General features: G+C 34.6%; 11 protein-coding genes and 1 pseudogene across 14 annotated transcripts; 3 read left to right on the top strand and 9 right to left on the bottom strand.

Annotated features, from left to right (window-relative positions):
* Positions 1-297: 297 nt before the first annotated feature.
* Positions 298-8,187, bottom strand: LOC142550248 (AMSH-like ubiquitin thioesterase 1; annotated as a pseudogene).
* A 2,007-nt stretch (positions 8,188-10,194) lies between these two features.
* LOC142549378 (uncharacterized) lies at positions 10,195-17,414 on the top strand. Of its 2 annotated transcripts, XM_075658300.1 has the most exons (16): positions 10,200-10,343; positions 10,431-10,465; positions 11,313-11,437; positions 11,679-11,769; positions 11,930-12,014; positions 12,247-12,331; positions 12,836-12,905; positions 14,137-14,206; positions 14,383-14,428; positions 14,521-14,767; positions 14,858-15,063; positions 15,174-15,248; positions 15,871-15,940; positions 16,063-16,143; positions 16,614-16,693; positions 17,013-17,414. In XM_075658300.1, exons 3-16 carry the CDS (start codon positions 11,322-11,324, stop codon positions 17,089-17,091), a joined length of 1,401 nt encoding a protein of 466 aa, XP_075514415.1. In that variant the 5' UTR covers positions 10,200-10,343; positions 10,431-10,465; positions 11,313-11,321; the 3' UTR covers positions 17,092-17,414. The 2 variants fall into 2 exon arrangements, with proteins under 2 accessions (XP_075514416.1, XP_075514415.1); XM_075658301.1 differs by having other exon boundaries at positions 10,195-10,465; positions 11,313-11,842.
* An 8,643-nt stretch (positions 17,415-26,057) lies between these two features.
* LOC142549380 (cysteine-rich receptor-like protein kinase 44) lies at positions 26,058-30,541 on the bottom strand. The gene is made up of 5 exons (XM_075658302.1): positions 30,183-30,541; positions 28,912-29,122; positions 28,586-28,823; positions 28,306-28,456; positions 26,058-26,515 (listed from the first exon to the last, which is right to left on the bottom strand). The coding sequence occupies exons 1-5, from the start codon at positions 30,360-30,362 to the stop codon at positions 26,132-26,134; spliced, it is 1,164 nt and encodes a 387-aa protein (XP_075514417.1). The 5' UTR covers positions 30,363-30,541; the 3' UTR covers positions 26,058-26,131.
* An 18,998-nt stretch (positions 30,542-49,539) lies between these two features.
* Positions 49,540-50,856, bottom strand: LOC142548189 (uncharacterized). 2 transcript variants are annotated; one of them, XM_075656511.1, is made up of 3 exons: positions 50,075-50,856; positions 49,918-49,973; positions 49,540-49,741 (listed from the first exon to the last, which is right to left on the bottom strand). In XM_075656511.1, exons 1-3 carry the CDS (start codon positions 50,643-50,645, stop codon positions 49,571-49,573), a joined length of 798 nt encoding a protein of 265 aa, XP_075512626.1. In that variant the 5' UTR covers positions 50,646-50,856; the 3' UTR covers positions 49,540-49,570. The 2 variants fall into 2 exon arrangements, with proteins under 2 accessions (XP_075512626.1, XP_075512627.1); XM_075656512.1 differs by having other exon boundaries at positions 49,918-49,982; positions 50,075-50,850.
* Positions 50,857-51,645: 789 nt separating this feature from the next.
* LOC142549381 (aldehyde oxidase GLOX) lies at positions 51,646-53,734 on the bottom strand. The gene has a single exon (XM_075658303.1). It carries the CDS (start codon positions 53,557-53,559, stop codon positions 51,931-51,933), a length of 1,629 nt encoding a protein of 542 aa, XP_075514418.1. The 5' UTR covers positions 53,560-53,734; the 3' UTR covers positions 51,646-51,930.
* A 1,851-nt stretch (positions 53,735-55,585) lies between these two features.
* On the bottom strand, positions 55,586-59,988 carry LOC142549382 (putative protein S-acyltransferase 7). Of its 2 annotated transcripts, XM_075658304.1 has the most exons (6): positions 59,747-59,988; positions 59,516-59,658; positions 58,455-58,637; positions 57,218-57,508; positions 56,658-56,891; positions 55,586-56,015 (listed from the first exon to the last, which is right to left on the bottom strand). In XM_075658304.1, exons 1-6 carry the CDS (start codon positions 59,769-59,771, stop codon positions 55,743-55,745), a joined length of 1,149 nt encoding a protein of 382 aa, XP_075514419.1. In that variant the 5' UTR covers positions 59,772-59,988; the 3' UTR covers positions 55,586-55,742. The 2 variants fall into 2 exon arrangements, with proteins under 2 accessions (XP_075514419.1, XP_075514420.1); XM_075658305.1 differs by lacking the exon at positions 59,747-59,988 and having other exon boundaries at positions 59,521-59,659.
* A 25,040-nt stretch (positions 59,989-85,028) lies between these two features.
* On the top strand, positions 85,029-87,382 carry LOC142550249 (bidirectional sugar transporter SWEET14-like). The gene is made up of 6 exons (XM_075659486.1): positions 85,029-85,139; positions 85,327-85,363; positions 85,478-85,688; positions 85,803-85,964; positions 86,227-86,346; positions 87,110-87,382. The coding sequence occupies exons 1-6, from the start codon at positions 85,088-85,090 to the stop codon at positions 87,380-87,382; spliced, it is 855 nt and encodes a 284-aa protein (XP_075515601.1). The 5' UTR covers positions 85,029-85,087.
* Positions 87,383-89,317: 1,935 nt separating this feature from the next.
* LOC142549383 (protein MICRORCHIDIA 7-like) lies at positions 89,318-100,512 on the bottom strand. Its single transcript, XM_075658306.1, has 19 exons — positions 99,958-100,512; positions 99,439-99,513; positions 99,090-99,124; positions 98,916-98,994; positions 98,310-98,402; positions 98,127-98,211; positions 97,228-97,303; positions 96,780-96,908; positions 94,682-94,780; positions 94,494-94,595; positions 93,209-93,370; positions 93,039-93,134; positions 92,495-92,546; positions 92,309-92,420; positions 92,149-92,210; positions 91,712-92,046; positions 90,641-90,723; positions 90,471-90,558; positions 89,318-89,736 (listed from the first exon to the last, which is right to left on the bottom strand). The coding sequence occupies exons 1-19, from the start codon at positions 100,373-100,375 to the stop codon at positions 89,515-89,517; spliced, it is 2,403 nt and encodes an 800-aa protein (XP_075514421.1). The 5' UTR covers positions 100,376-100,512; the 3' UTR covers positions 89,318-89,514.
* Positions 100,513-107,529: 7,017 nt separating this feature from the next.
* LOC142550250 (uncharacterized) lies at positions 107,530-108,869 on the bottom strand. The gene is made up of 5 exons (XM_075659487.1): positions 108,720-108,869; positions 107,992-108,643; positions 107,794-107,895; positions 107,667-107,723; positions 107,530-107,588 (listed from the first exon to the last, which is right to left on the bottom strand). Exons 1-5 carry the CDS (start codon positions 108,807-108,809, stop codon positions 107,530-107,532), a joined length of 960 nt encoding a protein of 319 aa, XP_075515602.1. The 5' UTR covers positions 108,810-108,869.
* A 3,287-nt stretch (positions 108,870-112,156) lies between these two features.
* On the bottom strand, positions 112,157-115,708 carry LOC142548190 (rho GTPase-activating protein 1-like). Its single transcript, XM_075656513.1, has 5 exons — positions 115,086-115,708; positions 113,426-113,546; positions 113,181-113,300; positions 112,728-112,958; positions 112,157-112,651 (listed from the first exon to the last, which is right to left on the bottom strand). The coding sequence occupies exons 1-5, from the start codon at positions 115,211-115,213 to the stop codon at positions 112,409-112,411; spliced, it is 843 nt and encodes a 280-aa protein (XP_075512628.1). The 5' UTR covers positions 115,214-115,708; the 3' UTR covers positions 112,157-112,408.
* Positions 115,709-125,289: 9,581 nt separating this feature from the next.
* On the top strand, positions 125,290-125,778 carry LOC142550251 (auxin-responsive protein SAUR71-like). Its single transcript, XM_075659488.1, has one exon. It carries the CDS (start codon positions 125,290-125,292, stop codon positions 125,776-125,778), a length of 489 nt encoding a protein of 162 aa, XP_075515603.1.
* A 3,875-nt stretch (positions 125,779-129,653) lies between these two features.
* Positions 129,654-132,036, bottom strand: LOC142548191 (omega-hydroxypalmitate O-feruloyl transferase-like). Its single transcript, XM_075656514.1, has 3 exons — positions 131,991-132,036; positions 131,406-131,860; positions 129,654-130,690 (listed from the first exon to the last, which is right to left on the bottom strand). Exons 2-3 carry the CDS (start codon positions 131,844-131,846, stop codon positions 129,833-129,835), a joined length of 1,299 nt encoding a protein of 432 aa, XP_075512629.1. The 5' UTR covers positions 131,847-131,860; positions 131,991-132,036; the 3' UTR covers positions 129,654-129,832.
* Between the last annotated feature and the right edge of the window lie 12,143 nt (positions 132,037-144,179).

The raw sequence follows: 144,179 nt of genomic DNA on the forward strand, positions 1-144,179 counted from the left end.
TGAGACCGTCTCACACAAGTTTTTGCCATCACACATGATTACCATGTCTTGTTGATTTTAATTTTCCAAACATACAATTTTTAGGAAACAGAAAATTATAAACTTTTACTGGAAAACTCTGTTCTTTGGAACGTCATCTAATTGATAGTATGGTTAATAATTTAACATGCATGTTTTCAGGAAAATTACATCTTTCGAGTTTCGATTAGACAAATTCACAAAATATATCTTCATCGTCATCTCGGAAACCATGTGCGATCATCTGTCCGAAAACAATACAAGGAGATTTTGATTCAATCATGTCATAAATGAATGATCACAAATCAATGAATCCAGTTGAAAACAGATCAACGTAGATCCATTTATAACATCAAATCTCAAATTGGAATCCATAAACATCGGTACAATGTCTGTATATAGAGCTACCATCTGAAGGGGGGTCGTGGGAATGAAACCCCCGTCTTGGGCATTCCCTTATGACATTCATTCCCCCTGACGTTAACCGGAAAATGCCATGGTTTCTGAACGCAAAAAAACTTCCGGTTAGTTTTGCGACTTTCCATTTAATGAAGAATGGATATGAACACGATGAAAATGTTAAAACTAACCTGGAACAGTCATTTGGTGCCATGACAATGGCAATAGCTTCGGGTAACATTATCTGTAAAATATATAAAGATGTGTGGGAAAAAAAGTGGAAAGCTGATAAGCAGAAGCAAATCACCAACATATAAGGATCGGAGTTAAATGAAACATGATTTTACCTGGTAGGAGTAGTGCGTGTGAATATCAATCGATGACATGAAACAAGATTGTGTAGGATGTGTCTGCATAACATCAAGCAGTTGGTCAAATGTTAGATCTGACCGTGGTGGTGAATACTATGATAGATATGACGATTCAGATGAACAACGTCCAGGACCTTTTGCTAGATTCCTGGAGGAATGCGGTATCGTCCCACAGTACACTATGCCGGGTTCGCCCACTATGAATGGTGTTGCTGAAAGACGAAACAGAACGCTTAAGGACATGGTGAGGAGTATGATCAGTCATTCTACCTTACCAGAATCACTCTGGGGAGAAGCACTAAAGACCGCATTATATATCCTTAACAGAGTTCCAAATAAGGCAGCGACCAAAACCCCTTATGAACTTTGGATGGGTAAAAGGCCCAGTCTTAAGCATCTGCACGTTTGGGGATGTCCAACTGAGGCAAGGCCTTACAAGCCTAATGAAAAGAAACTGGACTCAAGGACGGTTAGTTGTTATTTTATTGGATACTCTGAAAGATCCAGGGGTACAAGTTTTATGATCCCACAAGTAAGTCGATTTTTGAGTCATGAAATGCCCGGTTCCTTGAGGATGTTGAGTTTGCGGGGGGATATAAAGTAAGAGATATTGTCTTTGAAGAGGAATATGTAAATATTCTCACAAGTGTCTTGGACGTTGTTCAGGATCACATCCCTCACTTTGACCAAGACACAATACAAAAAGATAATATTAGAGATCCTCCCATTCCAGATGAACAAACTCAAGCACCTCCAGAACCTATGCCATTAAGGAGATCCACTAGAGAGCGGAGAAATGCAGTGCCAGATGATTACATTTTATTTATTCAAGAACATGTGGCAGACATTGGATTGATGGAGGATGATCCTATTAACTTCCGTCAAGCCATGGAAAGTTCTAACTCTCAAAGTGGAATGATGCCATGAATGAGGAGATAAAGTTCATCAAGGACAATGACGTATGGTATCTTGTCCCATTGACTAAAGTTACGAAGTCGGAAGTCCATTGGTTGCAAATGGATATTTAAAACCAAGAGGGATTCGAAAGGCAATGTGGAAAGATATAAGGCTCGTCTTGTCGCTAAAGACTTTGCACAGAAAGAAGGCATTGATTATAAAGAGACTTTCTCTCCGGTTTCTTCGAAAGATTCTTTAAGGATTATAATGGCTTTGGTGGCGCATTTCGATCTTGAGCTTCATCAGATGAATGTAAAGACTGCGTTTCTAAATGGTGACATTGATGAAACGATTTATATGGTGCAGCCAGAAAATTTTGTGTCCAAAGACACAAATAATATGGTTTACAAATTAAAGAAATACATCTATGGGCTCAAGCAGGCATCTCGACAATGGTATTTCAAATTTTATCAAGTGATCATCTCGTTTGGTTTTGAGATGAATTTGGTCGATGATTGTGTGTACCATAAGTTCAGTGGGAGTAAGCATATTTTTTTGGTTTTATATGTTGATGGCATTCTGCTCGCTAGCAACGATATAGAGTTGTTGCATGAAACCAAGAGATTTCTAGCTAAGAATTTTGAGATGAAAGATCTTGGTGATGCATCTTTTTTACTGGGTATTCAGATACATCGGGATCGTTCTCGGGGTATTCTTGGATTATCTCAGAAAGGCTATATCGAGAAAGTTTTCAAGCGATACGGGATGCAAGATTGTAAACCAACAGATACCCCTGTGGCTAAGGGAGACAAATTTAGTCTCAAACAATGCCCAAAGAATGATTTTGAAGAAAAAAGAAATGCAGAAGGTTCCCTATGCATCTGCAGTGGGGAGTCTGATGTATGCTCAGGTTTGTACACGTCCAGATATTGCGTACGTGACAGGAATGTTGGGACGATATTTAAGTAATCCAAGAGTGGAACATTGGAAAGTAGTCAAAAGGGTTTTACGGTCCCTACAGAGAACAAAAGATTACATGCTCATATATCGGAGGTTGGATCAGCTTGAGATCATTGGGTATACTGACTCCGATTTTGCTGGATGCCAAGATAGTATGAAATCTACGTCGGGCTACATCTATCTCCTTGCTGGAGGTGCCATTTCCCGGAAGAGTGCTGAACAGTCACTTATAGCCTCTTCCACCATAGCAGCTGAGTTTGTAGCGTGTTATGAGGCATCCAATCATGGAATATGGCTGCAAAATTTTGTCACGGGACTGCGCATTGTTGATGGCATTGAAATGCCACTAAGAATATATTGTGACAATAAATCAGCAGTTATGTATTCCAATAACAACAGGAGCTCGACGAAGTCAAAACATATAGACATCAAGTTCCTGGTTGTTAAAGAAAGAATTCAGAGTGGAAAGTTGTCTATTGAGCATATCGGTACAAACTTCATGGTTGCGGATCCGCTAACTAAAGGACTATCACCCAAACAGTTTCATGAGCACGCTGCTAGTATGAGTGTTATGTCAATTGAGGAAATTCAGTTTTAGTGGGAGTTTGCTATTTTAATGCTTTTCAGTTGTAGACATTTTCAGTCACAGTTATGTAAATTTATTTTCTGCAGAAATAAATTTCAAGTTAAGTCACACTCTGATTATGCTTTAAAGTTTGATCTCAATAAGGTTAAGGGGGGACCAGTTGAAAATAGGCATGTTACGGTCACATTGCATGAAATTTCCATGATACACATCCACTTCATGATCCATGTCATTCAGTTGTGTTGGCATATGTGACCATTGATTGGTCCAACTACCTTGAGTATAGCGAAGACGGCTTTGATCATATGTTGATGTGATTGATGGACCGGATTGGTTATAGATACATTTCGGAATGACAACAATTTTGAGCTCATAAGGTTATTTTCACAAACATAATTATAAGGTTGCACATATAGCCCAAGTGGGAGATTGTTGGATCAATTTTATTTATATGGTCTTATATGTGAATAATTATGTGTTGTGGGTTGTCTATTAAGTTAAGCCCAAAATAAAGTGATCAAATAAGGTTTCGGGTTATTGGGCTTTAATGTATCTGATAGGTTGTGGGCCTTTAATGTGTAGAGGCATAAGTATAATTTCTGTTTTTATGATGGGCTAAAACAGAAATATCTGAAGATAATAATAAACATTATCTATATGTATGGGTCATGGTCCCCAGATCTCACATTACCACTTTCATTATTCTCTCCTCCATTAAGAAAATAGTTCTGAAGAGAAACTAAAGGATTCTCTCAAGGAAAGAGCGCGTAGATCTGGAAGATCAAGGACGTTCTAAAGAATTCAGGATTATGCCTTCAGGTACGCTTCGGCTTAAGTTTTCAGTCAAATTCTTAATGATTTAACGTGATGGATTCTGCGGTTTATGGGTTTTCCCCAACAGTAGTGTCCGAGTATTGTGCTAGGTTACTGTGTCCGATATAGAGAGAAGCTCATTGAGCCCTAGAAGCAGTAGGTTAAGGGTAAACACCTTTTGGTTCCCTCAAAATAATCTTATGAAAATAATTGTGCCATTGCTGTAAAATATCTATAAAAAATTGCATATTTTATAATGGACATACAGTCAAGCTCTGTGACGGTGGAGGGCTTCTCTACAGATAAGCTTTTGAAGTAAATCAAGTACATCTCAATTTAACTATTTTTTGCTCATAAAAACAAAGTGTTACTCTCCGACGTGATATGTCTAAAGCATATGATTGAGAATGTTATAAGCCCCGGTTGTGAGTTACTGACTGTTCCAGAACAGTGTTGGCGGAGTTAATTCCGTCCATATGACTCAATGGCAAGATAAAATAACCGCATGAGTGTGACTCATGATGGAGTTCATAATCACTATTATACCCATCCAGCGAAGAACAAAGAGAGAAATATTAGAACAAGAGACCTGATTTTACAAACTCGTATAGCAATAGAAGTGTAGTTAACCATAAATAGACACACATGGAGATACCTTACTCAAAGTATAAATATAATCAGTAAATAGCATTGAAGCATTTGCTAAACAATATCAAGGAGGCATCACTGAGCAGTAGGAACTTGAAAAACAATATATTGACATTTTTGCTTACAGCAGAAACCAAAGACAGTAGAAACGTACTCTATTTATGGATAATAATCCAAGCAAGCACACCTTATGCACCTAAAGGCCAAAATTATACGTACATGAATCCATCCAAGTGGAAAAAGACTTTGTTTGTCCTGCACTTCAAATATTTCTTCCTCGTTCGTTGCTTGGCACTGCTTAAACAGAATGACTAAAACAAAATTCAGATGATGTCAGCTTCTTGTCAAGTGTTTGTGCATATGTATGAGGAAAACTCTGGCTTACCGAGTCTGACGTCGATTCTTGCTTTGGAATAATTAGAGCTGTGATATAGAATTTTCGGTTTCTCTGTGGCAAATAACAGGTGTGTTCAAAAGAATGCATCTAGTAAATAATGCTACAAATCTGAAACGATGGCTTTGGTGATTAATATACATCAAAATAGAAGATCTAAATGGTATTGGTACTTACAAGCGAACCCGCAAGGATCCCGCATGTTTCTAAGTTTTTATCTGTGTTGGACTTGGCCAACTTCATAAAACTGTCCATCATTTGGGTTGACTGATGAAAGAACAAGCACAATGAGTATGTATACTTTTCTAAGTTTCTTTACTGCTGAAGCTTGATACAATCGTTGCATATTTTGCAGAGAAATCAAGTTATCGAAAATGGAATATTCAAATTAAAGAACTACTCGGTAGCACTTAATGTCAGATAAAAAACACACAACATTCACATTAAAAACCAATATGCTAACACCTTACTATGTGCAACTGCAGTGAATCTTCAGAGCAAATAAAAGAGACACCGGAAGAATTTTCCTGTCCACATTCGGTCATAGTCTCAGTATCTGGAGGTGAGGTGGGGATAAGATCCTGTACATATACTAGAACAGGAGGTGGCGAAGGTTGTCTAATAATTTCTGTTTGTGGTGCGATTTCAATAGGTTCAAAAGAGATAAGTGACTCAAATTCTTGATTCTTTATTGGATTACTGTTGTTTTTTGGCTGAACTACAGATTCCAAAACAATTCTTTCTTGTTCTGAACTTCCACCATCATTTCATGTCATATTTCCATCTTTGATAGAAAGTTGAGTGATATTGTCCCTTCAAGGATCACAAACATGTCAAATCACCATATGTCCATCAACAAATCATAAACATGCAACTTAGCTCGAAGCAATAAAATCAAGTGGCAAAAAAATTCTTAAATTTGTGATTCAGATACATTAGTTAACCTTGGAACCTCAATAGGAGTAAAGTATTCATTTCTTGGATATTGAACCTGCAAAAAAATGAAATTATATATAATTGCTTTAGTGATTGATATGCATCAATGAATTGTCAGGGCCACCTTATGAATAGAAGGAGCTTTCCATTGTCCATGAAGCCCGTTGGGGCCCAAAATAGAATGTCTAACTAGAGTTTCCTCCTTTGGGCGGGGAATACTTATTGATCTGCCAAAAAAAGCAGGAAAATATTATCATTATGCATTGACGCAAGTATAGGTTAATTTTTAGGGAAAAAAACAGAATGTCTAAAGAGAGCTTCTAGTATCATAATGTACAACTGTATGCATGTGTATGCCATAAACATTCACAAATCAGATGATCCTTGCATGCATCCAATTGATTCAAACCAGCATGTACAATGTTGTAGATTGTAATGTTAGACTAATCTTTATTGTGCCTCCATGAATCTGTCAGAGATTACCATATTTAAATCCTTAATTATTCATCAACTACATTGAATATTGTAATTTAATATGTCGAATATAATACACACTTCTTAAAAAATGAGAAATTTTACAAGTCTCAAGAGTATCGATAAAACAGAAATTTCCCAATTTGCAATACCTTTCAAAGAAAGTGAGACCAACATTAACATTTATAACAGTCTTATGATACAAAAAGTGTCAACATTTTATACAGGGTAAAAGCAAAAACAAGTTTCACAAATTGCTTCAGTTTCCAATGAATGATCTTCAAAAATAATTGGAATGAAAGAATTCCATATTTAAGATCATATTCTACAATGGGAAATTTAGTTTATAGGTGAGGGAATGGCAAGGATTTCCAGCCACGATAAAATGTAAATATGCATGCAATTGTTTCTGCTGCTAAAAAGATCGACAGAGTTAACTTAAATGGCTTACATTTTACTGAGATGCTCTTCTATCGGTTTTGCAAGCAAATGAACCTTTGATCCTTGATATCCAAGTTCGACAGTAGCAGGCTTTAGACTCTGTTAAGTACAGAATAATTAGGTAAACAAGTAGCTAATGGGAAACAATAAAATCTGATTGTTATGAATCCAGATCCAATAGGCCGAATTAGCTCTAAATCACTAGGCCCCATTGCTGATGTGAATGAAAGGCCTCGGCCCAAGATTGTAAACGTGTATTGTAGGAGGGGAAAATGGGGAACAAATGAGGGAGGATATAAGAAATGAGAGGGCTTAGGTAGAGGGAATCATTCTGTAATTATTCTTGTTGAGTGAGTTAGTAGCATTCTGCTAGGCAGAGGGATAACAGAGATTTAATACTCTGGGAGTTTTCTTTATCAACTCAATACAATACTACATTTCTGGTTTTATACTTGCATAATTCGCTAGATCATACCATTGGTCCGACCTGCCGGATTCGAAGGAACGACGGAAGACGATGGCCAGCACACGTTCTGAAGCTAAGATGGAGCTCATGGAGAAGGCGGTGATGGGTTTACAGAATAACATGACACAGGTGCATGGCAGATTGGAGAAGATAGATAAGACCGTTGAAGGTTTACTGAATTTGAAGGGGATGATGGAGCAGTATATCAAGGGACAAAGTGGAGCAGCTGTAATCAACCAAGGAAATGAGAAACCACCAGAAGCTTGGGTGGCAATGAGGAGAAGGCAGAAAGTGCAGCGGCGACAGGCCGAGGGGCCGAGAAGAAGTGTTGGAAGAGGTGCGGAATGCGATGAGAAAGATCGAACTGCCTGGTTTTGAAGGTGAGGATCCGCTGGGCTGGTTGGGGTAGATAGAACAGTATTTTGAAGTCCATAACACCCCTTTCGAGTGTAGGCTCAAACTGGCTTACATTTGTATGCAAGGCTCCACGGTTCACTGGTTTCGTTGGATGAAGGTGAGGCTTCCCAACATGAGTTGGGATCGATTTGCAGAGGAGTTGATTAAGAGCTGCAGCGGGTACGATGCAAATCCATTTGAATTAGTGGCACGTTGAAGCAAGAGCAACAGCCCATCGATGCTTACATTGAGCGTTTTGAGATGTTGATCGCTCAAATTGGAGACGTACAAGAGGATCGGTGTTTGGCCTATGCTAAGAAATTTGGTTGAGTAAGGAGATGCCGCGGAAGATGATTGCACATAACCCTCGAACAATCGATCACGCGATGGTGTTAACAATAAGATCGTAGATGGAGCTGTACGGCAAGGTTATAGATCGGGGAAGAAACAAATCTGGGCTGGGCTATGATAAAAAAATGGTCACCAATGTGAGCTAGGCCACCCAAGCCCAATCCAAATTATAGTGAACGTAATAAATCCAGTCCACACTCGAATATTAATGCGAAGACAATGAGCCCATGAGAATTAACGATGCGTAAACCATTCACACCGACATCCTTCGACGAGGGATAGCGATGGAGTACCCAAATGAATCGTCTGTAAGGAGGAATGGGATTAAAACTCCAAAATTAAATCTTGTGGTGGATATTCAACCTAGTTGACTGGAGATCCCAAGATCTAGGTTCAAAAGGGACAACTAAATTACAAGATTGGTAGAAACACCTTGGAGAAATCTCTTACCTATTCCTATGATAAGAGGTGTTGCCCACAAAAGGTTATGAGGTTAGGTTTTACCTTTAATGATTCATAAGATATACTAATATGTATGTTTGAGTATAGTGGGATACTCTCCTAGGAGATCACCGGCGTAGGTGCGAAGTGTGGCCGCTTCAAATATGAAAAGCACTCGCGAAATCAAGCGGTGTCCATGGCTGAAATGGACCCAACACTGAGAACATGATGAAATATTAGAAATGTTATTGTGTGAATATAATTGTCTTAGTTTACACAAAACGACGAATAGTTCAAGGCATCACGTCCACTAATTGCCAAGTAAATCCGATTATATCTTACTAACGAATGTTCAAAGCCAAAAGCTACCTATCATGATGCAATAATATTTTGCTAGAACGCTATTTGTCGAGTCAACATAGTCACATGCAATAATTTTCATTCATGTTGGGAATTGTTAGAAAAATGAGTTTTGTACTCATTTAGAATCGATAAAATAATTTGAACGAGCTACGTAGCGAACATAATTATTTCTCGATTACCAATTAAGGTGAATAATGAATTAATTGAATTCAAATTTTATCGAGTGAAAAGATTTAATCGAAATGATTACGTAATATTATATAATATATATATATATATATATATATATATAATTAAATTCATGAATGTGGCGTCTCTTTGGATTTGGTTCAATTATATAGTGGTGTTATGAAGTGGTGTATCATTTCATGAAAGCTTTTCATTTTCTATAAATAGGTGATAGGTCCACCCTCATTTACATTAATCACATATTTCTCTTCTTCTCATTTCTCTCTAATTTAGTTCTATATGCGAATTTTTAAGCACTAACGCTTAAAATTCAAATTTTCAAGATATAAAATCTTGAGTTTTGATTTTCTAAGCTTTTACGCTTAAATTCAAACTTTGAAATTAAATTCGAGAGTTGTCTTCTAGTTTTGAGTTTTTTAAGCATTTGTGCTTAAATCCAAGTTTTGCAACATTTAAACTCTTGGAATTTGATTTTTAAGTTTAACGCTTAGAATTCGAAATGAGAAAGTTTGCATACAATATTGATAGCGTTCTAAACATTTCAAGTTCGTGCGTCTTTAAAATTTGTAGTGCTACTACTTTGAAGCCGTTTTCGTTGTATCTTGGGAAACGAATTGTCAACAGCCGTAAGGACCGGGGCAGGGCAATATCATTTTAAGGAAAAAGATTCAAACTCTTGCCTCGACTATTTTCTCCTAGCCATTTGGTTCACCCGTTTATATCTCTTGATTTCCCAAGATAAAAGAATATCATACCAACATTTTTAACATAAAAAATGATATGTTTTCATAAATTGAATATTCTCTAAATTTTTTGAACAAAAACTACTTTTAAAATTTTCATATATTCTCTAATTTTTTTGAACAAAAACTACTTATTACAAAAAAATATATTCAAAAACTGCATACATACATATCATATGCGAATAGGATTACAGATAATGACGATGACAATTTATCATTCCTAATTTTTTTTTTAAAAAAAAATATTATATTTTATTTACGATATTTTAGAACAAGCCGACAAGTTGTATGAAAGAGACCAATCCGTAAACCCAATACATCGACTGTGGTACTTTGTACTTTCATTTCCTTTTATTGTCCGTCCTGCTCAGCCATGGAAGAAGGTGGCTGAAAACCCTAAGCTTGGTCTCTCTCTCTCTCTATGCATGCGCTAACCATTCTCGAAGAGGAAGGAAAGGTAAAATCTGCAACAATTGAAAGCCCTATCTGGCTTGAATTAGTTTCTCTCTCTCTCTGTGACCGATCGGAAGCTCCCTTTCCGCAGAGACTGCAATTTTGGCTAGCTCTTTTTTTTGTAAGGTAATATTTTAACCATTTATTTGTCCGTTTTCTTCAGAGAGCGAGGACGGATGGGTTTTCATGTTCCAAAGAACGGGAATTTGAAATGGAATAAAGAGTTGTTTTCAGTACATAATGTATTGTAGGTTGGTCAATTTGTGATTTTTATTGCAGTGCTGTATGTAGTCCTACGGTACCATTGATACTCAAAGAAATATATTGGTGAACTGAATTACGCGCTGTTTGTTGTGTGTAGGAGTGTGTGGCTTAAAAACTGGATTAATTTCAGATTTCCTCTCAAGTATGAGCACATAAGTTAGGTTGTCTGTGTGCTTATGTGTCTCCTTGAGAGCTTATGTGCTCATGGGGCTCACATGTCCCCAAACATAGTCACGTTGTCTAGTAAACTCGTAGTTTCTGGGAGGACACGTTGCATTATATTTTTGTATTCGGTGGGCTGCAAAGCATCTCATATGCCGGAAAACTCACACACTACTAAACACTGGAGATGGGAAAGAAGTGCTGACATTTTGGAAGAAAATAAATTTCCTACTTCATCCAATTTCATCGCTTTCGTTAATTAAAATGATTCTTCTGGAACTCATCTGAAATTATAATTTGCGTTATATATTAACGCTTCTCTATGCCTAAGGTAATGTAAAACATACTCGTATGAGATACTTTGATAGATATATACAAGTATAAGGATGTAGACACAATTATTATTTATTGATTTTCTTGTGATGTGTTATTGATATATTTGAGTATAATGATGTATACATAATTATTCCTTTCCTTTTTACTGTTGCTGTTATGTACATGAAAATCTCCCTCTTTCTCATTAGTGCCTGGTGTGTAACAATTTCAGGGGGTAGAAATGAGCTGGAGAAGAGTAGGAAAGTCATTGCAGCAAGTGGCGGCACACACTTTACTTTTCAATTTCACTCTTTTGCTAGTTCTGAAGCTTGATCACACAGTTACCTGCTCTTGGTGGTCTGGTTTCTTTTTCCACTTCTTCTTTGACCTACTTATTACTTTATTACGATTTGCGTCCTATATTGAGTATCTATCTGCAACTGTACTCGCCATTCATTTTGTTTATTAGGATCTAACAAAACTTTGCTATTGTCTTCATCTATATGTGATATAAACCTAACTTTCTGCATAATTTTACTCAAGCAGATAAAACATGTCCCTTCAAAGCAACCCCTCATGTTTAGGCACTTTTGTGCAGGGTGATCTTTTTTCCACTTTGGCTGTTTCACGCAGTTGTTGCTCGAGGGAGATTCTCTCTACCTGCCCCATCTGTTCCTCATGGTCGCCATGTATGACAACATGTCAAATGAGAATTTTAGGAATGCATTTATGAAATCATACAACTTTGTTAGATTAGCAGAGGTTGCGTCTTTCTGCAATATCAAGTAAAAATTCTGATGAATTTAAATTATATTTTTTCTTATGTTTTCTTTTAAAACTTGTGAATAGTGGGCCCCATGTCATGCTGTGGTTGCTGTGCCACTGCTTGTCGCTTTCGAACTGCTCCTTTGTATATATCTCGAGAGTACAAATGGTAAGGAAGCAAAACCACTAATGAATTTTAGCATGCTCTGAGTTTTACTTTTAAAGTAATTATCTCCATCCTTTTAATATGCAATTGTGTTAATTTTCATGAAAACAAAAGGAAGATTTGTGCACATGCCTCTAATCTGCTCAGGCCCGTCACATATCAGAGATATGATGATATAATAATTTGCTTTAGCAGTTGCTATTGTTTTTAGTATTAACTTGTTTCTGTGGTGCAGTTAATGGTTTAGCTGCCGTGAATCTGAAAATCGTCTTCCTTCCTTTATTGGCCTTTGAAGTTATTGTCCTTGTCGACAATTTTAGGTACAGCTTTAACTTGAGTGCCCTAGTCTTTCAGTCTGTTTCCTGGTTAAAACAAAAATCATATTTTGGGATATATAACAATAATTTGATTCATGTGGCCATGATTTCCTTAATATGCCAGGCAAAGTATGTTGGAGCTTGAAACAATGATTTGAAAGAAAGAGTACTAATTAGATTCATGCACTGTGATTTTCATTTTTCATCAATATGGTAGACAAAGTATGTGGGAGCTCAAACATATTATTATACATAAAAATTTTATGTACTTTATTCTATTGAACGCTGTAAATAAATGAACATGAGAGTTAAAAAAATGGTGTTTTTAATAATTTAGTCAGGCTCTGTTTCTATCTTTTGTCTATAGTAAATGATCCTTGTCTAGGAAGTTTTGCCATAAAATTGACAAAGAATACCATATTTTTTTGACACACGATCATAATTCATTTCGAATTATCATTGGTATTAGAAATTTACTATTTTTTCCCTTTTGCATTGATGATACAGAATGTGCAAAGCATTATTACCCGGAGATGATGAAAACATGAGTCATGACGCAATATGGGAGACACTTCCTGTGAGTTTTGCTCTTAGTTGAACAGTTGCATTCTTCGTTCCTTTTTATACATTCCTACTAATCAATAGTTGTCATGTTGCTTCTATGCATCTTTTTGCAGTCGGTAAGTGAATATATCCAGTGAAAGGATTAGCCAATAAAACAAATTTATTATTCCCTCAAAAAGTAGTTAGTACATGGTTTAAGATTATACTGTTGTCATTAGTTTTCCCTACTTTCTCAACCCCTGTAACAAATGATTGAGCTTCCATACAAACTTGGGAGCTCTATACGCTGCAAAAAAAGAGCATTCTATATCCACATCTAATACCGATTGGCTTGTAGTGTGGAGTTGAGTTATTGCATCCACATGCTTATCTGTTATGCTTTAAAGATTGTCCACTTGGTCTTGGTGAAGAAATTTTGTTTCTTCCTTTGTTGGCCTTTGTGGAGTAAAATATTACTTATGCACCAAAACACATTATCTAGTGGAGTACTGTAAAAAGTAGTATCACACACTGTACGAAGGCGTGTTTGTTATGCATGCTTTTCCAGAGTTTGCGCACATAATAGGTCCCCTGGATGTGGATTTCAAATCAAGCAGGAGAGGAAATGGTTTGTTGTTTTCAAGTTGTGTCTAAATAACTGAGGAGCACCTGTTGCTGGTGGAGTTGTATGTCCAATTTCATGGTGCTCGCTTGGATATTGCGAGGAGTGCCTCAGGTGGCACAACAGATGGAAATCTTGGAATAAGTTCTTTGGGGACAAATGGAGAGCTCTGATTTGGTTCTGGTACTTTGTTCTGATGAGCATGTTAGGAATAAAAAGAGATGAGACCGTACGACCCCCAAACTGTCCATTTCCAAAAGGATGGGAAATGCGGGTTGTTTGTGAATGTTATGAAGTACCATGAACAAAAGGAGGGAAATATCCTACACTCTTTCTTTTTTTTTTTTGGCTCAAGACCAAGCACTCCTACTTGTAGGAGAGCACAGATTGGTGTCAGTTAGGAGTTCAATTGATGACTTTTGCACTTGTTTCGTGGTGCTGATGTCGGTCACGCATTTTTTTGGTTGTTTCTCGAGTTTTATGTCAATCCCTCTTGTGACTTTTATTTCTGCTATGCAGTTCATGAATTTAGGTCTCTTGCAGGATCTGTCCGTTTTTTCCTTTGATTGTATCATGGTTATACTTGTATTGAGTTTACCAGGAACTTGAAGATTTATTACTAATGACAATTTACTGTGGTTAGCACTTCTGGGTTGCAATCTCAATGATTTTCTTTATTGCGGCAACTGTTTTCACTCTCCTGAAGCTGAGTGGTAAAGAACTCTCTTTCCTTCTCTCTTGTATTTGTCTGAGTTATATAAGTCTCTGGTGGGATCACAAAAAGAGAGAATCTTTATCAAGTTAAACTTGCTTTTGTTTTGCATAAATGCCATGATGTTTTTTCCTGGATTATGATTTTCGTTTTTTATAAAATATTTTTACATTGCAGGTGATGTCGGTGCTCTAGGCTGGTGGGACTTGTTCATTAATTATGGGTACCATTTCCATTTAAAAAGTTTTTCACCTTCGTGCTTTTTGTCGTCAGTGTTTTACTTGCGTGAGAGCTGGTTCATTTGTATTTCTACAGGATCGCGGAATGTTTTGCATTTCTTGTCTGTACCAAATGGTCTAATCCAGTAATTCATAGAAATGTTCGAACTAGAGAGGAAAGCTCGTCTTCTACTGGTATTAGATATGTTGATTGGAATAGTGGCTTGATTATCTCCTCTGAGGATCATTCAACGGATAGAATCTGCAGTCTGCAAGACATTGGTGGACATATCATGAAAATTCCTATTGTTGGTTTTCAAATTCTCCTTTGCATGTGGCTTGAGGTATTAATTATTTGCTTATGCAGAATGTAATTGCAGCAGTTGTAGTGCTTTAGATTTTTTTCAACTAAATGACCAGGGGCTTTGAATTAGGGAACCCCACCCAGTGCTAGAAATGTTCCGCTTCCAGTTCTCTTCTCTCCTATTTTACTAGTGCAAGGAGCTGGAGTCTTATTTGCTACATCTAGACTGGTGGAAAAAGTAGTTCTTTTGCTACGGAGTGAAGCTGACAGAGGATTATATTTGATATACTCTGCAAGAGTTCATGACTGCTTTGGTTTCCTGCACCATGGCTCCAGGTAGTGATTATAGACATGCTATTTGATGGTAGGTTGTTTTAGATTAAAAAACTGGCTGTCTGGGGATGTTTCTTGTGGCGACTACATTAAGTTTGCATTTTTATCTTCAGGCTGCTTGGTTGGTGGTCCATTGATGAAACAAGCAGAGAAGAACAGGCCCGGCTTTTCCATGATGGCATGTCAGGGTAAGACTTTTGACTTGACCATCCATGTTGCGCATGGGATCAATTAAAAACCTGCAGACACCATCCATGCATTCACTTCTGGGTAACAATCAAGTCAACCTATAGTATCCTTGCCCAAATGAGTGCCTAAAAAATGACATTTGTTCTATATTCTGCGAATTTTGTTGGAACATAGTAACTCATTGAGACGAGACATCTTCGTCGACGAGCATGAATGTAAAAGGTTCATGATAAATATAGGCATTTATCGTTTGTAAATAATCAGTAATATGCTAATTATGTTGCTAAATATCGTGCTGCTTCTGTGTTTTCACGTCTACGACTTAATAGCTATGAACTAATAGGTTTTGGCGCAATGACCTAGTAAATAGTTTCATCAACCTAGTGTTACCACTAGGGTTATGACTTGTATGAACTGCAATGGTTACTCCAACAGTTTAAACATTTTTATTACAAGGTAATTTCGTACGTTTCAGTTTCTTCTCTTTTTTGGTCTGAACAATGCTTGAGCATGGTGGTTGGTTTTTAGTTACCTTATTGCTGTTATATCAGCATTAATAGTGTAGAAAGGATTCTATGGGATGACTTAGCATGCTGATTGTTTCTTTTACTGATGAATCAGTTATAACACTTTCTGTGGTTATCCACCTGAGATAGTGAAGAAAATGCCTAAGAAGGACCTCACGGAGGAGGTATCTGATACCTTTTTAGTTACATATCTTTGTTTTACGGTCGCTTACCGAGGTTCTTCTTATTGGTTTCCATCCTTGAAAGTATTGCAAAATGCATCACCATTTTTGTTGTTCGTTTTTAGGTTTGGAGGCTTCAAGCAGCACTCGGTGAGCAAACTCAAATTACGAAATTCAGGCAGCAGGAGTATGAGAGACTCCAACATGTAACGATAAAATCCCGATTTTTGGTTTTGGCACACTTGATTATCCCTGGTCACACTTATACAATTCTTTAATTATCCTTACTCCAAGAATCTCTATGTATTCAGAAGTTTAAATTGTTTTAAGTGTGGCCCAGTTTCTCCAATAAAAAAATAATGAAAGATTACTATATGAATGAGGGAGATCTCTTTATATGTTTGATGTGAGCTGCTGTGTGTTATGTGCACTGGTCATAGAGCATCTCATAAGAAATCATGTTGCCATCTAAGTCATGTTTGTGGAAATGACAAATGCTTTTGGTATGTGAACTGATTTATTTTTACGCACTCCTCGCGATAGAACATAAAAGTAGTGTGGAGGTTAACCATGCCATTTCGCTTTTAGTGAATATTGCTTTTTACATTTAATATGATGCTCGACACAAGTCAATTTGTACAACCACCTTTATGGCTTTTCCTAATGCTGCTGCCAGGAAAAAATTTTGTGCAGAGTCTGCTTCGAGGGAGAGATCAGTGTTGTACTTCTTCCATGCAGGCATCGCATTTTATGCATGTAAGTGACCGAGTTTCATATTTTGCAGTAAATCTTAGGCTCCACCTGGATTCTGGAGGATTTGATTTCAAATGTCCGTAAGAGTAAGAATTTGAAATTTATCATCGTGATTAAAAAATTACTAAAACATAATAGTTCAAGAATTTTCAATCCAGAGATTTAGAGATTAAACAAACTTGAGTGGATTCATTTAAATGATTCGAAATCTTTTCATTCGAAATCCCTACATTCTGATGCAACTTTAGCGAATCATTCCTGACAAGTTGGCAATCATATGTGCTTTTTTATTGCATATAAAGTTTTCTTTAATTTCATACAGCACTTGTTCAGAGAAATGTAAGAAATGCCCCATCTGTCGAGTTTGCATCGAAGAGCGGTTACCTGTGTATGATGTATAGCCATTGTATTATCAACATTATCCGTGAAGAGCAGCAACTAATGATGGGTTTTGTTGACACAACTAACAGTAGCAAGAGTTGGGACTTTGGAGATAGCAATCTGCTCGGTTACATAACGAGTACCTATATATATACATATAGATATATACACACACATTAGCTGCCGACACATGATGCAGAAATCGCGTGTCTTTAAACAAAGGTTATATGTATGACATACATAATTGTATGACTGCTATTAGCTAAAGGTACTAGGTTGAAGGTGGTAGCTTTGAGTACTATTATGCTTGAGGGTATTGTCTTAACATGTTGAAGGTTTGATTGATTTGAGGTCCACTTATTTAGGTATTTTTCATTTAAAATTGTATTATATGGGCTAATTATCAGTGGATGAAAATCATTCTACCTTAAATTTTCTTTTGTCGGAGTCCTAAACAGTTAAATAAATGTTATCTCCGTAAGAAGTGCATGTATGTTCACTCCAAATGCGTATTAACATTAAATTCACTGATGCTAAAAAAAATTAAGACCCCTTAATTCTTACCATTTCTCTTCTCCGGTATCTTTCTGATTGGCAGTTCCTTACACTTACTGTCCGCGTGGTGAAGTGTTTGTCTGCTGCTTCTTTTTTTAAAAAATAAAAAATAAAACATTTAATCTGGTTGTTAGAGATTAATCTGATTGTTCTAATATTTTAAATTTTTTGAACACATTAAAAAATTATAAATTAATGATAGTTAATAAAGGAATGAATGATTAATTACTTTGTGTTTATAGTCTTATACCCGACCATAATGCAAATATTTATCCTCAAAGGTTTTGGAAGTCACTAATTTCTCAAATGGATAGTTTTCGATTTCAAGGCTCAATACCTGCAGTGGGGGATTGAAGTACCTTTAACAAAAGTTTAATTCGAGATCATCTCCAGTTGAGTCAGTTAAAACAAAAATTGGAACTTCAAATATTTATTTCGAGTCTTCAAAACAACCCCTCATCTCGGTGTTGAATATGGAGATATCAACTTTAGACATCATATAGACAATAGTAAATCTAAAGTTGATATTAATGAATATGCAATCTCCATTTCAGGTATATCAACAGAACTGAGAGAAATTGAAAAGAAGAAGACATTAACCCAGCCACAATTCGGGTTGATGTAGCAGAAAAATATCTCAAGATATGAATGAAACTAAATTCATATCCAAATTAGGACAAGACATAGTATGAATTCGGGGGTCTTGCCTCAGTTTATACTAAATCACTCAGCTTCTCAGAAATTTCAAGATTATCTAAGTGGATTTAGGAAGCAGTACACGAGACATGGACAAACAATGACTATTTTTCTAGATGAGATATTTTGGAGCTATACTTTTTCAGTAAAACACTAGAGCAACAAGAAAATGTTTAATAGAAGCTTTTCATTTTATCAAGCTAAGCAGATTAGATACAAATATTCAGAAATTTATCAAATATCCTGCAACCGAAGAAACACTCATGATTGATTCATTAACTGAAGATGAAATATCTACTAGAAGAGCATGTGGTCCATAGGGTCTGTCTAACTGAGATGACCAAAGAAGAATTTACATTTAAGTTTTATCAGTATTCTGTAAATGGATCTTTTATGTTAAATATTATGACAGGAAAACAACAAGTTTTGTAGAAGACTTATCTCAAAAGAAAAGAAATCTTTTGTTGAATAACAAGCTGTTGGGGAGCAAAAAAACTCGTCAGAAATTCTGTAACACGAATCATGTGGGAAAATGGTCAGAATAAATCTACCCAGAATGCTAGAACAAGAATGAGCCAGAATTTGGAAAAGGTTTTCGGCCAAGATCTGATTGAAAGCATAATATAGAAACAAGCCTAAGTGGTGAGCGACTACACAAAAAACAATTTTCTCGGAGACTATACAAAAGCAGAAGATTTCCCGACAAAGATAAAACAGACATGTGATTCAAACGCTCCATTAGCGGAGGATAAAGCACCAATAAAAGACGATTTCACTAATTAGTGGAAAAGAGACTACTCAACCACTCATGAAGACATGTAATTAATTAGTGGTTGAAAGGACCATCACTCACAAGATGTTGTCGGCCACAATTGGCAGAATAATTCACAAGATTTGAAATTCGAATTTCAAATCCACTAGAACTTCTATAAATACCAAACCACAAGGAAGATGAAGACATCATTCAATCTCTTCATTTTTCTCTAAGAATAAACTTGTAATAGTTTTCTTTAATGTATGTGTGTTGTAATTATGACTACTATAGGTAGATAAGCAAGTTACTTCTCTTCTACAAGATATTACTATGTACTAATAAATTGTATGTTTGAATAAAAAGGTCAATGCTTACTGTCCTTCTCATGTATTATTTTCAAATCAAACTACTTTACCATACACCCTGAAGTAGGAGACGAAACATGGTTGTGTTAGGTGCTGTTGAATAAATCTACGTCAGGAACTATCTGTTTTCTATAAATTCTGGTTGATACAACCCGATGACACTCTAGTCAAATAGGTAAATTGTTCAATTGATTATACGGAAGCATGATGAGCCATTACAAAGTCAATTATATGAAACATGATATATATGTTGAAAATCTTGTGTAGCTGCATGTCTTTGGACTATATGCATTTAAGAACATGCTCGATATATATAAAAATGTCACATACCATAATTATAAAGATTGAGTATATTTTTGAAAATTTTAAAAAATTAGAGAGTTCAAACAAACATTTGAAAGAATAAAGAATGAGAAAAAAATTATGTTGGACTTTAACCCTATTGATATTTTACCCTTATTTTAAATCAAGTCAACTTTTACAAACATATTTTAATTCAACTTGAAATTTGATTTATTGGAAAAGTCAAATTTATATCAAACAATAATGGAGTTGATTTCGACAAATTCGCAGAATCACTCCCACATATTAATCATTATTATTTATTTATTTCTTGAATATATTATTTCTATAATTTTTCCATACAAAATTATTAAAGTTAATACATATTAAATAACTTTAATATGTAAACGCGACACCAAAGTTTCTTTATAGTTTCACCTTTCATAATTTTCTGTGTTAGTTTATTAATAATTTTTATACATTTCTCTCTATTTTTTTCTGATTTTTTTCTTGAATTTATTTCTAATTTCTCTAAAAATTTAAACTATCTCAATCAATTTTATCTAATAATTAATATATAAGTATCATATAGATATTATATAGATATATATGTATATATCACATTATATATAAAAAAATAATATGACATGTATTACGTGTTACAGAACATTAGTATAAATTATTCATCAGTTCGATTACGACATATTCAATAATTTTGATTGTTTCTTTTAAAAATTAAACATTTACAAAAATAAAGCATTGTGGGTTATTTTAATATTTTTATTTTAGTAAATGATAAAATGACAAAATGATTTATAAGTAAAATATGATTTATAAGTAACAAGCTTTCACGGATTATTATTATTTAATATTTTTGTTTTAGTAAAATGATTTATGTGTATAAAAAAAAATTGGTTCAAACCGCAAAAATCGACAAAAATAACAAAATGCTTTATAATTTAAAAATGGCGTGGACTGGAAAAATAGGTCCTCCAATTTAATTAAAATAAACTTAAAAAAGGGAATCATGTCAATAATACACGGATTAATTAAATTCATTATTGCTCCACGCATCTTCACAGTAAAATTTTGTAAAATAATAATCGATAAATTAATAATCTCTCTAAAATAAGGCAAAAACTTATGTGAGACGGTCTCACGAATCGTATTTTGTGAGATGAATATCTTATTTGGGTCATCCATGAATAAATATTATTTTTTATGCTAAAAGTATTAATTTCTATTGTGAATATCGGTGGGGTTGATATAAAAAATTAATAATTCTATAAAAACATAAAAATAACTAGAACAACTTAATAAAATATGATTATGCTTTTTTTTTCTTCTTGAAATTTAAATCTTGTAATATACTTTCTATCGTTGTTTGTTTTGTATGGAGACTTTTATTTGATTAGTCAATATAATAAATATTATTTAATTATTAAAAAGAATGAATATTATTTACTTATTTTTATAAATATAGATATTGTTGGGTGCAATAATTGTCCCTGTTTGGTTGAGCGATCGAACCGTAGTGCTTGAGCTATTGTGCGGTTTAAAAGATTTGAGTTGCACCATTACCACTAGCTATATCTTTTGGTAAAGCGGTAAACACTCGGTCCTACGAATGGTATCAAAGCCAAGGTCACGAGTTCAATTCCCGTTGATTGCAAGGAGTGCAATTATTGGGAGGGAGATTGTTGGGGCAAATAATTGTCCCTGCTTGGTTGAGCGATCGAACCGTGGTGTTTGAGCTACTGTGCGGTTTAAAAGATTTGAGTTGCACCATTACCACTAGCTATAGCTTTTGGTAAAGCTGTAAGCACTCGGTCCTATAGACATATTTGTGTAATAAATTTTATTTTTTTATATTGATTCAAAGATTATATAATCACATAAACACAATGTTTTTTTATGTGATTTAATTTATGTTCAATAAATAAATATATTCTTTAAAATAATAAATTCTATCTAAATTAATAAAATTACATTATCCCAACATTATTAATTTATAGAAGTTTTACTGTATATAGATGTTTATCAAGATTGAATCTAGAAATCTCCCTCTTTTGTTTTGTAGACATTTTTATTCTTCATTTGTTTGTTTTATATTATTTAAAATTCACGCGTTGACAACTAATGTATAATATAAACAAAATTTTTATGAATTCTGTATTTATTTTATTTTATTTTTTAATAACGTGTTATGATAATATTTTTCAATATCATTAGATTATAATTTTGTTTGTTGAGTTTGTTTCCAACTTCGTTCGACCGGATGCTAAAAGCTTATGTATAATAATTAATATTTTTTATTAATTGTATTATTTGTTAATTATATGTTGTGATAATTTTGTAGAAATATTTTCGGGTTTTTAATTAAGTTTATAGGCCTCTATAGAAACTATTTCGTATCCGTTATTGTTTTACAAAAATTGTTAACTCAAGCTATTATAGAAGTCTATTGCAGGCCTTTATAAAGCATTTTAAACTTTTATTTTCAACCAATGTAGGACAAAATATCACAATAATCCATCTTTCAGAACGCGATGTCCTCATCGCGGCTTGTCCCTTGATCCACCAGTTCTGGGAATCTAGAGATGACTCCTACAATTTCAAGAAGCCGCACCCGTGATGTAGGACTTTGCCCCGCAAGTTCAAAAGATTGCTCCCATCCACATAACACTTGCCCCTGCAAAACGCTTATTTCCGGTGTGCCTATTGGTGACCGTCTCTGATATAGAAACTTTATAAAGCTCGAGCCGCGCATTTGTACAATAGATTTCTATAGAAACTATTCGTTTGCGTCCTCTTTTACGAAAATGGTTAACTCAAGTTGCTATAGAAGTCTATCGTAAGTAGGGATGTACCGTTTGCGAGCTATTCGAAACTCGGCTCGATAAAAAGCTTGTTTGAGTTCATTTTTTGATCATATCAAGCCAAGCTCAAGCTCGATTTCGAGCTCGAAAATTTAATCAAAGTAAGCTGAAGCCTAAGGATATTTGGCTCATGAGCTCGCATACATGTTCGATAATAGACTCGCGAACTCGAGTTCAGCTTGTTTAGGTGGCTCGAAAGCTCGAGCTCAGCTCATTTAGGTGGCTCGTAAGCTCGAATTTGACTCATTTGTTGAGTTGACAAATAAAAGTATTATTACTAAATTCAATGGAAGGAATTGAACACAAAACTTAGTTGAACAAAAGATGAATTTACACCACATAGTCACAATTACATTTTTTTTTATCTTACTTGCATATCATTATACTAAAATGTTCTTTAAAACATAATAAATTAGCAAAAATACACGAACTTATTCTTTTTTCCCAAAAAAATTATATCACCAAATCATGTACACGTTGAGTAACTTTACAAATTATTATCCTAAAATATTATATTAAATCGAATAAAATGAATTTATATTGATTAAAAAATAAAATTTATTTGAAACACTACGAATGAAGTATTAAAGGAGTGAAATTATTGCAATGTTATTTATATGGTGATATCAGCATATGACAAATATTTGTTATCTTGATGCTAGATGTATCATTTTGGGATGTTCAATAATATAATGAGTTTATGTTTTTTAATTGTTATTTTTGTCGTTTTGGTTATTTATGAATGTATTTATATTTTTATGTTTGATTTAAAATTAGTTCATAGATGGATTTAATTTTTAACAAGCTCGAATCAAGCTCAATTCTATGCTTTACGAGCTCGAAAACGAGTTGAGCTCAAGCCATACTTGTTAAACATGATAAACGAGTTATTAATGAATCAAGCTCGAGTTTGAATTGATTAAAATAATAAACGAGTTTTTAACGAGCCGAGCTCGAGCTTTTCTCGAGTTTAGTAATTTCAATACAAACCGAGCTCGAGCCTGAGTTCGAGCCGGATAATAGAAGCTTGAATCGAGCTCGAGCCTCAAACAATCTTAAACGAGCCAAGCTCAAGTCTGATACTGTTTGGTTTGGTTTGGATCGTTTACATCCCTAATCGTAAGCCTTTATAAAACATTTTAAACTTTCATTTTCAACAAATGTGGAACAAGGGTATCACACAATCAAAATATAGTGATTCTAAAGACTTAAAAAACTTATTCAAGTGGTAACTAGTACACAATAAAAGAGATGATTACATTTATGATTTGTAATTTACATTATTCTCAGTTTTTGTCATGTTAAAAATGAATATGCATTTTAAATCTCATAAAATACATTTTTCTTAGTTTTGGTCATGTTAACATTGCATTTGCATTTTTAGTCTTTTAACTTATATTATATTTTCAATTTTGGATTTTTTATCGGAGTATGTATTGCTTTCTTCCAAATAATATTTTAAAAAAATCACAACAGATATGCAAATTTCCTTCAAAAAGTTCATATTAGCATTCAAATTTGCCATATAATCAAATTTCTATATACACGATAGACTCCAATAAAAAAAAAAGACAAAAAAAACATGCAAGTTAAATGATTAAAATTTCAAATTCATCGTTAACAAGATCAAAAAATAAAAAAACATGCGACTAAAAATGTAAAACACACTCTTAACAAGACCAAAAAATGAAAAAAAATAACATGCAAGTTACCGGACTAAAGTTTGCCATATCTATTTATGTTTCTTCTTACACATGAGGAAGAGAAATACTTCGAGTCTATGCTGGTTATTTGCATCAGGACTGTCACCACATGTTTGCCATATCATGTTCTCTGTTATTCGTTTTGATTTTTCATTTACTTACTAAAGTTTGATAAGTCTACTAGCCGTTCTTAGTTTGTAAGCAATTGTTTGTTTGTTTGTTAGTTATTCATTATTCTATAAATTGTAAAGCTTCTGGAGTGAATATTGTAGAATTATTAGCTTTCTTTACCAATATATCTCTCAATATTCTCATATTTTTTGTGTAAAGATATTGTTTCATATATTTATTCTTTAATCTTGAAACTATCGGTCTATAACCTCTGCCAACTCCCATTGGAAGAGGCCATTAATTTCAATCTATCCTGCAAATGCAGTTGGATTGAATGAAGCCTGAATACTTCAAAATCCCATAAATGTTGGAGTAGAGTGATCAAATGTACAACAGCTAAAAATACATTACAAATTTTCTGACACGAACAGTGTTGCATTTTCTATCGCATGTCTATAGAACATAATCCATGTCCTTGAAATATCTAAAAGTATATTATCACCCAGATATCCTCCATTTTTATATACACTAAGAAAGTGCATGTGCATTACACGTGGTTGATTAACAATGAAAACAAAATTACGGAATTTAGATATTGTTTAAAATCGTTTGAACAACATCATGTTTAAGAGTATTTGTCAATCTAAACAGATCAAAACACAATGGATAAAATATCATCATGACCATAAATATATATGTTCACTTGTTCATATGACAAACTTTTCAATCAACCTGATTATGACATAATAACAACTCTACCAAATCAGAAAAGACATTTTTTTATCCAAATATCATTAATAAAATAAAATAATAAATATAAATTAATAGATTAATGGATTTTACCAATGGAAAAACCACAATGTACTTAAATGAAGTACACAAAAGGTGATACTAAAGGTCACAAGAATATAATAAATGCATGAACAAAAAATAAATACCACAAGACATCAATTTCTGCCAACATAAATACAATTGAATGATAACTACTAAAATGAATTAAATCCTATTAACTTAACATGGACAATGACTAAAAAATGCCACAAAGAGGAAAAAACAAGGTGAAAATAGTAAAAAAAACGAATGTCGCGAAGAAGAAAAGCATGCAGAAAACAATAAAAAAAACGAAGAAGAATGATAAAATAAGTGAAAAAAGAATACAAAGATAATACTTAACTTAACATGGACAGTGACTAAAAAACAAATGCCACAAAGAGGAAAAAACAAGGTGAAAATAATAAAAAAGGTCACAAGAATATAACAAACACGTGAACAAAAAATAAATGCACAAGACATAAATGTATACCAACATAAATACAATTGAATGATAACTACTAAAATGAATTAAATCTTATTAACCTTAACATGAATAATGACTAAAATAACCACATCAACTATGTCAAAATGCAAAACAAGAGGTCATAATAGTAAGCTCACAAATGGAACTCATATATTTACAGTGCACAAGACATAAATTTGTACTAACATAAATACGTACAATTGAATGATAACTACCAAAATGAATTAAATCCTATTAACCTTAACATGAATAATGACTAAAATAACCACATCAACTATGTCAAAATGCAAAACAAGAGGTCATAATAGTAAGCTCACAAATGGAACTCATATATATATAGATATATATATATATATATATAGATTACATGAAATAAAACAATATTTATGTTGCTAGATATTTGAAGTGCTAATTATCTTCACCTACCTTCATCCACAGATGAATATGAAATCGAGTTTCTAGAGTATTCGTCGATAAAACCAGTGTCTTGATCTGAATCCTTATTAGCACCAGTTTGGATACTCGCATTGCCAGTACTGGTGGTAAAAGCATCAGAAGTATTGGTCGTGGTAGTCCATCGGCCTGCACGACCATGAACACCTGGTTTTCCAGGTCTAGGTAAAGTGAATGAATTACTCAAAAGAGTGAGCTGAATGGAATTCATTTCTGGCCTATCTGCGACGATGGCTTGGCAGCATAAAAGTCCTAAATGAATGCACACTGCTGCTTCTTCAGGATTGAACTTTTGTAGGCTTGCATCAACTAGTTCCAATGATTTCCCAGCTTGAAAGAGTATCCAGGCCTAGAAAAGAAATTAACAAGATGTCATCATTAAATGAGGTTCGAACACAACCAGCCAATATATAGATATGATATCTGTGGACTTCGTGGAGCCTGATATATATATATATATATATATATTTTGAGTATAAATGATGTATCTAGTATTCATGAGGGTATTGTGTTAAAAAAAAAATATTCATGAGGGTATTTAAGCAAAAATTGGGAGCGGAGACGCAAGCAGCTGGGCTCAAATGTAGAAGACCTCTCCTATTAAGGGAGAGGCAATCAGCCGGGCTCAAAGGGCCGTCAGATTCAGCACAGCTTCAAAACCTTAGAAAGGCTAAATATGAGATTCTCTTCTATCGGGCTCTAACTGGAACATCAAAGCTAAATGGTGTTTCGAAGAGCTGGAATTCACATCTTAGATTTCCTTAAAGAGGACGAGATTCTCTTCTTCTGGACTCTAACTGGAACATCAAAGATAAATGATGTTTTCCAAGAGGAGGAATATGTTTGTTATTAAAGGGTATGGTTGAATATGAGATCCATCTTGTTTTATTAGGATAACTAAAGATATAAATTGAATTTTCTTTCAATTCTCCTTTCGAATAAATCACTTGGTTGTCTCAATCTTCATCAAAGGATAGTTGATGGAAGAGGTTTAGCGAAGAACCCAAGAGGATATATTCCTTTAAATGTTTCATGATATTCCTATCTCAAGGTCAATGAGTCCCAAAACTTCTGAAAAGAGGAAATAATGACACAGAGAGCATATGCTTCAGCTAAAGAAACATAATATATACTATTCTGATGTTGCATATTCTGTAACAACAAGTACCAGACATCACTGCGGGATTGATGGGAGTTACCAGGAAGCCATGAAGGATATCCTATAAAACGATGTTCAAATCCTTACAGTATCAAAACTAAAACAAATATTGTTTTATAGCATACATAACCATCTTGTGATCCAATTACCCGTGTATACACTCCAACAGTTCCAACGAAGTAAACAGTAATATTGTTGAATCATGCCAGAACAAGAATCTGAGAGGAATCAATATTCTGTCTTCACGTATTACTTATACACAATGAATCTTTCGTTAAGGTATCTCCCAACAAGCTCATGCGAATGGCCATGTATTATAATTTTTTACACACACATTCTTCTGCTTTGCCATAACCCTGGAGCTAACGGGATCCAACAGTTAAGCTATTTCTTGAGATGTGTTAGACAGCTCCAGTTTCATACAATATTTTTCCAAATGCGGCCCTCGATTTCCTATTGGTTATGGAAGGTTTTCCGAGAAAATTTGGATTTCACATTCAATTTTTCTCTTCTAACTTCCTGCCCCCCAGCAATTAGGGATGAACTCAAACAGTTGAGAGATTGAAGTGTGATACATGTGCAGTTCAATAAGTTTTAAGAGGATAAAATGATCGACAAAAGCTCGCATTTATAAACCTATATCAAAATCATGAGCACGTTCACAAATTTTAAAAAAAATTCTTTTCAGATAGCATCATCCCTAGTATTTCTTTTCACTTCTAACAGATTGGATTGGCAGCACTTTAGATACTCCGATTTATTAGTGATATTACTAGCAAAATAGGAACAAAGGATGCTTCGATCAAATGCAAAAGCTTGTGATATAGCTTTTGGTAAGGATGGAAACTTTCTCCTAATAGATCTCTCCAAAAAATTTCCTCGAAAAACACGCCTTCAATTGCTGAAAAAGTACCAATATCATTATCTGAACTTAATTAAGTAAAAGCACATAAAGACACTCAACTTTTATTGTTACTTACATAATTTACAAGGTCTGCCTTTCCAGCACCAAGTGATCCATCATGATTCTTCCTTCCACTCACAATCTCCAAAATTAAAATGCCAAAACTAAAAACGTCAGTCTTTACAGACAAGTATCCATGCATTGCATATTCAGGAGCCATATAGCCACTGCAATTTAAAAACGATATTAAATTTCAAGAGACTGGTAGAAGAAAATAGAGCATTGAAGGTAGGTACCGCTCCAAGAGAATTAACTCAATAAACTGAGACAGAAAGAGAAGAAGATTGACTGCTTACCGAGTTCCAGAAATTTTAGACGTTTCTAAATGGGTGTCGTCTCCTGGAAACAGCCTTGCCAAACCAAAATCAGCTATTTTTGGATTCAAGTGCTCATCAAGCAAAATATTACTGGCTTTAATATCTCTGTGAATTATCCTTTCAGGGGCTTCTTCATGCAGATAGAGAAGACCACTTACAATACCCTTAACTATTCGAAATCGTTTTGTCCAATCAAGCAGTAGAGACTTCTTTTTATCTGGAAAACTGAACCCGATCATTTCTAATATCTAATTTACTATTGTTACTGCCTACAGAAAAAGTTATTCTAAGAAAAGTTTAAATACCAAAAAGAAAGTGGTCAAGACTCAAGTTTGGTAGGTACTCATAGACGAGCATCTTTTCAGGTCCTTCTGCACAACATCCTAGCAACATGACTAAGTTCCTATGCTGAACTCTTAGCAACAATTTAACTTCATTTATAAATTGAGTTACGCCTTGTCTTGAATTCAAGGACAACTTCTTTACAGCTACTTCTTGTCCGTTTTTCAACAGTCCCTGCAAGGAGAAATAATGTCAAGAAAAAGAGGTGACACATTAATTCTTAAGTTAAGGATAAACATTCTTCCAATAAAACAAACCAATTCTATTCAATTGTGAACAATAATTAAACTGGAAAGGCTTCTGATCAGATCATTCCAAAAAAATTCTTTATTTACAAAAGGACATGTGAATATAATAGATAAACAAAGATTATTCAGAATAAAAGTAAGAACTGAATTGACCAAAACGTTTAGGTTATCCCCTTTCCTGGAAAAAAGATATCATACAACATTAAATGGATTCTTAAGTATCCAATTCTTGGAGCGCCTTATCCACAATCCAGTGTAAAACTATAAGATACTTATATGCGGTTTTTTGGACTAACATATAATTATGATAGTGAAGTATGCCATTGAAACTGTATCCTTAAACACCAGGAAAATTCTCTTAGATCCAGGTAATAAAACCGGAGACAGCTACCTTACACAAAGCTCAACTGAGAAATCACTGAATAGTTGAAACCATTGAAAGTAACTGGCGAGGAAGAAGCGTCTTCCAAATTCATAATCAGTGTAGCAGAGTTTATATTCATTCATCAGAAATTCTCCTTTATGTGGATCCCTGACCCCTCCATTTACATCGAACGCCATATTCCCTGTAATCAAGTCATTTGTGTCCTCAACACTTCGTTAGCTCTATGAGCTACTTGCCCAACAGGTTGACTTGCGCTAGAAGGCGCCTCCCAGACCCTCATGTGAAGTTAGTACCAAACATTAAGCAACCATAATTCTACAAAAGCACTCCAACAAGATTGGATGTATCATCAAAGCGATAAATCTTACAATGACTGATCTTATTCAAGATATTAACTTGATATCCAAATCAAATCCTCCATCCAGAAATAACCAAAAAGATGTCGGTATCCAAAATCATACAAGTTACACCTAACAAGGGTGATTGAGTACAATCTTGGACCGGATAACGCAGTCTCAGACAGAATCAGCATCATAGGTATAATCAATAGGATTCAACATCGAGACAACTTAATCCCTTCATGGAAAGCCGAAAAGCATACCTTGTAGACAGGCCCAAAGCCGCCGTGACCCAGCTGATTCAACTCCGAGAATAAATTGGTGGCAATCTGAAGTTCCTCAAGCTTAAAAAACAAAGAATCTTCAGTTCCATCCGCATCATCTTCTTTACTGGCTCTCGCCGGCCTTCGCAGGCAGCCGCAAAACCCGGAGTATAATCCCATGAAAGCATCAACAAGAAAACTACGGGTTCCTGCAGCATAATCCAGATTGATTCTCGACCAGTAAAATCACGTAGAAAAATTGATTGAAATTCGAGAATTCCAGCCCGTTGCTCCTGCTGAAGGTTGATCTAAAGTTACGCATTGACTAAATGAAGGAAAAGTCAACATTATTTGGTGAAGTCTGGTCAACTAATTATCTCACGTGAATACCAACTCAATTTATATTTGAATTATAAATATTAATTTTAATATAAAAAAATATTTTTTATAAATCGAATAAAAGATTTTCACAAAATTAACTTGAGAAATAATTTTATAGAGGATTTTGTGTATTTAATTTGGCCATTTATTGAAGATTTTTTGTTTGATTTGAAACTTATGCTTTAAACCAAACGCCGAACAGAAGCGAAAGTCGAATTTTGTAATTCAAATATAAATATTAAAATCGAAGTTTATTTCATTCGATTTCAAATTATATATATCACAAAAAAACCCGAAATTTCATTAAATTAATTATTTTATTTATATTTTTAAGATAATATTTAGTGAATGGAGAATCATTTCAAATAATTTTTAGTTTATTGTTATTTATTTAATATATTTAGATTTTATATTTAACTGTTTTACTCAAAAAACAAGTAAAAAGATAACATATTATATTTTACAATATATTTATATTATTAATTTAAATAATTGTACCAAAACCGAAATAAACGAACAGTTTCGGTAAAAAAAATCGAATCGAACTGAATTGAAGAAAAATTGTTCGTATATCAAATTATATATTTCTAAAACTGAAAACCATAAAACTGAATTTGAAAAAAAATCGAATCGAACTTACCGATGAACCATGCTACTAATAAAATCAGAAACAAAAGTCAACGAACTATTGCAACTTGGAAAAATTTGAAAAAACATCATAAAATAACATTGGTTGACCGTTGACGGATTCTAGTTAGAATTGTATTTATTTTTTTTAAAAAAATAAATAAATAAATAAGTAATTGTTGAGCCGCTCCAGCAGGCCAGCGGTCCAGCTTCCTAGAATGAAATTTCCTTTTTTCAAAAAAAATATTCTTAAATGATATTTATACTCCATTATTTTATAATAGGCTTTATTTTTAATTTTTTTTACTATAAGTTGACAATAATAACTTCTAATAAATTTTTTTGTCTTAATTACGTTTGTTAATAACTCTCAATTTTTAAATTAGATTACCATAATTTCTAGTCATCTTAAAAATATAATTAAATTGTCACTATTCATAAACATAAAATAAAAAACAAACAAAAATTAAAAATATGATAAACTAAAATATTTTCTATTTTTATTTTATATTAATATAATGTATTTTTTCTATTTTTTGTCGATCAAGTGATGTTTTGTTTTGTTTTTATAATTTATCATGTTTTCTTATTTCAGTTAATCATAAATATATCCAATAAAAAAATACAGACAATAAAAATCAGCATCTTAAAATAAAATGTTATTTATTAATTTTATCATTTAAATATTTTTTGTAAAAATATTCTTTAAAAAACGTGTCATGAATAAATCTATTTATATCCGTTAGAAAGTAGTCCGATCTTTAATGAATTGCCTCAACTTTTAAGTCATACAAAGGGACCAGGGGTGTAAATGAACCGAATACGTTCACAAACTTTTCGAGCCGATTCGAATAATATTTGGTTCGAATTCGAAATTATCGAATTCGAGCCGAATTCGAACATGTTCGAATATTTTTCGAATCGAATTCGAGCTAAAATTATATTGTTCGATTGTTCGCGAACTGTTTGCGAACTTTAGCATTATATTTAAAAAATAAATAAAATATTATTAAGTATATATATATAATGTTCGAATATATATATAATATTTATATATAATATATATAATATATTATATATAATATTATAATATATAATATATATAATATTATTCGAGTTCGAATCGAATTCGAACTCGAGCCTCAGTTCGAATCGAGTTCGAATCGAAAATAATAAAAGTTTGAGTTTCGAATCGAGCTTCGAATATGTTTATTCGAATTCGAGCTTGAGCTCGAATACTGAAAATTTCATAAAATTCGATTCGATTCGATTCGTTTACAGCCCTAAAAGGGACGAACCATTTCACATAGAATAACGTGAAATTGGTAGGATTAGTGGGACACATGAGCGGCAGAGTCAGATATCAAATATTACTCGGGATAATTTTTTTTTTTAAATACAAAATAGTACATGATATCCCATTGATGGGCCCACTACCCCTGGTCCATCCCTAGTTCAAATAGAAGACAAGCACATCAAGGGCCCATGTATTCTCCTATAAATACCAGGTTTGAGTGTTCAATTAATTCATTCACTATATTATTTTCAGCAGCATCCTTAGCTGCTCCTCCCATATATCCTAAGTCTCTGACTTGAGCGTCGGAGTGGTTACGCCGGGATACCCTTCCGGCCCCCTTCTAACGATCTTATTCGTGATTTCAGGCTCAGGGTAATTTCAAAATCTGCGTCTGGACTAGTGAAACTTGCTGGAATCGGATCCTAAATTCTCCGTGAGTATCAGTACATGTCAATTAATTTCATATCAATTAAATATTTTTTTGGACTAAAATTTTAATTTTATTGGGCTCTGTCTTTCTTTTTCTACTCGAGCAACATGGACTAAATACAAATTTTTTTAACTTTTTTGTCTTTCATCTTTAATTTTAAATTTGAGATACCCGGACTGAATACAATTTTATGTCAAAATCTCAATATAAAAAAATTTAAAATAGAAAGACTTGCTCGAGCTACAACTCGGGTGGGCCATAAGGTGGCTCCACCGTTGGCACACATGGAATCCATGTGTTACTTATAACACCTTTTGTGCCGCTTTTATGACAATTACAATAAAATTTAAATTAAGATCCAACTTCTTGATAAATTTAGTTCAATCATGGATTAAAGTTCACAAACCAGATCAAAGGTTAAACCAAGCCATTAGTTTCCATAACTAAAGATAGGTTTTAACGGGCGGGTCGAATCGGAATCGGTCCAAAATGTGAGGTCCATTTACTCCAACGACAATTAATGATCAAACAATAATGGTTTGATTTAAAACTGCATCGGAAAAAGGTTTAAAATAATTTAAAATTGACCTCGGAGCCTAAAAAAAATTCGGCATGACCTCCCCGTAAGTAGGACATCCCAAAAACTCAAACAACAATTTATATCAAAATATACTCCAACTAGAGTCATTAAAAACAAAACCAAAGTCAACAACCTATAGCCGCACTGGCCAGGACTAAACAGAATTAACACTTACGAATTACTCAACAGATCATAAATATCACAGAGTCGACTCAGAACATCACAAGAGCAACCAAATATCACTACAGATACACGGGGCATCTCCCCGGCAAATAAACTACAATACAAAACTGTGGGGACCCGGACGCTAATCGTGTTCTTAATCATTATTGGGACTAATTAATCAATTATAAAACAGGGTCTAAATTTTTTTTTAAATGCGGAACGTAGTGAAATAAAACATATATACATCTCATTATAAAAGTACAAGTCCTGTACTACATACATTTATTCAACTAAGATTTAACAGCTAATATCAAGTGTCCAACCCTAGTCTCTAATCCAAGTCCGGAGCCTCCACTCTAATCACGATCTTTTCTTATCATCTTCTTGACCCCGATCTTGTCCCATCTGTTGTCATGCACACATACAAACAAGACAACAGCCGGATACTCCGGTGAGAATAAATCTCAGTATAAATAATGTATACATGCAGTTAACTGAATTAACATAAAAGCATGAATTATATTTTATCACATGTCGCATAATCAAACAACATGTATCAATACCAATCTGTAAATAATATCTGAATCGTAATCTACGAAACATAAATCAATACGGATCTGTAAATTAAATTTTAGTCTCAATATCTAAGACTCGACTCATCTCTCATTCTAATCTAGAGATCCTGATTTAATTTAGACTTTGGTATGCTGTATCGAATGTCTACAATAGACGTCGATCTACATCTAAGCTCATCGATACACCGAAAGTCTAGAGTCTACGCGGTTCTGACAAAGACTCGACGGTTCTGCCCTAGCTAGGCTTATCTGCCCTAGACTCAAACTCTGGCTCTGCTATAATTCAATAGACTAAACATATCAATCTGATAATCTGCAAATATCAATGCAATAAAATAAAGTATGTGATTTTGGGAAACTCAAGTCAAACCTAACTCGAGTTGTGCAATCCCGAATCAACATTTATTTATACCTTTCTCTTCACGATCTGATGAAGACGAGGTCTTGTATGTCAATCTGTCCATACCCAGTCTGGCAATGACAAGTCACATAAATACCATATCAGTATATAACTCAATTCAAGACCCGTTCTGATCAATACTCAAATCGGTATATAATCTGATCCATATCTGAACAAGGTACAATCTAATTCATATCAATGATATCACGATACAATCGAAATCATTACTGAATCTGATCAATCTCAATCAATACTGAATCTGATCAATATCAATCTACTGATGTTTCGACGGCATAACAATACAGTCACGATAACCCCGTCTATCTCAACATCACAGATATAATACCAGAATTCATAACCAGTATCAGTACAACTCATAATCTGAATAATAACACAATTCTGATATAGAATCTCAACTAAATCAACTCTGAAATTCATAACAATTTCATAAACAGTCTATTCTTTAATCTGACTTCGATTCTATGATGTCTAACATGTCAAGAACATCATATATGAATTCCATTTAATTCTGACAACATCATAATTTCAAAACATATCAAAACGTAACAAAACTTACGCCCAGTTGTAGCTGTCGTCGCTAGGAACATGGTGTCGTACTCGGATTCAAGTTCGGACGGACGGATCCCAAAATCTTCAATTTCAAATCAAAATCTTCCCTCGGCCTTTTCTCGATTTTCCCTCAAGATTTACGTTTGTATATATATATATACACCCACGTACATGCAAAAGGACGAGTGGCTTAATCTTTGTAGCACACGTCTCGCGCATATGCGCGACCTTAATCGGCGCATATGCGCGAGACACTCGGTCTCCGCGCGTATCATGCACATTGCCTCGCGCATATGCGCGACTCATCTCCGCGCAAATGCGCGAGACTCTCTGGAGTTACTCGCATAGGCTTCGCGCATATGCGCGACATCTTCCGCGCATATGCGCGAGGTCTTCTGCCTGTTTGGCGCATGTGCGCGCATCCGGTCGCGCATGTGCGCCGATGCTACTGTCCTCGCACATCAATTTTCACACGCGATCTCATTTCGTGTCTCGGTTAGCCCTTTCATAATTATCTCGATTAAAAATCAATAATCGTAATTTAACACGGTATAAAATCTCGGGCATTACATTTCTCCCCCTCTAAGATATGATTTCGTCCTCGAAATCACAGACAATCAAATCAGATAAGGAAGGAATGTATAATAGAGGTTACTTCAGAAAATTCATTCTGATAAAATTACTTGCAAATACTGGCTATACAACATCTGTATATACCAATCAACAGCTCATACCAAATCAATATCATCAGCTGTTATCAAATTCAATCTCAAATGCCACCGTAATATCATTCCCATTCAGCGGAAATCTGCCGTACTCACTCTACAATGTCTTATATGTGGCTATCTCAATACTCGTTTGATAGCTATCATCATCCAGTAATTCATAAAGTGACAAGGCATCAGGTCACTAGTGCTAAAATCCAGCACTACAGTTCCTGGATATCCTCCAGTATCTAGATAGTTCACTCCAACTATCCGTCAATGTATAAATCATAGATAAAATCATGCTATACATTCTGCCAAAAGCACAAAATCAAGCAAAATCACAATCTGATATACTCTACTTCGGCATTCTAGTTATTCTGACCACTTTTCTGACATTGATCTGTGTCATTTGGTCATGTTTGTACGTTATCTGGTACAAACTAATAGATATAGATTGAACAATCTGTCAACCACAATCATATTACACCCCAATCTGGAAAGTATTGCAGGGATCTCGTTACGAAATTCATCGAAGTATACTCCCCATGTCTAGTCAGAAATATACCAATTCTGTAATAACTCTTCTGATTTTTATCTTTATATCTTCATTTATTGGCGATTCAGACATTTCAGTACAAATTCTGCCAACATTTCAGTACAAATTCTGTCACAACTGGTTTAATCTGTCCAGGTCAGAACTATCTGTTCGAATATCATACATTCTCAGTCACCAAAATGAAAACTGAATCCACTACGGTGCGTTTCGGACACTATCGGTCATTTCAGATTCGAACTATTTGGTACAAAAAATCAGTTAATAATATAAATTAAAGAAAAATACCTACCTGGTATTCGGTTCTGATTATCGATATCAAATTCTGTTGTACAATTCTGAAACATTTGACATCACAAGATAATCATTCTCATACCGTAAAATCATATATCTGTCACTCTGATCGATGCTCTGTTCTGATTATTGAAATTAAGCTCTAAACATTCTGATTATATTTCTGATCTACTGAAATTCTCGAATTCAACTCTGATTCGGATTGAACTGTATATAATCTCAACGGTTCACATTGATCTGTATCAAATACGGCTGTAGAAATATAACAATACTCAGGCAGACGCAAAACAACAATCGTATACGAAAATCTGTCAATTCAAACCAAAATAAATTTCTGACAATTCTGAAATTTCTGAAATTTCTGATATCGGTATTATTCTTATCTACTGATCATGATCTCAACTGTGTCAAAATCAATCGGTATACTAACTTCAGATATCGCACAATCTGCATACAATCTGTTTCAAGCAGGATTCATATCTGAATAATATCTGTATACAATATTCACCGTTCTCAGAATATCCCATTCAATTTTCAGTTATTCGATTCAATCAATCAGATGCTGCGAATATATCAAAATATCATAGATACAACGAGCATGAAATCATCAGAATATCTCTGAACATACTGAAACATGCCAAAGAGAAACATTAAATCAGATGTAACTCCTGGTCGGTACTCTTCTACTGATCTTTCAATTCTTTCAGTGTCATTATGTACATTCAATATCATTCTGTACTGAATTCTAAAACACAACCAGTACATGGTATCAATTCAATTCTGAAATCTATCTTTCTGATATAAAGCAAATCTGAAATCTTATCTGGCAATTATCAGCCAACTCGTACATCACTGGCAATCTGCCAATGCTAGGCTCGATTTCAGTACATCTACTGAATACATAAGGATACCATCTGCTCCTTTCTGTATTAATCGAGTCTTAGACAATACAAATATCAAAGGAATTCTAGATCTAGAATCCTTACTATGGAACCTCTACTCAACCATATCTGGTTTGAATCTTATACTCTCCTGAAAGGACTCTATCATAATTCTGTACTTGTTCAGCATATTAATATCAATAATGCAGTCAAATCAGAAATACAAGTACATCATAATCTAACTCGACCTCATTCTCATCTTACTGTAGTATACAATCTCTGATATCAATCTTTCTTTCCCAACAGGTAAGGGAATCAATACTACAGTACAATCAGACTCAACAGATACAGCATATCTCAATGCAACTCAGTCAAAGATAATCGTAGGGAATGCATTAGTATATATCATTACCTATGCAATATAATCATAAAAGAACAATACCTGCCACTCTATCATCAGGTGTGTCCTATGTCTGTTCCTCGGTCTTCTGCTCCCTAAAATCTTCGGGAACTTCTCTGAGGACAAACTCTAGCAAAGTGTCCCGGCTGTCTACAAATATGGCAACTACCAGTCACTCCCTGGCATTACTCTGTGGAATGTCTCCCTCCGCAAGTTCTGCAATATACTCCAGTACAACTCGGGCTGGAACCACTGGAGCTAGACGAACCACTCAGTCCGCTCCCTAACTTCTTGAATGGCTTCTTTCGAGCTTTCAGCAAATCTTGCTTTCCACTCGTACTGCCGCGATCAAATCGAAGAGGGGATTGCTGTACCTGGGGTTGCATCGCACACACCCTTTTTAGTTGTCTAATCAGACTCGCCTCCGCTCTCTTCGCTCTACTCAAGGCATCAACAAAATGGTAAGGTCGCTGCATATTCATTAATGCAACTATCTCCGAGTTCAATCCTCTGATGAGCTGATCCGCTACAGCTTCATCATTCCCAATTACATGAGGAGCAAAACGCAGTAGAGTAGAGAATTTAGCAACATATCCTTCAATATTCAGTTGACCTTGTCTCAAGTTCTCAAACTCTGCTTTCTTGTCCTCCCGGTACGAAACTGAGAAAAATTTTCGATAAAATTCAGTTCTGAATATTTCCCACGAAATCACTGTACCTCTCTGTTCTAGCATTCTTTTACTTGTAATCCACCAACTTCTGGCGGCTTCTCGTAACTGGTGGAATATCAGTTTAATTCTCTGCTCATCTGAATAATCAAGTAAATCAAACAGTATTTCTATGTCATCAAACCAGTTCTCACACTCTTCAGACGTCTCGATACCACTCAGAATCGGCGGCTGAAATAACTGAAACTCTTCCAACTGTATTTCCATCCGAGTTTCTGATACATCTATCTGTTCAGTCGAAGTACTACCCCTTTCTGGGATTATCCGTGGAGGTATATCTGCTTATCAAAACATTAGTACTCAAATACTACAAATCTGTTACAATCTTTCTCTGATCATCTTACTGCTGATCATGAATCAGATCTGATTCATACTCAATAATACATATTACCAATTCAAATCATATAATTAGATAACATGTATTTTAAAGCAGTAAAGCATAATGTCATGCTAGCACACACAGTGTAAGTCAACATTAAAATAAATCACATGCTAGCAATCACATGCAAGGAAAGAAAACTCAATCTACCCCGCTCATTCTCTTCTATCTCAGTCTAAAGGATCTATCGCTCTGATACCACCTGTTGTGGGGACCCGGACGCTAATCGTGTTCTTAATCATTATTGGGACTAATTAATCAATTATAAAACATGGTCTAAATTTTTTTTTAAAATGCGGAACGTAGTGAAATAAAACATATATACATCTCAGTATAAAAGTACAAGTCCTGTACTACATACATTTATTCAACTAAGGTTTAACAGTTAATATCAAGTGTCCAACCCTAGTCTCTAATCCAAGTCCGGAGCCTCCACTCTAATCACGATCTTTTCTTATCATCTTCTTGACCCCGATCTTGTCCCACCTGTTGTCATGCACACCTACAAACAAGACAACAGCCGGATACTCCGGTGAGAATAAATCCCAGTATAAATAATGTATACATGCAGTTAACTGAATTAACATAAAAGCATGAATTATATCTTATCACATGTCGCATAATCAAACAACATGTATCAATACCAATCTGTAAATAATATCTGAATCGTAATCTACGAAACATAAATCAATACGGATCTGTAAATTAAATTCTAGTCTCAATATCTAAGACTCGACTCATCTCTCATTCTAATCTAGGGATCCTGATTTAATTTAGACTTTGGTATGCTGTATCGAATGTCTACAATAGACGTCGATCTACATCTAAGCTCATCGATACAACGAAAGTCTAGAGTCTACGCGGTTCTGACAAAGACTCGGCGGTTCTGCCCTAGCTAGGCTTATCTGCCCTAGACTCAAACTCTGGCTCTGCTATAATTCAATAGACTAAACATATCAATCTGATAATCTGCAAATATCAATGCAATAAAATAAAGTATGTGATTTTGGGAAACTCAAGTCAAACCTAACTTGAGTTGTGCAATCCCGAATCAACATTTATTTATACCTTTCTCTTCACGATCTGATGAAGACGAGGTCTTGTATGTCAATCTGTCCATACCCAGTCTGGCAATGACAAGTCACATAAATACCATATCAGTATATAACTCAATTCAAGACCCGTTCTGATCAATACTCAAATCGGTATATAATCTGATCCATATCTGAACAAGGTACAATCTAATTCATATCAATGATATCACGATACAATCGAAATCATTACTGAATCTGATCAATCTCAATCAATACTGAATCTGATCAATATCAATCTACTGATGTTTCGACGGCATAACAATACAGTCACGATAACCCCGTCTATCTCAACATCACAGATATAATACCAGAATTCATAACCAGTATCAGTACAACTCATAATCTGAATAATAACACAATTCTGATATAGAATCTCAACTAAATCAACTCTGAAATTCATAACAATTTCATAAACAGTCTATTCTTTAATCTGACTTCGATTCTATGATGTCTAACATGTCAAGAACATCATATATGAATTCCATTTAATTCTGACAACATCATAATTTTAAAACGTAACAAAACTTACGCCCAGTTGTAGCTGTCGTCGCTAGGAACATGGTGTCGTACTCGGATTCAAGTTCGGACGGACGGATCCCAAAATCTTCAATTTCAAATCAAAATCTTCCCTCGGCCTTTTCTCGATTTTCCCTCAAGATTTACGTTTGTATATATATATATACACCCACGTACATGCAAAAGGACGAGTGGCTTAATCTTTGTAGCACACGTCTCGCGCATATGCGCGACCCCAATCGGCGCATATGCGCGAGACACTCGGTCTCCGCGCGTATCATGCACATCGCCTCGCGCATATGCGCGACTCATCTCCGCGCATATGCGCGAGACTCTCTGGAGTTACTCGCATAGGCTTCGCGCATATGCGCGACATCTTCCGCGCATATGCGCGAGGTCTTCTGCCTGTTTGGCGCATGTGCGCGCATCCGGTCGCGCATGTGCGCCGATGCTACTGTCCTCGCACATCAATTTTCACACGCGATCTCATTTCGTGTCTCGGTTAGCCCTTTCATAATTATCTCGATTAAAAATCAATAATCGTAATTTAACACGGTATAAAATCTCGGGCATTAAAAAAACTGAAACAACTCAAGACATACATATAGACTAACTGGGAGACTCCACTGAACAGAACCAAGCAATCCAACCTCAATCCCGAGCTCCACTGCCGGAACCCTGGCCTGATGCTGCAAAACGACTCGGGAGATCTACCATGGTACCCAATAGCAACCACAGCAGCCCCCCCAATAAACAACTGAGGTTAGGATTCTGGTATGAAATAGTTCAACAATAAGCATATTAGACCAACTTAATAAACTTATATCAGATTTAATGCACCAAGAACTCCTAAATCTGATACCATAATGAAATCACTTTGTGACCAAAACTCGGCACTCTGAAGTCATCATCACCATCAACTTTCGCATCCAGGCCGTAGCTAACGTTCAAATCTTATTTACTAATCTTCTAAATATCGATATAGTTCTTTTCGCGGAACTCTCATATATCATATAACATAGTGCTAGTTGTAGCATCGAATTTCCCCGTGTATTAACATGTACTCTAGTTAAGTGTAGGAAAACAGCAACATGATCAAATCAGAAGCATTTTTCCTACAATTGAAGCCATAAATATTCTATTTATCAACCTAAAAAATCCCTAGTAGAAAATCCATCATCTGAATAGTGAATATGCAATGACCCAGCAGATTTTCTCACCATCAAAAAAGTAAGAAGAGAAGAAAATACAGCAAACTAAAAGCAGTTATTTCCTAGCATATTATATTGGCTTTTGTTTTCCTTACCAATAAATCATGCATAATCATATAATAAAATGTAATATGCAATGCATGAAAGGCTCAACGAATAACCGGGATAAAGGGAACCAACAAACGGTACGATAACAACTGGAATAATGCTCGAGCAACAACACAGGGGAGCTACATCGTCATGCAGCTAAATCGCTCTGCCAAGTATGCGAGGTATGCCAAGCTGTGCTGAAAAACACCCCTGACTCGGCCTCCATACAGCTGATACGATATAACAGGATGACACAACAAAACGAACTAGATGACACAATCCCAGCGCTCACCTCAAAAGGCTGCACTAACCACGTGATTGTTCAATCACATCTACGGTCTCATGTGTATAGGCCTATCAGCCACACAATGATCCCGAGATAAACAACAGTGCCAGATAACAACAGATATCAACAATAGGCTAACAAGAACGATAGGCTCAACATGAATGTCATAACTGTATGTCCGATGCTAAATGCCAATAATATGTCACAGTAATAAACATATATCACAACAAAGACATTTAACATATTACAACAGTCAACAAATCATAAACACGATTAGTGCAACACAGAATGACAATTAAACATAATTTATGTTTTACCGTCATATGTTACCGAACTGTAACATACCTAAACCGACTCTAAATTCACAACAAGCTCAACTTTAATCTCCTCGACCTAACAATGATAAAAATAGGTCGAGTAATTCACAATTCGCCAATAAAACTAAATTAATCCAACTTATTGATTTTTAATTATCAAAACTTAATTCCCAAATCAATTTCAACAATTCTGAAATTTCAACTAAATAACCGTAATTCTCCAAAATAATCACACGATTAACTCGATACTAATTCACAAACTCTTCGATTTATACCTCAAAGCTCTCCAACGATCGAACCTATAATATAAACCCAATATATACGTCAATATAATGCATTAAAATCGACAAAGCGAAATTAAATCGAAGCGAGTAAAATTACACTTCGGGGCAGCCTACTTATGCACCGAAAAATCTAGAATTGGATCCAAAATTACCAAGATCGAAGTATAAACTAGTCGCTAGCGGTCTAATGTTGCTATTCGCCGAAAATGACGTCGGAAAACACTATTCACGATCAAAAACCGAACTGAAAACTAGCTGAAAAATGCAGGAACAACAAGGTAAGATTTAAGCTTCAAATCCTTGCTCAATATACACCAAAGAACCAAGAAAAACCAAGCAATAGCTCACCTAAAATCGAACAAGAAACTCGAACTGGAGCAGTCCCGAAACAGGGTTCGATTGGGGCTGAAACAAGCATCAAAGTAGCGATTCATGGTTCAAAACGAAGCTACTGATGTAAGGAAGAAAACCCCTCAAACCGTTCGTGATTTCGACGCCGGACGAGAAAGTTATGGCTTCTCCAATATGAAGGTGCTGAAAGTGACGAAAATGGAGAAAGGGGGAAGGAAGGTTACGGGATTGGGGATTGGGTTTCTGATTTCTTCCTTTCTCTCTCCAAAAGACAAATTGTGTGTATGTATATGTATATTTAGTTACTAAAAAAATAGTAACACATGCCCAATAATCCCGGTTTTGCATTTATTTGCTCTTGTGTGCTATTTCAATCTCTATATGTATTTTTATATCGTTAAATTCTCCGATATTCTAAAATACATATTTTTAACACACTTCTTGAATTTATTTGGCATAAATAATTATTTTAATTTACAATTCAATAATTATTCTAATTATGCCAAAATTACCGGATAATTAATTTCAGGACCTTACACAAAACGAGCCCAAACCACTGTGATAATGGTTTGGACTGGTTCTTACTAAAAAAAAACCCGGAATCCGACTAGTTCCACAAATCGGAACTGGAACTAATCATTAAAAACATAGGAAATATGGGAAACAGAAATAGCTATTGCCCATGTAATCGTCGGCCCAAACCAACCGTTGGGCTTGATCACTAATTACAGAGCCATTGGTTCTCTCCAACGAAATGGGGTCAGCCATTGCAGATTGACCCCCTCTATAATTATTTAATTTCATATTGGTCCATTATTTTTATTATTATAAATGGATAGACAAAAACTTGTGTGAGACGGTCTCACGGGTCGTATTTTGTGAGACATATATCTTATTTGGATCATTCATGAAAAAGTATTACTTTTATGCTAAGAGTATTACTTTTTATTGTGAATATCGGTAGGGTTGACCTGTCTCACAAATAAAGATTCGTGAGACCATCTCACAAGAGACTTACTCAAATAGATAGTATTTGTTAGCTTTTTGTTATAATTTCTATCATTCTCTCAGCTCAAACTTTCAAGTCTTCAATTCTCTTATTTATAAATTCAAAGTTATAACTGTTAGATCAAATAAGATTTTAGTGTTAAACAAATTTTACACAACTGGATGTGCTAGACTGAAGCAACCAAGTCCACAAGCTAAACTGAATTGACTAGACTGAACTAAGTCAAAATCTAAACTGACGCAGACTAAAATTTTTCGGTTTACCAAGTCTATCAGTCGAGGAAACCTTCGTACATTCTCAACGACATCCGTTTACGTTTAGGAAAGCTAAACTGAAATTTGGATAAATTTTTCATACAAAACTGAACACAACAGTGTATGATTGTCAGAAAGTGTTTACATGGATAAAAGACAAGCCACCAGACATTTATTTTGTAACAGATCTGTTAGGATCAAACGCTTACCATTAGGCCAAAGCTATAGCTGTTATTCAAGGCACAACTTTATTCCTTATATTTGTGGTAGCACAGAGTGCACCTACTTGGGTGCCTGTGGGTCGGGCTGTTAGGCCCTTGAGTCCGGAGAGATGCATGTCTATCTGCTGGTGCTATCTCATATCCCTTAGAGATCAGTCTTACCATTTCTCTTCCGTCAGCCCTGTCCCAGCAGAGATAGTAATACACGTTAAGATCTGATGTCACTCTTTTACGGTCCACTTAGCCAACCAAATCAAACAGCACAACGTCAGCAGCTTGACGCATGAGAACTTTCTTAGGAGGTCACCCATCCCAGTACTACTCTCGCTCAAGCACACTTAATCCAACACCCCCTTAAGGAGTATAGAAATATGCTTTTTGGGAAACTTGAACCCATGACATCGCTCTGATACCAATTGTTAGGATCAAGCGCTTAACACTAGGCCAAAAGCTATAACTGTTAGTCAAGACACAATTTTATTTCCTTATACATGTGGCATTGCGGAGTGCACCTAATTGGGTGCTAATGGGTCGGGCTGTTAGGCCCATGAGTCCGGAGAGGTACGTGTCTATTTTCTGGTGATGTCTCATATCTTTTAGAGACCAGTCTTCCCCTTTCTCTACCGCCGGTCTTGTCCCCATCAGAGACAATATTACCCGTTAAGATTTAGTATCACTATTTTACGGCCACTTAGTCAAACAGATCAAGAGGCGCAACGTCAGCAGCTTGAAGCATGAGAACTTTCACAGGAGGTCACACAACCCAGTACTACTCTCACTCATGCATGCTTAATCCAACATCCCTCCCCAAGAAGTATATAAATATGCTTATTGGGAGACTTGAACCCATGACCTCGCTCTGATACCAATAGCTGTTAGTCAAGGCGCAACTTTGTTTTATTATACTTGTGGTAGCGCAGATTGCACCTACTTGGGTGACCGTGGGTTGGGCTGTTAGGCCCATGAGTCCGGAGAGGTGCGTGTCTATCTGCTGGTGCTGTCTCATATCCATTATAGATCAATCTTACCCTTTCTCTACCATCGGCCATGTCTCCAATAAAGACAGTATTACCCGTTAAGATCTAGTAACACTCTTTTACGGCCCACTTAGCCAATCAGATCAAGCGGCGCAATGTCAGCAGCTTGACGTATGCTAACTTTCCCAGGAGGTCATCCATCCCATTACTACTCTCACTCATACACGTTTAACCCAACAAGATCTTTTTTGAAACTCGAGAACGTTTGATTTAGAGTCTATAAATAGAGAAGAAGTTTAGTTTAATAAAGTTCTAAGACTTTTACAAATATTTGATCATTCAAGTATATGAACTAAACTCAGTCATTCGAGCACACTTTAAAAAGAATTGTACCTGAACATTGAGGATCATTAAGTACTGGGATATCACAGTATTATAATTCACTGTATTTGATAATATTATGTGAAATATTATTCATTTCGTTGAGGTGTACTAGCATTTTCAGTTTGACAATGTTTAAGTCCAAACTGAATTAGGATTTTGCGAATTTCTTGTACTATCCAAAGTCTTCTAGTGTGACACTTCCAAAAGAAAGAAGGGTGACGTAGGAGCTTGAGTTCTTCGAACATCCAAAAATAAACTTTTGTACTTTTCACTTTCAGTTTACCAATCTGTTTACATAGTCAATCCATTATTTGATTTACTCTAATATTTTAATTTGACACATATTTGTTAGTCTACTGACATTAACAATCCATAATATATAATTCAGTTGTCAACCTGACTAAATTAAATTTAAAGAAGCAATTTGTGTCTTATGTTATTCAAGTCCCTTCTAAACACTACAATCGATCCTATCAAGTGATATCAGGGCAAGGTTTATTCTCGACTTTGAAATTTTCTTTTTAAATGGCTTCATTTAGAAAAATTCTGATGTTCTCAAAGGAAAATTTTGATGATCGGAAGATAAGAATGCATGTTTATTAAGCTACTCAAGATGATGATATATGTTTCACTATCATAAATGGAACAATAAAGATATTGAAAGTCAATACAACCATAGCCATCACTGACGGTGCTCCTCAAATGATAGAAAAACCAAGGAGTGAATGGACGAATAATGACAAGAAGAAAATCAATCTTGATAATGTGGTTAAATACATTTTGTACAAAACTCTTGGTAAGAACACATTTAGCAAAATCAAAATGTGTAAGCCTGTCAAAGAAATTTTGGAAAAACTGATTCAGTTGTTAAAAAAAAAAAAACTCTCTGTGGTTATACATAAGTTTGACAACATCAAGATGAAACTTAGAGGATCGATGTCTGACTTTTATGAGAGAGCCAATGGAATTGTGATTGAACTTAGTGCACTTGGAAAAGTGTACAACAACCGAGAAGTTATCTTGAAGGTAATGAAAGGACTCCCAAAAGAATGAGATGTCAAGACTATATCAATTTATGAATCCAAATATTTGAGAAAGACGGAACTCTATGATTTGTTTTCGAACTTTAAAGTTTTTGAATTCGAATTACAAACTAGAGATTATGATCAGTCTATCTCTAAGTTAACTAAGGCTCTAACTACTGTAAAACTTGAACCATTGGTTTCACATGAAAAAACAGCTGAACAATGGAACAGTGATGTCATGTCATTGTTTATGAAGACAGTTTGACAAGTTTCTAAGGAAGAATCAAGATAATTTTCAAAGCTCCAACCGAAGATCTTATCAAAAGAAGGAGTCCACTGATGACTCCAATGTCTGTTTCAACTGTAGCAAGACCGACCAATTTATAGCAAATTGCCCTAAACCAAGGAAGGATGACATGAGGTCATCTAAGAAGGGCAATAGATCTTTTGATAGAAAGAGATCCAAGGATTAGAATAAATCTTTTAAAAGAAGCATGACCAGAAAGTGCTGGTGGTAGAAGAAATCAAGTCAAAGTGGGCTGACTCGGACTCTGGGAGTCATCTGAATGAAAAGATTCAAGTCGTTCCAGTGATGCTGAAGAAGTGAAGTGCTTGATGGCCAATGATGCTAAGCTGAAATCTACCGGTGAGCAGGTGTTAGATTTAGCTCAACTGATTTTTCACGATAGGACATTGTCAATGCACTTTATGACATGGTCAATGAGTGCCAAAGACTTTCTCAATCATTCGAGAAATTTAAAGCAAAGAAAATTGAACTACTAGACAACAAAACTGACACTGACTGGGAACAGTATGGTAAAATGTTGAATCTAAAGGCTGATGATATTGGTAAATTGAAAACTGATAATGAAAGAATACATGATGAAAACCAGAGGTTAATATATGAGAATATGAAGTTAATTGAACTAATTTCATTCTAGAACAAGTCTTCAGTTACTCAAACTGAAATGCGAGAGTTGCATAAGCCTATTGGAGACAAAACTGATATCGGTTTCGGCAACAATGAAAGCTAATAGTTTCATCCTCTAACTGTTCATCCAGTTAAATCTCTTAAAAAATAAATAATTAACAAATTTGCAAGGACTTTATTAATCTCTTTTAAATTCATTTACCAATCCCAACAAAGAAACAATAAACAAAAACAACCCTAAACTTCAATTTATCCAATATCTGTTCTCAATTGTTTTGTTTTTAAATGTAATTCTTTATTATTATTATTTTAGATATCTGTTTTATTAAATTATTTTCATGTAAACGTTTTATCAAAACGTGGTGTTTTGGCAAATGAACGGTTTAAAGATTTAGCGTGCAGCATTATCAACATTTACGATTTTAAATTCTATAAAATGACAAACATATCATTCTACAATTTTTATGAAAGTCAAGAAAGTATTTTTTTTATTTCCATAAATTTCAAATCACTAAAGAATAGTGATTAAAATATGAATCTTGGTTTGTCCCTTGACATATAAAATTTGAGTTGTATCATTATATTTGACTATTATATTCGATAAAACAACAAATGTTAATACTATATTATTTTAAAAAAAGTATTATTTATCAAATATTAAATACTTTTAATCATTTTATAGATATAATTGAATTAACATATACTGTAAAAAAACTAAAAAAAAAAAAAAAACCCATATGTAAAATAAATAGTACTTTAGACCTTTTATTTTTAAAAATCAGACATAAAACCCTACCCTACATAGGTAAATGTGCTCGAGTTTTTATAACATAAAGATGGAATGAGTTTTATTTTTTTTAAAAATAAGGGATGTATTAGTCTAGTAATATTTTTTTGAAGAGTTTTATATCTTTTAGACTTTTCAAATGGTTTATAGAATTAGCCCTCATTATATTTTTCTTTGAAACTTTTAGATCCTACATCTTTTTAAAGATAAAATTGTTGTTTTGGTTTTTTTTTTTTTTTTTGACTTTTTGATATTTTGATAATCCGTGTTATCAAATTTGAGTCTTGATCCGTTATCTTTGTTTTATTAACAATTTTAATATTTTTTCTAATGTGACACCATTGCATTGATGATATGTTAAGTTCCACGTCAATAATCCTCGTGAAAAACAAGTAAAATTATCAAAAATCGACTTAATTACTAGACCAATTAGCCCACATGTAGCTCGAAAGAAAAAACTACAATCTACATAGGCAACGTTTAGTAAATTTTTCTGTGTTCAACAGCTCTTACACCACCATTTCGTGCTAGCCTCCGAGGCGGATCGACATAGAGAACGAAAGAAAATTGAAATAATATAATCGAAATCCATTGATTTGTCTTCTGACCACGTCCTCTCTCTCGTATGCTTCATATGAAATCATGGCTCCGCCCCTTGACTAGCCTCGCCCGATCCATTAAGGTTCAAGTAGTCGTCTTTGGCGGCGGGAGAAGATGGGCGCGGTCGTGGGGGGCGGAGTGAGACGGCATGTAGCATGACTTAACATTCAATAGGTTCTTGACTTGTCCTCCTTTAGGCAACTTAAAGCTCCTCCTTTTTTTTCCTCTCTTCACCTTTTGCTTTTCAGATGATTCCTGCGTGCCAATGACTGTGGATTATTGATCCGACTTTTGGAAAAATGGTGTTAATTAAATGTAAAGATTAAATATGAATCCGATCGACTTTGAAAATTATAAATATATTCTATCTTATAAATTTTTTGATTTGTTCTCGAAATAAGATTTCTACAATGCTAATGTAATGAATATACCTTTGATGAAGATGTATCGATAATTGAAGTTGTATCTTTCAAGGCATCACGATTCCCTGCGATTGCTAATCAAAATCAAAACGAATGTTTATTTCTATATAATCTATGTATGTCTGACATTGGATATATATGCATGAGATTGCATATGGTTTCTCACCATTATCATGGTGGTCGTCTTCCTCGTTATCGTTGAAATATACTCGAAAACTCGGGGAACCCGGAAAAGCATCATCGTCGGTCTCATGGCAGATCATTCTCTCAATATGGTCGTCGTCGTCGTCGTCCTCGTTTTCTGTATCTGTCAACATGTTGTCTAGCCTATCCTTTTCCTTAGCCTCCATGTGTTCTATCATGCTCTCTTTCATGACATCTTTACAATTTCCTTTCGTGCTACTTTTTCTACTCACCTCATGCTCATTGTCATCTCTTTTACCTAGGCTTGTGATGACGCCACCCTCGTTTTCCTGCTCTATCCTCTTCGTATCCTCGATCTTCGTGCCATCGGCGACGGTGTCCTTAGGAGATGAGGGTGCGGTTTTCAAGACATGATCGTAGTCATCGTCGTCCTTTTCATGGAATAGCAGCTCTTTCTTGGAAGGAGTTGAATCTTTGAGGGGACGACCATGCCTACTTTTCGAGATCTCCTCTAACCGGCTAAGGAAGAGCGGCCGGAGCTTGACCGGAATAGATAGCCCATTGGCATCAATCCTCGAAACACCACATCCCATTGTTAGGTACACATGTAGTTTCAAGCATGCATGCGGACCTATCCGGTGCAAACAATTTGAAGGCAAAGAACAGAACAGAACATAAGGGGAATGCAAGAAAATGAAAATTACTTTATATTTTACCAAAAATATATCTCCAACGTATGGTTTTGAATAATCGCGAAAACGATATAGCTCAAGTTTATGAGATTTTTCAAGACTCGCTAGAATCTCACCTGAAAGTTCGAAGGAATATTTGATGGCCAAATTTTCAATTCAGAAATCTGTGGAGGAATATGCTAATCTTCCGGAGGATGAACAGCTGCAAATGTTTTGCTAAGTGGAAATGTTTGAAAATTCTCGTAGCATTGTTGGTCATAAAATTTATGGCACAAAACCAATATTGTTCACAAAAATTTGAGTATTAATTAGTAGATAAACCAGTAATTTATTTGTTATTATTTTCGCATAAGATACTGTTATATTAATTTTTCATAATTTATTTTGTTGTTGATAAGTACAATGTTACCACTGCGAAAATTACGGGGATCGATCTGACCGGTCAGGTCGTGGGAGCTTGGGGGCAATGCCCCCAAAAGCTATTCAGAATATCTACAATGTATCCTGAGAGAAATTTTTATTATATCCCTCTGACTAAAGCGAGGGTGAAAACATTTCTTAAAAAAAAGCGTTATAAACGTGTCTTGGAGTTCATTCGAAATATTCTTTCAACAGATACAAAAAAAATACAAGTTCGGTTGTTAACTAAGAGAAGAATGCTAATTTTCTTAGTTTATGTCAGGCCCCCACGAGGGATGGCTTCTTGTGCACATTGAGTTCGGCTCCTGACTATTTCGTATTCGTTCTCATCGAACTCCTAAAATAGCCAAGTCCGCAGTCTGCACCCTGACAAACCCATGCATATTGTCCTAACATTCCTTAAGGAGCTAATGCCACTGATATGTCGTTTCCCTGTTAGAAAACTATAATCTATCATGTTACTGGTCCGCACGTGCAACACTGAATCTCGTAAAAGGCATGGTACATTTTTTGTATTGACAGAGAATTCGAAATCCGCATCATCATGGTTAGGCTACATGAAGCTCTCCTCATCATCGTCGTCGTCAAAACCCGATATTTTCGTCGTTGCTTCAATGTGAAGTTTCTTCTTACACAATTTGAAGTAGAGCATCAGTTTCCATGTTTGAAACAATAGTAATGTAGAGCAACAAGGCGTGAGTGATTCATTCGCTTATTCTGTTCATATTTGCTATTTCAAATTTTCACTTTTACAGTAAACTACCAACTACTGAATTTTAACCCACACAGCGGAACTTGGTGTGTAAGCATGTACAACAAATATCATATAGTATCCTGGAGGTGCGATCTCACGTGTGGATGGTCCTAATCCAACAACACGATATAAATTTGATCCGATTTCTGAAACTCGAACCACTTTTAGCACAACCATCCTTTGATTCATCGAAAACGAATGTGTGTTGAACGATGGGGCGATTATTCTAACCGAAACAGAGCTCATTCCTAGAAAAGTGGGTACTGTGAATGCCAAGGAGAATGAATTCTTATACCGGACCATCTCATCGGCTCGCAATATTCTTGGCCTCATGGTGTCGAATTGAGGTGACAAATACGGGGGAGAGAATGATTCGAGGCTTAAATCTGTTGGGAATTCAACGTTGGTGAAGTTGTAATATACATGAGGGTTGCTGCCTCCCAGCAGAATCCGGCCGTCCGCGAGTAGAATGGCTGTCGAGTGGTAAAGCCGTGGCTTAGGCGACGCTGCCATAGAGGCGAACCGGTTTTTGGATTTGCTATTGTGTTTGTAGATCACAGGCCTGGTGATGGGATCTCGAGCATTTTCCCACCCGGCCGTGCCTGATCCGGCACCATTGATTATTATGATATCGCCATTGGGTAGAAGAAGCATGTCACTCATGACTCTGGCCATTGGCATGTTTTCCATTTTCCAGGCGGGTTTCATCTCTGTGACATTCAGGCGGCCACAGGTGGCCGTGGCGCGAAGGAATGTCCCTCGTCTTGCGAGCCGGAAGGCGTTATGTTTAGCACCTCCACATATCATGACTTCAGCTTTGTTCGGATTGTTTTCATCGATGGGAAGCAGAACCGAGGAGCCAGAGCTCGGGTAGTTCCGGGGTTCGCCTCCGGGGATGGTGGGGAATTCCCTTATTACCTTGTTTTGCTTGTAATCGAACAGGATTGAACGTGTATTGGCAAAAATGAAGAGGTTTCCATCAGGCAACAAGTGTAGGAAAGGGTACAAATTGTTCTCATTCTCATCACTGGTTTCTCTGAGAAAATTGAGCCAAAAAGCATTTGAACTAGCAGGGTAGAATTCGAAGTTAAACTGTCCCCTCCCTCCAACTATGATTATCCGCCCGTCGGGCAATATCTGATTCGTCGCATACCATCTACGTCTCGAAAGAGCTCGAGGGAACTCGACCCAATCACAACTCTCGCCATTACATGGTGCAAAAGTACGCATAACGTGGTCACCGTCGTTAAATCCTCCGGTTTGGACTAGAGTCCCATCGGGAAGCACCGCACCAGAGGAGCACCATGTGTCGGTTTGAACTGTTAAGGGACGAAAAGTATTCGTTACAACATCATACAAAATCGAGTGAGCCGTACAATCTTTCGTCAGGGCCGTATCATTCGGATCATCCCTACAACGACCCCGTGGCAACGAAATGTTTGAAGGGCCAAAATCAGTTCTGTCAAACATGACAACCTTGTTGTTTCTGAGAAGTTGCATGTGCATAGCCGAAATACCGATGTTTTCGTGCAGGAGCTGCCATTCGCCCTGGGTGGATTCGGGATAGGGAGAGACAACTTGGGATGTTGGAGGAGAAGAAAGTGTGGTAAATATGAGTGACAGAAGAAAAAATGACAACATTTTGGTGGGATTAGTTTGTTTTAAAATTCTTGGTTGGATTTAGGAGAAATTCTGGGAATTTAGTATATTGTAAGTTGAAGTTGGGTGTGGATTAAATGTGGAAATTGAAAGAATTGGCTTAAAATGCTTCATTGAATATATTATATTTATTGATTGTATTTGTGATCTTTTATAGAACAGAGCAGTACCTTACTGAACCATGTAAATTAGCCTTTGTGAATTCATGAAGTTGGGTTCTCCACAAATTTCTCCAAAATTCAAAGAAAATGACACTGCCGATTCTCCGGAATGGTAGGACAATTACTTGTTCCAGGCAAGAAGCATGATGGAATTTCATTTTCTTAGTAATAATACTGATGTTTCAATGGAGGACAATTACTGGTTTCTTTTGGTTTTTTTTTTTTTTTTTTTTTTTTTTTTAATTTTGCAAAAAGATTTTACATATCATTATTTGAATTCACCAAATATTATAATACTTTATTGAAATATTTCGCACTTTTAAATCAATTTGGTAAGATTCATAGCATAAAATGATAGTGACTCAAATTAAACAATTGTATTCTATAATATAAAACACTAGAGCAAGCACATTGGGAATATAAAATAGTGGATAAAATATAAAGTTATATGCAATATTTTACAAACAATAACTCAAACCAAAGAAAAATGAAAAATTATCATAGTAATTAAAAATGATTGGATTATTGTTGATGTTCAAACAAGAATCCTCTGTCTCTAGGAAAGGTTATGCTTGTGTATTTAATTCACAACAGAAAATCAAAGATGCCTATTTTTGCATCTTTCATATCTGTCTGTGCGTTGTTTACTTTCTTTTTGTTGCTTCATTTGTTTCGTGTTTATGTTTTGTTGTCCTCATTGATTTCTGTACACAAAGAATTATGAGATATTGAAGCATCCTTGTACCATCTCGCGTTTGGCTCAAATTTTACGATAATTTGAGTTAAAAAATTATTATGTTATCCTTATATTTCAATTTATAGTGTCTTTGTTCATCATCACATATCACAAGCCAAACAGTTTATAAACAAGTTATTGTAAGCTCTTTGTATGGCAGAGGGCTTCAACAGTAAGATTTTATTTTGATGTTGAATCTCGACAGCAACGAAAGGAAAGAGCTATGAGTAGAAAATGGCTGGAAAACTTACAGCCATATGCTGGAACAAATGCATAACCAGCGCTCCTGCCTGCAAGTTCAGTTCTAGTGAATCTACCTGTCTCGCCAGCTGCGCTTGGCGTTATACGGATACTAGTCTCATTATCAGGAAACATTTGCAACGGGGAAGATAGCCAAATAGTAGTTCCATCTCGAACTTGTAGTTCAAGATGCATTTGAGACGAAGTTTCTAATCTCAATCGTGTATCAACTGTTCATACATGTGTTTGTAGATGTATTTAGTTTCTTGTATGTGACATTGAATCACCAAATAGTTTGGCCATTTCTTGAAATCTTGTTGTAAATAATTCCCCAAGTATAAAATTAACATATAATTTGTTTCCCCAAAATATATTTCTTGATGATTCATGACTAGGGATATAATGAACCAAACCGTTTGTAAGCTATTCGAATCTTGATTCGATAAAAGCTCGTTTGAGCTGGTTTAATGAGACTCGTTAAGATAAACAAACCAAGTTCAAGCTCTACAATATTCGGCTCGTTGGCTTGTAAACATGTTCGTTAGTAAATTCATAAGTAATATATTAGATGAAAAATAATAATTTTGATATTTAATTTATTGATTTAACACATTAATTATGAAATATATAGAAAAATCTATTAAATTTATTTTTTATAATAAATTGACAAATTTTAATAAATATTATATTTTTTTGTATAATTTATTTTTTTAATGAATTTAATGAATATTTAAATGTACAATTCATATTTATTGAGCTCGTTTAGGTTCGATAAAAGCTTGAATAAGCTCGTGAGCCATGGATATATTCGTTAAATAAAGCTCGAGCTCGGCTCGATTTTAAACAAGCCAAGCTCAAACATTCAAAAGTGTGAACATAAAAGCATAGGCACACTTGGATTTCAAAATCATATCGTTTGAAGAGTTTAAAAAATACTATATATACACACTCATTTTCTCACATTAAGTGAAAGCACTATTGGTTCGTTCGTCTTCTTTTCCTTCTATTTTTTTCACTTGGTTTACCATCTATTGTACACTTCCCGTTGCATAATCTCTGTCTGTATTCTCGCCCCAAATGTGCTTTTCTTGCTCCTCTCTTGCACTTGCCAAGTTTGATCTCATAAAACTCGAACCAACTGGATAAGATTGCCCCCCAGTCTTTTTCGGCACCTTTGCTCGGAAATCGTTCTTGGACGCAGGAATGCTACTGCAGAATACTTCCAAGAAGTTTCTAACTATACCTCTGTTGTAGGGATTGGAGCGTCTGCTGTATTGATATCTAAAATTCTCGTATGTCGACTGCATGAAGGAAGAACTTCAAAAGTTGGAATCACGTTATCAGTTAAAGAATATGATAAACTTATTTAATTCTGATTTTATATTCTTTTCTATGAAATAAATTGTTCATCACTTATGAAAAACACAAACATATTTGAAGTTTAACAGTTTTTTACAATCAACGGGAAAAAGAGAGAGAAACAGGCACTGCATACCAAGTTTACAGAGATATAAACAAAACATAAAGACGAAGGATAGGGAAGAAATGAAGACAACATAAATGGGTCGTTTTAGTCCATAATATATTAAATCAATACAACCAGAATAAGCAGGCTTTGTTTCTTGTTGGTTAGTGCTGCTCTGATGAATCAACAGAACTGAAAGAAACGTCCAAAATTAAAATTTATTTTTTCAAGAAAGTAAGATTTTGTAGTTATAGATCATCACCATAGAATTTGACCGAAGGGATGATAAATGGATAATAATTAAATAAGGAAGATTTGTTTATGTTAGAGGTTTTCTGTTTATTACTTTTGTAAAACAAGTTCTACCAAACATGAGAACCAGTAAATTGATTCATTTCCAAAACGGTAAATAGAAATACCATGATTATATTGTCCTCGAGTACGTCCAATTCAGGACAAACAAAGACCAGCGTGTTACCTGGTTGGTGCTGATAAGATAGAGATGGAAAACTGATAGGCCTCCGACAAACCAGAGTGCTAGAAAGGTGTAGATGATTAGTACAGCGGAGGCAGGAGTCTTGCTCATTGCTTTCCATATCGAGCAATTCTCACTATCCAATATCTTTTTAACATAGACCCAGCAAAACCCATGAACGTATAAACAAAGAAGGGTTGCCGAGAAGACGAACATGAAAAAGAAGCGATAGTTTCTCTGCACCAAAATAAAAAGAAGGATTTATATGTAAGAAGCAACCACGATTTCAAGGATTTATATGTAAGAAGCAACCACAATTTCAAGGATTCATCGAGGATTTGTTAAATTAGAAGGAGAGAGAGATAAGTATAGAAATATCCATGGACTAACAAGATATTATTGTTAACATGCTCCGAGAAAAGATCGTAGCAACTCTATATAGGATAATTTAAACTCTATATAGGATAATTTAAAGTGGAGAAAACAAGCTGTGAACCAATTAAGGATATTCTGCGATTCAATGCATAAGTCAAATAAGTGCAGCAATTTAAAACCATTCTTACCAATCCAATACACTGTCCAACCCAGGGACAGTGATGGTCGAATCTTTCCACACAGTTGTCACATATTGAACAGTGTGAGCAACGCGGAGGTCTATAGAGCATACAAGTTTCACAGTATTTGACTTTTACGGTAACTCCATTGATGACTACATCTCTTGTCCGAGGCAAACGTGGCACTTGACCAGGCACAAGTTCCTCACTGCCTTCAAAGTTTTCGTGTGCTGGAGGGAGAATATTTCGAGGAATAATACCAGGATCTCTTCCAGAAGTCAGCAGAAGAAGGACTAAGACCTGCAGAAGTATGTGAAAAGTGGGAAAAAAAATAAGGACGTACTTATTTTTATTTATTTTTTTATCAAAATACACTTCCACATGGTAAACAGGAGGTACTTGCTTCATGTTAACACTGAGAAAGCAGGTCAACCCTCAAAACGATTCATCCTGTTCTACAGGTTTCACCATCAACATAAAAAGAACCACTTCAAATTATATCGTAGTATCTATATTCTGGTTAAATTATATCTTTTCAATACATAAAATGCTTTGCTTTTGTAAATGCATCAATATGAAAGTGTATTCTTTATATACGTGACTTAAAAATCTAAGATCTAAGAAAAGAACATTCATTCAAAATGTACTTGGACCATAGCAGCAAATAAACAACAAAAGCAAGGTGTCTAATAAATCATCATTCATTATTTGGTAGAGCCTAGTAATAATCTGATATACATGAGTTACCGTATGACAAAATCAATATGATCCACTTACAGCCTTCTATCCAGCTTAACAGTAAAGGCGAGTTCAAACTTCTTTCAGGAGGATAAATTTTACATGAACCTGAATCTCCAATAGAAGCATCTGCAAGAGGGTTCATGGCTATTCCAGGTTACTTAATTTTGTCTATCCAAATCTTTCAACTTAGAAAGAAAACACATTTCTGGCCTATATGCAGTCAGATGTGGATAAATTTCTTATTGCATGCTCCAACTAAAATCGAAACATCATGAAACCATCTTTTCTATTTTTTTTGCCTAACATAAGGTTACTCAATGATTTCCCCATTGTGATGCAACTCCAAGCTGTTTCATGTTAAGAGCCTCTGAACGTAGTTCCAGATTCTAAGCTAGTTATGGGTGGTTTAGAGGAAGGGATTGGTGGTGGCAGTTGGTTAGGAAAATCATTTAAGTATCGACAAACAATCAAAACAAACAAAAATCTTAAAGGAAACATGACTTACATATAACGTGAAAATAATAAATACAACCATAATTGAGATTCCCCAATTCCCATAGAAATCATCCCTGAGTTTCCTGGCGACAAAGACACAGAAGGTGGCAGCTGGAGCAACAATAAGAAACATCGTCAGAAAGATGGATCTTACATCAGGCCCGAAAATAAACCTTCCTCCCATACAAAATTTCTGCAGAAGAAAAGGACATCATCAGATGTTAGTAAGCTCCTAAAACAAGGTTTAATGGCATCATAATCTGGTTGGGCAAAGATTAAGACTTCACGAGTAGCAGACACAAATTCTTCTCGAAACTTATTTACATATAATCGAATAGTCCTACATTCAAAAACTCAATCCAAAGGTCGAGATCAGGTACCCAATTGGGTGTTAATTTTTGTATTTAAAAGATGAGTTAGAAGGATATCTCACCCTTCATTTGTAAATTTTAAATCCATCAAAGAATTGCATTCCTCATCAAAGAAAAGAAAAAAACTCGATCCTAAAGGAATAAACTTTCACTATAGATATTATCAAATAGCTCAGAATAATTCTATGCACATAGAAAATTCACTCTTGGTCAGTAGCTCATTCAAGCAGATGACGATACAAACTTGCTGCAAATACAAATAAAAAAAAAAAGTAGAATACTTCAGAGAACAAAAACGCAGGCTGATTTTCCACTCTAACACGCAAAATTGTTTCCTTTCTCCCTCTAAATTTAGTTGATACTTAACCGATACGTAGCTATTTGTTTATTCAAACTTCAAAAGCATAAATATAAACACAAAAATTTGCAGTAATCTTGAATCTGGCCCAATAAGCTTAAGCGTATCCAACGGTAATTCAGAAATGAATATATCATTTGCATATTATGAAGCAATCAATCATCATTCAGGATTCTGAATAAGATAAAAAAAAATTATTAAACTAAATTTCTGCACTCAGATCACAAAATCTGGAATCACAGACAGATCAGCTTCTCCCAAAAATGACGGGATCCCATTAATTGTTTCCCAAAGAAACTCAGAAATTTTTTTTTTTTAAAAAAGAAAGATTGCAGAAATCACATTACTGCCTTCCCACGCCCGGTATCTCCTGATCATCTCCACCGCACCATCAGTCGCGTTTCGCTCGGACTCCGGCGGCACCACAGCATTCATCTCTGATTTTACTTTCTTCACCAACCAATTCCCTTTCTCTCTCCACAAAACTGAAAACGTGAAAAAAAATCGGAAATAAGAAAAGTCAATAAGGAAGAAATCAACTGAAAACAATTAAATACAATTTAATAATCAAACCAGAAGAGGCGGCAGTTCTGGACATGTCCTATTTGGTGATTGGGATTGACTTTGACCACATGACACCATCCGCCGGGAAGATGACGTCACATCCCGGCAGGAAGATAGTTTCCTGCTCGCTTGGAGTATTAAGGGTTTTAGAAACCGAGCCGAGCCTTTAATTCCGTCTGCCATGGATTCTTTTTCAAATTTGGCGTCTCCGGTTAGTTGGCTGCTACTTTCCCACCTACTAATATTTAATAATTTATTAATTTAGGGACTTTTAGCCATCTCCAATCCATAAATCTATTTTGGTGCAGATCAAAATAGTGCAGTTTCTGTATCAAATATAACATTCATCTCCAACCCATTTACTTCAAATCTTATATATTCCTAGAATATTTTTTTTTGTTTACTGTTTATTTATAAATTTAACAATATAATTATAATTAATATTAACATTAGTATTATAATTATTATTTTATTTTTATTAATAGTTAAATTTATTTATGTGATTCTTATATATATTAACTCTAATATTTATAATACGAATTAATACAAATGTTTCATTATTAAAATTGACATAATTTTAGTACAGATAATTTATTTTTAGAACTTAATATGAATCCAAATTCAAACATCTGAACAACTATATTCCTCCCACAAATGATCAATTAAAGCATTTCGTAGTGCATAGTGAATATCTTTATCTTTTATCTTTTTGTATTCCAATTATGTATTATCTTTGGCGCTGAGTTTCTCCTCTGCACCAAATTTGGCGCAGAGGAGGGAGGCTGCGCCATTTTGGAGAAATGGCGCAGCCTCCGTTGGAGTAGAAACCCTGCGCTATAATAGTATTTCACGCTATGATAGCGCAGGGTTGGAGGATAGCCTAAGTGTTTGTACAATATTTTATTTATTTCGAGTCAATTATTAGAAAAATATATAAATATACAATTTTTAGAATAAATGCATAAATTTCAAGATATACAAAACATAAGTTTTAAAATCACAAATTATGAAGAAAAAATCTTTTGTCAATCTTTGTTTGGTCAAGTATTGTCTCTTAGATGCAAAGAAAGGAAATGTTTAAAACAAATTTTGTTTCGACGTCGATAAACAAATAATTTTAAATTATTATGATTATTTTTCGATTTCCATCGGTAAAATTGTTTGAGTTAATAATTTTACTAAACTAATGAGATAATTTTTAGCCTGAAAACCTTAGTTCAACTTTATAGTATCATGCACCAATACTGAAAATTAAATAATTCCTAACTATATTATTGTTTCTCTCGAAAATTGCGGGCGTGCCGTGCCAGGCACGTGTTCGTGCCAAGTTTGTGAATGATCTGACTCCGTTTACCAAGCGTTGCGAGTCTCGATTTGATCGTTCGTTATAATTCCCTCGAAATAACTCCAAAATATGAACACGGAATGACGAGTATAATGAAATTAAAGGAGAAATCCATAAACAACATCAACATTCATTATGCTGTTATAAATTCGAACAAAGTTTTTACATAAAACGTGGATGGACATACTAAAATCTATAGAAGAAGATTGCTGGGAATGGAAGTAAACAAACAGCCAAATGAGAGAAATTCTGCAGAGAATTTGCTATGGATTTCTTGTGGATTTTTGTCGAGCCCTCTCTCTGATCCTTCCTGCTATTTTTGTCGTGCCCCACATGGAAGTTTCAACCACATTCCACGATCACTCACGTTGGATCGTGGCTCAACTTCTGCCATCGTGTCTTCTTGGACCACACTGCCATTCTTCCTGGGCTAGAATATTTGGGCTTCTGAGTATGGACCTCTGAGTAAATTTTGGACATAACAAATGCCCCATGTAGCCAATTTGGCCAGTGGGCCAATTTGGCTAAATTGGTTATTGGTGGTGATCCCCTCTCCTTTAAGGCTTCTAAATAAGCCCAAACCAACTTAGTTACTGAAAAAAAAATTCTATCACGGTGAGCTGACATCTGAAGCATGTCTTTTCAAAAAAAAAATTCCCTCGCACGCTTCCTGAGCATATCGATTCCTCTGGTGTTCCTCAACATGAGATCCATAGATATAATTCCTTTGCAATCAAAGATTCTAGTTTATCTTCATTCCCCTCAATAATCTCATTCTCCACCCTTAACCCCTCGATTTCCACACCAAGACCCCAAAATCACACACACTACCTTCCTTCTTCCTTTCCCTTACCCCTTAATTTGCTACCTACCACTAGCCCTACGCCGAACAATCGAAGCGCCGCCGTCCCTCTACATCCTTCATTCCTCGATTTTTCCAATCACCCGAACGATTTCAGCCGATTGCGAATCGTGGCCTGTGGCTCCTTCTGCGCACCATCACGGCCCACCTCTTCTTTGAGTGGCTTGTCTTCGCCGCAACGCCATTTGGGATATTCTGGCCTCCGCTCGCGTCTCGGTGGGTTCGTCTCTACAAGTAACGTGGGCTTCCCTTTGTTAATTTGCGATTCTTCCACTCGCCATTCACTAGCCGTGCCACCCCAAGGAACGGGTAAAATATCTGATTATCTCCTTTAATTAAGATGGTAGACTCAATCGACTGATGCTTTATGTGTTTATTCGAGATTTTTGTTGAAATGTTTGGGTAGGCTTCGTACTGTTTATATACTCTTGCGCATCCTTTGGTGATAGTCCTTACGTTGGCGGTTCTTTGTAATTGGTTACGTGTGAAAGTTTCCATCCTTAGGGATTTTTATTGTTTGAAGTGTGAGGAAGTTTTCATGTCTTGATTTGTAGGGATAACCACTGACTTTTCGCTCGTGGACACACACTTTCCTAACTGTCGAACCCGACTTTCTCCCCCAGCTCCAAGGATGTCTGCTCTTAGGTACTTTTAATTCCACTAAGTTCTAGTTCGTTAAGTTCCATTTGTCTTACTCTGAATTGTGTATCATTCGCAGGCCTTCGACAATCATTTGCGACGATTCCACCTCGGTAGAAGTGTTCAATCCTCTTATTGACTCTTCTTACTGTCAAATCCCTCTCTCGGCTGAGACTGCCAACATGCTGTTTCCTTTATCTACTCTGGATTCCAGTGCTTTGTTGTTAGATCGCGAGGTGGCGCCACCTTTTGAGTACGCCAACTTTAAATCTTTACCACGAGGTGATGCAAATTGGAACCTTTGGGTAGACCGGTGAAAAAGTTTGATGGTAGTACCTGGCGGAAACAAGGTCTTTACTAACTCATTCAGATGTCGACTGTTGAAACCATTTTCAATATAGACCTTCTTGAGGGCGCTATCAGACTGTGGGCTCCTCCTTGTAATTCTTTCATACTTTCTTGTGGTCCCATGTCTATTACTTTGCAGGATATCCTTTGTTTCACGGGTCTTCCACTTCTAGGGAATGAATTTCCTAGTTTAGTGAATACTCAAGATTTGCCCCAGCTTTCTGAGCAATACCTGAATCCTTCCTCTTACTCCCAAGTTATCCGGTCTTGGTGTGCTCTTAGAAGAACTTCTCCCACCAGCGAGGAGCGCATATCTTTCATGTGGGTGCTGATATGCAAATACCTCTTATGTCCCTCTTCTGGCAAGCCCACCGTGGAATATTTAGCTTTTGCTAGATCTTTAAGTGTCGGGCATGTACATGGTCTTGGTGTGATGTTCTTAGGGTCACTCTACCGATGGTTGAATGTCGCTGTAAATGACACGCCCTTTTTCAAACTTAACGGAGCCATATGGATTCTTCAATTATGGCTGTTTTCCTACTTCCCTGAACTGGCATCCCCTCCTGGCTCTCTTACTGAGCAGTTGTCATGGAAAGACCTTATGTCCTGTCAAAGTGATTTCACTGTCGCGGATACATTTTCCTTCCTTCAGTCCTTACCATTTGATAGGCCAGCTCGTCGTCCGCTTTGTTTCACCATTAAGGTCGAAGATTACCCGTGGATTGAACACATGGCCAATGTGAGGAAGACTACTTCACAATCTATCATTGATGCTGTCCGAGTGACCATTCTTCATCCAAGATTTTTAGTCTGTGATGGGACATCTCCTCGTGAGCAAAGCACTCATTCCTTTGAGTTTTATAATCCAGCGTTGTATCCTTTCCAGCTCGGTTTGTGTCCGAGTCTCCCCTCTAGAACATTGCATCTGCCACATTCTATCAACGACATGATGACAACAGAACTTTCCCAGAAAAGGTTCACTTCATTGTCTCTCATTGATTTGTCTGAGCAAGCGAAATTCTTCAAGACTCCTGTGATTGAAAATCCCGTTACCGTATCAGACGGCTATTTTGATTGGTGGGATGCGAGGTACACTTCTATTGTTCCTACGGCTTTAAAGCTTTCGGGTACGCACCTTCACCCTTATACTCCTGTTGTAATTTGTTATAGTCATTGCCTAAAATGTGTTATGTTTCTTTTTGCAGGTACTCAAGAAGTTCGAAAAGCGCTGGACTTGTCAGTCGCCCGAAACAACAAAAAAGGTACAGAGCCAAAAGTCGTCCCTGCCAAATTGCATACCCCTAAACGAGGAAAAAAAAAGTCTGTGGCTCAATCCTCGAGGAGACGAACTCGATCCACCACCCAATTGCCTCATGCAATTCCCCCACTCACTTCCACTCCTGTAGTTGGTACTATTATAGTGGAAAATGATAAATCTTCCTCGACCTCCGGCCCTTCCTCTGATCAAGAAACCGAGTCAGATGGTTATGTCCAATTGGCTACTCCTTTGGCCTCACTTAAACGTAGGAAATTTCTCCTAGGAACTCATTCTGATGACGTTTTAGACAAACCTCTGACGATCAGCTCTCCCTCTCAGGTAATAACCATTCCATTCTTCCTTTTGGTATCATTTGGATATCACTTCTTCCTTGTTACTGTAGGATTTATTAACGCGGCGGGCAATGGTCTCTTCTGTTGAAGAGGTTTTGGACTTCGACTTCAGCTTCCTGGACTCAGGACCATCCCATGTGGTCTTCTCTTTGAATATCCCCTCTGGCTTGGAGCTAGCCACCGCAAAAGCTTCACTGCGGCATTTTCTGAATATGAACCTCAATGCCTTAGGGGACCTGGAAAAAACCACCATTTTGTCTGTTGTGTCTATTCTGACAAGTAGCCCTGATTTCCCCATATCCCCGCTACACGACGTGCTGAATGCTTTACCAACCACATTCCTGGCTTTTCAGGACTCAAGCTCTACGTGTTCGGAGACGTTAATTCAGGTGCAGAACTTCAAGGAGCAGAAAAAGAAATTGGATGGTATGCTTTCTGAAAGAAAAATTGCTCTTTCTCATTAACATCAGAAAAACGAGGAGTTTGACGCCAAAGAGGAATTAGTGAAGAAACTAGAGATGGAGCTCGCCCAACACAAAGCTGATATGGTAACCCTTCTACATGACAGTGAAGTTTTGAAGGCTTCCTCTGACAGACTTAAGGTTGATATTCAAGGCCTGGGTGAAGATTTAGTGAGTCAGAAACATTCCTATCGACAGTGGGAAGACACCTTGAAAGCAGCGGAACATACTCGGGTAGAGTGCCTGTCCAAGTGGGAGGAATTGCGGCATCTTGACCTTTCTTAAGCTCTAGCTTTCACCTTTACCATGATCTTGATTTATGTTTGGAACTTCTATGTAATGTTTGGACCAAAGCATGGTACATTCCTGATACACCGTACTTGTTTGCCATGATTTGGCTTATTTTGTTTTTGTTTTGTGAACGTTGGAAAGTGGCTAAGAAGCCCAACTCTATTGTTATAATGTCTTGTTGTCTTGGTATCTGTTGCTTGGGATTTGTTTGCAGGTGTTCATATTTTTGGCATATTACATTTACAAGGGAAAATCTGCTAAAATTTTTCTAAAAAGTGAAAATTTAAAAACGACGCAAACAAACGCAAATCAACATACATTCCCAATGAACGGCCAAACCATAAAGCTCATCAAAATTTCAAGACATGCCCTAAATGAACTTCGCTTTGTCATCGATTTGGCCAACTAACACAACAAGCACTTTACCCAAATTAACTACAGCGAAACTCCATGATCCAATATTTTATTTATTTACAAATGCTTATTTACAAACAAGTTCAGCAAAGAAAGGCTTAAAAGCCTATTCCTCTCATATTTACAAGAAACTTCTTACAAATTAATATGATAGATTCCAACAAAGTGGCCATCTAGCCTACTATGTACCAAATTCCTTCGCATCCAGCTTTATGAACCCTTGGTGTCTGATATCCCCACCGAACTACTGGGGTAGTAATGCTTTAAGTACTTCCCATTTATGCTCCTCCTGTGTGGTTCACCATCTAGACTCGCTAACCAGTATGCATTTCCATCTAGTACTCTATGAACTTTAAATGGTCCCTCCCAATTGGGCGACCATTTGCCGAATTCCCTGTCTTTGGATCCGAGGGGTAGAATTACCTTCCAAACTACGTCTCCCTCCTCAAATATTTTCTTATTCACGCGTTTATTGTAACTTCTAGCCAACTTGGATTTCTGAAGCATCAAAGCATTATATGTTTGCATTCTCAGCTCATCCAAATCCTCAAGCTCCATGATCATAGCTTCCGTGTAGAGCTCTGGCTCCAATTCATTCTGCTTCATCACCCTCAAAGAAGGGATCACCACCTCCATAGGCAATACTGCATCATGTCCATAAGTCAAGGTGAAAGGGCTTAGACCAGTAGCACTTCTCTTTGATGTCCGATAAGCCCATAGAGTTTCCGATAGCAGCCGGTGCCAATCTCGGGGGTTATCCTCCATCATCTTTTTCAACATCTTGGTTAACACTTGGTTTGAAGCTTCAGCTTGATCGTTGGAATGGGGATAATGAGGTGAGGAATTAATCAACTGGATCCCATATTCCTCAGCAAATTCCTTCATTTCTGACCCGACGAACATAGTTCCTTGGTCGGTCGTGATCGATTGTGGGATTCCAAATTTGTGAATAATATGCTCTTTCACAAATACAATAACATCTTTCTGCTCTACCTTCTTCATGGGGAGGGCTTCAACCCACTTGGTGAAGAAATCAGTAGCCACAATTATAAATGAATGCCCTTTGGATGAAAGAGGATAAATTTTCCCTATCAAATCCATGGCACATCCCTGGAATGGCCACGACTTTATGACAGCGTGCATCTCATCAGCTGGTATCCTCTGGATATTCCTGTGTTTTTGGCACTGTTGACACCTTCTCGAATATCTTATACAATCCTTTAACATCGATGGCCAAAAATGGCCATGTCTGCGGATCAACCACCTCATCTTGATCCCTGACTGATGTGTCCCACATATTCCTTCATGGACTTGCTGCATTACTCTCATGGCCTTTGGGAAACCTAAACATCGCAACAATAACCCATCATCCCCTTTTCTGTACAGTTCATCTTCCACTAAGACATAATGTAGAACTCTCATCTTCAAACCATAATGCAAATTCTGTTCAGGATTCCTCAATGCATCCTTTATCTCATCTCTCCAATCTCCGGCGAGTTCCACATCAATATCAAAGGTGTCCACTTGTATTCCTCGCTGATAAATAGAAGGATGATTCCTCTTTTGTACCAACAAAAGTTTGTGGGTGAGCTCGGGCGACATCTTTAAACCGGAAGCAATCTGAGCCAATTCATCAGCTTCCCAGTTGTCTTGTCTTGGCACATGTTGGAATGTCACATCTTCTAAATCATCAAGGAGCTGTGAAGCAGCAGTACAGTAAGGTGCTAACGCCAAACATTTATATTCCCCAGACATTTGCTTCAGAACCAATTGGGAATCTCCAATAATCAACACATCTTTAGCGCCCAAATCTCGTAGAATTTCCAAACCAATCACTAGCGCTTCATATTCAGCTTGATTATTGGTGCATGAAAAGTCCAAATTAAATGACAAAGCTGTCTTAATTCCCGTTGGGGAGGTTATCACGACTCCAACCCCTGACGCCTTCTCCGTACTGGAACCATCAAACTTCAAAGTCCAAGATTGACTCACACAAAACACAGGGATATCCAATGGTGTACTGCCTGTGACATCGACCATAGGGTGGTCTGCCAGAAAATCAGCAACAGCTTGGCCTTTCATCGATTTTTGGGGGCAATAAATCAAGGTGAATTCGGCCAATGCCAGCGATCATTTGCCAATCCTTCCAGTCAAGATAGGCCTGTGAAGCATGTATTTGACAAGATCCGTCTGTGAAATTACATAAACTCTTGAATGAATCAGATAATGTCTCAATTTAGTACATGAATAATATAACGCCAAATACAATTTTTCTATGACTGGGTATCTAACCTCCACCTCAGTAAGTGATCGACTCAAATAATAAACGGCCTGCTCATGATTCTCTTGGTTGTTTTGTGCCAAAAGACATCCGATAGAATCTTGAGCGGCTGATATATATAGTTTGAGAGGAAAACCACGCCTTGGGGGCATCAAAACAGGAGGTTTAGACAAATATTCTTTTATTTTATCGAAAAGTTCTTTGTGACACTTTTCCCACTTAAATTCTTCAGAATCTTTCAACTTTAATAATAAAGAAAACTCTCGAGTTTTACCTGCCATGTTTGAAATGAATCTTCTTAAATAATTTACCTGACCGAGGAATCTTTGCAGCTCCTTCTTAGTCTTCGGTGACATTGCTGCCATGATAGCTTTAGCCTTATTTTTGTCCACCTCTACTTCCCGCTGGTGAACCAAAAAACCAAGGAAATTCCCCGCCTGTACACCGAAAGCACATTTCAAAGGATTCAGCTTCAAGTTGTGTTGTCTCATCCTTATAAAACTCTTCCTGAGATGGCCAAGTTGATCTGATGCTTTTTTTGATTTCACAACAATGTCATCGATATATACCTCCAAACACTGGCCGATCATGTCATAGAAAATGGTATTCATGGCCCTTTGGTAAGTCGCTCCGGCGTTTTTTAATCCAAATGGCATGACAAGCCATTCGAATGTGCCGATCGCCCCAGGGCATCTAAAAGCTGTCTTGGATACATCTTCCTCTGCTATTTTTATTTGGTTGTATCCTGAAAATCAGTCCATGAACGACATCAACTCGTTTTTTGCCACTGCATCAACTAACATATCAGCTACTGGAATAACATAAATATCTTTCGGGGTGGCACAATTTAAATCCCTGAAATCTATGGAAACTCGAAGCTTCCAATTCTTTTTCATAACAGGGACTATGTTATCCAGCCATTCCGTGTATCTTACTGGACGGATGAATTTCGCTTTGAGCAATTTTTCAATTTTTTCTTTTACTCTTGCTTCAATTTCCTTGGACATTCTCCTAGCTGGCTGTTGGTATGGTTTGAAACCATCTTTAATTGGTAGCCGATGTTCCACCAATTTACAATCTAAACCTGGCATATCTTCATACTCCCACGCGAAACAATCTTTGAATTCTATGAGGAGTTTTACAATTTCTCCCTTCTTCTCTTATTCTAACAAGTCAATGATATATGTCGGCTTAGGGCATTCCACAGTCCCCAGATTCATCTCTTTCAAAGGATCTTGAGTCTCTGGCTGCCAATCTTCCATCTGAGCCGGAGCTAATACTATATCTTCCAATTGTAATTATGTCTCCTCACTGTTATCCCATTCATCTTCGAATATTATTTCAGTTCCGTCAATGTCCCACAATTCCTGAGATTGTACTTCATTCACAAGATGATGCAATGTGGCTTTCCATTCGGAAGTTGCAGCCACTTCCATTTCTTCTTTAGTGAACTTAATCATCGACCTCCTCGATAATAGGCCGGACCATGGGTCTAGGAGAGACCATGGCGGTGGGTTTGAGAATTTTTTCAACTGCTTCTCTTAATTTTTTAGTATCCATGTAGACTGCTCCTTATTGTCCATTCACTTTGTAATTCCGAATCTTAATAGGACCGAAGGCTCCATCATAATACCTGGCCTCTACTGCGTTGGAACTAGATTGATACGGCTACAAATCAGCCTGTACCACTTCCACCTCATCCCCTTTCCACATCAACAGTAGCTGGTGCATGGATGATGGTACACAATGATTGGTTTGAATCCAATCCCTCCCTAACAAAGCTTGGAAGCTAGCACTAGAATTGACTACAAAAAATGCTGACAGCGAGGATCGAGATCCTACAGTAACATTCGCTGGCAACACTCCCAAAGTTTTTGTAGATTCCCCTATAAAAGCCGCCACAGAGACTTCGGTAGGAATCAAGTCCTCCACATTATTTCCCAACTTTTGAAGAATTCTGTAGGGTAAAATATTCACAGCTGAACCGTTATCTATCAGTACCCTAGACAAGGGCTTCCCATTAACATGTGCTATAATATAGAGTGGTTTGATATGTTTAGTCATCTCACTGGTAGGTCGCTTCATCAACACTCTTTTCTCTTCATCCACAAGAACACCAACGCTTTCATTCAAAGTATCAGTCTGAATGGATTCTGTGCCACTTTGATTTTCAGTGAATACATCGAATTCAAACACCCTTTTGCGTTTGAATTCTTCTGGCAACATTAAAGAGCCGGTGGCACACTCAAACGAAACCAGAATCTGCCCCACTTTGAAAGTAGCCCTCTTGACTGGTTCACTGTCTTCCTCAGATAACAAGTCGTCATCTTCTTCCTCATTATCTTCAGTAGCCTTCCTCCCAAATTTTTTCTTCTCTTTGAATGACTCCTCCATCCCAGACCTGCGTTCAACAGCTTTTTCTCTCAACAAACATCGTTTTTGGGTCCTAGAAAGAGGTTTTGGGAAGTTTGGATGTTCTACCCGCTTCCATACACCATCAGGGATTGCTCTGGGAGGAACAACAAAACGAGGTTTCCTTTCATATTTTCTATCAGCGCCTAGAGGTGCTGGCCTCTGGATTATCTTCTGGACCAATTGTGGGTCATTTCTTCTCTTGCCATTCACCGACCAAAAATGTGAACTCCTTCTGAGGTATTGGTTCTCCGGCCTTTTGGCCATGGATTCCCTGTTATACCTCATATTCCTCCCATTATAATGCAAGCCGCCCCATTGTAATAGCTGTCTCTTCCATGAGCAGCTACTGTCTACTTCTTTTTGGCCTCAAATATCATTTTTCGAGGCACCCAACACTTTTTTATGGTAAGTCTTGGTTTAATGGACATGTCCCCACTCCCATTCCTTCTCCTCTCGTTGATTAAAAAACGTAAGTCAGTGTTGTTTACATTCACATTGGCCAACGGGGGAAAGAGATCTTCATCCACTATCATTGTTTCTTTCTTCTCAGGAAATTTCAGGATCCCCTTGTTGATTCTTTCCTGCAAGACATTCTTGAAAGCCCAACAAGCATTAGTATTATGGTTGAAGGAATTGTGATACTTGCAATAATCTCTTCCTTTTAACTCCTCCGTAGTGGGTAGCTTGTGATCTGAGGGGAATGTTATAAATTTTTCCTTCACTAGGTGATCGAAAATTTCCTCCGTCTTTGATGCATCGAAAGTATAGGGTGTTTGCACTGGAGGAATGTTTTTCTTGGAAAACTCTTCACTTTTGCGTTTCAAGAAAGGGACAATACGTGATCTGGAATTTGCTACTTCTGCCAATGCAACTTCCTGGAAATAAGAGCCCACTGTAGACTTTCTTTTATGACTCTCCTCTCGTAACAATTCCTCATACTCTGATACTTTGGCAACAAGTTCATAAAAATCGCGGAATTCCATCCCTTGGAATTTCTTTCTAAGCTCAAAATCGAGCCCTCGTTGTGCCATCTTCACATATTCTGACTCGGAGAGGAAAACTCGGCATTTGCTTCTCACCTTCTTGAATTTACAAATGTAATCATTAGCAGATTCCCCGGGTTTTTGGACCACCCTTGACAATTCCGCTATACTGATCTCCGGCATTGTTCTGAAGAATTGTGTATGGAACTGCCGTTCCATATCATGCCAAGTCATAATCGAGTTCCGAGGTAGCGTTGCATACCACGTGAAAGCAGTGCTGGTCAAGGAATTGGGGAACAAACGTAGCTTGTAATTGAAAAAGTTCTCCAAATTTGCTAACTCCCCACATTGAATTATAAACATGGCAACATGTTCCACGCTAGATTGACCATCTTCCTCGGAGTATAACGTGAAGTCTGGAATGCGGTATCCTCTTGGATAAGGGTTGTCACGATCCACAACATCAGGATACGGTTTATGGAATTCTGGTCGGTTGATTGGCCTCACTCCTGGGCCATACAACTCTTGGATAACATCACGTACCGTCTCAAAATCCAACACTGGAGTTTGTCGTAACTGGTGAAGAGAATAGAATGCCCCCCGAGTGTTATTCCCCGAACCTGGCACTGAATATCCACGCATTCCCCCATCACCATACATCCCTGGATGTAAGTTAGGAGACGTAACAGAGAACATTTTCCCCGCGGTTTCGGGGCTCCGCGGGAAAAACCCGAAATGGGACGGGTTCGGGGATATGTTAATGGGTTTGGTTTCGGGTTCGGAGATTTTTAAAAACCCCCGAAATATATTGGGACGGGTTTGGGAATCCTATCCCCATACCAAACCCGCCCCGATAATATAATTATATACATATACAGTTGTATATATATAAATACAGTAATATATATATTATATAAAAAAAGTATATACAGTAATATATATATATATTATATAAAAAAATATAAAAATTATATATAAATATAAATATAATAATATATTCGGGTATTTCAAACGGGTTCGGGGACGGGGGTTCGGGGACGGGGATTCCCCGATTAGGTAGATCCGGGGATGGGTGCGGGGATGGGAGCGGGGATATGATTAGGGGACGGGGATGGGAATGGCAAACCCGTCCCCGCCCCGTCCCATTGCCATCCCTAGATATACATGTGTGTGTGTGTCTATATATATATATATATATATTGGTGTGGGACGATAAATTTTGGAACATTGAAATAAAACGAGAAGGTGGTGCTTGAAGTATAATACCCTTACACTAAGCAGCCAAAACTAATATAGAGGAAGAATCTATGCAAATATTGGTGTGCCTTTACAACATTGATGTAATATATGTTGGATTATCGTTTTCTTTCACTCAAGATATAACGGAAGTTTAAATTTTTCAGAGAAATTTCAATTTTGACAATCAAAATATTTTTGAGCGCAGTATGATATCAAATTCATGTGTAAGATGATTAGAGTTGTTACCTTTGCGTTCTAAGATGATGGACACCAAACTATTTCGAATTTTAAATAGAGATAGTCATTCTTGTAAATCCCTACGAACGATTTACTGGATTAACCATCGTTCTCCAATCTCCGAATTAGGTTCATGATCAAATAGTATATTTCTCTTCTAATGCACAATAGAGAATATAGAAGAAATTTTGTTGAGACAAAATCGTCGGAATTGGAATTATATTAGTATTCTCCAATCCTATCAAATAATTATTGAATTTGACTATCTCAACGAGAACACATAATTAAATACTTGTGTTATCCTCAATGATTTAAAATTTTAATTAGTCATGGATTAACAACTTCATGTGATCCAGGAAAACATTTGTCCTTTTTCGAGCTTGCCCTAATTAGCCTCGTTATTTTCATCAACCCCTTGAACAAGAACGTAAGAATTCAAGTTTGATTGCACTCATCGGATCATAGTAAGAGCGTTCAATAGCATCGTCCTATGATCTTCTAGGCATCACTGATAGTGTCTGCAAGAACCAGTAAGTTATGGTTAGCATACATTACGATCCTTTCAACACATATATCCCGATCGAGTATGCATTTATTGGTATATCTCAATTGAAATCGATAAATATGTGATATATCTTTGAGTGATCATAGTGTCACCATATGTACAAATAAGAAAACACATTTTCATAATGCACATGTCTTACTCTAACAAGAGATTTCTTGTATTATTAACTCATTAGATCACATAGGATATCTACATCTGTAGGTGAGCAGTGAATCTTCGACTACAATTGATCAGCTCATATGTATGTTGAAACTACACCAAATCTCGCCACCTGATGACATTCGTGGAGTCAGTAAACGAATCAAAGTGCAATGCTAGCACATAGAGCCTCTATGTTGTCTCGGGTCAAATGACTAATGGTGTACAACCATAATTGTGGACTAATCCACTCGATAAGTGATGAGCACTTAGAAAGTCCGATGGGAGCTGTTCGGCATCTCATCCAATGAGCACTCATCTGTATGAACGGACTTCTACATGCTCTTACAAATGAAATGTGTCGTTTACATCACAAATGTTAGTTTTTATCTTGAACGACCTTTATCTTTGTTTTAAGCGGTTGAATCGACTATGAACGAGTTTATAATATATAGTGCAACTAATGAAATTCATGATCTACGTTGCGCATTAGACCTCATGGTATTATAATATTTTCCATGATTTTATCTATGCAGCTTGCATGAGTATACAAATAAAGTAAATGTCGTATAAATTCAATACAAAAAAATTTGGTAGTGTATAAAGCATATACTTAGATTATTTAAAATTTAGATATTAAAGATCTAAAGGTAAACTCGACTTTGGTTCTCAAGAACACTAGAACCAAAATTAGAACTAAAATATTTTTTTGGTTTCAGTTCCAAAATCAACTATCATAATATATAAATTTTAAGGCATAACTGTTAAACAATTAGCTTTAACGTCTCATATGTTGTACAATTATTTTATTTGATATCAAAAATGGATTATAGTAGCACTTTAAAAAGAAAAGTTATATATCAGACAAATTTTTAAATTCAATACAAAAATTTGGTAGTACTTGATCTTTTGATTTATAAATTCAGTTTCTATATATGTTTTTTTAATTATTTATAAAATTTTAAGAAAATAAAAAAATCAATAATAAGAAAATAAAAAATTTCACGTTCAAGTAATTGACAGAATTATTGCATATAATTTGAATATGCTATAAATCTAAAACAAAAAATGATTTCAAATGTACGGTCTATTTGACATAAAAAACATGAATCATCGAAAACAAATAATTTGAAATCTCCAATGTATATACGTAAATAAGAACTAAGCATATACAATTTAAAAATATATATATATAACTGATTCATATTCGAATGCTTGTTGAAAATATAAATTATATTTTTTTATAATTATTCATTAGCTAATATATATGAAAATTAGATTGTAAAAAAATTATATATTCGCATCTATTTTTTATTTCAAGTGAGATAATAATTATTCATATGAAAATTTATAATGTAATACATATATAATTTTGATTTTGATTTTAAAAGATAGTAAAAATTCAAAAACTATATGAAAATTTGAAAAAAAAATATCTGTAACAAATGTATATGTTATAGGCATGATTATTTTATTATATTATATAACTAAAAAATTACATGAATTTGATCGTCAAAATCAATCATCAAACAAAACCCTAAATATGTAACGAATGAAAAGAGATATTATGAATAACTAAAAGACATATAAGTTATTTTCTACTGTAAAAACAATATAGATATAATTCTTATTATAAATATAATTAAAATGATCATTGATCAATATTTGTCAAAATATTAAAGCTTTTATATATAATATTTTAATATCTTTATTTAATTATTTTGAAATCAAACTAACTAATTCTACAAATAAAAAAATATCATTTTTTATGAAAGTTTATTTCTTTGGTTTTATTTCTAATTTTAATAGAGAAAATCATACCAATAATTTAAAATTTGTATTTAATAATTATTGTATGAGTTTATTTGATTTTATTTGATATTAACATAAAACCTTAGCTGAATGTGTATTTCATTGCATATGTTGATTTATTTATTATTTTAAAACTTTAGTCATCAATCTAAGTCTAAGAAAGATATATTCTGATATAAAATTAATTATTCATGATATAGAATTCTAAAAACAAAAGGTAAAAAAATAATGTGTTAAATATTATTTAAATTAAATATTATGGATTATATTTTAATATCAATATTATTATTTCATTAGTTTTGATATTATTTTGATGAGTTAGTCGCGATGATTTTAAATTGAAATTATTTTTTCTTACTGTGCTTCACTTATGTAAATTATGATTTATACATTGATAAAATTCATAATTTAGTTGTCTTTTAAGTTATTTTACCCTATATATGATGCTTGAATATATATGTTTTTAAAAAATTTGTTTTAGTTCATTTCATTCTATATATTATGTTCATATCATTTATTATATTACATAAATTAACTGCTTGAATTTTAATTTTGGAAACAATTTTCAAAGTAAATTATATAAGTTCTTAATTAATTTATTCATCTAATACGAGAAGAGATTAAACTCGGATACATAACAAAATGATTCCATTTTTTTTTGCAGAAAATCAAATTTCTTAATTTTTATTATATATAATTGGTATTTACGTGCATCACGCCTAAAAATTGAGTCGAAATCCTGTCAATCGACACCTCTATCTCAATTTCATTGTCACAACATATAATATATCCTTAGCTTGAATTCAAACATTAGTGATAATGTAGCAATTAATCCCAATCAACTCAAACAAAAAATATCTAGAATAGAGAATCCATGTGTTACCAAGAAATTTGCTAAAGAAGGCCACACCAAAAGTTCGATGGATAACTTGGTAAAATGCATGGAGCATTCCATTTTTGATTAAAATTTTTATATTTGGTGAATGCCACTTGTACTCATTGATAAGATATGTCTGAATGACACCATTGTTCGTTCAACAGTTAATTAAAGGGGAATGGAATTTGGTATTGACAACTTGGCTCTCTTTACAACTTTGCTCACAAATGTATTAAAATAATATGAGGGAAAGAGCATTTGGTTTCACTTTTGTGGATGGATCAATCTGTTCAATCGAGCCAACTAAAGACAATCTACTTTTTTCATCTCATTTTTCTTATATATATAGTTATTCTTTACTATAAGTAGAAGATCGGGTCGTTTATCACTTGTGATATCCTATTCCACATGGATGAAACCGGATGTTTAAAATAGTTTATAATGACTTGTAACGAACTTGTATAACAACTTGAGTTAATCATTTTCATAAAGTAAAGAAGGATACAAAATGGTTGTTATAGGATAAATACGTACACATCGTGCATTCACGTAGAAGGAGGGGACTGAGTCCGGAGCGAGACATCGTGTTTTTTACAAAAAAAAACGTTGTTATTAGTTTGAGAAAATTGGTGTTCCTCTTCTTGCAATCAAATTGACAAACTCTAGCAAGAATTATTGAGGTAGTCATATATAGCTGCCTAATCAATAAATGAATCGAGAGAATGTATAACACCATAAATAATCCATGCGGGTAATTATGAATAGGTAAGGCATAACAAGCTTGTTGACCAAAATATATGGAAAAACAGGACATAAAGATATTCCGTAAACCAAACAAGCGTGATGTTTACAGTATGACTAATGTATAAAACCAGCAAATCAGTATCATGAAGAAAACAGTAGTATAATGCTTAATTAAATCAAACTGAGGCATGTAGCTTGTATAGTTTCCTTAAAACAGATTCGCCACCTCCGCTATGTGCTCCGAGGATTCAGCGGACGTCTATTTCCCAGGATACAATGGGCAAACCAGCAGAGTTGCATCACAAAGCACTATGCTAGCGAACAAAATCAGTACCTGAACTTTATCAGTGAACAAAGCAGAAGCAGTACTGTAGCAGCAGAAGCAGAAGCAGTACTGCAGCAGAAGTACTGTAACAGAAAGAGCAGCAGTACTGTAGCAGAACAAGAAGCAGTACTATAGCAGAAGAAGCAGAAGTACTGTAGCAGTAGGAGAAAGTGGATTTTTCGGTCTCTCTTTCTGGCCTTGGCACATCTCCTATTTATACATACCTATACAAGCCATACAAAAGGCCAAAGGTTGTCATAAAGATGACATACGAAGCACCAAAGATTGGGCATACGAAGCACCAACAGTCAAGTCATGCGAAATGTCTCAAGGGCATATGAAAGGTCTCTCAAAAAAAATAACTAAAAATGGCATAGACTAGCTGGGCAATTTTTGCCTTGATCGGTCCGACATTCGACGCACCCAGGTCGCGCTCGTACGCTTGCACACAAGTCAAGCCTTTTTCCACTGCAAATCGGGCCCATGATTTGCACCGCCCTGCGCCTGTGCGCGCGCGAGAGAGCCTCTTGACCAATCATTGTTACACATCCATAAAGTGTAACACAATATAAACTTATCTATACCACTTCATTTTTTCAATGTGGAACAAACTCACCTTTTCAAATTTTCCATTCACTCACATGGAAAGCCCATAAGCCTAAAAGCCCATACCTTTAATCCAACAATCCCCCACATGAATGGGAATTTAAAGTTATACGAAAGGATTTTCTGATAAAGTTCAATAGTTGAGTCTTGCATAAGATAGGTAGGTGTTACCCTTTGAACCTTCCTTTGTGAATTCATATTAATTCACTGGTTGACAGTAGACGTGATGTCTTTGAACTGTACATCCGTTTATGTAAATTAAGATATACTTCACACAAGACTCTTCTTGGTGCTATTCAGTTCTCATGATTGTGTTCGTTTTGGCCATGAATACACGCCTTGTTCTGCGAGAGGGTCTAGAATTGAGCTTTACAATTCATTCGAAGCGGCCACACTTCTCTCTCACATAGATGATTCTATATTGCTTCTTATCAGAATCATTAAAAGCCGTAAGCTTATCCTCATCATTCACTGTTTCATAATAGGAATGAACTTGGGATAACTCCCACAGTGATTCTCTAAATTAGTGCGAATAGATTGTCCCATTGAACCTAGTTCTTGGGATCTCCAGTCAGCGTAGGTTGGGTTTTTCTTTCCACCAATATATATTATAGGCTTGAGCCCCATTCCCCTTGACGATTTCGCAACTAACTCTCTGTTTAACCCCTTGGTCAGTGGATCCGCTATATTATCCTTTGACTTTACATAGTCAACATAGATAACTCCAGTTGAGAGTAGTTGTCTAATGATATTATGTCTACGACGTATATGTCTAATGATATTATGTCTACGACGTATATGCTCTTGTTCTTCATTAATTGTTTCATATAATCTTTTGGATGAACTTGGTTCTTCCTTAGATTTGCATGAAAATATGTTTTCAAATAACGAAGTATTTCTTGATTCCATTATCATATTCTTGTGAATATCAGATATTTGAGATTCGTGTACAAGAAAACGATAAGCGCTACTATTTTGAGCATATCCAATGAAAACGCAATCAACAGTTTTTGGTCCTATCTTTACTTTCTTTGGAGTGCGTACTGCTACTTTGGCAAGATACCCCCACACTCGCAGATATTGGTAAGAAGGACTTCTACCTTTCCATAACTCATATGGACTTTTATCTTGCTTCTTTCGGAGAACCTTATTTAAAAGGTAATTTTCTGTTAGAACAGCTTCCCCTCACATGTTCTGTGATAAACCAGAACTTAATAACAACGCATTCATCATTTCTTTCAATGTGCGATTCTTAGTTTCTGTAATGCCATTTTGCTGAGGAGAATAAGGTGCAGTTCTTTCGTGTTTGATACCGTGTTGAGCACAAAACTCAGCAAATGGTGATTCATATTCACCTTCACGATCACTTCTTAGCACCTTAATTTTCTTGCAAAGTTGGTATTCAACTTCACTCTTATATTGGACAAATTTTTCAATAGCTTCATCCTTACTTTTGAGAAGATACACAAAACAAAATTTTGTGCTATCGTCAACAAAAGTGATGAAGTATTTATTTTCACCACGAGTTTGCACACTTTTTAGATCACATATATCACTGTAAATTAGATCAAGTGGTTCACTAGTTCTTTCAATAGTTCGAAAAGATGATCTTGTTAGTTTTGCCTCAACACAAGTTTCACATTTATGTTATTTTATCAATTTGGAATACATGAATGCTTTTCATGTTAATTAGTCTACGAATTGTATCGTAATTTCGTGTCCAAGTCTACCATGCCATAAACAAGAAGACTCAAGCAAGTAATCAAAAGTATTAACTTTATTCATCACGGGCTTAATAGTCATAACATTGAGTTTGAATAACCCATTACAAACATAACCTTTGCCAACAAACATTCCACTTTTCGACAAAACCACCTTATCTGACTTGAATACAATGCGGAAACCATGCTTGTTAAGAAGCGACCCTGACACCAAGTTCTTTCGGATGTCAGGCACATACAGCACATTTTTCAAAGTCAGTTCTTTTCCAGATGTCATCTTTAGGACAACTTTCCCTTGATCCTTGATCTTGGAAGTGGCAGAATTTCCCATGAATAGCTTTTTCCCATTCATAGATTCCTCAAGAGTAGAAAAAATCTCCTTGTCGGAGCAAACATGGCGAGTGGCATCAGTGTCGATCCACCACTCCCTTGGGTTAGAACCCACCAGATTGACTTCTGATATTATAGCACAGAGATTCAGGTTAGAAACCTCCTGGGAAATGTTCTTTACCACATTTACCTCTCGGTTTCTCTTTGGCTTCTTACATTCAGATGCCTTGTGACCCATGCCATCACAGTTATAGCATTTTCAGAGAACTTCATCTTTGAAACGCCTCTTTTGGGTCTGAGGTTCAACTTTTTGTTGGAAGGAGAGAAGTTTCTCTTTTTCGAGCCTTGACCATGCTCGACAACATTTGCCTTAGCGGCAACAGGAGAAAACAGTCGTCTTTCCGAACTCTTGTTGTCTTCCTTGATGCGAAGTCGAACAATGAGCTCTTTAACATTCATCTCCTTTCGCTTGTGCTTCAGGTAATTTTTGAAATCCTTCCAAGCTGGTGGTAGCTTTTCAGCAATAGCAGCCACTTGGAATGATTCGCTCAACGTCATCCCCTCGGCGTGAATCTCGTGAAGAATCACTTGGATTTCTTGAACTTGACTGATAACCGGCTTAGAATCCACCATTTTAAAATCCAGAAAGCGGCCTACAAGAAATTTCTTGGCCCCGGCATCCTCGATTTTGTACTTTCTGTCAAGAGATTCCCATAGCTCCTTGGCTGTCTTCTTTTCGCAGTACACATTGTACAGCGAGTCTGCCAATCCATTCAGCACATAATTTCGGCATAGGAAATCAGAATGATTCCAAGCCTTCAGTGCACTGACGGATTCAACATCTCTCTCACCCTCTTTCAGGTTAGGAGCATCCTTGAATAGGAATCTAGCCAGGTTCAGTGTTGTCAAGTAAAACAACATTTTCTGCTGCCACCTCTTGAAGTCCACACCAGTGAACTTCTCGGGCTTTTCACCGTGGCTGACTGGGACAGTAATCGCAGCAGCACGTGGGAGAACTTGAGTAGGAACAGTTGAGACAACATGACCAGTTTTCCTTTGCACGCTGGTTTCAGTAGCCATATCTGAAATAAACCACGTAATGAGTAAATCTGTTTTAAGTTTGTTGACCAAAATATATGGAAAAACAGGACATAAAGATATGCCGTAAACCAAACAAGCGTGATGTTTACAGTATGACTAATGTATAAAACCAGCAAATCAGTATCATGAAGAAAACAGTAGTATAATGTTTAATTAAATCAAACCGGGGCATGTAGCTTGTACAGTTTCCTTAAAACAGATTCGTCCCCTCTGGTACGTGCTCCGAGGATTCAACGGACGTCTATTTTCCAGGATACAACGGGCAAACCAGCAAAGTTGCAGCACAAAGCACTATGCTAGCGAACAAAATCAGTACCTGAACTTTATCAGTGAACATAGCAGAAGCAGAAAAAGCAGAAGCAGAAGCAGAAGCAGTACTGCAGCAGAAGTACTGGAGCAGAACGAATAGCAGTACTGTAGCAGAACAAGAAGCAGAAGAAGCAGAAGTACTGTAGTAGTAAGAGAAAGTGGATTTTTCGGTCTCTCTTTCTGACCTTGGCACATCTCCTATTTATACATACCTATACAAGCCATACGAAAGACCAAAGGTTGTCATAAAGATGGTATACGAAGCACCAAAGGTTGGGCATACGAAGCATCAAGCCATGCGAAAGGTATGAAAAGTCTCTCAAAAAAAATAACAAAAGATGGCATAGACTAGTTGGGCAATTTTCGCTTTGATCGGTCCAACATTCGACGCACCCAGATCGTGCTCGTACGCTTGCACACAAGTCAAGCCTTTTTTCACTGCAAATCGGGCCCATGATTTGCACCCCCCTGCGCCTGAGTGCGCGAGAGAGAGCCTCTTGACCAATCATTGTTACACATCCATAAAGTGTAACACAATATAAACTTATCTATACCACTTCATTTTTTCAATGTGGGACAAACCCACCTTTCCAAATTTCCATTCACTCATTTGAAAAGCTCATAAACCTAAAAGCTCATGCCTTTAATCCAACAAAGCTTTAATAGAATCTTAAATATAAAAATAAAATGTATTTTATGTTTTAACGATATTAGATTTTGCGAACTAAAAAAATAAAATAAAGAACACGAAGAACGCTAGAATTCTGATGTAGTTCGATCGATGTATCATACCTCTATAGTGCAACGCCTAAAGATCAAACAAATCTACTAATAACCAAATATTACAATCATACGAGCATCTATGGTAAACACAATTAATAGATCTTGTTTGGTGAACTACTTGCACTCTTTTTTTTGAAATTATGGATTGTTTTCTCCCACGAATCACACCTTCCTCTTTGGAGGAAAAGTTTACAATGTTCAAATGAATGTGTACTTGATTATCAATATTCAATACTATATCTCCACAAGATCTCGTGTAATAAGCTTGATTCTTATCAAATTGTCAAATTCGAATGTTATAATACTTAATTGAACCTAGTTCATTCCTCATTGTAAAAATTTAATTCAAACAAACTCAAAGATATATTCCTAAAAACTAAGATATGATATTCAAAATAATCATCTAATCCTTACCAAATTAAAGAAAAGAGATGGAACATATGCACTAAATGAATATATGCACTAAATCAATTCGGCCATCTATAATTTGCAAGTATATCAAAATTTGAACGAGTAATCTACGTTCATCTTCCCTACAATGAATGTATTTGATAATCACATCTCTAATGAAAGTAAGTGTCAAAAGCATAAAATATAAGAGAACTGAATGTTAGTAACCCTAATTCGACTCATCACACACTACAACAAAAGCGCTAAAAAACAATGGATAGGCCATTTAAAACTGTTGTAAATTAATTGACATTGTTGTTAAAAGTGCGGTCAAAGACAATGGTTTTAAACTGTTGTCTTTGACCGCACTTTTATCAACAAAGCCAATTAATTTACAACAGTTTTAAATGGTCTACGACAACAGATAAAATCTGTTGTCTTTTTTCATATAAAAAACAAAAAAAATTAAATTTAATTCATACCAAAACATTAAAATGCCAAGCACAAAAGAAGATACTACCTATCCCACAAGCAACCAGCTAACAAAAGAAGCTTCAAATCAAGAAAAGAAAATGCAATTAACATTTATGTACATATAATATATGTTAACTATCCACATGTAATTTCTACAACTCCATAAAAATAATAATGTATATGTAAAGTAAAGTAAATTCCTGTTCAATAAAAAGAACGATTTAAATAAATCCCACAAACTAGAGATTACACCCGGCCAAGTGTTCCGTTTGTAGATAGCTCTACGCAGATTCTACTGGAAAATTAAGAAAGGTTAATCAAGGAGATGGTGTGAGAAAATTTTATTGATTTGTTGTTTATAACATAAGATTTTCCATAATTGCAAATTCATCATCTAGTATTCTAATTTATAATAGATGTGGGAATGGAATTGACTCATTTCGACGCAACTCGAATTCAATTTTTGTTGGTTTCAATTTGGTTTAATATATGAAATGATTTGATTTTGAACTGATTTTTATATTTTAAAATTTTAGTTTTAAAGAAAAATAATGTTGCATTTTCTAGGATTTGGATCCTCTACTGTGTTGAAAACACAGCACTTGGTGCTGTGCACTTTTTACACGAGATGATCACATGATCATCTTGTTTAATCTGACAACTTTTTAAATTTATCTCATATGGTGTGATGTCCACAAGATGATCACGTGATCATCTCGTGTAAAAAATGCACAGCACCAAATGCTGTGTTTTCAACACAGTAGAGGATCCAAATCCCATTTTCTAAGATCGCCGAAGGGGAAAGCACAATTTTAGCATGTAAGTTAGTTTGTCATAGATTTTAGTGTCAAATTTTGGTTCTCATTTAATAACTTGGATTGTTTTGATTCCTTTTTCACCTGAAGCAATTAAATCTACTGAATATTACTTATTTGACACGTAACTCATTTGGCAATGACAAAGCTTTTTATTAGTATTTTTGAGTTGGGAACAAACCTTATATTATACACATTAAAATTTGCCTAGGTAAAAATAAAGAGAAACAACAAGATTTTTTTCCTTTCATTTTGAAGTATTTGGTGAACTTTTACTTTATTTTTGCTTAGATATGGATTTTAATTTGTGTAACATATGATTTATTCTTGCTACATAAATCACGTCGAAAAACATCAACGTCAAATAAGAAATATCCGGTGGGTTTAGTAGCTTTTGAAGAAAAAACAACCAGAACAAAAAAGAATTTACTGGATGCAAACCAAACTTATGTTACCATACTAAAATTCAAAACATGTCAATTTACATGACTAAAATTGTAATTTTATCATTATCAGATTAATTAAATTTAATGATTAAAATTTATATAAGAAATATAAATAGTTTTGCCATTAAAAAAATAAAAATGGGGTGTGAAAAATGTAAATCCATCTGTTTGAATTACATAAAATAAGTTTTTATGTGTGTGTATGAGACTTTAAAACTTAATATGAATCATGACTTAGATTTTGGCTCAAAGGTCTATAATGCATGTAAAACTTGAAGTTTCTACATTTTGATATCTGACTCAAGCAGGTGGTAGTATTTTTTTAAGAAAATTTTTCAAAAGTTTAAAGTCATAAATTATTTATTTTTTAAAAACTTTTTTGAACGGACCTTTTAATTTCCTTCCATTTTCATTCCTATAAAACAGAAGCATTATATTTTCCTTTTCTTTTGAACATATAAGGTTAATGCAAATTAATTTACTAATTTTCCTATAATAAACAATATTCTTTTATTTTTATTTTATTTTTTTGTTTTTTAGGGTGGCTAAGTGCATGCCACCTTATTGATTTGTCAATGTGTCACCATTAAACCCTTTCTCTTGATAGCTATTCTATGAGCCACGTTTTGTGCACCAAAAGTTAGAAAATTCTACTATATATATGAGTGATTCAATAGGGTTTTTTCAAAATCTTTCGTGTCTTTCTTCCCCCCTCCCCCCCCCCCCCCCCCACCCCCCCACCCACACCCAACACTCTTCTAGGTTTGAATACTTGAGAGAGTTGGGTCATGGGGTCGTTTGCCGTTCACCATCCACTTGTGTTTGCATTTGGAATTTTAGGTAATCATATTCACACACACACACACACACACACACGTGTGTGTGTTCTATGATTGATTACATTATATATACATGTGTGTGTGTGTGTGTGTATAACTAATTACTCTTAGTTATTCTTGAAGTTTACATATTGTTCGACTTACCCTTTTTCATTCCAATGTTAAGTTGTTTGCTAATAATTTTGCAGGTAACTTAGTGGCTTTCATGGTGTATCTTGCCCCATTGTAAGTATATATCTAGCCTTTCAATACATGCATACATATAAAATATATATGTGTGTGTCGGCGCGCGCGTGTGTATGAGCTAGTAATTAATCTAAAACAAAATCTTGGTCACAGGCCAACATTTTATGGGATCTTCAAGAAGAAATCAACAGAAGGGTTTCAATCAGTGCCATACGTGGTTTCTTTTCTTAGCTCCATTCTATGGATATATTATGGGATTACGAAATCAAACATAATCCTTCTCATTACAATCAACTCGTTTGGCTGTCTCGTAGAAGCCATTTACATAGCCATTTTCATAACTTATGCTCCCAAAAAAGCAAAGGTACGTAATAATATTCCCCCAAAATATAGATATTAAATCACTAACAATACACATTTTGTGGGATCGATCAGTTAAGTTTTTTATATATTATCTTGAACGCGTTTTAATATGCAGATCATAACCCTTAAACTTCTCGTGCTTCTTAACCTCGTCGGATTTGGATGCGTTGTTATCTTGACCCAGTTTCTGGTAAAAGGATCGGACCGTGTTCAAGTTATTGGATGGGTAGCCGTTGCATTATCTGCAAGTGTCTACATTGCACCCTTAAGTGTCATGGTATATATCTATATATAAAAACAATTTTCTCATATATATATTTTGCTATGTTGCTCACCAACCATGCTAACCTCGGTGACGGAATGTGACACTCAACTATTAGATGTGATGAAACATATCAAAATTGTACATCCAACAGGTGAATGTCACCTCGAAAGTGGGGCACGATTGATGTATAACATAGCGAAACATATATATATATGTGTGTGTATTTTTTATAAAAGGAATATTTGTTTATTATTTTATTACTGCATGTGCACAGAAGCAAGTAGTTCGAACAAAAAGTGTGGAGTTTCTACCGATCACATTGTCATTGGCCTTATTGTTGAATGCTGTGATGTGGTTTTCCTATGGTTTACTCCTCAGAGACTTCTATGTCACGGTAACTTAATTATTTCTTTGAGAACTATTTTTTTTTGTTAATTAATTGGGAAGATCCCTTTTAATTAGTTAAAATTCTTTTTAATTAATTCTTTTTAAAAAAAAATCAAGGGTCGAACCTGAACAGGAACCAACAGTTAGGGATGTAGTCGAGTCGAGTCGAGCCGAACTCTTGAATGTTTGAGCTTGACTTGTTTATAATCGAGCCGAGCTCGAGCTTTATTTAACGAATATATTCATGGCTCACGAGCTTATTCAAACTTTTATCGAACCTAAACGAGCTCAATAAATATGAATTGTTCATTTAAATATTCATTAAATTCATTAAAAAATAAATTATACATTTAGAAAAAAATATAATATTCTTATTAAAATTTGTCAATTTATTATAATAAATAAATTTAATAGATTTTTCTATATATTTCATAATTAATGTGTTAAATCAATAAATTAAATATCAAAATTATTATTTTTCATCTAAGATATTACTTATAAATTTACCAACGAACATGTTCACGAGCTAACGAGCCGAATATCGTAGAGCTTGAGCTTGATTCGTTTATCTTAACGAACCTCATTAAACAAGTTCAAACGAGCTTTTATCGAATCGAGCTTCGAATAGCTCACAAACGGTTTGGTTCATTTACATCCCTACCAACAGTTATAAAAACTCGATCGATCACACTAAATGAGTCCATTTAAATTATTATATTAGAATTCATATTTTAAAATTTTCTTTTACCATATATTATATATACTTGTAGGTTCCAAATGTATTGGGGTTCATTTTTGGAGTGCTTCAAGTGATATTATATGTGATATACAAGAACTACACCCCGAAAGGTCAAGAAGAGACATTACCGACTACAGTCAAGTCCATAGCAACAGCAACTTCGGAGGTTCACCCGGTTTCTTCCGACGAATCTGATCCGGCGGTGGAGATTAAAATCCGAGAGGAGATTGAGGTTTCCAAGTTCGAGCACGAAGAAATTAGGGTTCATGTTATTCCAAACAATCACCTTATTTTGAGTTATTAGGCGTTTTATTTACATGTATGTTAATCATGAATTTTATGGCACGTATGTATCTATCAACATGGTAATATTCTATAGAAATTTTAAATTAAAAACTTTAGTTCTACGTACAAAATGAAAGGTCTCAACAATGTGATTTCTTTACAACAGAGTTTCGATTGAAAAAATAGTGTTCTAAATGACGTCGTCTAGCCTAGGACCGTCTAGGCGCTAGGAGGTCGCTCACCACACCGATTTTTAGAAAGATGAAGTTTCTGGGCACCGTAAACAAAATCGTCCGCCTAAGCAGTGGCGGAGCCAGAAATATGGCTCTGTCCGGGCTATAATTTTAAACTCTAGAATTTTTTAATATTTTAAATTGATCTACCCAGACTAATATCATATTATTCCAAAATTATACAAATTTACATATAAATTTTTTTAAAAAAATTGGGCCACCCTGGCTTTATATACATGTGGCTCCGCCTGTGCGCCTAAGCTGCCTAGGCGGCCACCTAATGTAATATATATTTTATTTTTAAATATTTTTAATAAAATTAAAAATGATTTTCGACATACTTTTCAATCAATTTGTATAAAATAAAGAGGATGTGCATGCTATTGATTTTGAGTTTGAATTCGATATGAAGAAATTATTGGGAAAATATAGATATGAACAAAAAGAATTAGATATTTAGCTAAAAAAAATAAAAAAACACATAAGTGTCGCCTAGGCGGTGGGATAAACAAACTGAATCGAATGAAATGATAATAAAATTTAATACTCGAATTGGGCTCAAATTATGTATATTCGAATTCGAGCTCGATTCGAAGCTCGAAATCTTTTAATTTTTTGGCTCGAGTTCAGCTCGAAATCTTTTAATTTTTTGGATCGAGTTAGGGATATTTAGATAGTGAATAGGGATATTTTGGATATTCTGAAAAAACAGACCACAGCCTCAAACTCTCTATAAGATATTTTTCAGATTTCACACCTAGCAAAACAATCTATGGAAAAAGAAGATTTATGTGTAATTGCATTGAAGAAATTAATATTCGTCATTTGGCATAGAGTTCCTTTGCGTAAAACATAGTCCATGAAATAGGGATTTTCTGCACATCTTTGTATCTTAAGGTGATTAATATCTTCCTACAAGTTCTATGTCTATTGCCACATGTTACAGATAATAAACTCTTTTTGGCAAGTCAAGACAGTCTCACGGATAAAAGAAAGATCAATTCTGTCATATTTACAATAATAAGTAATACTTTAGACATAAAATTGATGTTTTTTATGAGTTACACAAATACGAAATTCGTCTCACAAAATTGATTCATGAGACTATCTCACAAAAGTACGTAAAACTCTTTTCCTGTTGGTTGAAATTTAGAATTACTAACAGTGCATGTCTACCATAAGACTAATTCACATCAAACAAATTTTTATTGTCATTAAAAGGAACTTCACCAATAAATCAACACGTCATGCGTGATTAGAAACTTTAGAAATAGAGTTACATTAAAATAAGCAAAGTTGCTACGACCAAGAAAGTTTTCCCAAGCAATTTTATGAGCCACTTGATTTGCAGTTCGTTGATAGCTTGCATCAAACAATTTTTCTACCCAAAAAATTAGTACTGAAAATCAAAAGGATACTCTTTCCCCCCCTTACCTCCGGAATTTTCAGTCACTATCATATATCTATATTCGAAAGGAAAAAGAAATTTGGCCCTAAACACGGGTTTTTTTTATTTAAAAAAAAGACATATGGGGAAAAACACAACAAAGTCCACAATCAAAACCAAAAAGGTGAAGGTGGATAGATTTATTTGGTTCACATAATGGTGTGAACAAACCTGAATCGTTTAGTTGACAACCCTTATCCATAAAATGGCTTGTAAACGAAAAAATATATAGAACTCAAGCAAATATTTGATTAAAAGTTAGTAAAAACAGGAATGAGTTGGTAAAATCTACTAAATTGCTCGAATATTATAATACGTGGTGGTTGAGCATCATCTACCTCTACAACTATATATATAACAGTTTACTCTAGCAGCTTCTATTGGGTAGACGTGGCTCGTCTCTAATACTACCATAAACAAGTCGTGATTAACGTGTCAGGAAGAGTTTATGTACCACAGTTGTAAAATAGATCATCGTTTACCAGTGGAGAACTCTCTCTCCAGAAGTCTAATCTGGCCCATCAACCCTTGAATGGTATTTGATGATTCTTGAATGGTATTTGATGCTTCCTTTAATTTCTTTCTCAAATTCTCCTCTTCAATGTCGCGACGCTGCCGCTCTTCTTGAAATATGTCAATTATACTCTCTTGTTCCTTGCTTAGCTCCTCATATTTACAATTGGATTCCTTCAGCTGAATAAGTCGCAAAAGAAGTCAGCTTAGGTTGAGGTTATACGCAAAACCCAAAACATTGTTCGCCATAATAGCGAAACCAAACCAAATACCTCAATATTAGGATAGTAAAGAGGCTTATATATATTTGATATCTAGCGTAAACCAAATGCATAAAAAAAGATCTAAATTATGTTGACTTATACATTACTGTCTGCCAAAAATTCCAATTAAAATGAGCACTAAAAAAATCCATTATTGGGATTACATTTCTTTCCACGGTCCCTCCAATATTTAGGACTTAGGGTGCAAATTAAGTTAAGGATTGCCTTTCTTTCCACAGTCCCTGCCCCTATCATTGACCAAGTCAATTTCTATGAAATTGGACTCAGTATAACAGACTTAAGATAAAACTTCATGTTTTAGAAAAACATTTCATTAATACATATAGGAAACACAAACGGAGTTGTTGAATTTCAATGCGGGACCAAATATATAATGTATTCTGCCAGAGTCGTGGTAGCCAAATTTTCTGCTCACACAAAATAAAAGAACGTATCTTCTTTTAACTTCTGTCCCAAGATACTCAATCACAGTCGAAAACTAGGTTACCATAAAACACAAGGCATAAGCAAGAAAATCCAATCAAGTAACAATAATGAACCAGAAAGCATCTTTGATAAATTTTGTAAAACAAAGTGAAAAAAATAATATCATGACACATGACTCGAGGAAATTAACACAAGAATTATCACCTGAGTTTCGAGAGACTTGCATCTTTCCTTCTCTTTCTGTAAATCATGGAGCAAATCACCCAGAACCTCTTCTTCTTTCCTTTTCAGTCTGTGCATTTAACAATACAGAAAATCAATTTATCTTATGATAAAAATACCCGTACGAATCACCGTTCATGTTGACTAAATACCTCTCTTTCAATTGACGATTCTCTTCTTCCAACTGAACCAATGCATGAGAACTGAACTTTGATGGTGACCCATTACCATTTGCCTTTTGAAGATGAACAAAAACCAATATAATATAAACCCATGTCCAATGTTAGAAAATCATGTTTCCACAAAATAACAAACTATAAAGTGGATTTCTGTCTGCATTAACAAGGAAAATAATTCAAAGAAGTTAACCATGAAAAATACTAGGGGGAGAAAGCCAACAGAATGTTGAAAATTATCACAGGGCACGAGGAAATGCATCTTAAATATGACTGGATGTCACAATAAACAAAATCGACCTCATGATAACAATATAGACAACACCTAGACCAATAAACATAGGTTCTGTAAGCCATATATCTATAACAGACAGGCCAGGCAACATTTCAGCTGACAAATTTTTGGTCTAAAAAGCGCTTATTGCAGCAAAGAATGACAGTGCAGCTGAAGTGGACAGAATCTCGTTTGTGTAGGAACCATTCCGATATTATTTGTAAATAAACTTTCCCGTCACTTTTCTTATGATTCTGCTTCTGATATCAAATTGTCAAAGGGGAAAAAAAGCTGGCAATGGACCGAATACATCCAGTTTCATATGATATGTACTGTACATCCAACAATTGTCACAGTTATTCACTATGCACAATCATGGAAGCTTTCATTCAGAAGTTATTTCATACTTGAACAGGCACCCCAACGACATTAAAAGCACACAATAAGACCAAACACTATGAACAAATACGGCCTGGTTCACAGAAGCTGATACGGGAAGGTGTTAATGAAAGTATACTGATGCTACAAAACGAACATCCAAAAGTTTATTGACACACTCAGTTAAGCATTTACTCTTGTTCAGAATACAAATACAAAAAGTACATCCAAAAATTTAACCACTCGGGTTAAGAATTTTACTCTAGTTCAGAATACAAATATTGCCAACATACTAGTGCACACAAAGTCGCAAATTAACAACAATTACATTTAGTGTAAAGCAGTTATCAGAGGATCACACAATATACCTCACAAATACCAAATGAGGTGATCACCTGTGAATTTGTATTCTGGGTTGATTGGCTGAGCTTTTCAGCAGGTGAATTATTTGGTTCAGTTTGATGTAACCTTGGCAATCTTCGAAATCCATTTTTTTCAAACAATTCTCCCGAGACTGAACCATTCACCCGATTCCTGGAAGTGTGATTTTGCATGTCGTCGTCACCAACATCCTCTGCGGAAGATGATGATATTTCAGTATAACCTGCTTGTTTGCCAGGGGTTCTGGATCTTGCAACTTTATTCCCACTCAAATGCCCATTGGTCGATGTCTTCTCGCTTGAAGCAATGCCTTTCGTTTGACTTGGGGAACAAGAATCAGGAGAAGCATCTGAAAATACAACAATAGCCGGTAAGATCTTTGATTATACTGTTCTCCCACCCCCACCCCCACCCCCAACCCCCACCCCAAGTAATTAACTCTTTCCTTTACCTCTTTCATGATATTTTTTACTGCGCCGAGGTGCATAGCCAATTTCGTGGCAGCGTGTGGTCCTGTCAAATGCAGAGAAAAGCAAACAATAATATGTCACTATGGAAGATTATACAATGAAATCACATTAAAATCAACTCAATCAACAAATAGAATATACCAATATGTCTTTTGCATTTGAATCAATCGTGACTCAAGTCTTGCGAGGACTGTAGTTCGCTCAAAACCTTGTTTATCATGAGCTGGCTCAACAAAATTGGCTTCAAGGACGCCTTTAAGGAAAAGTACAGCAATTAGAGCACCCAATCCAATTATTATTTAGAAGGTAAAAATGGCATCATTGTACCTATAACTCCTCGACCATCGCTACCAGGAGGATGCCAAACTCTCCAAAATGGCTGGCATCATAAAAAGCAAACAAGCAATGCAGTTGAGTACAAAGCTAAATTGAGAGACAAAATTATAGGCGTGCATAGTTCTTTATAGAATGAAAATTTTAACACTGTTTCACATATAGAAATAGCGGAAAAATAATCTGTATTTCGCAACTTGGGGGTGAGAGTAACGAGAACTCGATATTCTATGTTATTATATTTCATTTTTATATAAAATTTGATGTATTAGAATCCGGGTATCGGTTATTTGATTGATTCTAATTACATAGTAGAGATTTCCTAGAAGAGCCTGTGCATACTATATCAACACCCTCATAATATATAAAACTCATTCAGCCAATTATGAAATCTATTAAAGTAATCAATCAAAATTTCAAACAACGAACAACCCCCAATAAAACTAAATCTTGACACATGACAAAGTCATACAGACAAGGAATGTGGAATAAAAACTTTTAGTGCGGCGGGATAGAAGCTGAGATGAGATGGAACCACCTTGATAAGTCGATTTTTGTGATAGACATTAAATCCCTGAACATCGATATGGTATTTAGCATCCTTCACAAAACCAACAGTAACGACAGCAACCATCTATAACAAAGAAGAAAGCTGGTGAGAAACATTGAATGAGATGGATATCAAACATATAATCAAAGGAAAATTACATTAGAATTATTTGAAAGTCCATCAACTCCAGGCTGAGGACGATATGTTATCTCCTGCGACATCATCATATCATTCACTATATTATGGTGCTCGACATCTTTCCCCCGCAAAATAATTCGAAATCCAGGAGGAATTCTGAGGTAGAGAATAGCCACATAACTCTGCAATTCCAGCAAGAACATTAAAAATTGTTTCCAGTTATATGGGTGTCTAATTGTTGCATCAACTTGTAAATGTACATTGTACCATACTTTTTCTTTAGAATTTATGCATGACAAATATATTGATTTTAATGCAAGTGGAAAAGAACAGCAAGGGGAAGGAAGAAAACAAAACACATTCACAATTTCACATGATCCATCCATAAGGGTGATGTGCGTGGACAAACAGTGAAAAAATTATAACTTCTAATTTTGAGTACATCAATCACACATTTATATAGATGGGATGAAATAATGAGAAAAAAAAGGTAGTGGAAGTTAATCTACCTAAAGCGCAATAAAATTATATCAGATATTTATTAATCACTATAATGTCAAATCTAATACAAGAAGACTACACCAAATTACATCCAAGGTGAACATATAGATAAGAATTGAAGCGTTTAACTTGAAACAAAATATGTCGTCAAGAAAATCTTACACTACTATGCATATGGTGTATCAAAGAATAAAAGTATAAAACAGAAAACAGGAGAACGGATATATAACGATCGGATTTTATATCTTCCATTGAGCAAAAATAATTATGTGATAGATTGGGGTTGAGAGCCAAAGTGTGCACATTTGTTATAGTTTCAATTTTTATTTTTTTTGGAAGGATATAGACATTACCAATTAGAAAACTCTAAATAGGAAATCCATAATCTAACACCATGTTAAACTTTGAAGTGATAATAATAGTCAATGAGGATGAAACATAATACTAGATTTTCAAGTGGTTCAGCTGAAAAAGCCTGCATCAACGGCTAATGACCATATGAAATTTGCTCAAAACTTATCGTCTTCCATCTTCCAAAGATTATCATGCATTTATTGCCCTTAAATGTACAACCCCACCAGGTGGGACATCCTTAAACATTTTGTGGGGCAATTAATTTCAAAATCAACTTCAACAATCATAAATATTTGAACAAGGGCATAAAGACATCACATGCGCAATAGACGAGAAACCAAATATAGTATCCTCGTAAAACAAGATCTAAAATAAATAAATTAAGTATTACAAAAGGAAAGGAGATGCACAAGAAATAAGTGAATAAATATGATATCTGCAGCATTTTACCCTTAATGAATGTCGATATGTAAGAAAGTGCCTGGAATTAGGATACTTTTTTCCCATTTCTATGCTTCTCTCGTCCCTATTGACACCTCTGATTTGAATATCCTAAAAAGTCATAGAATAAGATATTAGGTTATTACATGTTCACAAACAAAGCAACCGATCTACAATAAAAAGTTATAGTAGCTCACATGTGGATCAGAATCAAAATCAAGTTCTAGTAGTCCCTCATCATCCTCCCAAAGATTGTATATAAATATCCGAGTACCTTGCTCCTTCATTTGATAGAACTACCAAGTAAAAAGAGAATATTAGAAAACAGGCTAACATCAAATTTACATACTTGTCCAAAGATGTAGACGAACTCAAGAGTGAAGAAGCAAGGGATGTCATTGCTCACCCCTACACACTAAGTTAAGAGTTAACAAATTCTGATGTCTGCATTTTAATATCTAAGCTTCATGCCATGATCCCATAAATCATGATTCGAAGGTGAGACTAGAGAATGTCAAAAGCAAAGCGAATAACAATACAAAAGAAAATTTTTTTTAGTTGTTTTTTTTATTTGTGGTGGGTTAGTCCGCCTAACCCACAACCCTAGATGAGTTGAATTGGATTGAGGTTTTTCCAACCAGCCTAATTGCCAAGATGACGAGAGTCGGGGCAGCCCGTTTTGACAGCTCTAGGTGAGACCCCTTCAAACACTATCACCGACCACAAGAGAAGAAGAAAGTCCAGTTAAAACTCAAAGTATCAAGGTTGGCTCAATCTTTAACCCATAAGCACATTCCAATCCATTAAACAAATTTTCAAGCTTAACTCAACCATAATAGACAAGATAAAGTAAATTAAACTATTGGGCAGCCCTTGGTTGCCATGATAGAATAATGGAGTATTTTTTACGGTACCTCTCTCTGGAAGCTACCCAGTACAAGCTTTTCCCCACAACATTACTATCTTTCTGGACCACAGAGTTCGAGTAAACCGAAACTGAAGTGATTTGAATGGGAGAAAGAGGATAAATTATTGGTTTTATGTGGTGTGGTGTGGAAAGGTTCTTATCAGGCATGTAGTTTTGAATTGAGTAACTAAAGAGGCGCCAAACATAGGATCCTGGTGGATTATTTAACAAATCCACCCTCTATCAAACTACCAAATAGAGGTTAGTAATATAGTCAAAAACATGCACACCGTACCACACCTTCACGACCACACAAATAAATAAAGATTTTACAAATTATTATTCACAAACAGCCATGGACACAGTCAATTCAATATTCAACCAGTTTGGGTGCAAACAGAAACAATTTTTACTTACACCCCGATTCAGAATTCTTTTGCAAGTTGGGACGCTCTTCAACCTAGTCCACACATTCATGATATTGTCTCATTTGAAAGTCTTCTATTCTCACGTTAATGGACCAAGCAATATGAAGACATATGCTTCAGCTCATTTAGTTTCATTAATATAGAGTGACTTCTTCTTTAATTTTTGTCGCATGCTACATCCAGACTTACAGAGATTCAAGCTCTTCTTACGATTGATTGAATAGGCATCCATTACTTAAGGCGTGCAATCAACTTTGCATTTAGTGGACTCCACTTATAGTTTCTGTCCTTCAGTTGGGGTTTTTTACTACAAAATTTCACACTCTTTGTATTTCCTCTTATCTTCAATCCATAGGTAGAGAATTAGAGATCTTTGCCAATCCCACCATACTATTTTTTCATGAACCATCTAAAATATTTGACTACTTAGTCCAAAATATAGACATTCATGACCTATTCATGTGTTTCAAGTTCAAAATGTTGAATTTTCTCATATTTGTATGCTCAAGTATCATATGTCGAACTTGAATAGAAACTCAAATAAACATGTCTGCAATCAAATAACATGGAGGCCAAGCTCCATTATCTGAAAACTTTGATTCATGGGCGATAAAGCCCACATGAAAAGAGTTCACAACCAAGCCCTACGTGGTGAAAGTCAAGATCAGTCTGGATTGATTTGGCTTTGTATAAGAATTGTGCAGGAATCAGATGATGAAAAAAATTTAAATTAGACAAAGCTATCCTAACCTGCAGCAAAGGCTTTACTCTGAGAGCATACAAAGACAAAGCCAAAGATGAGTGAATATTGAGGATTAAGGATCATTGTTCATAGACACCAAGAACAAGGTCATAAGTGAGATGACTTTATACCTTAATTAATGCTGCTTAAAATTTTATTCAATAATCTAAAGTAAACTATATTTTATATCATTGACTGAGAAAAACATAGAAGATCACCTGCCGAAGAAGATCTTCTTCACTTGAAAAAGGAGACCATTGAACTATAGTTTCAACATTTCTCTTCCAGTCATCAGTGGATGATTGAATAATTTTCTTCCAATCTTTTCCACTTCTTTCATAATCAAGCTTTTGACAAAATTTAGGAAAAAATTTCAATAGTCATGGCCCATCATTATTGAAAAAATTAAATATCAATTATCAAACGAATACCATAACGATAGTATCTAAATGAGAACAATTACATTAGGCACAAAATATGACTCTCTTTGATTTGCATAATGCAGGGGGCGGGCATGAGAGAACAAGATGTGCACATCACATTTTTGACTTCTAATTTTTTTCTTTGCGATTGAGAATCTTAATATGTAGCTTGGGCTACATCAACTAAGAAGCATGTGAAGTCAATAATCTCATACACACAGTACAAAATCACAAAGTTACTCACTATGGGAACCACAGTATCTTCTTTTCCTGTGCTCCTCAAAAAAGTATAGGATAGTAATCCTATGCTTTGAGTGGGCCTAAAACAGATTCAGAAATTCATTAATCAGTCAAGTAATAAAAGCAAACATCCAGATCAGCATTTCGGAGGAAATAATAGGTTAAATGACCAAATTGGAATCAAACAATCACTAGTGTATGTTGAGCACTCCACCATATGATATCCATGAAATTATGAAACAAAGACTAAAACGCATGGCTTCTAATTTTCACACATCAGGGCTGACAGATCAGATCTATGTCCAAATGGCAGATTCACAGGCCCTCCTCGAGGCTTTGAAAAGTCAACACTAAAGCATTTGTCCTCAAAGTTCATCAAAAACACACCATATGACTCCAAACAATATTCAGTAAAAGTTCCAAATCCCTGACCACTTACCTAGGAGCGGTAAAAGTTGAAAAGCAGGCAGTTGTTGCTGTATAAGAAAACTTAAATAAAAGACGCTTTTATTGGCAAAATTCAAGACCAATCAGTCACCAAGTAGACATATCCAAGTTCATCTTAACCACAAACTTTTAATGTTCAATGATGAAGCTTTTTCAGGGCATAAAATTTTTAGTACAGCAATAAAGCACCGATGAAACCGAAAAATATCAAGATAAGCACTAGTGTTGTAGTTAACCACAATACCACATGGTCCTCACTCCTCCGAAATATAGAATCCACCAGTTCAAAATGAAGGAGATATTATATCAAATCACAGGGTTTATACAGCCATATTACAAACTTATTGTTGAACAATATTCATTTAACAAAATTTGCAATCATGGAAGTTGACTACATCGCACGAAGTTCAGTTCCACATAGAACCTGATAAAAAAATGACAAACAAAAATGCAAACCTGCATCCATCCTTCCCACGACTTCGAGAAAAAACAATTACATCAGCACCAAGCCTCATGGTGCTTGTCTTGAAGCCATTTCCATCTGGCATGCACAGTTACTCAAGTAAATTTAACAAGAACTACTAAGACATGTTATTAGAAGTCAAATGGTATGCACAGCCAGAGAGAGAGAGAACTGACATTGCCCGATAGTGTCTACCATTTTGCTTTTTGAGGAATAACCCAGAGACATGCATTGACGAATTTTATCAGGGTCCATTCCACCACCATTATCTATGAAAATCTCATGGTAAGCAGATTGAACATGAGGTTATCAAATAATAAACCTCAAAAGGTCAAGAATAAACCAAATAGATTAGGAATATAATCAGTTAAGCAAGCATGCACAGACAAAACAGAAAGAACTATTTGGAAGCCAATAATACAGGTGTTATTCATATCAACAAAAGCCCAAAAGAAGGTAAAATTAGCACAATAATTTATGGTTTTAACCTCACATTATGACTTACTAGTGTACAAGTTTCCATTTCTTAGGGATAATTTTCCATTACATAGAAAGTAAAATTAGCACATAATTTATGGTTTTAACCTCACATTTTGAGTCACTAGTGTACAAGTTTCCATTTCTTAGGGATAATTTCCATTCAGAGGAATATTAAATTACTTGAGCTTTGCCCCACTAAAGACCTTTTCATTCCGTTCTCCCAATTCTAAGAGCATTTCATACAAACATATGTGTTCCTTCTTTACACCTTAGTCTTTGACAGTCATATTATATGAAAATACCTTCAACCAGTAACATTTTAGTCCCATCTTTCTTGCTTTTGACCATATCTAAGTTGACATGTGTCGCTCCACTGCAGACCTATAACAACAGATATAACAAGAGAGAAGTTTGATTACTGACGTAAACAAATTCGTAGTATAGTATAGATCAACCAGATGGTAGAATTGATATACCTCATCCAAGGAATTGTCTAGAAGTTCTGCAAAAGCTGCAAAATGAACACATACACAGTTCCAGGACAGTAAGAAATAGAACCTCATACAAGTGCACCTCATCGTAAACAGAACATGCATCACAAAAATGGGAGATTGTAACTAGGGATGTAAATGAACCGTGCCGGTTTGCGAGCTTTTCAATCTGGCTCGAAAAATATTTGATTCATATTCGAGCTTACACTCATCATCGTACTCGGCTCGGTTCGGTTCGTATACACCCATAATTGTAACATTTAATTTCCACCTAAACAGAATGCATCACAAAACATTATATCTCAACTATTCAAACAGGATGTAGTTCCTTTACCTCCAAGAACCCACTTATGACTGGTCGCATTTGAATGCAGAAATTTGGGATGTATTCTGACATGATCCATGCCACCTGTAGATTTATAACAGAGATCAGTTTGGAATAAGGCCATTTCATAATATTAAAAAACTAAGTTCTCGATAGCAAAGAAGGTAAAAACAGACTAACGAAGAGATACTTAAGCAGTCACTCAAGAAATAACAGAACCATATCCTGCATTTTGACCTATTATTGCACACTGATATAAGTAGTCACTGGACACCGTTTTTCTACATTCAAACCAAATTGAGTTTAATCCACTCTCATATAAGTTAATTCTAGAAAACTAGGGTGACTTCATCCTCTAGACCCCATTTTAGGCGAAGACCACAACGTTATTCACTAATGCAGAAGTCAGGCTGCAACAACGAGAGCATACGTACAACCCGCAGGAGTCATCTCCAGCGCTCCTAGCGCAGCTTCTCCTCCCGAGAAAAAGATACTCGCAAAATAAACATGCAAGAAGCAAAAACTCACTGCTATAAGAATCCCTAGAGACAACAGCCGGCGTCGCTTCATAATCCCCCGCCTTCCAGAACTTCTTGATAGACCCCTCCACCGGCGCCGTCACTATAGACCCTACATTCGCCGTTGAAGGAGAAGACAGGCCCAACGGAGGCCGTCTAGGCGGTAAAAGGTCCAAAAATCCCACCGGCAAGTCCCCCGCCACCTTCTTCTTCTTATTTTTCCCATCAATCACATCAACGCTCAAATCCCTAGACCTTTTCCCACTGTTCCTAACTTCAGCACCGTCGTCGGAAGAAGAATCAGAATCCGAACTCGATAGCTCGATAACGGATGGAGGCTGCCCGTAATCCGCGTTCGGCTTATTCATACAGGTGAAATTGGGATCAACGAGTTCTTGCTTGACCTGCAACCTATCGTTGTTCGCCATGAGAGTGGAAATCGAAAAGGATGAATCCTGCGAACAACAATCGGAAGAAGGCAAAAGATTTTAGATAAACGTCATGGCAGTCGAAAAGGTCAACGGACAGTTCAAACGTGTTTCGCTTTCGGGAAAATCGTGTTTCTTTCCTCAGACACAAATATACGCTTTCATGTAGTTTAATTTATATCTACATCTATATAAACAAAGTTTTTGTTTTGAAATATTTCTCTAAAAACTTTGATATAGAAGAAAATATATTTATTAGTATTACATCTATCGTATTAAATATTTAAAAATACAAAAAAATAATGTGAAGTTTTTAAATTTTTTGAAAATATTTAAATTTGAATTTGATGTTCACTAAAAATATAAATTATATTTAAGTATCTATATTAATTATATCATTTCATTAAATCCGGTTATGGTTTTGAGTTTTGTATTACTTTTATATAATTAGTTATCATTATTCTCTGTCATATTAAATAATATATAATTTTTTTGTATATAATATTATGTTTTTTAACTTTTTTAAAGAATGTCGTTGTGACTTTTGTTATATCTATTGTCCGTGAATTATTATTATTATTATTATTATTATTATTATTATTATTATTATTATGTATCTTAATTAAGATTTCAATATAAATATTTTTAATTTGTTCAAAAAAAATAAACATTTTAATCAAAATTTATTTATCTGATGGAAAAAAATTTATTTATTATTTAAAATTTTGATAGACAAAATAATATATAATTTTTTTGATATATTTTTTTATTAGTAACAGTCCACTTAAACAACACAAATATATCGATTTAACGGCAGATGAATGTTATCGTTATTTAAGTGTTATATCAAATGATATAAGAAATTTTTTATAATAATATTTAAATTTTAAATATATTTATTATATTATATCCATAATTTTAATAAATATTCAAATACATTTGCAAAAAAACAACAATAATTATATCACATAACTAAATATTTGCATATATTAAATATAATAAATATGTTATTAAATGTGAATTTTTCTCGATTTTCTTTGAAAATTCAAATATGAATTTGAAGTTTCTTGAAAGTATAAAATACATTTAAATATGAGTAAGTCTCTTGTGAAACGTTCTCACGAATCTTTATCTGTGAGACGGGCCTACCCTACCGATATTCAAAATAAAAAGTAATATTTTTAGCATAAAAAGTAATATTTTTAGCAAAAAAATTAATATTTTTTTATGGATGATTCAAATAAGATATATGTCTCACAAAATATGACCCGTGAGAATGTCTCATACAAGTTTTTGCCTTTAAATATATGTACTTTGGTAAGTAAATAAAAATATGTTATTACACTTCTAACCCAAATAGAGAGAATATATTTCATATTTTATTAAAAAAAAGTATTATATATATTATTTTTAAAATAAAATTTCAATATTAGAGTCACTTATTTACCAAAAATTCTAGCTTAAAATATGAAATAAAATCATATATATGATTTAACTCTTTTTTTTTTTTGTATATTTGATTAAAATAAATATGAGGGGTATTCAGTAGTTTGTATTGTTGGGTTACTTGATTGGAAAAATGGAGAGGAAAATCAAGGAAAAAAAGATAATTATGGAGAGTGAAATTTGTGAAAGTGATAAGTTATTAATTGAATTCTGAAAAATTGTATTCACTGTTCATCCTAATCCATTTATATTAAATTAATAGCTATCTATTTGTATTAAATTCATGTTTATCCATTAATTATAAAATCATACTTATAATATAGCATAACAATATGACGCCTCTTGTGAGACGGTATCACGAATCTTTATTTGTGAGACGGGTCAACCCTACTGATATTCACAATAAAAAGTAATATCTTTAGCATAAAAATTAATACTTTTTTTATGGATGACCCAAATAAGATATTCGTCTCACAAAATACGACTCATAAGACCGTCTCATACAAATTTTTGTCTTTAAATATATGTATTTTGGTGGTAAATAAAAATCTGTTAGGACACTCTAACCCAATAAATTTTAGAGAGAGTATTTTTCATATTTTGTTAAAAAAGTATTATATATATTGTTTTTTAAATAAAATTTTAGTATTAGAGTCACTTATTTACCAAAAATTCTAGCTTAAAAATATGAAATAAAAGCATGTATATGATTTAACTTTTTAGCAAAAACTTGTGTGAGACGGTCTCACGGGTCGTATCTTGTGAGATATATCTTTATTTGAGTCATCCATGAAAAAGTATTACTTTTTATGTTAAGAGCATTACTTTTTATTGTGAATATCGGTAGGGTTGACCCGTCTCATAGATAAAGATTCGTGAGACAGTGTCACAAGAGACCTACTCAAACTTTTTTTTGTATATCTGATTACAATAACTATGTTAAGTATTCAATAGTTTGTATTGTTGGGTTACTTGATTGGAAAAATGGAGAGAAAAATCGATGGAAAAAAAATAAATAAGGAGAGTGAAAAGATAATTATGGAGAGTGAAATTTGTGAAAGTGATAAGGTATTAATTGAATTCTGAAAAATTGTATTCACCATTCATCCTTATCCATTTATATTAAATTAATAGTTATCTATTTGTATTAAATTCATGTTTATCCACTAATTATAAAATCATACTTTTAATATAGCATAACAATATTGCGTCTCCTGATTAGGTCTCAAGAGGAAAAATATCCTCGAAAGAAGTAGGAAAAAAAATCTACAGAAGAGCAAAGAATGGGTTTCGGTGATGTGTGTTGGAGTAATATTTTCGCTCACCAAAAACATAGTAAAAGTTTAATTTTTATAGTTTTAACGTTCAAAACATTAATACGATTTAATACATTCATAGATTGTTCAGATATGTTTACCTTTGTGTATTTAACGTTGGACATCAAATCAGTCCGATATTAGCGGAGTTGGTCTTTCTTGTAAATCTCTACGAATGGATCTCCCTCCTTCTTCAATTGTCAAATAAATTCAACGATCAGATATTGGATTCCTTGTATAGATCGTACTAGATATCTAAACGAAATTTATTTCGAGATTGAATCGCAGGAATTTCAAAAATCCGGCAACGAAGCGGTAGTGGAACTAGCCAAAAATTTTCTGGGGGAGGAGAGGAAGGAAAATTTTGGTGCAAATATAGTCTTATTTCACATAACTTGACGAAATATTTATAAACTTTGATTCTTATCATATCAGGAATCCCACTTTAATTAGGATTCAAAATCCTAATCCTTTAGAACTTCTTTTCATTAATTAATTAAAATTTTTAATGTTGTATATGTCTACTTTTGATAATGCATTATATCTATATCTATATATATATAAAAGCATAATTGTCTGGTATATTTAGTAATTTCCCGCCTAAATAGACATTCTAAAAAAGGAAATAATCGAGAAATGTTATTTTAATAAATGATTAAAGGTATTTAATTCATTATTGAAATTGTAACAACTTGAAAATTGATTCTCTTATCGGAATTACAAACCAAATTAAATTTCATTTCAAATTTCAAATCCAAAAATTTATTCCCTTATGGGAATTACAAACCAAATAGAAGTTCGAATTAAAAACCAAATACAAATCATAATTTACATCTGAATTATTAAACCAAATTAAATTTCATTTCAAATTTCAAATCCAAAAATTTATTCCCTTATGGGAATTACAAACCAAATAGAAGTTCGAATTAAAAACCAAATACAAATCATAATTTACATCTGAATTATTAATTCTGACCCATGCTCCCAAAAATTTTGCTTAGTTAAAAATTTTTACATCTGAATTCTGAAATTTGACACATGTTCCAAAAATTTTGCTTCATTTGAAATCGTTTTATTAATTTAAAACTAATGTTTTTTAATCTATAAATACATATATAAATTTACTTGATATATTATCATCACACACAACACCCAAATTACAAAACCTCACACACGACACCCAAATTACAAAACTTATGCCCGTGCTCAAATTCATTTTGTAACCAATAAATCTTTTATACCCTAATGGCCCCTTTATTCAGTTTTGTTCGTGAAGTGGAACCTTCAACCTGGCAGTGGGCGTTCAAGCTTCGGCTGATTCGTTGTTACGATCTTCCTCCATATGGAAACAGTGGACCTACTTTCGAATGCATCTTTTATGATCCGGAGGTAACAAATTTTCTTATATTTGGCTATAAAAATCCTCTAAACACGCAAGTATAACATATAGATTATCTCTTTTTTTTAGAGTAACCACCATTTAACGTGCAACAAAACTTCTCGACTTGGTCATTGAAGATTTAGAGTAACCAACATTTATCTTATTTTCATATTTTATGTGCGAACTAATTTTTGGCATTTCAAAATTATGTATTTATTGTTTGTTAGAAACAACAGATTACCATATACTTTGTGGGGAAACTTTGTTGATGAAATCATGGCATATTTGGGCTCTATGGGTGATGAATCAATAGTTGTGATTCTTCAAATGTGTCGTGCAAGAAGATTTAGGGGTGAAGTGCGAGTTCAAAGTACATTTTTTGTCACCAAAATGATAATAAATGGAAACTTAGCTGAATTTCTTGAATTTCGAAACATGTATTTTAAATTTACTTCTTTTTATTTTTGATTTAATTTATTTTTTTGACATATCATTGAATTCTTTTAACATTTACAATTTAGGATGAGTTCTGATTGTAAGACCCCAACAAATTCGATTAGCACCATTTCAATGAAATATGCCCCAAATATCATGGAAAAACTTTCGAATGCGAAGGACATTTTCAGGAGCATAGAACAAGTTTCAGATATAATGAGGGATATTTATTTATATTCTTTTTTTATAAGAGTTTCACTAATTTTTTTGTTCATTTCAGTATTTACAATTGAAACTTGCTTAAATTATTTTGTCTATTTCCAGGTGGGGAGTTTCTGGGTTTATGCAAGAATTGTATCTATTGAATCTCATGGAACTTGGTGGTATTTGTCATGTAAAAAATGTCCCAAGAAGATGATTGTGGTGGGTGATAAATTTTACTGTGAAAAATGTGACAAATTTGATACTACGGGAAATATTAGGTATTTTTTTATTTGTAGGGGACTTTGCTTCTTTATTTTATTTTTTTCTGAGTTATTTACCAAAAAAATTTTTTAAAAAAATTGTTTTCTAGGTTTAAGATTCAAGTTAAAGTTGTAGACAATACTGGAAATGCAATTTTTTTACTTTGGGATAGAGAGTCTATTCAACTTATTGGGAAAACTGCACTGGAATTGAAGACTGAAATGGAAAATCAGGTTATCTGATCTTTCTTGGTTTTTCGTGATATACTTAAAACTTTTTTTATATCAAATATTAATCATCCATATAATAATTTCAGGGTATGGAATCGGTAGAAATTCCGAAAGATTTTGAAAATTTAGTAGATCAAAATATTTTGTTCAAAGTTCAAGTTAGATCCAATCAGATTCGGGGATATAATGGGACATACACTGTCATTAAATTGATTTCTGACCCTACTGTTGTTGAAAATTACTTTAGAGAATTTCTTGATAGCCGAAATTATATTGTCTATTACATTGATGTCTTAATTTAAAATTTAATACATGGTTGGTTAAAAATTTTCGTTTGCTACAGGAATCCGATATGTTCTCAAAACTCAACAACACTGACGCAAGAGAAGTTGAAGTAAATATCACGACATTAAATATATTTTCTATATGAATTTAGTACAAAACCAAATTAAATTATTCTTTTTAGGTTCTTTCTTCTGGAGATGAAGTCTCTACACCTATAAAGTCTACCAGCAAAGAAGTTACATCAAAAGATGTATTAAATGATTCTACATTGAAGAGAACCCTTATGGATGAGTTCTCATCAAATGCACCAGATAAAAAGTTTAAAGCTATCATCAAGCAAGAGAAAGACTGAAATATGTTTTCTATAATACTATGAGTCGTATTATTCTAAGTATTATTTAAGGTTTAAGATTTCATGAGACATTATTATCTTGGTTTCAAACATTTGCTTTTGTTAAATTTTAGTTATATTGTTACTGTCTACTTTATTAGTGCAATGAAGCTTCATTGTGACTACAATCTATCAAAAGACAATACAATTCATAATAATAATTTTTGTTATATTAAAAATGTTAAATACTAAATTTTAGAGATACTTGAGTATATATTGAAAAAAATCAGGCCAAGCAATCAAATTTATCCTTATTCAAAAAATTGTATTCTTGAATTTTAATGTACTACATTAACTAATATTTGCATTTTCGAAATAGATGATTAAATATTCAAAAATTAAAATATACAACTGCCTTTAGAGTTTCAAAAGAGCCTCTAATGATAAATTTTTTAATTAAGGCCATTAGAATCAACTCAAAACAATTCTCTAAGATACAAATATCATATTTTAACTTCTAGCATATCAATCAATTTCTTATTTTAATAATTACTTTATAAATATAAAATCTCTTAAATAAGAAAAGTTAATTATATACTGCATCAACCGTATATTAAACATATTTCAATTTTTTGTTAAATTAAAATGTTAAATACTAAAATTTAGAGATTTAGAGATACTTGAGTATATATTGAAAGATGCAACACTACCAGCAAAACTAAAATTGTGCATGCGTTTAAATAAAAATTATTTATGTCACCCAAAAAACATATATTAATTTTTTTTTTTTTGGAAATTGGTTCCACAATCAACCCATTTTTGGAAAATGGTTCCACAATTATCCCATATTCCAAAACATATTAAATATTTTTTTTCACATTTAGTCCCTAAATATATTACCAATTAAGGCATTAGGTAGATACTTAAACACAAGTTGAAAAAAAGGCAAGTAAAAATAAAATGGTGAACAAATTTCAATTAAGATTGATATCAAATAAATCTAACATAAATTAAAAAAATCAGGCCAAACAATCAAATTTATCCTTATTCCAAAAATTAGATTCTTTAAATTTAATGTACTGCATTAACTAACTAATCTTTGCATTTTCGAAATAGAGGCTTAAATATTCAAAAATTAAAATATACAACTGTCTTTAGAGTTTCAAAAGAGCCACTAATAATAAATTTTATAATTAATGCCATTAGAATTAACTCAAAACAATTACAAATATCATATTTTAACTTCTAGCATATCAATCAATTTCCTATTTAACTAATAATTGCTTTATGAAAATAAAATCCCTACCCAAATTATCATCCACACCTAACAGCGTACATTAAACAAATTAAAATAAAAACAACTTTAATGCAAATATAAATAGACAAGGTTTAGTGTAATAACCTCTTGACGTGGTCGCCTCGCCACCTAACTTACGCGAATCCGGAATCACTTGAATAGCTAAAGACAAAAAGTTTATTGTTTAATATACTATACATAAATATCAAATCAAAAAAGTGCATTAACTCACTTTCTGAGAACTCCTCTGTAATGACCGGAAGGTTAAGCTCAAATAAATGTTGTTGTGTTTGACTACTACTGTCAATTTTCCTAGCCAGATTATCATCCACACCTAACAGCGTACGTTAAACAAATTAAAATAATAATGAAAATTCTACTAAATCATTCTATTACATAAACATAAATATAATTAATAAAATTAACTTACCAAAATCTGCTTCGGATGATTTTCTCTTCCGCCCTCTGCCATAGGCTATGCTATAATCTCTGTCCTGCTGCACTGGCATGTTAGACCTCATCTCAGCAAAACCAACTCTAATCTGTTTAGTCAAACTCAATCTCAACTCATCGAGACCAAGATTGAAACTCGATTTCAAGTCATCTAAAGCTTGATTTATATTCCTGATACACGCTCTGGTTTCAATAAATCCTGCTGACATCTTAACATGCATAGACGTAATGGAATCCTCCAACGCAGTCAATCGCCTCTCGAAACGATGCTCCAAGGGTGATGGGCGGCGGGAAGGATTGAGTCCAAAGTGGACTCTAGGACCCGTACGTATAGAAGAACTGGTGCTAGAGCTGGATCTATTGAGATCACCAGAACGGGTACCGGAAATGTCCGGAGATGAATGTGCAGAAGGCGTGTGCTGGACAGAGGGAGTTGAATGTGCAGAATGCATGTGCTGGACTGAGGGAGACTCCAGAGGGTGCTCGCTACATATGACTGTCTGACCCTGTCTCCAGAGCTCGAGTACCCGAGTGGTGACCGCATCGGGCGCAGAATCAACAAAAACCCTGGTCGTATAATACGCTGAAACGAGCTCCTCGGGAGTAGGAGTCAAACATCCAAGACAATCCTACGTTTAATTAATAACGTATCAGATTAATTAAAAAATAAGTCCACAGTTATTGTATCAAATAAATTCAACTTACATCTATAGCACAATCACCAAAGGCTGCAGTGACATCAACAGCAGTTGGGGCACGGTTTGACGACCACGTGTTAGTCACCCATTGAAACATCCTGGGCAAAATCAAACCGTCCACGTCTCTTCTCCTTGCAAACTTTTTGTACCACGCTCGGATAATATTCATAAGCCAGGATCTGTAACATAAATTTAGAACAATGTTATTAGTAGAAATAAAGATAACAAATTGAGTTTTAACATTCAAAAAATAATATACTTGCAGAGGCAGCACAAAACCACTGACAAGGAAGCTGCCATCAACTTCTTTCCGACCCTGTGCATCGGTGAGGTAATTATATCGCCCTAAAAAGTCCTTCTTCAAACATCGGACCGCATCACGAAAGGCTACTCTACCCACGGATAGCTGTTAAACCTATCCAAATCATCTATAACCCTCAGGTATTTAGGGTCGATCTTATTCGTTTTTTTCCTAGTCCCCTCACCGAACACAAAACAACAGAAGTAAAGACTAGTCATCTTTAACTTCTTCATGTCTACACCAGTCTCATTCTGCACTTGAACACTCATCTTTGCCTCCAAATCACTCAAAACAATCTCAGACTTACCGGCAAAGTGTCTGGAGCCAAAGACACCTCCCTCTGGTACATCTACAGACTCTGTACCGCAATCGAGGCCGGTTATTAAACAATACTCTAACAAAGAAAATCTAACCGACCTCTTGCGCACCACCATTCAAAACTCATCACTACCCGTGTCGATTATCTGATTACTCATCAAATACCACATAATTTGACTAGAAATATTAAAATCTCTATGATACCTAACCAAATTACCAAAAGGAGACTGCTCCAAAAAAAGGGCTCTCTCGTCGTTGTTGAGGTAGTGAAAAATCTTCTCCGAAACCTCTTTATATCTTGATTCGAGTGTCAACTTGCAGCGAAAAATTGCATCCCTGCCTAGTTTTCTCGGCAAATATACCTGTCACAATTACAAATATATTAGAATAACAAACTAATGTTAAACTGAACCAGCAAGCGTTGGTCGACCAACCCACGCTTGGTCGACAAGGCGCTTCTTGGTCGACCACGCGTGGGTTGGTCGACCAAGAAGCCCTTTCTTCCTCAACAACTCAACACACGCACCTTTTCTTCCTCAACACGACGGTTCGACCATTTCTTTCTCAACACACGCACGAAGAATCAAACAACAGAATAAAAGTGAACATACCATATTTTGGTCAGCCATTTCTCGGATACGTTGCAAAAAAAAAGGTTGAAGAAGGGTTTCGTCGATTCAGCTGCGCGGATTTAGTCGACGGAAAAACGAGGGCAAGTGAGTCGACTGCGTAGGGTTTATAGTGAAGTGAAGACGTTTAGAAGAGTGAAAAAGGATTAATCAATTTTAAACTTAAAATGTAGGGACATTTACGTAAATTGACATCTGAATCTTTTTTTTAAAATAAATCACAAAGGACTCCATTTTCCCTAAATTTTCCCATAAACATAACACACGGTTCTTCATTGACTCACTATGAAAGAGTTCCCGGAGGAAAATGACAAGAATCGAACTGAGCCCGTCCACGAAGAGCTGTACTTGGGTAATCCGGGCCTGTGTAGGAGCAATCTGGAGATTGACGGGAAAAAAGGCGAGAATTAACGGTCAAGAACTGTACGGAGGCCTCCATTCTCGGAGGGCTCGGATTTTTATCTGCTTGCGATAGTCCCTTTACTTTATCTTTGTTTCGGTTCCACTGCATCGCGGCCTACCACAATTACCATACACCCTCTATTTATTATTATTATTATTTCTTAAATATTTTTAAATAGAGTAATGTAAATATAATCGATGGATTTGATTTGGAGTAAAAATTTCGATTTGACAAAGAATTTGAAAGATTTCAAATTATATTTGTTTTCAAGATTTGAAATTCACGACAATTACGATTAATATTACACAACTTGATATGAAATGAAATGAATTAAAAATTAATTTGATTTTATATCCAATTACAAAAACGAACAAGTAATTGCATTTTTTAAATCATAAAATATACGTAAAAGATTAGATGTTAGAATTTTTGTTAATAACAGAAACAACAATGTGGAATTAATTTGCTTTTACAATTTAGAATTATTTTCTTACATTAATTTTTCCCAAAAAAAAAAAGATAAATCAATTTTCACTATCTTTTTCCAAATATAGAATTTCAAAATGATTGATTGATTACTCAAAAAAATAATTTAGTGGGTAATAAAAACTATTTATAGTTTATATTATCAGATTAATATAAATAACAATTCTAGCTTAAAAAAATCTCTTATAACCATTTTCTCATGCATATTTTTTTTCTATACAAAATAAAATTATTTATCAATATTTTTTTCTAAAAATATATTTTTTCAATACATTTTTTCAGAATAATATCGAACTTGATGTAGAAACTAAAATGATTAAAATCTAACCAAACATTGGAGAGGCTTCAAATACTCCTTAACCAATCCGATTAACCCCACCAAGCAAAAAGGTAAAGGGGGAGCTAGCAATAAGCCAACTTGAAAGCAACTCCAAATCAAAGGATAGTTCAATATAATTGTTGGAATTTTGGTGCTTAATGAATGAAAATTAAGCAAATAAATCAATATGTTTGATTGGAAAAATTCAAAACGAAGAACGGAACTTAATAAACGAATATTAAGTTCGGTGGTTCTGAATTAAACTCGAAACAAGTTCATCAAATGTTGAATGAAATTCAATCGAGTAGTCGGAACGTGTAAGTGACGAAAACCGAAAAAAAAAAAATTGGTCGATTAATAGTAGCAGGCGCATGTGGCAGGAGCGCACCCGTGCGCGGTTCTGCTCGCGCCTGCCGAGCGCTGCTCGGCAGCGCCCGCGCGCGTACGAGCAGGCGTGCGCCCCTGCGCGCACAGAAGCGTCCCTTCGAGTTTTCTGCGTTTTTCGGACATTTTTTCATTCATTTGGCATTGTTTGATGCTTGTGATCAGTTACAATGGCCAAGGAACACCTCTATGAATGAAAGATCATGTCTTTTACATGAAAAACATTAAATGCTTGATATTTTGAAAATCAAAATACACATTACATCATAACATCTTTTTGCATCTTCTTCCTTCTTCAACAAGAGAGAGTTTATTCATTTCTTTGTGAAAGAAGTTGAATATTTGAGTGCTCATTATTCAAGTGTTGTAGTTGTATCTTGGGAGAAGATTGCCACAACCTCTAGCACATTGTGAGGGGCAAATTCTTCTTAAGGAGAAAGTGTTCAACACTTGACTCTACAAGCCATATTATTTGTTTTCTTCTTACTTTCCTCTCATATTTGAATACCACAAACAACAATATTAAGAAGAATTTGATTTTTGATCATTTGCAAGAAGAACATCAATGGCATCAACATCTACAATACCACAAACAACAATAACATAGTTGTTGCATATACAAAACCAAATCAAATTTCACAAAAGGAATACATCACCTCCATGCTCCTACCTGGTCGAGTTATTTAGATCGAGTAACTCGTCCTGGAATTCACTTTCTTGATTCTTTCCTGATACCGTTTGATTTACTTGGCTTTGGTTGAGTCAATGCACTTACCTTAACACCTTCAAGAAAATTCAGACCATTTTCATCAGGTAAGATATTTTCAATGGAACTTAGAAATTTATGAGTTCTGTTTCAAGTTTTCGAGTCAGCTTGAGGGCAAAAGCTGATAGTGTGATTTGAGGGTGGTTCTCTGGCTTCTAAATCTTTCGGCCTTGGCATGATTTTATGGCAATCTTCACCTGAAGGCTTGAGTTGGGGCGTTGGACCGATTTCTACAGAGTAGTCTTTTCTTTCTCTCAAGGTTATTAGTATGAGAGTTTTGAGAAAATTCATTACTTGGACTGCATACATCAGTGCTGTGAGAGGATCAGACATCTGCACCAAGCAATGAATTATATCCAGAAGAAACTTTCCTTTTACATTTGATGCAATACGAGTAATCACGGCTCACCTGTGTCATGTTCGGAGCAAAAACCATAGCTATGTTTCGAGCATTCATTTTGTCCAAATGCTCCATCGTAACAACATCAGCCATGAGATTTATTGACCAATCCAATAGTGCAGCTTCGGTTGGTGGTAGTTGCCTCACAAGCTGAGTGTACTCATCTTCAGACCGTGCCTGCATTACATGATCTGTAGACAAAGAATCTAATACTCCTGTAGGAAGTTCTCTAAACCAAGCCTGCGATAAATCGATATCTAGAGTTAACGGTAATGATCAGATTCATTGTCTGTAGACACCAGCAAAATACATGTGAAAATGTATAAAGATAAAAGTGATGGGAAATCTTTGAAATTAGATCGTCTCAATCATATAACCATATCTGATTATAGAGCATCTTCCATGATCGAATGCAAACAAATGAAACTGCAGATTTAAAATGCAAGAGTTGCAGTGAAGTACCTTGATTAGACCTGCTAAGCAATGAACATCAATGTCATCTGGAATCACTCCATTATTTAGTTGCTCCCTCACATACTCTTCCCTGCTATTTTCAGGGTTAATTCTGAAGATTCCTTCCATCTGCAAATTGGAGTAAAAGAAATTAGGTGGTCTTAACTTGAATTCATCTATAAAATACTTGGACCAGCATTCGTTTCAGACAATAAAAAAAGGCTTTCGAAAAAATAATTACGGGGTTGTGTTACCTTAAGGCCACCTTGTGAATACAAGCGTCGTTGCATCATTAGCAGGATCGCAGGCACGCAATTACCTCTAGAATCGAATGAAAGTTGCATGGACTCTGTGGAAACTCCAAAAACTCTTGTGCTACATGAAAGGAAATTTTAGTCCTTAAACTGGCATAAGTTCATGATGTCTCCTGACTTCACTCAGAGTCGACACAAAATTTTAATGCTAAGAATCCAGGTACTAAAACATAGTAATAACAGATACTGATAGATTTATTTCCATCACCAGGAACATTTTTCTATTGTCAAACTACAGACTCAGGCAACCTTCAAATTTGTGAGTATTTGTTATCTTCCATTTTACTCATTTATGATGGTTGAGGTAATTAAAGAAATAATTATGTATCTTATTTGAAAGGAATTTTATTCCTTGATATATTTTCCTTTTTTATCTTTAATATTTTGCCTTCCTAGACATGAGAATAATCTCGAAATTGATGATATGATCTCGTATAAATCTAATATTTGATATGAGACTACGTTTGATATGACTCATAATATCCTTAAGATGTGATATCATAATATCTTTGAGATATGATATCACAATATCTTTAAGATATTATCCTTGTTTTAAAAAGAGTTTGTTTCCTAATGAAATTGTGTTTTCTATGTTAAATAGGACTCAAAGGACAAGAAAAAAGGGATGAACGATATAGAGCAAAAAACTTTCGGAGAGACAGAGACGCATTTGTACGAAGAAAAGGTTTTCTGATTGAAGCAATCTCGCGTCGTTGATAAAGTGTTGCTGTGAAGTGCTGACAACATCTGAAGACAACACCTAATCACTGTTTTGATTAGTGCGCTGATTTTTGAAGACTTTTTCACTTCTCAGTTGATGCATCCTATGTATTTTGATTATACGGTTTGTTAGAGGTTTAGGATGCAATTTGTTACTCGCCTTAATAAGAGAGTTGTTTTATTCTTTCACTAGTATTGGTTTTTGTAAACTTACAAGTTTTTCTAGTGAATTATTTTGCCCTGAGGCACCGCACAAGTATTTTATACTTGTGCATAATTTATCTATCGTATCTTGTATTGTTATCATTCAAGTTGCGTGTTAGTGTATTAAACTATAATTTCCGCTGCATGTTGTCGTGGGTGTTACAACACCTACGCACAACACCTACATTCTGATATACACAACACCCACCCTCGTAACATTCACTCTGTGTAAACGGAACTTTCATTATTAAAGGTCAAATGTTTTGAGTACATACATTCAATGCCAGAATTTTAATGCAGAGGTACAATGAAAGAACAAAAGAACTTTTTTCTGCGGATTAGTTCAAGAAGACCAAAAGCACCTCAGATGTTTCTTGCAACCCCAATTTCTAAAATCAGTCGAAAGAACACTTGAAAAGAAACGATGATCATCATTTCATAAGTTGCTGATGTAGCAGATAATCCATGGACCCCAGGTCAAGAAATAAAGAAGAAAAGAAAAGAACCTGTAAAATACTAAACTACAGAAAGAAATCATTACAATAAAGTAAATGTAGCATATCTTACATAAAATTTCTCAGAGCCAAAAGCAGTAAAAACTTTGCACAGCCCATCACAACAAATGGAAAACATATAATCAAAATCCAAAAAAAAAAAAAGAAGAAGAATTACCAACCTGGCACTAGGAGGCCTCCAGGGGACTTGAGGTTCAAATTCAACAGGCAGTCCAAGAAACCCATTGAATCTATCAAACGTAACATGCGCAACATGCTTCACATTTGTAGGCCACCCAATCTCCATCATATGCTTCTCCTCTGCGCCACTTGTAGTCCTACTACAACCCACCAAAGATTTCCTAAAAACAGTCACCAAGAGATCCAAAACAGACGCCTGATCCTCTTCTCCTCCTTCTTCTCCTCGTATCTGTCGATTTCTTCCGGAAAACCTATGGCACCACCACTGGCAATGGAGCTAGAAGATGAAGGCAGAAGTGGTGGGGAACGCATTAGCTCCGTCATTATTCGCTCCCTTTTCAAGTTTTGATTGATTTGAAATGTCGGTAATGAATGTTGTGTGAGTTTCAAGATCGGGTTTTTATGGGATTTCATGGAGGACAAGAACTGGCAGAGTTTGGTGGGAGGCTTAATTCTTGAATTTAGTGCGTTGGGATTGGATTTTTAACGGTGGGTGGGTGTGAGAAAATGGAGCAGATTTTTTACGTTCAAATGAATGGGAATTTGGTTTAGAGTCTGATTGAAGGAATGGTTTGCGGAAGGTGGTATCTGAACATCATCGTCTTTATTTTCACCTTCTTCATTGCTGTATATATATATATATTACCCACACACTGCTTGTTGTAATAATAAAAAGGACAAATTTTTGTGAGATAAATATCTTATTTGGGTTGTCACTGAAAAATATTATTTTTTATGTTAAAAATATTAATTTTTATTGTGAATATCGATAGAGTTGACACGTCTCACAGATAAAAATTCGTGAGACCGTCTCACAAGAGACCTAGTCTAATAAAAATATATATATATATGTGTGTGTTTGTGTTCAACGACCTCTCAATATTCCCGGGCCAGTCGCTCATAGCCTCGATTTTTAGAAACCATATATATATATATATATGTTCAACGACCTCTCAATATGCCCCGACCATATATAATGTTTAATTTTTTATTAAAAAAATTGTTGGACATATTTTTCCATTAGTTTGCATCGTATAAAAAGGAAAAATATGTCATTGATTTTAAGTTTGAATCAATTATAAAGAAATTATTGGAGAAATAAAGAGATGTACAAGAAAAATAAAATATTTAGATAAAATAAATAAATATCATTTAGACGATCGCCTAAGCACCTAAACAGTAGGCGGTTACCATTTTTTAGAACACCGCTCAATACATATTCAATTCAAAACTAATATTTAAAAGGTGATAGTATTCCATCAGGCAGAAAAGTTATAATAAATTAGAGACAAAGTCAGTTCGAGAATTTGAATGTCTTCCAAACATGTATTATATTGAAGCTACTTTTTTCAAAGTTTCAAAATCCTGAAATCCAAACAATAAAATGTTTTATAATTAATGTTATAAGACAACGTCTATTTTCTTTATATAAATAAATGGGAATCCTACAACAAAATAGATATGATACTCACGGAAAATTTAGAGTTCGATTCCAACAAGTGATATTAGTCCAGACGCAGGTTTCGAATTTTCACTGATCCTGAAATCACGAAGAAGACCGTTAGAAGGGGGCCGCGAGGTTGTCCCGACGTAGTCCCTCCGACGTTCAAGTCAAAGACTGATGATATAAGTGGAGAGTAACTAAAGGTGCTGCTGAAAAATAATATAGTGAATGAATGAATTGAACACTCAAACATGATATTTATATGAGAATATATGGCATGTGATGGGCCTTCTACCTTGGCTGGGATGGTCCCGAGGTCCAAAAACTGGTTTGGCATGATCTTAATGGATCCATCCATGGAATATCAACATACATGTAACATTTCCGAAACATCCGGTAAACAAAAAAAAAATTATGAGATGATGTTGATTTATGTGCCAAATTTAATATGGTCGAAGCAAATTGAAAACTTTTTTGCATGAATCAATGTTAAAACCAATATATAGGCATCAGCGGGAACCTGGTAGGCCGCTTTAATATTAATTTCCAGCTACGGTGGTTGAGCATTTTGTTACTTGGAAAATTATAACTCGAGCTTTTTGAATCTTTCATCGAGTTCGAGCGGTTCGAGCATCCTTTCGAGTTGAGTTTGAGCCTTTATGTTCGTCACTCAAGTAATATCTTTTTAAGCAATGGTTTTTATAAGATTGAGCTTTATCGAGTAAGTTCGAGTTCGACTCGTTGAACATGTATTAACTCTGAGTGCACTTCTAGTTTTATGCAACAAAGTATTTGCGGTTATATTTACAATTTGTATGGTGTAGACGATTTGGATGGTTTATCTTATACACTTGTATTTAACCTCTACATGGAATAGTAAATATGATGCAAATGAGTTAATAAAAAAAATATTTTGCAATAATTTTAATTATCACTTGAAAAAAGACGTAATAATATAATTAGATATAATGAGATTAAGACAAAAACTTATGTGAGACGGTCTTACAGATCGTATTTTGTGAAACAGATATCTTATTTAAGTCATCCATGAAAAATTATTACTTTTTATGCAAAAAGTATTACTTTTTATTGTGAATATCGACAAGTTTAACCCGTCTCACAGATAAAAATTCGTGAGACCGTCTCACAAGAGACTTACTCTCCTATTTATTCGATGTTACCCTTTTCTTTGATCTCTTAAAAATACTATATGACCATATATCAATCAATTTTTTTTAAAAAAAAAAATCCATCTAAATATAGTATTAACAAAAAACAATCAATAAAAATAACTATAAAATTTTGTTTCTTTTTAAAGTTTAAATTTTTTTCCCAGTTGAATATAATATATCTTTAAATAAAAATTAAACACAATTTTTTGTAAAAAAAAATAAAATAAAATTTGACTCCAGTACTGATATAGTCTAGGCAAATATTTACAAGTTATCGAGGTTAAATTATAATAATTTCGTGGCTTTTTTGCAATGATAAATTAAAAAACAATTTTTTTGGGGTAAATTTTTTATTATTAAGAAAAAAATTAAAAGCAGTCCCGTTATTTTTGTTGGGATAGCATTAGCAACGGACTGTTTGACGATTTTACGAACGAAAGCAGATTAGGAAAAGCAAAAGTGTCAACTCATTTCCCCAACGGGAAGGTCTTTCAACAAAGTAAGCGTGTTAATATATTACTGTTCAAATTTGAACTCCCAACAGTCCACAATTTTGCTAATCCCGATTAGAGAAATTGTATTATAAAATCAATCTAACCGACCCGAAGCAAATATTGTGGTAAAATTAGATAAAGTCTACTAAATGTAAAACACATTGACAAATCTTTTATGATAAAAAGAGAAAATCACGAAAAATATCGAAATATATTCAAAATTCGTAAAAAAAAAAATTAGATCAGCACGATTAACATCGAATCTCGTATTTCGAAGAACTTGTTTGACTAGAGCTCTTCTCATACAAGGTATGATCCTCCCAACTCTATAAATATTAGGTACATATCATGATTCTAGACATATACTCAGGTTTTGGCGGCCAACCCGACCCGACCCGACATGTTGGCTTGTTTGACATCTCTATAAGTAACTCACATTATAAATGACAATGCTTTTTATAGTTTTGTCAACCAAATAAATTTCGAGCAATTTTATTTCAGAATGAACATTAATAAGTTATAGTATAAAGTTATGGAGTAGGTCTCTTGTGAGATGGTCTCACGAATCTTTATCTGTGAGACGGGTCAACCCTACCGATATTCACAATCTCTTAGCATAAAAAGTAATATTTTTTCATGGATGACCTAGATAAGAGACTCGTCTCATAAAATACGACTCGTGAGACCGTCTCATACAAGTTTTTCTCAAAGTTATGATATTTTACTTGGATCCGAATTCAAATGTTCACGAAATCAGCCGTTGCATCAATTCCACATTAAATCCAAATATGAAATCTAGTTAATCATTAGCATTATAGACTTTCAGATATGAACCGATATAAGAACAAAGACATTTTAGAAAAAGTTGAACTATAAAAACTTTAAAGTCTTTGGGATTGGAAAGAACATGTGAAAAATTGGTTGAAGGCAGTTTGCAGATTGGCGATAATAACAGAGATTTTGCATACAATTTGCGTAAATTTTGCATAATATTTTCTAAAACCATGCCACTGTTCTTAATGGTAAACTTTAATATTTATCATATGATATATAGCATAAATTTCCTTCCTTCGTGTGTTAAGATCGTTAGCTCTACCGTTACGTGAAAATCTATAACTTGTGACGTAGGGGGAGAATTTTGCGATAAAATGTATGTCAATATATTTTAAAGCATCAAAGTGAAATTGATTCTAATTCGAAAATTTTAAATTTAGAAAGAAAAAAAAAATCAGTCGTCAATGTTGACTACAATTATATGATTAATATGGGAAGATGTTGTAGTTTTCGATAAATTTGGATTTAGTCAACCTTCATTAAGAAAAAATTGTAATGTGGGTTGTGTTAAGATTTAAACGATCAATGTAAAGACGGGTAAAAAAGGTTTAATCCATTGAGTTATGATTTGGAATAGATTGAGTTGACACATCATTTTTATGTGGTGGTGTTAAATACGAGAGAATGCATTATAAGTATATAAATATCAGTATATATGGAGATTTATACGTGTGAAAGTAAGGTTTCTGATGATATCTCGGGTTTGGTTTGGAGAGCGAATTTTCAAATACTCGCATTTGAGTGAATCGGGTCGGTGTTCTTGGTTCTACGTAGACAAAAATAGGGTTAGGGGACGCCGGAACCCCTCTGATGCTTAAATCAGTTCAAACTTAAGAGTGAGATATAGTAGTGTTAAGTGAGCAATAGAGTGTGAGTGAATAAAATCGTCGTCAATACCTAGTATTTATAGATGCATGAGAGGTTAGTTACCTTATAGGAGTATGATTCTTGCTCGAGTAGAATTCTTGAGATAGGAAACATCAGATTATAGGACTCCTTATCCATGGCGATTAGAACTCTTGATAGCGATTATGACTCTTGCCTTATCTTGACGAGATTTTATAGAATCACCTATTTATCATGACCTCTTATTTATCGACGAGAGTGTATTCACATTCCTTAACTGTATTAGAGCCCGGGCTTCCCGACCACCAGCTAGATCGGCTATAAACTAAGTAGTGTCTTCTATTAAATTCAAATAGTCACACCTCAGGACTCATGTCAGCCAGGGTGTTTCATCTTAGTGCTTTCTGTTCAACTCGTACTTCTTCCACGTAACATTTTTGGGCTACTCTCTTATCCCTTTTCGGCTCTCTAATCGAGAACTTGATTTTCTGATGTAAGGCTGAGGTCACTGCCATGAGTGGCCACGGCTGATCGGCCCATGATGGCATTGTACGGGGAGTCAACAATTACAAAACCAACAATCATTGTCATCCTTGTGTGGGCTTCCCCAAGTGTGAATGTCAAGTTTATCACGTCTAACTGTCGAATGGTGTGTCCAATAAATCTGACCAGTGAAGTGAGCATTGATTAACTTTGTATTTTCCCAAATCCAATGTCTCTTAGAAGAGCACGTTCATCGAACTCCTAGAATCAACAAATATCCAAGCTATTTCAATATGCCCTCATGGCTCGGACAACCAGAGCATCATTTTGTGGGTCGGATAATCCGAACAAGTCAAGTCTGCAGGTCCGAAGGATATAGGAGGTTATATTCGAACTTTTGCCCGAGTGATTTCCATATTTATTAGCTTTCTGCTAGTTTTTTTTCATGCCTAGTTGGAGTCCCCATCATTGGATTCTTCAGATATCATATTTATGACTCCTCGAGGGGTAGGACATTGTCACAAGTCAGGCTCTTGCTGATTTTGTTCTGGGGGTTGGTGTTGTTCCTTTCGGGGCTCTCTTCTTCTTCTTCTTCTTCTTCTTTGGTCTCTGGGGTCGTGACCTTCCCTAGCCCTTTTAGGGAGTAGGTAGTTCGACCCTTGTTGTGTTATGATTTCTTTCATTTCTGCATCTTGTTGGACTATGTGTTGTATCTCATTACCTAGATGTTTACATTCATCAATGTTATGCCCGTAATCCTTGTGGAAGTCGCAATATATGTATGACCTGTGTCACTGAAGCCCCTGATCACTTCCTCGGGGCCCATGTATCAGGTGTTTGTTCTCACATATTTGGAGGGCTTTGAGCTTACTAACCTTAAGTGTGGTGCATGCGGCAAACTGGCCCAAAGGCTCCAGACCAACTAATCGATCCAGGAGAGGAATATAGCTGATAGGCTTGGATTTTTAGGACTGCTCAGTGGATCCCCCCTTCGATGGGCTCGGGCGAGCTACACTTCCTCAAGATTAACATACTTGTTAGCCTAGGCAAGTAATTCATTGTAAGTATTAACCGACTTTTTTTATCAACGACTTTAGGAAATATTCATTAGTAAGCCCCTAAATGAATGCACATATCAATAGGTTAGACGTGGCTGAGGGCACTTCAATGACCACAACGCTGAAACTTCTCATGTATGCTTGTAGGCTCTCGTGTTCTTGTTGTCTCATGGCAAAGAGAATGAAAGGAGTAATAAGATGTTTCTTGTTGCTTGCGAACTGATGGAGGAAGTCTCAGCTAAAATCCTGGAATGTACTGATGTCCCCGGGCTGGAGCATATTGAACCACTGCTGGACCGATCTTATTAGGGTTGTAAGGAAAACCCGACACTTGATAGGTTCCGAGTACTAGTGTAGGAACTCGACATTTTCGAACCGAGATAAATTGTCCTCGGGGTCTCCCTTCCCGTCATATTCAACGATATTTGGGAATTTGATGTTTTTGGGGAGTTCTTCGGTCAGTATCTCGGCAGAGAGTGGTATGGCCCAGGTTTCCGAAGATAGACTCCCATTTCACTTGTCGTTCAATTGTTCGATCTCTTCTCTCATCTTCCTCATCTCAGCCAGCTGTGCGGTGAAGGAGGTGGGAGGTCTATTCCTCCCCGCCTGGCCAAAACTTACTCTATTGTGACAGTAATCAACTGCATCAGCTCGGCTATAGTGAAGCTCTAGTTTCCATTATTGCTTATATTTTCTCAGCTCTCATTGGTAATATCTTCAGGATTCACCAACTTATCACTTTTTCTTCAAGTTCTCACATAAGCCGCCAATTGATGATACTATAATTTTTTCTTAGGTCCAGTTTGGGGATCTGGTCTTCAAATCTTCTCAGATGAGTGAATCGGGTCAGTGCTCTGGGTTCTGCACAAACAAAAACAGGGTTAGAGTGCGTCTGAGAGTTTTTCGGCATGACATCTCCGATGCTTATGTCAGTTTAGAGGCAAACTTACGAATGAGATATATTGATGCTAAGTGAGCAAGAGAAACAGGAGTAAATACAATAGTAGCCAATACCTTGTATTTATAGATTCATGAGAGGTTAGTTACTTGGCAAAAACTTGTGTGAGACGGTCTTACGGGTCGTATTTTGTGATACGGATCTATTATTTGGGTTATCCATGAAAAAAGTATTACTTTTTATGCTAAGACTATTATTTTTTATTGTGAATATCGGTAGGGTTGACCCCTCTCACAGATAAATATTCGTGAGACCGTCTCACAAGAGACCTACTCTAGTTACTTTATAGGAGTATGATTCTTGCTAGGGTATAATTCTACCTGATATGAGAAACATCAGATGATAGGACTCCTTAATCATGACGGTTTGAACTCTTGATAACGGCCATGACTCTCGTCTTATCTTGATGAGATTTGATCGAATCTCATATTTATCAAGGCCTCTTATTATCAACAAGAATGTCTTCACATTCCCTAACTGCATTAGATCTTGGGCTTCCCGACCACCTGAGTGGGTTCGGACTTCTAGTAAATAGTTCGGATCTTTAATAAACAGAGTTGAAAGGTCGATCAATAATGAGGCATGAGCCTTACAGATCTGGGGACAATTTTGAGATATGTTTAGATCCGTCCAGATATGTTAATTTTAGGGGCATCATTTCGTTTCTAATATTTTCAAATTAAACTAGGAATATTAAAAAAAATTAATTAAAGTAATAGATTATTTGATGAATAAATAACATAATAAAGACTATAACCCCTTATTCGTGAGGAAAAAATTTAAAATTTAACAATCATCCTCATATATGTTTAATAAAAAATATATATACGTGTGAGCTGAATATTTTTAATAATTTTTTTAAAAGTAATATTGGGTAGTTCGGATATATGCTCAATTTTTTAAATCGTGTAAATAGTCAATCCAAATTTTGAATAATATATCCACTCAATATCCATATTCTATTAAAATTCTTAAGTTCTCAAATATTTTAAGGTTGTGTTTGAATCAATAAATTTCAAATTCACGATTTCAAATTCTTTGAATCGTTTAGATGATCGAAATTCGAGTAATTCCAAATCCGTCGTTTTCAAGTTTAAATTTTTTTAAACAGATATAATGATAGAAAACCCTTTAATACCCATTCCGGATCATACCCATTTAGTATTAATCAAACACAACCGAACCCAACCGGACCAAACCCCACGTGTAAATTAATGTTCCTAGGATATTAAGACCAACTCAATATATATTTACTTTTTTTAATCTTTGACTCCAAACTCTAATTTAAAGCGACTTTAATTTTCCACAAATTCAAATTCTTACATTTGTAAAAATATAGTATATGTTAGAATAATATGTAAGTCAATGCCAAATAAAGATTTTGAATTTATCCCATAGGGATTAATTAGTAAATGCCAAATTCATTATGTATTTTTTTTATATCCAAAATAAGTGATATAATTTTTTTGTGATTTCTTTTTGAAGGCTTATTTAAATCCTAATTAATTCCTAAAGAGAAAAACTTGTGTGAGACGGTCTCACGGGTCGTATTTTGTGAGACAGATCTCTTATTTGGGTCATCCATGAAAAAGTATTACTTTTTTGCTAAGAGTATTATTTTTTATTGTGAATATTTGTAGGGTTGACCCGTCTCACAAATAAAGATTCGTGAGACCGTCTCACAAAAGACATACTCATTCCTAAATAGGGTAAGGTGACATTTATTTTAATTTATTCTCTAAAATGATCTCACAATAATTGACCATCGATCCGTCGCCGCCAAAAAAAAAAAAGAGTCAATGAATTAATATATATGTTCCCACGCAATTGTAGACCTTATATATCTTGCATTTTTGGTCAGTAATGCCTTTCGTTTTCAAAAAAAAACATATACGATGACTTTTAAAAAATTATGTAAATCAGACTCCTATGATAATTAGTATAATATGGTTGGCTGTTAACTCGAGCTTTGAATTCACCAATAAAAAGTCTTTATTTTGTTTTTAGCATAGGCTTATTGAAATATTTTTATTTTCTTATACTAATAAAGACGTTTTGTAAGATCAAACACTTGTCGTAATTTACCAGATATATATGTAGCTCATGAAAATAGTGTAACTTGAAATTTTTAAATCGTACAACAACTCAACCATGAAACAAATGCCGAGTACTCTCATAATATATATTATTCCACGCGAAGCGATGCTTCTCATATATTCTGAAACAATAGGATATGTAATGAATATATGTATTTAATATTAGCACAAATAATTATACTTGAAAATATGAAGTGGATATAAATACGTATATTATTATTCCCATGTTAAACAAGTTGGTATTACGTAAAGCCTTCAAAATACCATATCTAGTTGTATATATATACACTTTAAGACAAAAACTTATGTGAAACGATCTCACGGGTCGTATTTTGTGAGACAGATCTCTTATTTGGGTTATCCATGAAAAAACATTACTTTTTATGTTAAGAGTATTACTTTTTATTGTGAATATCGATAGGGTTGACCCATATCACAGATAAAGTTTCGTGAGACCGTCTCACAAGAGATATACTCATACTTTAAATAAATGATAAATATATTTAACTAAAATTTGAAAAATAAAAATAAATAAAAAATAAATAATATATATATATATATATATATGTATATGTATATATATATATATGCATATGGTTATATATGGTAACTTGTTTAGAGAGATTCTCTATCCAACTTTTGCTTGCATAGGATTTTCTTTGCATAATTTATTTTCGATTTCCTAGCCAAGAAACTTTTATCAGTTCACAAACCCTGATATTTCTTTGAATCCCACAACCCTTATTCTTACTATCTTGATCTCCAACTTCAGATTTACTTGCCTTCACTACAAGATACAAATGGATGAAAGAAACCTAAGGGTCAACAAGAAAACCCTCATACCCAAGAAGCTAGCGAGGTTTCTGAAAATCAATTGGCACGAGAAATCGTCGTCATTCAAGGAGACTCTACTATCCAAGACCCAATCCAACGCATCAAAAATGTTGGATTCGAAGCATAAAGCCACTCCAAAGGGATGTTTTTCGGTGTACGTCGGATCCGAGAAGCAACGGTTCGTGATCAAGACCGAGTTAGCGAATCACCCTTTGTTCAGAATGTTGCTTGAGGATGCTGAGTTGGAGTACGGATTCAGTAGTGAAGGCCCTTTGATTATTCCATGCGAAGTCGATCTTTTTTGCAAAATCTTGGTTGAAATGGATAGTGGTAAAGACGATTTCGATCAATTTTCTTGTGGCCTCTGGAGTTCCTTTAATAGCCCTTTTAATTCTAAAACTCCTTTAGGTCAAAGTGAAGGTTGTAGCTCCTACGAACATCTTACTCCAATGTAATTTTGCCCAAGATTGCTTTTTTTTTTATTTTTTATATATATATATATAATTGGAGGTGAAGGTGTTTACAACGGGCTCGAACACGAAACCTCCTCCAACAAAGGAAGAGCAATGGAAAAATTTGCTTTTACTATGTATAGTTTTTACATAATCATATTTTAATAGAATGGTTTGAGTTTTTACATTCTCGAAAGTTGAAAATAGGCTTTCCAAAATCAATATCAGTTATACTTCACAATCTTTCATTCTCTCTTTCTTTTAAGGAATCACTATATCTTTCTTTAAAAAAAAACATTTCTTCCTTATTTTGTATTGTCTTTGTCCTTTCTTCTTGAAAGGGGTGAACTTTTTAGATATGAGAACCGAATTTTTCATTCAAACAAGAGGCGAAACTCGGCATCCAAACAAGCCCTAATCGAGAAATTTGTCAATCAGTTGAGTTAAAGTCGAATACATGTTCATTGGTAGATTCCAGCTTAGCATCATTGGTCATCAAGAACTTCACTTACTCATCATATTGCTTGAACTGCTTGATCTTTCTGACTCAAATGATTCACTGTCAGAATCAGCCCACTTTGACTTGCTTTTTTCAGCCACCAACACCTCATGCTTCTTCTTGAACGACTTCTTCTCATCTTCGGATCTACTTATGTCAAAGGATTTCTTGCCTTTCTCAACTGATCTTACTCGTTCATTAAATTCAGACATTGATTCTCCCTATTTCATCTTGATATATATTATCAAACTTCTGTGTAGAAACAGAAAGTTTTTTCTTTTTTTGTTCATTACCCTCGCACAGCTGAATCAGTTTTTCCCAAATTTTCTTTGTTGTTTTGCACATCTTGATTTTGCTGAAAGTATTTTTGTCAAGAGTTTTATATAGTATATTTTTAGCTACATTATCGAGGTTGTCTTCCTTCTTATCATCATTTGTCCATTCATCTCTACGTTTTTTCAATTTTCTGAAATGTCCCATCAATTATAGCAACAAGAATGTTTGCTTTCAAAGTTGTCATTAGTCCATCAGTAATGAGTACTATATACTATTGTCTTGTGTAAAGTGTGCTTGAGTATGATCAGTTTTGCTTGTAAGTTTGAAAGCTTGAATCAGATGTCTATCTAGGTAAACTCTTGTCGTGTAGGTTAGTAACATATGCTCAACTGATCTGCATCTTTATTTATAGACTTCAAACTGCAACGGTCACTAACTTCAAAAAAGATATGTTCCAAATAAGGATAGTACTTGTTGTGTCTTTTGTCCAGATCATCATTCTCTGACATCCATACAAATTGTAGTGCGGTTGGATTTGGATGCCTAAGCAAAGTACAAAAAAATTTATTAAAAATTAGTTTAGCACTCTGGTGTAAACTGATATTCTTGAGAATGAATGATGATCTCTAAATTGATAACTTGATAAAAAGTTTTTTGTTATAATTCAGTTTAGGTCGGAATCAGTTTTGCTTGACTAGTCCAGTTTATCTTGTAGATATAGTCAGTTCCATTTGGTTCGGATGACTCGGTTTAGCATTGTTCAGTCCAATTTAGATCAATTTTGTCTTAAATCATTTTTCAACACCACAAAAATGTTCCAACAGAAACCCAAAAATCATATTTATAATTTGAAAATTATACGTATATTTATCAGAGTATCTCCAAAAGTTAGAAATGCAAAGGTAAAATACCAGTTGGTGGTCTCAGATTCATATCTTGTACAATGATTTATTTAGTAGCATACATATTTTTTTTAAAAAAAATCCTCTCAAATATTAAAATACTATTTACCATAACATTATGCTTGATCAGATATTCATACATTGAAAAAATACGATGGATAACTAAAGTACACTTATTCAAACTTTTAGATTACACGATTAATTACCACAAATTATAATTTTCAATAAAACGATAAACTCGATCACATAATTCCGTTCGTATGGTTTTGGTCTCACTTTTATCCCCATGCAAATGCATATAAATTATAACATTTTATAATCTAACTTCGAATTATTTAAGATGACAATACATCCATGTTAGGCTTAAGACGGAGGACTTCAAAAAATCTTGAAATAAATAATTTAATAAGATTAATGTATTTTTTTTAAATATATTTTTAAATATTACAAAGCTAATTTACATGTTATATAGCCGACAAGTTGACTTTGACATACACCCGTTTCTTAAACTTTTTCTTAATGTTTGAAATTTAAACCTCACTTTAATCCTAAATGAGTCAAAGCCAATTTCTTGTTCAACAAAAATTAAATAAAATAAAATAAAAGTGCTCAAATTGATCGACTTGATTGCGAAGGAGTCAGCCGTCAACTATTAAAAATTCAATGAAAAAGACCAGAAATTATTTTTACATTGTATCCTCAAACTTGAAGAAATTGAAAGCCAATAAAAAAATATTTAATAAAAAACAATAATAATAAGTCATTTTCCATCCAGAAGCCAATAATAAGTATAATATGGTTGGCTGTCAATCTGTCCTAAATTTCTGTCAATTTGCGTGCGACAAAGATGTCCTCATTCTTCAAATTTGCGTTCAAGAAAATTTGAGTTGAGTTGCAATCTTATCATCATCAGTAATAGCTTTATATAAAATGACAAACAAGCGATTATATAATCGACAGATAACCAAAATCACGAATTCAAATACCAAATATTGTAAGGAGAGAGTGATTGACACGTACGTTTTGTGTTGGTATACAAGAAAAAGTCGGTGTTATCCACTAAGAGTGAATCAAAGGACGAACATTCGTTTTACACTCAGGTCGATGTTATCATTGGATATGTCCTTGAGATATTGTTTTAAAGTTAGTAATCATCATAAAAAAACTGTAAATTAGAATCGAACAAACTGTTGCATCGTGAATTTGAGTTGCAATGTTACAATCAATTATAATTTTTGGCAACGCGGCAAGTTTTGGATTTTAAATTTACAGTTGACTTTGACTTGTAATTGCAAGTATTTTTCTTCAACCTTGTTAAACTTGGGCGTCGCTGCTCTCAGTGAAGATTTTCTGACCCACCTTCAAAATATTATCCTTTTTTTAGATAATTGACATATTTCTTTCTGTGCAATTATAGGAAAAATAAATAAATAAATGAACCATTTGTACATAAATTAATTTAATTTAGCTACATTAAGATAAAATCATAAGTTTGAAAATGGAACACTATAACATTAATCCTTAAACAAAATTAACTTATAATTTATGGAACAATTATATTTCGATAAAATTTACCTTACGAATTACGATTTGTTACTTACATAAATTTAGTTTTAAATAAATATTCTATTATTTATTCCGTTAATTGCATACAAAATAAAAATGTCTTTAGACGAGCAAAACCAAATTTGTATATGTGTGTGTGTGTGTCAAGTATAATAAAAATAAAAATAAAAGATATAGGGGGTGTACTTAATATGTTATAACTAAGTACAAATTTTTTAAATTCTATAAAAAAATTCACAAAAATCTATAAAAATATTGCAAAAAAGTCTACATGAATCCACATAAATCTGTTTATAAATCTGCGAGATTTTGTAAAATTCAATAAAAATCTATCAAATCCATAAAAGTCTATCATTTGAAAAAGTCATTAAAACTCTGAATTGAATACACTCTAAGTACATAGATATTTAATTAATTTATTTGTCAAAAGATTTTGAGATAGATTAATATACAAAAAGCAAAATATACTTTTAACATATGTTCATGTATAAGTGATATATATTTTAGTCAAGAACAAATATATTATATTTATTTTTTGTTGAGGTATGAAAATTAGAAAATAACATTTTCCCTTATTTTTAAATAAAGTTTCTGGATTCTTAATTTCTTTTCTAAAACTTAAAAAAGCCGAATCATGTATAAAAAAATAAAATAAAATTCCTATTAGCACCTTTCAAGAACTCACGACAAGGAGAAAAAAATCATTACAAGAATAAACTCAGAATCAGTCCCCATAACTTCGACAAAACAACAAACGAAACACGATTTCAATGGACAAAACATTACCAATTAAAGATAGATAGAATTCTTTGAGCTAAGTTTGGACAAGTTGTTCAAATATCTTCATAGCTGGAGCAGGCAATCCAAGAAGGACATTGATTGTTTTCCTTTCTTCACCATGAGAAAGAAACAGGATCACTTCTTTTTCGGGCAAAACGACCGGTCCCGATAGAATCGGCTCGCCCCAACCGAAATCAGTAGTATGGAAGGATAACCTAGACCAAGTGGTAATCAGCAAAGTTGCAGCCAAAGAAGGCCTAGCTCGAGTCGCCTCGAAATAGTCGATAGCGGATCTAATGTAACTTTCTGTAACCATTTTGACTGCTTCCTGAACTAGTTTTATGGTGAACGAGAGCGGGTTTTGGACTATGTCCCCGGCATTGCAGAGTGAGTTTGTTAGAACTATAGCATTCCCGAAGTACTTATCCGGTATGGGGGGATCGAACCTTGGTCGTCCATCGACTGCGAATAGAAGTTTAGTCTGTTGGTTAGGATTGAGGTTCAAGGCCTCAGTTCGAGCCCTCCAAACGAAAGCCGATAGCGCTTCGAATGTGGTGCAATGTTGTAGAGTTTGATCCTCTAATGCCAAGCTTTTGATGTGTTGGAGCTTTTCGGAGTCGAAACAGAAGGATCTGTAATGCATTTCTTGATTGTAGAGCTGAGCAGTGTTTGATATGTCTTCAATCTCAGCAAATTCATGGTGTGGGAATTCATATTTAGGTGGATCTCTGGATTTGAGGATGGTTCTATCCATGAATGGAGGTGTTTTCAGTGGGAAACCTCTGGCTGTTTCACCCCAAGAATTCACAAACTCCATTGCACCAATTCCATCAAACATGCAATGGTTCATACACAGTCCTAAAACAAAACCTCCACACTTGAACTTTGTTACCTGCGACATAATTAAAAAAATTTCCAAAATAACCAAGCATGATTGATAAACCTCTAGAGGCAGAATCAACTAGTATAGTGTTCAGGTTTATGATCTGATATTGAGGCTCTTGTTTAGAATGATAATAAAAGAATGGAGGATCTGGAAATGGCTATGGTCGGGTCAACACGGATAACATAACTCGAGTTCATGTTGTCTACTGGATTAAAGTTCATGAGTCCGATGGTGATGGGTGGATAAAAGCTGTAAAAAATGCGCCTTTTGGGGCCTCGGCTTTTCGATCGATGAAAAATATCAAGGTCATGTTTTGGTTAATAGAAACACTCTAGGCCTAATAGAGTAAAAAGGTTATGGGTAAGAGCGAGGATCATGACTCATGCATGTGAATTATCAAAAAAAAATTAACCTAGTATTTGGCCCCCCATACCCAATGGTTCCATCCCATTTTAGTAATTGATTCTCAGAGTTTTCCAGTCCTGCCTAACCGACGGGTGGGGCGAGCGAGCAGGCATCGGCAGATCCTGATGTTTGGGGTGACAATCTTGGCTTGACACCAAGGGCTGTGTGGCTCAGCCACTCTGAGCCAAGATCATTGTGCTCAATGAACTGAGTCAGTACCCCTACCATGCTCTGTCAGCCGTTTAGAACTACATTTTTTCATTCAAAGACCGAAAGATCATTGAAAAGATGCAAAAGAAGCTTGCCTAGTCTATACCTGAGCCACCAGAGGAGGAATTTCCAGTACATGTCTTGCTCCTGGAATCTCATAAACAAGCTTCCCGAGAGTATCCGGATCCGGTTTCGTGGTATCTCCTAGCACCTCCAGATCACAGTCTGCCTCAGCCTCAACAAAAACAGCTCCCTCAGACGTACAATCAATGGCAAGTTTCATCTCAGGACCAATCGTGAGACGGCCTGCTAGCGGATAATATTGCGCCAGGATCTTCGACAACGCGTCCTTCATAACCTCAACTGCATTCTCATTGCCCTTCTCCTCAGACTTAAAGCAGTAGACCGTACGTACGAGAACCGCAATATTCTGATCAAGATTGGATAAGAAGTATAGGCCTTTCTTCGTTTCATCCGCCGGAGGAACCAGGGCAGGCTGCCCTTGTTTGACCGTCAGTCGAAACACATTGCTGCTAGAATTCTCCATTCGATCAAGAAAAACTTTAACATTGAATCATAACATTGGAAAACAAACAAACAAACAAACAAAAGTTAATCACCAGAATTCAAATATTTGATTATCTGAATGTAAAATATGTAATTTTTCTTAAGCCCACGATGAAAAATCTACCTGTTGATGCAAAGTGGATTTAGAATCTGAGAAAAGCATACTCGTTGGATTGATTCAGTTGACGTTTATATATATATATATATATATATATATATATATATATATAGAGGAAACATTGAGCAAGGTGTTAAATAATTTTTGAATTTGATCAGTTTTGGTTAACAAAGATTGAAAGGGACCTGTTCTTTAATTTGTTCATACGCAAGATTTGTTAATAGAAATATTATAATTATGTAACAGTAAACGACTTACAAGAATCTTTATCTGCCATTATCAAGATTTTTACGTTTCGTAAGATTATGTATATGTAATAATTGGTTGTGGTAGGCTAACAAAATATTACCAGTAAAAAAAAAAACTTGGCAAAGGACACTCTCGTAGACTTGCGAGGATTGTTTGGTGGGGTTGGCATCCAAATTACTTGCTTTCGAGTATGTGTGTGTGTGTGTGTGTGTGTGTATATTAGTGCATAATATATAGGTAATTAAGTTAGTTTTTGAAATATTCGTAATATATTATTAACATTTTTTTGTTTAAAATATATAGGAAGTTTTATTATTTGGTATGATATGATATGATAAAAACTTGCTAAATTAAGATAATTAAATTTGTATTATATAAACGTGATAATTACATAAATTACAAGACATATATATATATATATATATATATATATATATATATAAACTTTAGATGAATATTTCATAAGATGAAAAGATAATAACATGAGGATTTTTATAATATTTTTTAGTAGAGTAAAATTTAAAGTAATCATGGAGTTAAATTTTTAGGCTTGGTCAACCTTTCAATTTTTTTTTTTAAAAAAAATCTATTGTGAGACGGTATCATGAATTTTTATTCTTGAGAAGGATCAACTCTGCTCATATTTACAAAGTGTAACGTTCAAAAATCCGGTTACGTAAACCGCATGCATGAAAATTATTAAATGACTAAATTATTTTAATTAAATGATTTTGGATGCATGAATGATATATTTTGATTGACTAATTGATTAATTGTGTAATTTTGCTTGATTTCATAATTTAAAGATTTTCAGACGAATATTGGTGGTTGGCCGGGGACGGAAGACCAGAAAAGATTAAGGTGTTAATGATTTAAAAGCTAAATTTTTATTTTTAGTTAAGAAAATATTTATTTTAAATAATTTAAGAATTTTAGCATTTTTAAAGTAAAATATAAATTAATTAATGAAAGCAAGTAATTTATGTAATTTATAAGAGATTTTTGGAAATATGTATTTTTCTAAAATCTTTTAAATTTGAGAAATAATGATTTTATTAATCTTAATGAGCACAATTTGTTAATTAAAAACTAAGGTTATTAGAGCACATTAATTAAGTAATTAAGAAGTCTTTTTGTTTTTTTAAATAAATAAGTCCTAGCCCCAAACACACACACCCCCCAAAACATACACACACACAAATTCACGTAAGTGTACAGCGGCCGAACCAAGGGAAAGCAAGCCAAGGGAATTCCGGATTTTTTTCTCCTTCGTAAATGGTAGAAATCGTCCTCCATTCGCCACCAAAGTTCCACCGCTTCGATATTCATATTTCAAGCGTTATAAATGCAAACGCATGTTCTAAACCTTTATTTTTGCATCATTCAAACCATATTATGCATGTTTATAATATTCTGAATGAAAAACATGATGATCAAGTTTTATTAATGTTTTAAATAATTTATTTTAAAGTTTCGAAGTTTTTGATGCACGTTTGAGTCGCGTTATAATTTATAAGGACTCGCTGCTATTAAAGCTGCTATTAAGAAGAACAGAGATGATGTTTAGAAGTCCTAAAGGGAGTACCATGCAGGTTAGAAAAGGGCTAGAACCAGAGGAGAAAGCGCCAAGCCTCGGTTAGGGTGTTTGCATGTGTTGGGTTCGGTTTTGGCACTTGCAAGGGGAGACTGCGTGCGGGTTGTCCATCCGTGATCAAGGCTCTATGTTGGGTTGAGTCATGGTCCTAGAGAGTCCTAGTGTGGATGGAAACAAGAATAGAACGTTAGAGAAGCGTTGAGGGCTCGGTTTGTGGTCGAGAGCGCGCGGTTTTGGAAAGGAAGAGAGGAGGTTGTGCATGGTGGTTGTGCACGGGATTCATGTTCAGGGGCGGTCCAGTAGGGTCCTAGGAGCGTGTTTAACGGGCTGGAGTTGGTCTAGCTAGGGGCTGGTCGAAGGTGGCTCATGGAAGGTTGGGCCGCGACACCTTGAAGGAGGGGAAACCATGCGTTTCGGCTAGGGCTGAGGGAAGAAGGTGTACCGTGGTATTTTGTGGGCTAGACCGTGGCTCACGAGGGTGGACTAGGATATAGTAATTCGTGGTTCGAGTTTGAAAAAAATTATTATATTTCGAGTCGATTCGGGCTACAAACGGGATTGCGGTTTAGTGGTTAAGTCGAATTGTGAAAATAGTCGAGGGGCTCGATTTTATGCTTGAGAAAGTTGTTAGAGGTCAAAAATAAGTTTATATGATGGTTTGGGATAGGCTCGAGTCAAGGAACATAGGAAAAAGTTGATATGGGTAAGTTAGGGTTTCATTAGTAAAATAGTCATTTTACGTACCGGGTAGTTCGAATGTCCTAGCAGTGTCCCGAGGGGTCATAATACATGTTAAACGATTTTTAAATGATTATGGTAAATTTATGATATTTTTACGATAAATGCTACAGTTGAGTGATTTTCTCGAAAATGCTTATTTTACTATTTTTGGAGGATATGATATGTTATAAATAAAAGGAAAGGAAAAATATTTTGAAGGATGTGAATTGACTGTGACTCAGAGGATTTGTGGGAGATCCGTCTTAAGAAGGGGCGGTGAACTTACTTTATGTTAGGCCACGGTCCAGTGACGAGAGTTGCTGACATCCCACGACCAGGTACCATGGTTCATAAATTGATCAATCGAACATAGGATAAATGATAAAGGATAAAAGATAGTCAATTTTAATGATCAAACTTCATTGAAAATGAATTATGATGAAGGATGAGGAAATGCTATATAATGTTGAGTATTTTGAAAGATTTATGAAAATGTGTATGCTAGCGATTTTAAAGTCGGAAGTATTTTATTAAAATTATTCTTTTAAATACATGTGATTGTATATATATTATTTGCTATCACGGTTTGGATGTGTTGAGCTGTTAGACTCATTAGTTTTGAATTGTCGCAGGTGAGGATGATGTTGAGGGAGTCTCGAATGCTTGAGTGGATCGGACATGACAGTACAATCTTGAAGACCTTACGTTTTCCGCAATATTATGATAATTAAAGTTTTGGCTTCTATCAGTTCAGCTATGGACAGAACTGAACTGATATAAGCTGAACTGATTAAATCGATTTAAAACACAGTTAAGCAGTTAATATACAAGATATGTTTATGGATGTTCGGAGACTTCAACTACTCATATGTTATCCCTTCTACCATCTCGGGTAGGACCCACTAGAAGACTTTGATTTATACAACATTTTGTACAAACTCACTCAGCTTAGGACTTACACACTGCCTAACTGAACTCCTAATCTAGACTGAAGATATCACCTTCCAGCCAACACTTGTTTAATGTATGTGTGTCAAAGACTACATACATATGTTTTAAGTCTTTGTGCAAGACGGTATTTGAGTGGTAGTGTGTGTTTGTGTGAGAACTGATATCTGAAAACAGCCCGAAAGGTGTTCTCACACACTGAGGAAATGAGCTTCTACACTAAGTCGATATAACTTGAAGTGTTCCCTCGACTGGGTTGATTGATTCTTTGTAAGGTGTTATGCAATAAGTGTGCCCTTTCTTTTCTCTCTTGTTTTTCCACTCGTCAACTCTCATCTGTTTCTTTACTGAGCTTCGGCTTCTATTTATAGTCGTTTGGCTGAACATACAGTGAGACTCATTGAATGAATCCGTTGCAGTTTGAATTTGTTATCCCAAATAGATATCTGGAACATTTGACTTTAAGTGCTGCTGTAACGTCTCTTATTGTACCTTGATCGTACAATAGCTTTTGTACCTTTGTACACAGCTGGATTAAGCTTGTCGTATCTGCAAACTGGTTCACTCCTGACTGATGTTCTGAACTGGTTAGTTGAACTGGTGAGGTGAAATCAGTTGACTCGTCAGCTGAACCGATTTCATTGATTCAATTGAATTGGTCAGTTGGGCTTTACATCAGTTGAACACCTCATCAGCTAGCCGGGCTTCTGAAGGTTTTCTGCCGAACCACCTGTCAACTGGACAATCAGTTGAACTGCTCTTGATACTTCAGTTGTATTGGTTCGGTTCGATCAATCAGTTGGCACTTTCAGTTTGCGTCTCGATAGCTTCAGTTAAAGCTTGGTAACTTATCAGTTCGAAGCCTAATCAGTTGCAGTTGCAGTTGCAGTTTCAGTTTCTGTGCACTTAAGTAAACTCATTAGAAACAAATAAACATGTTTTGTTAACATCAAAATCAAGTTTTTAAAAATGAATTGTTCCAACAATATCATTTGAAATCTAATTCTCAAATCAAATATCTTCATCCAAACAAAACTAAAGTTACGTATAAGTTTTTAGACCAGCACATTTGAATTAAAAGAACATGCCTCGTAAAAACCCCACGCACATCAGTTACCCTACCTAAAAGTTTGATTATATAATTTTGAAACCTTCGATTTTTAAATATATAAAATTTTAATAAAACTAAAAACAGTTCATAAAATAAGAAATATTATTTTATAGGGATAACATTTTCAAATATCATATTCTCAACTGCGTCTCTTTTCTTATCAATGGGCTAAAAATATACATCTACTTTCGAATTATGAGTCAGTGTTGTCCTTAATATTCAATATATGTTAATTTATTTCCAAAATACATTTTCGCTTTTAAATAAAAATTTGGACTAATAAAATGATATCAGAGCATAGGTTGAACAATTTAGACATACTTTATTATTATTATGTAACTTTAATATTTGAAAAAGCGATATTTCTCATAATTTATGGAGTGAACATACGTTCAAGATATATTATTTTCAGGTTCTATTCAAATATTTTTGAATATTTAAAATAAGAAAATCTAACCAATGTTAGATATTATGAGCAAATAGGAAGGGATTATATTACTAAAGTAAAGTTATGATTCAAAGTAACGATTCTTAGAAATAGTATCGGATTCCTCTAAAATTTCTCTAAAATTTCGGGAGATCTTAGAGAAATCCAAAAGATGATACAAAATTATGATAATCAACTATATTATGTATTACATAAAATTGAAGAAATACTTGAAAAAAAAGGAAGAAATTCTTGGAACATTAAAGCATATTCAAATAAAAATCCAAAACCTACAATAACAACTTAATTCTAGGAAAAAGATCTCGGAAGGAAGGTCACCATTATCCTTTGGTACAGAACCTTCATTACATCAAAGGGAGAAAGCCGAAGTAGTGCAAAAACTTTTGATCGATAACGAGAAAATGAATCAGTATAAACAAAACTGTCTAAAAAAAGAAAACAATCTCATGACTACTATAGAAAGGATTGATCTCGACGATCTAAAGACTTTTCTTGGAGAGTTTTTAGCAAATTTCAAGGTCATAGATCTGAAAATTAACAACTGGAGGAGATGAAAAATCTCTAGTTAATATGGTACCTTTTCAAGAATCATCAAGGGAAAGTGTGAGATCCTATGATACAAACATGGATGAACGCAAACAGATTTTCATATTGGTAGAGAATCACAGCCAGCGAAGACATGGTCAAGGAGAAATTAAATTTCTTTGCACCAAACACCCTATGGAAAAATTGTTTTAGAACCAGTACATCCGTACGGGGTTATATTTAACCTTGATGTATTGAATTTCAAAAACATGGAATATCTCATAGATGATTGGATATCGGATATGAGAATCGCAGCAGAAACATTTGATCTAAAAAAAAGAATCACAAATTTTTTAAAAATGAGTCTAATAAGATTAGATAAAATTTTTTGGACATGATTTACCAAAAATCAAATAGTCGGTCCTAGATGGAGAATCTTTTAGCGTGATAGCCGAAAGAATGATTATCCTATTAAAAAGATAATTTATAGAGGTATATTATTTTAACAGTCAAGACACATATAAGAAAAATAAATATACTCAACATCTACATAATCTTGGATTACATGTCATTTGTTTAACTGATGAATATAGTATGTTATTTGCTAAATACAAATGAAATTCAGAAATCAAAGAAAATATAGCAATGCAACTTTTCTTTTTCTTTGTCAGATGAAATTCAGGGTCAAAGGGAATATATCCTTGGAAATCCACATACTCTGACCGGGCGATCATTTTTTCTTGAAGGAAAACTAGTAAAATAGTGTCATATGACAACATTACAAAAGAATTACAAGCGACTAAGAGGTATTAATAAACATATTTTTTATGTTGTAAAGAAAATTATATTCCAATACTTATTAAAAATAAGCCACAAAGACAATAAAAATAGGAGTTTTATAGTTCATCCTTATGTTAGAAGCAGAAGAAGTGGAAGAAAACAAGAATAGTATAGTTTAGACAAAAAATCAGATCTTATAAATTTGGAAAAAGAAGTGGATCACCAAGAAATAGGATATTATCTCAAGCATCAAACTCATCTCAAATCACGAGACGAATACCAACAAAGAAAACTTTCAGAATAGCTCACACCAGAACTAATGAAAGTTTTAAATATTATAATTGCTGGATATATGGTACAAAATGTCATATTTCAACCATTTGTCCATGAAATGATATAAAGTTAATAAGGCAGTTCGAACCAACTCCAAATATCAAAGAAGCAATTTATCACCAAGATCTAGTTCAAGTATACTAGTTTGAGGATATTCATTCCCTCATACGAGAGTATACACGAAGAAGAATAAGTCTTAAGTCAAAAAGAATATGATGGAGAAACAGAATCAGAGTCTTCTAGGATTTTTTTGGATTCTTTATCCAGACAAATATATCTCACAACATGGTCCAGAAGATCATAAGGGAAAGGCCTTGTTTACAGATATATCAATGATTTTCTATAGGAGGAGTAGAATAATTCTTAGAAAATCTTGGCCTAAAAAACAGAAATCATCATCTAATTTATAAGATTTCAAAGGGGAAAATGGCCATCCTCATGAAACTTGTGGGAAATCGGATGGAGATGAAATAATTTTTTGTGAAGAAATAAAGATAAATTACAGAATCTCAAGCCAAAAATAGCACGAACCATGTCATGGATTTGTATTAAAGCAATTCAGATAATGATAAAAGCTACTTTTAAAGAAATAATAGATTCACTCATTCATATTGTTATATGTGATAAACATATGTGTAATCTCAAAGATTTGATACCGGGAACTATCTAAAGTAATCTCTGTGTATGAAAAATTGTAGGAGTAATTTATCCAATAATCGTCTATAACCTGGCAAATTGAGATTTATGTCGAGTTTTTACATTACATCATAACTTCAAGGAAAAATGGTTGATGAAATAAAATAATAGACTATATTATATTACCTATGAAATTTCATATATTATTTCTAATACATATCATTCATAATTTTTTATTAGAAATGAGTTTATTGAAATAACAAAAAATTTCGAAAAAGTTGCTCAAGCAATTTATCCCCAAAAAATAGAATTTCTTTTAATAAAGTAAACGGATGACAAACTGATTCTACAAAAGAATCAAAGTTTTAGACCGGAACCAAAGAAAATATCTTTCTAAGGAGATAGGATCACAAGTCACATTTCAGAAAAACACACCCGTAAAATTCAACCGATAACAAAAAAAATTCAACAATAGGAAAGTTTAGATATCCGAACAGATGAAGAGAAGTAGAAATAGTATTTGAAATTACAAAATTAAAAAAAAAAAACAGTTTTCTTGTAAAATCATATATTATTTGGAATAACTTATGATAAAGGATATTAATAAACGTACTTTTTATGTAGTAAAGAAATTTATCTTCTAATAATCATTGAAAGTAAGCCACAAAGGAAAAAAAATGAAGATTTTTAGATCTTATCCTTATGAAAGAAGTGGAAGAAAACAAGAATAATACGGTCTAGAGAAAAAACCAGATCTTATAAATCTGGACAAAGAAGTTGACCATCGAGAAGTAAGATATCATCCCAAACATCAAACTCATCTCGAAGCATGGGATGACACTAACAAAGAAAACTTTCAGAAGAGATCAGTCTATAGCTAATTATAGTTTTAGATATGTTAATCACTGTACATGAAGAGCAAGATGTCATATTTCGACTAAATGTTCAGAAAATGATAGAAAGAGAATGAGACGTTTTGAATCAACTCCATATATCGAAGAAATATTTATTAACAAAATCAATTCAAATAAACAAGTTTGAGGACATTTTCTTAGATGATAATATATACGAAGAAGTTTCAAGTCAACAAGAATATGATGGAGAAACAGAATCAGAGTCTAATGAAGATGAAGATGAAGTGTTTCGACAAGAAACACATGAAGATTTGTCTAGATTCTTTAGCCAGACAAATATATCTCACAACATGGTCTAAAAGATAGATAGAGAAAATCCTAGTTTAAAGAGATATCAAGGATTCTCTATATGACGGCTATAAATATTCTTAGGAAATCTTGGCCTGAGAAACAGAAAGCATAATCTAATATATAAAGTTTCCAGGAGTAAAATGACAATCCTCATGGAACATATAAGAAATCAGATGGAAATGCAATCAATTTATTTTTAAAAAAGAAAAGAGAAAATACAGAACTTCGAGCCAGAAGTAACACGAACCACGTCATGGATTCATATTGGAGCAGTCCAGACCATGATAAAAATTAATTTTAAAGAAAAAATAGATTCACTCATTCATATTGTTATATGTGATAAACGGATATGTAATCTTCAAGATTCGATATTGGGAAATATCTCAGGTAATCTCTGTGCACGAAAAATTATATGAGCAATTTATCTAAAAATTTCCTACAATCTGTCAGATCGAGATTTCGATCGAGCCTTGAAATTACATCAGAACTTCAAGGTAAAGGGGTTGATGAAAGAAGGGTAATACATCATATTATATTACTTATCAGATTCATATGTTTTTTCTAATACACATCATTCAGAATTTTTTACTAGAAATGATTTTATTGAAATACCAGAAAATTTCGAAAAATTTCCTCAAGCAATTTATCCAGTAAAAATCGATTTATTTTAATATAAGAAACGGAAATACAGATCCAATACAAACTGATTCAACAAAAGAATCAAAGTTTTAGACGGAACCAAAGAGACTATCTTTCCAAGGAGATATGATCACAAGTCACGCGTCGAGAAAAAACATGTCCAGGAAATTCAACCTATAACAAAAAGCTTTTCAAAAATAGGAACGCTTAGTTGTCCAGATGGATGGAGGGAAGTAGATATAGAACTAGATATTACAAGACAAAAAAATAAATTTTCTTGTAGTAACATATATTATTTGGAAAAACCTATGATAGGAACTTACCAATGAAAGATAAACATCAGTGATTTGGAGGTTCGTATCAAATGAATTCCAGGAAAAGAACTTGATCAATTGATTTTTGGATTCGAGTTTCTCAAGAAACATAAACATTGGAAACAACTTGAAAACAGAATAGAATTCATGATAAAAGAATGAATGTAGAAAATTCAATGATCACGCGTCTATTCTCGATATACATTCCAGCAAGAATGTTTTACGAACAGTATAAATCATAATATTTTGCAACTTATATTGATTCAAGAGTTGGAATCTGTACCACAAAATGAGGAGTCTTTCCAAAAGAATTGAATGAAGAATTGCCTTGAAGAGCTAGACAAGATTTCTCAAAGCAAATATTAATCCTAGGTAAAAAGAAGCACAAATCTTAATCGAAGGTGAAGGACAAACAACATGGTAAAAGTGAAAACACCGCCGCTTTATTTCATGATACATGAGCTGATATCTTGTTAGGAAACAATTTCTTACAAATGATTAAATCTTATACACAATAAAATGAGACTAGATGGCTAGTGTTCACAACATCATATGATCATAAGGTCATAATCCAGAGACTAAGAGAAGCATTTTACATAAAAATGTCAATCTAGTTTCGCAGCAAGTGTGGTGATGAAGGAAAACTTTTACGGCCAAAAATGAATGTAGAATTTTAGATAGTTTGGAGAAACAATACTCCAATTAAGTCCGGATTTAATTAGTTGTATAGGCAATGCCAAGATGTTCTCTAAATTTGATTATAAGTTATATAGGCAATGCCAAGATGTTCTCTATATTTGATTGTAAGTCCGAATTTTATTAGATTCGGATGAAGGAAGGAAGCAAAAATTTATAGCTTTCTACACACAACTAGGGTATTATATTTGGGAAATATTATCAATGAGATAGGCTAATGTACCCAAAATATTTCAAAGAAGGATGGATAATCTATTTAAATACTATTTTAATTTTATTTTTGTTTATACTGATGATGTTTTAATAGCATCTAAAAATATGGATGAAAATATTAAACATTTAGAGATTTTTTCTAACGTATGTAAAATAGAAATGTTAATCTTATCTGAAAAGAATACAGTCATTGCTACAAGAAAAATTGAATTCCTTGGAATATAAATCGATAAGTTATGAATAATTCTGCAAGAACACATTGTGGAACATGCACAAAATTTTCCAGATAAACTCGAAGACAAGAAACAACTATAAAGTTTTTTAGGAATTGTTAACTTTGTTGGAATGTTCATAAAAAATATTAAAAAAAACATAAGAAATTGTTCAGTCAATTACTAAAGAAATATGCAAGATTCATATGGACAGAAGAACACACTAAGAGACTTAGCCAACTAAAGAATATTTGCAAAAATCTTCCGAAAATAGTTATTCCTCAAGATAAAGATGAGCTAGTATTATACAGAGATGTTATCGATCATTGTTGGGCAACAGTTCTTACAAAGCTCACACCAAAAAAAGAACTATCATGTAAATATTGTAGTGGATTATTCTCATATCTAGAAGCCATAATATGGCGCATCAATGAAAAGAAATTTTATGCAGTAAAAATGACATTTGATAAATTCACTATATTTACTGCTAAAAATTTTACATTGAAAGTTAATAATACACAGGTAAAAAATTTTCTTGAAAAATATAATTAAATCTAAACCCGAGAAGACAAAAATATTAAGATGACAAGCTTTATATCAAAATTATATTTTTTATATTGCTCTTATTAAATATCATGAAAATATTTTTGTACATTTTCTAAGAATAGATGAACAACGTTGATGTCAATATCATCATGAAAAGGCAGGCATTTGAGGAAACACATTGAAATGTTTCAAAACGAGTCCAACAAGCTTGCCTAAATGCAAAAGTTGTGAGTAGGCTATAACAAATTTATAAGCGCATTGTTTCTTATCGAATTATAGGTTGTTTCCATGCTTATACTCAGTTATGGTTTGTACTGCAAAAGTCTATCATCCAAGCTATTAGAAATCAATAATTTCTCAAAAGGAGAGTTTTCCAATACAAAGCTCTACACCTGGAGCAAGAGATTCAATTACCCTAGCACAAGTGCTAAGTTGGGATCATCCTTATATGAGTTGGTCCAAGCAAAAATTAAAATTTTTGATTCTTGTCTCAAGCCTTCAAGTCAACCATTTACCTCGGAAACAGAAGAGAGTTCAACTTTAGACCTCAAATAGACAAGGTAAAATCTAAGATTGATATTAATGAGTTTGTAGTTTCTCAATTTCAGGTATATCAGCAGAACTGAAAGAAATTAAAAATCCGAAAAGGAATTAACCCAACTACAGCTCATGCTGACATAGCAGGAAAGTTTTCAATGATATGGATGAAACACAATGCCCATCCTAATGAAGTCAAGAAAAGGTACGAGTTTCGGGCTCTTTCCTCAATCAATACCATAACACCAGTTTCCTAGAAATATATGTACTACCAAAATGGATTCAAAAAGTTGTTTAAGAAACATAGGCAAATAACAACTATTTGTCCAGAGAAAACATTCTTCAGTACAGCATCAGAACCGTCTGGAAAAGTCTCACGCAAGGCTTTTAATTTCATCCAAATTAGGAGGCCATATATGAATATCCAAAAATTCATCAAAGAACCTCCGGTAAATGAAACACTCTTTATTGCTTCACTTACTGAAGATG

This window comes from Primulina tabacum, chromosome 6 (genome assembly GCF_025594145.1).
Source record: "Primulina tabacum isolate GXHZ01 chromosome 6, ASM2559414v2, whole genome shotgun sequence".
Lineage (NCBI taxonomy): Eukaryota > Viridiplantae > Streptophyta > Magnoliopsida > Lamiales > Gesneriaceae > Primulina > Primulina tabacum.

Bases quoted from the DNA above. Each gene is read 5' to 3' on its own strand.
- LOC142549378 (XM_075658300.1), top strand. From the start codon at position 11,322: ATGAGCTGGAGAAGAGTAGGAAAGTCATTGCAGCAAGTGGCGGCACAC. The intron at 12,332-12,835 runs GTACAGCTTTAA...TTGATGATACAG, and splicing joins GTCCTTGTCGACAATTTTAG to AATGTGCAAAGCATTATTAC. The intron at 14,207-14,382 runs GTAAAGAACTCT...TTTACATTGCAG, and splicing joins CACTCTCCTGAAGCTGAGTG to GTGATGTCGGTGCTCTAGGC.
- LOC142549380 (XM_075658302.1), bottom strand. From the start codon at position 30,362: ATGGGATTATACTCCGGGTTTTGCGGCTGCCTGCGAAGGCCGGCGAGA. The intron at 29,123-30,182 runs GTATGCTTTTCG...TTCTCCTTGCAG, and splicing joins GCTTTGGGCCTGTCTACAAG to GGACTGTTGAAAAACGGACA. The intron at 28,824-28,911 runs GTATTTAAACTT...TCAGTTTTCCAG, and splicing joins TCTTGACCACTTTCTTTTTG to ATAAAAAGAAGTCTCTACTG.
- LOC142548189 (XM_075656512.1), bottom strand. From the start codon at position 50,645: ATGGGATGTGGTGTTTCGAGGATTGATGCCAATGGGCTATCTATTCCG. The intron at 49,983-50,074 runs GTGAGAAACCAT...GATTTTGATTAG, and splicing joins AGACGACCACCATGATAATG to CAATCGCAGGGAATCGTGAT. The intron at 49,742-49,917 runs GTATATTCATTA...ATTGGCACGCAG, and splicing joins TCGATACATCTTCATCAAAG to GAATCATCTGAAAAGCAAAA.
- LOC142549381 (XM_075658303.1), bottom strand. From the start codon at position 53,559: ATGTTGTCATTTTTTCTTCTGTCACTCATATTTACCACACTTTCTTCT.
- LOC142549382 (XM_075658304.1), bottom strand. From the start codon at position 59,771: ATGTCCAGAACTGCCGCCTCTTCTG. The intron at 57,509-58,454 runs GTAAGTCATGTT...ATACTTCTGCAG, and splicing joins TTATTATTTTCACGTTATAT to GTCTTAGTCCTTCTTCTGCT. The intron at 56,016-56,657 runs GTAACACGCTGG...TCCTTCATGCAG, and splicing joins ATCTTATCAGCACCAACCAG to TCGACATACGAGAATTTTAG.
- LOC142550249 (XM_075659486.1), top strand. From the start codon at position 85,088: ATGGGGTCGTTTGCCGTTCACCATCCACTTGTGTTTGCATTTGGAATT. The intron at 85,364-85,477 runs GTAAGTATATAT...TCTTGGTCACAG, and splicing joins ATGGTGTATCTTGCCCCATT to GCCAACATTTTATGGGATCT. The intron at 86,347-87,109 runs GTAACTTAATTA...ATATACTTGTAG, and splicing joins TCAGAGACTTCTATGTCACG to GTTCCAAATGTATTGGGGTT.
- LOC142549383 (XM_075658306.1), bottom strand. From the start codon at position 100,375: ATGGCGAACAACGATAGGTTGCAGGTCAAGCAAGAACTCGTTGATCCC. The intron at 93,371-94,493 runs GTAAAATGCTGC...CTGGAATTGCAG, and splicing joins CATATCGACATTCATTAAGG to AGTTATGTGGCTATTCTCTA. The intron at 92,421-92,494 runs GTACAATGATGC...TTTTCCTTAAAG, and splicing joins CGATGGTCGAGGAGTTATAG to GCGTCCTTGAAGCCAATTTT.
- LOC142550250 (XM_075659487.1), bottom strand. From the start codon at position 108,809: ATGTTTCAATGGGTGACTAACACGTGGTCGTCAAACCGTGCCCCAACT. The intron at 108,644-108,719 runs GTAAGTTGAATT...AATTAAACGTAG, and splicing joins TTGGTGATTGTGCTATAGAT to GATTGTCTTGGATGTTTGAC. The intron at 107,896-107,991 runs GTAAGTTAATTT...GTACGCTGTTAG, and splicing joins ATCATCCGAAGCAGATTTTG to GTGTGGATGATAATCTGGCT.
- LOC142548190 (XM_075656513.1), bottom strand. From the start codon at position 115,213: ATGATGGAGATTGGGTGGCCTACAAATGTGAAGCATGTTGCGCATGTT. The intron at 113,547-115,085 runs GTTGGTAATTCT...CCTTTCATGTAG, and splicing joins TGGAGGCCTCCTAGTGCCAG to CACAAGAGTTTTTGGAGTTT. The intron at 112,959-113,180 runs GTACTTCACTGC...GATTTATCGCAG, and splicing joins GCTTAGCAGGTCTAATCAAG to GCTTGGTTTAGAGAACTTCC.
- LOC142550251 (XM_075659488.1), top strand. From the start codon at position 125,290: ATGGATGAAAGAAACCTAAGGGTCAACAAGAAAACCCTCATACCCAAG.
- LOC142548191 (XM_075656514.1), bottom strand. From the start codon at position 131,846: ATGGAGAATTCTAGCAGCAATGTGTTTCGACTGACGGTCAAACAAGGG. The intron at 130,691-131,405 runs GTATAGACTAGG...ATTATGTCGCAG, and splicing joins TTCCTCCTCTGGTGGCTCAG to GTAACAAAGTTCAAGTGTGG.